This window comes from Onychomys torridus, chromosome 6, assembly GCF_903995425.1.
Source record: "Onychomys torridus chromosome 6, mOncTor1.1, whole genome shotgun sequence".
Taxonomy (NCBI): Eukaryota; Metazoa; Chordata; class Mammalia; order Rodentia; family Cricetidae; genus Onychomys; species Onychomys torridus.
The window spans coordinates 40,489,660-40,633,838 of record NC_050448.1 but is presented as its reverse complement, the minus strand read 5'-3'; positions in this window follow the sequence as shown (position 1 = coordinate 40,633,838).

The window sequence follows — 144,179 nt, the reverse complement described above, 5'->3', positions numbered from 1 at the left end:
ATGTAGCATAATTATATTTAATCTCTTAGTGGGTAGAAAATTTTCATCTCAGAGATGTAGACCTAACCTAAACACTGAGAGTATCCCAGTGAGGTAAAATAAATCAAAACATGAAACATTTTATGTAGAATTAGGTTTCAAAGGGTTATGTTAGGAAGATTGCAGACAGGGAGTGAGAACTGGGCCCATTTGTATAATGAAGAGAGATTTGATGGCATGTTTTTGGATGTGTTTCCTTCACAGGGTCCCCAGACAAAGAGAATTCACTCAGGAGTATGAATCATTCACCTTTCAGGGTAATGGCACAAATGCACCAGAACAGAGAGATCTTCTAGTCAAAGCAATGTTACTCCAGCCATAATTCCTCAGGCACCCATACATCTACATGAGTATAAATGAGGATAAAATGGAAGAAAAAAGGCAAAGTTCCTACTACTTTTGTGGGCTAAAAATCTGGGGAGATCTGTGTCCTAGTGTGGGTTTAGGCTCAGTGGGGTCACTGTGCTTGCAATGAGCCACTGTGTTTGCTAGCTGGAAGGTATGAAAGCTGCAATTGTATCCTCCCATAGAGTCAGACTGGGAGTCCTAATCAGTCCTAGCAACTACATTTCTTTCTATTTTAAAATTTTTGGTGTATGTATATGTGTTGTGTACACACACCTATGCACATTTTGTTTGTGTAAGAGTTTGTGTATATATCCCACAGCATACATACATTTGGAGGTAGAGGTCAGCCCTGGGTCTTGGACTTCCTTTCCACCTTGATTGACACAAGGTTTCTCTTTTGTTGATGTGTATGCCAGGCTAACTGCCCTATGGACATCTGAGGGTTCTCCTGTCTTTGGCTCCCAACTCACAGGAGAATCACTGAGATTAAGGTGCATCTTACTATTCCTGGCTTTACATGCATTCTGGGAATTCAAACGCAGGTCCTTACATTTGAACAGCAAGTACTTTACCTTCTGAGCCATTCCCAGGCTGCATAATCATATTTCAAGAGAGTGACTTTCAAGTTCTTGAGAATGATGCTTTTCAGCAGAAGAGAAACACACTCAAATCACAAGCCCCTTTTTAAAGAAAAGGAAGCCACAGACCCATATAGGCTGTTGCTCAGAATAAACTGAATTGTCCTGGCAACAGCAAGCTTTCGCAGGAAGGCATTTTAATAAGACTCTAGTAATCCTAACGAAACAGCTTGTGGTGCTTCTAGCTAGGTTACAGTCTAGTTATTGGTTAATATAGTGGTCAGAGTAAACAATTAACAGTTGGAAATTCTGTAGTGCTTAGTAGTGACCTGAGTGTTGGTGCCTGTGTCAGCTTTATTTTGAAGCTCTGACATTTAATCTTGATTTTCAACTTGGTTGGATTTAGAATCACCTAGGAGACAAACTTCTGGGTGCACCTGCATTTTCAGATGGTTTAACTGAGCTAGGGAAAAATCACTGTGAATTCAAGTGACAACAGTCAATGGTCCTAAACTGAATAAAAACTGAAAACATGAGCAGAACACTACCACTATTATTTTTTTGTTTGCATCCAGACCATGGACACAGGGCAACAGGCTGCCTTATGCTCCTGTTGTCATAGTGAGATCTGCTGGGCTGCTATGCTTTCTTCACCATGATAGACTGAACTCTCAAAGTAGGAGGCAAAATAAATCTTTCCTCTCTTAAGGTTCCTCTAGTTAGGTATTTAGTCATGTCACTGAGTAAAGTTAACTAATATAGGGGCAAAATGAGGAAATCCTGTGCATCCTACATTTAAGGGAGGAAGAACTTCAGAGAGGACCTAAAATTATGAATTACTGCGACTATAGTAGAGATAGTACCCAAAGGAGAAATCCTTGTTCTCTAATGCAAATAAAACATTAAGGACCCTCAAGTAATTACAACCCCCAACAACGTTAACAGATAACTGTAGATATTTATAAATTCCCTCAAATTCTTTATCATAGTCAACATCTATGCTAATTTTCACTTCTTTCATCCTTTAGGCAAGATTGCTCAGAAATCCCAGACTGTACAGACATCTGGAAACAGTTGTGTTCCAAAGACAGAGCACATCCTGTCAGGATGAAGAGTACCCTAGGTAAGATGACTAATCTATGTGCCAGCCTGCTGTAGTTGAACATATGTAGATGGTACAGAACCTTGGGTCCCATTTTTTTTATCATTTTATTTTATAATTAATTTAATTTTACATATCAGCCACGGTTTCCCCTGTCCTCCCTCCACCCAAATTAACCTCCCCATTCCCACCTCCTCCAAGGCAAGGCCTCAGGGTCCCAGTTTTTATTCCTTTCTTGCCTCTGGCTTAACCACAGTACATCGTCCTCTCGGCTTCTACTCCACCAGAACAATGGGATAGACAGACAGGATTGAGGACTGCCCTTCCTTCTCCTTCTTTTCCAGAAGTGAGTCTTCTCCACATTCTAATTCCATTTAAACTGTTTAATATCAAAATACTCAAAACTTTAGGCAGTAGGCAGAACTTTGAAAGTGAAAACAAAGTTCAATGATACAGCATACTTCTTACAAAGCTAAAAATAATTGTTTGAATTAATAAAGCAAGATTTATTTTAGCATTTATTTTTATGATATTTTCAATGTGTCTTTTTCTCTCTGGACAATAGCATATAATAAATGCAAATTCAATAGAACCAGAGTTCAAATGCATAGCCTTGAAAAATAAGTACAGAAATATTCACGGTGAATAATGATTAAGACAAGAAAATTATAACTCATTGATGAAAGTAAAACCAAAAACATATGCATTTAATTAAAACCAACAAAACATTTTATTATATTAAGAGAAAAGGGCAATTCCTTCAGAATCTATATTACTGAAAATAATAAGAATATGAAAATACTTTAACTTCATAGTATTGTTCCAGGCTACAAATGCCTAATTGAATGTTGTCTATTCAATTGAATTTTTAAATTGTACATTTATATTTTAAAAAGTTTGAAACATTTGGAATTTTTTTATATTGTAATGTTTCTATTACGCACTTAGGGAACTAACATTTGAAATAAATGCTATAACATGGTGAAGATTTCTAATGTAATAAGAAAACATGATTAATTATGCTTTCTAAACTGCAACAGCTTAATTACATGTAAGCCATCCTATTTATGTCCTAGAAATTATTAAACTCAATGGTTTTATTTGCTTTTGTTTATTCAAAAAAGTTTAAGTGATTATTAAGAATATATGAATAGGATATTCTTATTTATACATCAGTTGTTTCTCATAGTTTTGACATGACACTATCAAACTTTATACTAGGTTTTGGTAGAAAGCATGCATGATTTCTCTACTTTTATTTCTGAATCATAGTAGTTTTATTTAAAGGTAGCAATAATAGTTTAATTATTATTGTGTTTTAAGTTAAACTTTAGAGCTATATATAGGTGGCTCAGAACTGTAATCCAGCATTCATGAAACAGAGGTATCTCAAGCTTAGGACTCAAACCAAGACCCAGACTCAAAGAAAAAAAAAGAAAGTTAAAATTTAGCTCAGATTCAAAAGAGTATGAATTAAGTAGACCTATGTAATTGAAAGGAGGCATTAGGTTCTTCAGTGTAGATAGTTTTTGCTGACATTAGAACTCTTTAATACCTTAAGTTAATATATTGTGCACACCAATTCTATAATGGTATGTGATAGGTTTCCTGTCTTAATTGGGAGCCAGCACAGAATCTTTAAGACTTTCCTTTTTATATCTCCCGTCAAATCATGTCAGGTTAAACTAATTTATCACTGAGAATTTCACTTTGAAATATGATTAGTGACTCTTGGGCATGAGAATTGATGCATATGCCTCCCAGTTTTCTTTGTTTGTGTAATGTTGTCTTAATAATATAATAGGTAGTTATAGCCTTCACATACATTTAGAGTACATGGAAATATTCAAGCCAAATATTTTGGAGATTTAGTTCAGAAAAATAATGATTTTCAACTTTTGGCCTGCATCAGGTCCACATGGAAGATGACAGAGATCTTCTTCAAGGTGTTATCTTCATTAATATTTCATGTGTGAAAGAGCCAGATACACCTGTAGAAAAGATTAAAATTGTGCACATAAAATTATGTAAATTACTTGCTAATCAAAATCTAAAATTATATGTGCTAAGAAGCCAGTATTTACTTAATAAGATTTAGTAGCAGTTCATGCAAATATAATGCTTGGTTTGTTTTTCCATTGGCATGTGTGTTTTTGTTTGAGTAGCATGCACCTGTCATTGTTGATAAACTCTGATGCATCTTGAGAAAATTTTCCATTCTGTTCGGTTTTGATTGACTTGGTACAAAGCAACAAGTGAGAGTGATGGATGGTTATTGTAAATTGATAAAGTCTGATTACTCTGTCAGAGTTCTGATTAGCTTTGTTCTTTAAATACTTGCCTGTAAATGTGACCTGTCTGTTATATGTATGCAGAAGTAATCTGATAATGTTCATTCTTCTCTCTTGTTGTTTAGAGTATAAACTAACACAGAGTAAATATATTTATGAATTTTCAAAATAAAACAATAAAGATATCAATACCAACTCATATTTTGTAATTAGACTTATGTATTGTCCTCTCTATTTATTTGTTTCACATAAAACATAATAGAAAGAAATGAGCAAGACTAATAATGAGAAAACTAGCAAACCAATGAAAATGCAGCAGAAAAATTTCTTGAACTAATTATGTAAATGGAGCCTCTGTTCTCTTCATACTTTAACAGAAAGTTATGGTCCAAATATCTTTAAAAATATGTTTGTAAGACGGTGAAATTATCTATAATAATTGAAGAAGTAAAGAACACTTTCTATGATAAAATCAGGTTAACAGAATTAATTACTACCAAGTCAGCCCTACAGACAATACTAGAAGAAATATTTCTAACTAAAGAGAAATAGAAACATGTATAAGACAGTACAGAGAAAAAAAACAATGATGCTAGGATAGCTGTTGTACAAAATAGGACTAAGGAAAGATACTGCCAAATCTATAAAATGACAGAAATTATTTCATAGCTCTCGATAATAAATATGAATGTTAATGGTCTCATTCCTCAGTCAAAAGACACTGGATGATCAATGGGAATAGGAAATAAGATCCATCTTTTTCACTGTCTACAAAAAAGCAATTTACTTCCAAGGATAGACAGCACCTTTAAGTGAGAGGATGGAAAGATATTCCAAGCAAATGGAGACCAGAAAACAAGCAGGTGTCAATATTCCAATAAAAGATAAAATGGACTTCAAAACTTCATCCCAATCAAGAGACAATCCACCAAGAGAACATTACAATTCTAAACATAGAAGCACCAAACTGTGTGCACTTAATTCAGAAAATAATTGATACAAGTGGGGATGAGGTCTTTGGTTCAACTCTTAGTGCAGCCAGAGGAAAATGTATCAAAATGTTAATATCTATTTAGCTTTCTTGATGTGCATGTTACTAATCTAATATATTCTATAATCTTTTAGGCTTGAAATATTTCTTAAATAATTAAATATTTCAAGCAAATTAGAGATTTTAAAACCATTCTTTAAAATTTATTCTATGAGTGTGTGTGTGTGTGTGTGTGCATGCACACGTACACACATGTCACAACATGTTTATAAATGTCAGAGAACAATTTGTGAGAGTGAGTCCTCTTTTTTTACCATGTGGTTTCTAGAAACTGAACCTCAGGTCAACAGCCTTGGTGGCAAAAGCTGTGTTTCAGCCCCATTGGAGCCTAGAATTCAAGGACTAAGTCATCTCTCCAGCCTTCTTTCTTTTTAATTTTAGTTTATTTAACATTTTTTTCATTTATTTTACACACCAACCACAGTTTCTCCTCCCTCCTCTATTGCTGTTCTCCACCCTCACTCCCATCTACCCACATCCCCATCCACTTCTTATTGTATTTTTTTCTTAACATGAATATTTTCATTATTTCTCTTAATTTTCTGAGATTATAATATAATTATATTACTTACCCCTCTCTTTCCCTACTGCCACTTCTCCTTGCGACCTTTCTGTGTCATTGCCTCTTTTTTCACTAAATGCTGTTACATACACATATAAATATACATATATGATCCTAAATACACCTCTTATACTATTTTTAATGAATATAATCTTGGTTAAGCTTATATGCCTACACTTTACAAATTCTTCCACTGGATTGCATTTATTTGCTTAATTTTCTTATCAAATCATATACATTTTAAAGGATAAAAATCAAGATTTTCCACTCATTTTTTAAAGAGTTTGATGATTTCAAATGAGTATAACATAATTGCATCATACTGTGGTGATATATTGTGTACCCCAATAAAGCTTACCTGGGGATAAGAGGACAGAGCCAGCCACTAAATTAGACAAAGAGGTCAAGAAAAGTGGCTCATACCTTTAATCCTATCACTTGGGAGGCAGAGATCCATCTGGATCTCTGTGAGTTCAATGCCACACTGGGCTACATGAGAGAAACATAACCAAGCTGTGGTGACACATGCCTTTAATACCAGAAAGTAATGTGGCAAAAACCAGAAAGGTATATCAGGCGTGAGGAAACAGGAACTCTCTCTCTTGAAGCTGTGGATTTCGTAGAGGTAAGCTAGTGGCTGGTTGTTCTGCTTCTCTGATCTTTCAGAATATTTTTAAAATCAATGGCACAGGTGAAGACTTTCCAAACAGAACACTGATAGTACAGGTATTAGGATCAACAACAAATAAACTGGACTTCATGAAACTGAAAAGCTTATGTAAGGCAAGGACTCCATCAAGCAAAGAGGAAGCCTTACAGAATGAGAAAAGATTATTGCTCTATATCTGATAGAGGACTAATATCCAAAATATGAAAGAACTAAAGAAAATAGTAATCAACAAACCAAATAATCCAATTAAAAATGGGGTGCAGACCAAAACAGAATTCTCAAGAGAGGAATCTCAAATGGCTGAAAAACACTTTTAAAAAAAAACCTTAGCTATCAGGGAAATGTAAATCAAAACTATTTTGAGATTCCATCTTACACCTGTCAGAATGGATAAGATCAATAACAGAAGTGACAGCAAAGGGACTCCATTGTTGGTGGGAGTGCAATCTTGTATAGCCAATATGGAAATCAATATAGTGGTTCCTCCGAAAATTGGGAATTGATCTACCTCAAGACCCAGGTATACCATTCTTGGACATAAAACCCAAAAGAAACTCCATCCTATCACAGGGACCCCTTCTCAAATATGTTCATAGTGACTTTATTCATAATAGTCAGAAACTGGAAACAACCTAGGTGTCCCTCAACTGAAGAGTGGATAAAGAAAATGTGGTACAATTACAAGATGGAGTGTTACTTAGCTGTTAAAAAAATGACATTATGAAATTTGCAGGCAAATGTATGGAACTAGAAAAAAAAATCATCCTTAGTGTAGCAGCCTACACCCAGAAAGACATAGATGGTTGGTATTCACTTATAAGTGGTTATTATTTGTTAAGTAAACAATAATCATGCTACAATCTACAGACTCACAGAGGCTAAGTTACAAGGAGGGCACTAGCGGGGAAGCATGGATCTCCCGAGGAAGGAAAATTATGTAATAGATTTTGGAGGTTGACTGTGAAAGAGTGGAAATGGGAACAGGAGGGATCAGGTGAGACTGAGAAAAAGAGTAAGGGGAGAGACACCTGGATTTCAGGGGCATTTGGAGGGTGATGCAGTGGAAACTTCCTAGAGTCTGAGAATGAGTCAAGTGAGGACTTCTTTTAAAGGATACAGAGCCCGAACCATCCATCTTCTGTAACCAATTAAGGTTTCCTGTAGTGGGACTGGAACACCAAACCAGCCACAAAACCTTTAACCTACAGCCTGTCCTACCTGCAAGATGTGTTGGGGCAATGGAGGCACAGAGCCTATGGAAGGGACCAGCCAATGAGTGACCTAACTTGAGCCCCAGGCCAGGAGAGGTAGCCTATGCCAGGCCTTTCCTGTACAGTCATGAAGCAGAAACCGCATAGCACACAGATCTAGGGTAGAACCAAACACAACAAGAAAAAAAGATAATGAAATTATTCCTAAGGATATTCTGTTATACTCTTAGATCAGTGTCTAGCCCAATCATCATCAGAGAGGCTTTCTCTCAAAACTAATGTGAGCAGATGCAGAGACCTACAGCCAAAAGTTAATTGGAGTTCAGGGAAGTGGCAGGGGAGGGTGAGATTGTAGGAGCCAGAGAGCTTGAAGGCCCCAGGAGAACAAGGCACACATAATCAACTAAGCAGGGATCTAGGGGCTAACAGAGACAGAAATAGCAATCACAGAACTTGCATGGGACTACACTAGGTCCTGCATATATATTCTGGTTATTTAGCTTGGGGTTTTTGTGGAACTTCTAACAGTGGGAGTCTGGGTGTCTCTGACTATTTGCCATACTCTTGAGATCCTTTTCCTCCTACTGGGTAGGTAGCCTTGTCCAACTTTGGTATGAGGGTTTGTTACTAGACTTATTGCAGTTTGTTATGCCATGTTTGGTGGATATCCCTGGGAGGCCTGATCTTTTCTGAGGGGAAATGGAGGAGCAGTGGATCTGGGGGAGAAGAGATGTTAGGGGTGGGCAGGAGTGGTGGGAGGGAAGACTGCAGTCAGGATGTTCCACCTTTGCCCCAGCACATTTTACATCCAAGAGAGCATTGCACATCAATGGTTCTGTGCCTGGGTTGGTGATAAAGTTTCTCTTTTGGTAGTCTGATGAGCACCTTCCTATAACAAACACACCAAAACACAGGGGTGAAGGTTCTGTGTAGGCACCAGCTCACTCTTTCCAAGTTCAGTAAATTGTGTGGGTGTTGTCTTTAGTAATGAAGGCTTCTTGTCAGTTTGCAGAGAGCAACCTATTGTCTTGGTAACAGCCTAGGTTGTTTAGGGATTTCCATGGGACCCCTTTGGCCAACAACACAATTGGATATATACTAATTGCAGTACTGGAAATTTCATTTGATGACAAGAGATGGTCAGTTAGGACTCCATCTCCCTCACTATTTGGAGACTTCATTAGGTTCATCTTCCTATATTTTTGGAAATTTCTACTCTATTAACTTTTCATACCACCCCTGAAGTGCCCCTCAATTCTAGCTGTCTCTCCCCCAACACCTTCTCTCAACCCCGTCCCTTCTCACCCTCCCCACATGGTCCTCCCATTTCTAACATCCCTGCACACAGACTCCCTATAAAATCTATTTTATTTTCCCCCACTAGGGAGATCTATATGTCCCCACCCAAGTCCCTTCTTCTATACTTAACCACTCTGATTATATGGATTTCAGCTTAGTTATATTTATTTAATGCTAATATCCATAGATCAAAGAATACATACCACATTTATCTTTCTGGGTCTGAGTTACCTCACTCAGGATGTTTTTTTTTAGTAGTCCCATCAATAAACCCGATCATTTCATGATGTCATTGTTTTTAACAACTTATTAACAATCCATTTTGTAATGTACCATATTTTTAACTATTCTTTGGTTGATGGACATCTAAGTTGTTTCAATTATTAATAGAGAATCAAGGAATATATTTAAGCAAGTGTCTTTGTGGTAGGATGAAGAATCCTTTATCCAAGAGTGGTAGAGCTGGATCTTATGAACCACCATCCTGATTTCCATAGTGGCTGTACACCAGCAATGGATGAGTGTCCCCCTTTTTCCACATCCTCGCCAAATTAGTTGTCACTTATGTTATTGAACTTAGCCATTATGACAAGTGTAAAATGGAATTTCAAAGAAGTTTTGATTTACATTTCCCTGATGGCTAAAGATTTTGAACATTTCTTTAAGTTTTTCTTAGCCATTTGAATTTCCTCTCTTGAGAATATTTGTTTAGGTCTGTATTCCATTTTTAAGTTGGATTATCTGAATTTAGTTCCTTTAGTACTTTACATATTTTGAATATTAGTCCTCTATCAGATGTGAACTAAAAATGTATTCCCATCATATAGGCTGACATTTTGTCCTATTGATAGTATCATTTTCGTATGGAAGTTTTCAGTTTTATGAGGTCTCATTTATTAATTGTTGATCTGAGTGACTATGCTATTAGTGTTCTGTTCAGGAAGTTTTCTTCTGTGCCAACGATTTTTTTTTTTTTTTTGGTATAAAAGCTGAACTATCAGAATGAAGAGCTCTATTGCTTCTTGTCTGTCTGCACAGACCTCTAGACCTCTATGACTGACTAGTGGCTAGCTCCTCCTTCTGATTTTCAGGCAAGCTTTATTTAGTTTTATTTTAAATTATATTTGTGTTTTAATTTTACATATCAGCCATGGGTTCAACTTTCTCTTCTATCAGATTCAGTTTACTGGTATTACGTTGAGGTCTCTGATATCCTTTTATTTGAGTTTTGTGCAGAATGTTAACTATGGATCTATCTTCAACATGCTGACATTCAGTTAGACCATTATCCCTTGTTGGAGATGCTGTCTTATCCAGTGCATATTTCTGAATTCTTTATCAAAAATCAGGCATCCATAGGTGTCTGTATTTATTTCTGGGTCTTCAGTTTGATCCATTGATCAAGGTGTCTGTTTTTATGTCAATATAATGAGGTTTTTAGTATTATTACTTACTACAGCTGTGTAGTCCAAATTGATATGGGGAATGCTGAGACCTCCAGCAGTTCTTTTATTATGCAGGATTGTTTTATCTGTTCTTGGGTTTGTTTATTGTTTTGCATGCGCATGTGTGTGTGTGTGTGTGTGTGTGTGTGTGTGTGTGTGTGTGTATGCGTGTATGCGTGTGTGTGTTTGCATAGGAATCTGAGACTTGTCTTTTCAATACCTGTGAAGAGTTGTGTTGGAATTTTGATGGGGATTGAGTTGACTCTTTAGATTGCTTTTGGTAAGACGTCCATTTTTACTTTGTTAATTTTATTGATCCATGATCACGGGTGACTTTTTTTCACCTTCTGATATCATCTTCAATTTCCTTCTTCAAAAACTGAGGTTTTTATCTTATAAGAGCTTCTCTTGCTTGGTTGGAGTTACCCCAATATACCTTATATTTCTTGTGTTTATTGTAAAAAGTGTTGTTTCCCTGGTTTCTTTTGAGGTCCATTTGTCATTTATATATAAGAGGGCTACTGTTTGTGAGGAGTTTATTTTGTATCCAGCTACTTTGCTGAAAGTGGTTAGCAGCTGTGGGAGTCTCCTGGTGGATATTTTAGGGTCACTTGTATATAATATCATATCCTCTGGAAAAAAAGATACTTTAACTTCTTTCTTTCCAGTTTGTATCTGCTTTATCTCCTTCAATTGCTTTCCCTTCTAGGTAAGAATTCAAATACTGTTACTGGTTCCTAATGGCTCCATCAGGGGAAGAGGTGAGAAGGTTCAGCATTAATGACACAGACACCTGCAGTCAACTGGAGGCAAACAACAGACTCACTCATTCACTAACAGGGAAGGACTTATATACCCTCCTCCCAGCACCCAAGCTATGTCCCAAGCTAGTGGCATTGTGTGGCCTTTCCTCATTGGTTAAGCACAATCAGGAACTCTGACAGAGTCTGTTGCTAGTCCCTCAGGCAGACTCCAGGTTGGCTCATAATGAAATACATTGTTTGCATACCTTGGCAACTTGTTTGAGCCAATTTCTTCAACCCTATGGGCCTGTCCTACTACAAAGTACTATGTATAGAGAATTGATATGGAGAGAGTGAACAACTTTGTCTTTTTCCTGATTTTAGTAGAATTGCTTTGAGTTTCTCTTCATTTAAATTGATGGTGACTATAGCTTACTGAAAACTGCTTTTATTATGTTTAGTTATGTCCTTTGTATCCCTAATATTTCCAGGACTTTTATCATGACTTTGTCAAAGGACTTCTCTTCATCTAATGAGAAAATCATGTGATTTTATTCTTTCAGTTTGTTTGTAAGGTAGATTACATTTCTGATTTTTATATATGAAATTATCATCACATGTCTGGGATGAAGCCTACGAGATCATGGTAGATGATCTTTTTTATGTGTTCTTGGATCCAGTTTGTGGTCATTTTGTTGAATATTTTTGCACCTATGTTCATTAGGGAAATTGTTCTGTAATTCTCTTTCTTTTTTGGGTCTTTATGTGGTATGGGTAGCAGAGTATCTGTTGCCTAATAAAATGAGTTGGGCAATGTTTCTTCTGTTTCTATTTTGTGAAACACTTTAAGGAGTATTGGCATTAACTCTTCTTCTAATGTCTATTAGTATTATGCACTAAAATCATCTGGCTGTGGACTTTTTTTTGGTTTGGAGACTTTTAATGACAGCTTCTCTTACACTAGGGGTTATATGTTTGCTTAAAATGCTTATATTATCTTGATTTAGCTTTGATAAGTAGTACCTGTCAAGAAAACTATCCATTTTTTTCAGGTTTTCCAGTTTGGTAGACTACATGTTTTTAAAGTTTGTCCTTATGATTCTCTGGATTTCCCATGTGTCTGTTGTTTTGTACTTTTCATTTCTAATTTTGTCAATTTGGAGAATCTTTCTCTATCTTTTAGTTAGTTTGGATAGGGTTTGCATATCTTGTTGATTTTCTCAAAGAACTGTTTGTTTAGTTGATTCTTTGTATTGTTCTCTTTGTTTCTATTTCATTTATTGTAGCCCTGAGTTATATTATTTCTTGGATATCTATTTCTCTTGGATGTGATTTTTTTTTCTTTTTTTTTTTTTTGTTATAGAGCTTTCAGATGTGCTATTAAGTTGCTAATAAGAGATCTCCCTAGTTTTTCTAAGTAGACACTTAATACTATGAATTTGACTCTTAGATCTGCTTTTTTTGTGTCTCATAAGTTTGAGTACGTTGTGTTGTAGTTTAGTGGTGGCAGGAAGAACACCATACAACAGGAATCACATTGAAGGTTTATTAAAGTGGGGAAGACACACAGAGGCCTGCCTCTGTGGAGAGAAGCAGCAGAAAAGGGATGGGAGGCAGGCAGGGCCCACCTTTTATATGAGGACATAGCACATGTACACAGAGACTATGTAACAGATGGCATATTCTGAGGACCCTGAGCTGGCCAGTGTACCTACCTGAATATTGGAAAGTGCATGCACACAGAGGGTGCTCTTAGTGGTTGTTGTTGAGGACTCTGAGCAGGCCAGCATGATACCTGAATGCTGGAAAACACATGAGCACAGGAATGACATATCCTGCTAGGTCCCAAGAGCAGGCCAATATAATGCCTGAATGCTAACATGATGCATATCCATTTTCATTCAATTATAGAAAATATTTCATTTCTTTCTTTATTTCTGTCTTGACCCATTTTTTTTATTCACTGAGGAGTTGTTCAGTTTCCATGCCCCTGTAAGGTATCTATTGTTGATATCCAGTTTTAATAGGATGCAAGAGATTATTTCAATCTTCTTATACCTGCTGAGACTTGCTTTGTGATCAAGTATGTGGTCAATTACAGAGAAAGTTCTATGAGGTGGAGAGAAGAAGGTAATTCTTTACTTTTTCAGTGAAATGGTCTGTAAATATCTGTTAGGTCTCTTTGGTTGATGATGTTTATTAACTACCAGCATTTCTCTGCTTAGTTTTTGGCTTCATGACCAGTCTACTGGTGATAGTGGGGTATTGAAGTTTCCCATCACCAGTTTCTGAGCCTCTGTATGTGATTTAAGCTGTAGTAGTGTTTCTTTTAGGAACTTAGGTGGTATTATGTTTGGAGCATAAAAGTTAAGAACTGAAATTTCATCTTAGTATATTTTTTCCTCTTTGGTGAGTATATAGTGTCCTTCCCTCTTGTAACTAGTTTTGGTTTGAAGTCTATTTTATCACATATTAAATTGGCTACTCCAGCTTGCTTCTTAGGTCCATTTACTTGGAATATCTTTCTCCATCTATTTACCATGAGGTAATGTCTATCCTTGATGTTGATATGTGAAGCAGAAGGACAGATCTTGTTTTCACATTCATTCTGTTAGTCTATGTCTTTCAACTGGGGAATTGAGGCCATTGATATTGAGAGATATCAATAACCAAAGATTGTTAGTTCTTGTTTTTCATTATTGTTGGTGGTGCTGGTACTCGTGTGTGTGTGTGTGTGTGTGTGTGTGTGTGTGTGTGTGTGTATTTCTTCTTTTGATTTTGCTGGTCTCTATCTCTGCAATAGAACCTGCTGCAGCCTCCCCCCATCCCATTTACACCTCTTGTGGATCCCACAATCCTAACCCCCTGACACCTCATCCCTCCCCCCACTTGTTGTTTTATCCCTCCCCACAACTCCAGCAGACAACCCCTGCTAACCCCATGACCACTTCTGCTAGGGAAGCACAGCATGTAGATGGATTGTAGATCCTCCACTCTCCTTCTCTTCCTTCAGATCCAACTCCCTACTCTCATCCCTGGTGCTGAAGCAGACTTTCGGGGTGACCTCTCTTCATTGTCTCCCTCATTTCAAAGAGACTAAATAAGGAGATGCTGGTTGTACACTCTGCACTTCTCCCTCCAGTGAACCCCTTCAGACCCCAATTCCTAAGAGTCAGCTTGCAATATCCAGAAACATATTTTACCTTAAAACTTCCTGTAGCCACACCTATCGGGTCCACACAAAATTTCCTATCAGGCAATACACAGTTATCACATTGTCTTAAAATGCAGAGGAAACAGAAATTAGGGAACAAAGCACCCACACAACAAATACAAAACCAGAAATCTGCACCTAGATCTATATAATTATCCCAATCCCAAGTTCTTAAACACCAGTATAAAAATACAATCAATAGTGTCCAACACCATATGTCTCCAATAGAATACAGAAACCTACCACAGCAGGCCCTGAATAATTAAACATAGCTGGAGCACAAGAAAAATAACCTAAAACCATTTGTATGAAGATAATAAAGGTCCTTAAAGAAGAAAAAAAATAAATCCCTTAAAGAAATATAAGAAAAAAATGGTTGGAGGAAATGAATAAATCCCTTAAAAGATACAGGAAAATACAAATGGTTGAAAGAAATGAATAAAACTGTTCAAGGCAAAAAGAAAGAAAGAAAGAAAAGAAAAGAAAAGGAAAGGAAAGAAAAGAAAAGGAAAGAAAAGAAAAGAAAAAACTTGAGAAATTCGAGGCAAGCTTTGCCAGCAGAATGCAAGAGATGGAAGAGAGAATCTCAGGCATTGAAAATATGATAGAAGGAATGGATACATCAGTCAAAGAAAATGTTAAATCTAAAAAACTCCTGACACAAAATAGCCAGAAAATCTAGGACACTGTGAAAAGACCAGATCTAAGAATAATAGGAATAGAAGAAGGAGAAGACTCTCAGATCAAAGACAAAGAAAGTATTTTTAACAAAATCATAGAAGAAATTTTTCCTAACCTAAAGAAGGAGATGCCTATAAAGTACAAGAAGCATACAAAACATCAAATAGAGTGGACCAGAAAAGAAAGTCCCCTCAGTGTATAGTAATCAAAACACTAAATATACAAAACAAAGAAAGAACATTAAAGGCTGCAAGGGAAAAAGAATGAATAACATAAAGGTAGACCTATTAGAATTACACCCAACTTCTCAATGGAGACTCTAAAAGCCAGAAGGGCCTGGACAGATGTGCTGCAGACTCTAAGAAATCACAGATGCCAGCCCAGATTACTACACTCAGCAAAACTTTCAATCACAACAGATGGAAAAAATAAGATATCCATGATAAAGCCAAATTTAAACAATATCTATCTACAAATCCAGCCCTATAGAAGGTACTAGAAGGAAAACTCCTAAGGAGTTTAACTACAGCCATGAAAACACACAGGAACATCATTTTTCAAGAAAATAATTACAGTCAGAGGCACCCAGACAGAAGGACCATCTTACTGACACAATTTCAAGACCTCATTTTCGAATTATTATTATTCTGACAGTGTAGAAAAACCTATACTTGAACAATGCACTAACGGTCCTTTAGCTTCAAAATTGGTGACAGACACACTAGACTGAAGCTGATCCATGGAGCCCTCATGACTTCACAGATCTCAGGTCAATGTGTTGCCCTAAGTGTTTCCAGGGTTTTGTTAGCTAGTGCTAGGAAACAAGTAGCTGTCTGAAATAAGTATTCAGTTATAAATCATTATCACTAGATATGGACTTATTATGACACAAAATAAATGTATTAATGATCACTCCAGAAGAGATGAAGTGATAATGAATTCTTTTTTTTTTTAAACCTGTAGTTTTAAAATACCTACATTATTAGATATAAAACCCTAAAAATTTGAAATTAAGAGGAAGGAGTTGGATTTTTGAGCTACATTTGTAATTTCTAAAACTTCTTTATTCACCTTTAAGGCAATTTTGCCAAAAATAGAAACACAAAACACATTGGATTCTTTTAGGTTCCATGCCTGATTTTATTAGATTTCACAATATGTGATAATTAGTAACACTGAATTTTAATGAAACCAACATAAATGAAAATAACTGGATTTTAATCTTAATTCCACTGTGTCCTTGATAATTTCCCTAATTAATGCAACTATGTCATTTATTCCTTCACTGGAAGTAAACGGCTCTTCCTAGGTCAACTTCAGTATTTTCCTGGCATCACTCACCTTGCTGCTCCTCCAGCCACGGTGGTCCCCCTTGCCTCTTCTCCAGTGGCTTCTTGTCCACTTGAATAATCACCTTGTGCTCCTTGAAGCCCTACTCAGTTTAATATAGAAATCATGTCTCTTCAGATTCTGTTCCTTTAAATCATCTCACAGATCCTCAGGACAGTAAGTAACTAGAGTGTATCCAGAACTGTACATGTAGCATGATCCACTTAAACTCCAAAGCTTTTTTTATGGTATTAAAATGCACACATTAAGAGAGAGCTAAAGTTCAACATAGAGAGAACTACAGATCATGTGACTAGTGTGAGTAACTCATGTCCTGAATTATAGATGACATGAGGGGGCAGAAAGAAACCTGAAGATGGAATGGTTATAAAAACCTGAATAACTATTTTTTTGTTTTGAAGATTATTAGCATGCCTAGTACAACTTCTTTTCTTTCATTTTTTTCTTTTTTCTCCCCCCACCCGCCCCGAGCTGAGGACTGAACCCAGGGCCTTGTGCTTGTAGTGCTCTACCACTGAGCTAAATCCCCAACCCTACAACTTCTTTTCTTAAATATTATCACCTAGCAGCAATGAGGAAGATTACTTCAAGAACATTAACTGATAGAGATTGACAGTTATTATGAAAAAGTATGAATGGATTCTAATTTCCATCCTGCAAAAAAAATGTGTAAGAAATTATGAAGTTCTTACTTGTTCAAGGACAAAACACCAATCCATGCTGAAACTCTAATTTGAATTCAAGCATCTTAGCCCCAGAGTTCATGTTCTTCATCACTGCTCTCTGATACTCCAGTGGGAAATTAATACCACAGTTCTGCTCTGCTGCTCTTCCCTTTGTCTTTCCCCAAGTACTGTCATCTTGGCCAATCCCACATAGCCTTGTGGATTTGAATTTCATCTTACTTTGACAATACCAAGGTCTACTCTTCAACTTGAATTCCTCTCTCCTTAGACTTTAGACTCTCTTTAGCTTTAGACTCCTGAACTGAAAATTCACATTAATTTTGAATAAGCATTTCATATTGGTCTCATACAAAAACCAAACAACCTCTTGATTATTCCATTGAACCCAGTCCTGCTTTTCCTCTGTCTGTGAAATGTCAACCCCATCCACATATTTCAAGGAAAAAATATAAGATCATCCTTGGCCACGCCTTTCTCTTATTCCCACACTCAACATGCTCAGAACACATCTTTAATTGTTCCAATTCCCCACCTCCATTCTTTCTCCACTGGTCTCTGTTCCTACTGCCCTATTGTTACAGTCTCCTAATATGCATCTCTGCTCTCCACAATGCACAACTCTAGTTACAAAGCCTAAGAGGACCCTGTAAAATTAGTGTAATGTTGTCTTTTTAAAATTACCTTCAAGTACAGACTTCCTCAAATCTTTCTCTATTCCATTAAATATGTCTTCCCTGTACTTCAGACTGTTGGCTTCTATCTTAAATGTTCTATCTCCAAAGAGCTACATGTCTGGACTTCCACATCCTTCATGGCTCCACCAAATGTCAGGATTTGCCTAACACCAACACAAGTTCCTCTCCGAACTCTGGTACTACTCGTCACTCTCAGTTGGCTTGCTTTTCTCCATCATGTAAGCTACTACCTGCTGTCTGTGTATTTGCTTGTATCTCCTTAATAAAGGAAATTATTCTATGCACTTCTCTATTCCCAGTGCCTGGAACCATCTTGGTAGCTGTTTGTTGAATTAATTAATGAATTTATACTTTAATAGTAATCAGAATGTCCTTATTAAAAAATTGTCTCCAGTAACATGTACTTTTATATTCCTTCCTTTCACATGAAAAATATCTCACTGTAGAAAGAAGTTTTCAATCTGAAAGTATAGCCAGGTAAGTATTTAAAATAATTTGCTTTTATTTTATACAAAACAACAAATATTCATTCTTCCATGATTAACATAATTACTTAAAATATGATGAAATTGAAGTACACACTACTTTTTCTAAGTTTAACAGTGTTTTTATTAATCATTAGTGACTTTACCTGCTGCTGTTCACAGATCTGTGCTCTGAGTTGCCCAGACCTCTCATTATGCTAAACTTACACCAGAGCAGATGTTTCCAGTGTGGATCTGTCAGCATGATCTGATTTGTGAAGGAGTTTCTCCCCTCCTGGAGTCTTCTCTTCTACTTAGTGTAAAAGGAGTCACCCTCATAATGTTACTGAAAAATGAAGAGCCTAGCACAAATGTTGCACACATCTTGATGTTCTTTGCTAGTTTTATCCATCACCATCTCAGTTGCTGGAAAAGATCAGAAGTATTTTTTCTTGTTTCATTTGGAGGTTTTCCAGCTTCTCAGTTTTCAGCATGGACATTGTGAGTCAAAAGACAAAAGAACTTAGCACCCAAAGAGTGAGGATGCAATGGAAAAAATACTCACAGGAATTATGTGATGATAATATCTGTGGCAATGTTTGCATTCATCTTAGAAATCTTTTGCCTAATTCATTAAAAGAAATGACTTGTGTGAAGCTGTCCTCAAGAAGCCTTGCTTGAGGCAATGTAGTTAGACACGAATCTTTCTTCACAGAGCAGACAGTCTACCAGGGGAGATAAGCAAAGCACAAATGGATGACTTAAAGTAACTGGTTAGAAATGAATCACAGTAAGACATGAATGAGTGAATATTCTCTTCAACATATATTGTGAAATTCTGAACTGAAAAATTTTGATTTATACAATCTGAGGCTTACAAGTTGGTAAACAGATATTCAGATAAGATGCATGTAAAACCAAGTCTTTAAGTCATTCTCTTGGTATCTAGTAGAGTTACGATATATCAGAACAAAGATCTAGATAGGTGAAAGCCATAGACATTTTCCTAAAAACATAGCATCACGGTAAGCATTGCTTCCTCAGAGCAGCATTTTGTCATCATGAAACCTACATTTTTCTTTATCATAGTTCTTTTTGTTACACACACACACACACACACACACACACACACACACACACACTGCTATTTAATTAGTATTTGCATTGCTTATGTAGATTTTCTGCTATGTATTGGATTCTCCCCTTTCTTCCTGCTAGAACAAACAAAGGCAGTCATGTAGTTGATGGTTAAGTTTAATTATAGGTAAATTATAATAAAATTATCAAGCAACTTTATTATACAAGATTCTATTGTTTATGTTTATGGAATGAATATCAAATATTAAGTACTCAGTGCCTTCAGATTATTCTCACACTACACATGATGTACAATAAAAGTGTCTTGTATTCTATTGTTTATGTTTATGGAATGCATATCAAATATTAAGTACTCAGTGCCTTCAGATTATTCTCACACTACACATGATGTACAATAAAAGTGTCTTGTAAGTGTCTTCCAGAGTTCATCTCTCCTGTTTAGCCAGTTCTGCATGTCAGTCCATGCATTAACATCCTCTGTTAATTCTTTGTGTTTTAAATAGGACATAAGACAAACATCTACCTTTATGATATTATCAGCCACAGGTTTAAAAATATTTTTTATTTTATTTTTCATGTATGGGTGTTTTGTTTGCATGTATGTCTGTGTAACATATGCGTGCCTGATGACCACAGGGGCCACAAGAGAGTATCAGATCTCCTAGAACAGGATTTAGAAATGGTTGTGAACCATGACAGTGCTGGGAATTGAAACCAGGTCCTCTAGGAGAGAAGCTGGTGCTCCTAATTATGGAAATATCTCTCCAGCCCTGATTAGCCACTGCTTTTAAAAACACATTTCATGATTATCTAATTATAATTTTATTTAAAGTCATCTCAAGCATATACATTTGATTACTACATTCCTTTTGAATGGGGACACAAAAGTGAGAGAGAGTGTGAAATGAGTAACAACTCTGATTTCTTGCTTCTCATAGATAATATGAAACAAATATTTGAAATAACCATGCTAGGCCACAGAAGCATCCTTTGACAATGCTGTGGAGATAGACTGGCAGCACTGGAACCTTTTTTGTGTATTCAGATTAAACAAAGGTCTGGATGCCTCCAACCTTGTGTGCTTGAAAAATAGCAAACTTGGGAGGAAAATCTCTCATAGACATGACCTTGATGAAGCATCTTCAAGCTGCTTGAGCTGTTGAGAGCTAGGATCCCAAAAGAAGTGGCAAGCATGCATATCAGGGATATTGGGGCAGGGCCTCAGGAGGTGAAGCAGCAGGTGGGGAAATAAAGGTTTCTGCCATTTAACCACAAAAAAAGTAAGTTTTTTTCTTTTATGACCATCAATGGAGCTTCAAATGTTGATTCTAAATCTTGGTTGTTCTATTTTTATAAGTAATTTTTTCTTTAGAAATATGTAACTAAAGATGTGAAGACTTTTTAGCTTATATTTAAAGAAACACTCAAGGGAGATGTTTTCTTGTCAGTTTCCAGGGATAACATATGTAAAGTTACAGCTGAGAGTGAAGTAGAACCATACTAGTTCTGGATGTCACGGGGCTAATTATGTTCCCAATACTAAATCACTCTACGAACACTTTCCAAAAAAACATTGAGTTTTTAAAAGAGAACTTACAAACAAGGACAACCGTGTATTATCGGAGCCAAAAAGTACCCCAAGCTCAAATACTTTGCAATGCTATAGTAATGACAATCAAATTACTGCGTATATGTATGATACATGGTAGCGGCAACATTAAAAGGAAAAGATAACTATCACAACTTCAGGACCATGATGCTGTGTAGTTTTGTGACCCTTGTACTGTCTGATTTCTGATATTAGATGGTAGGTGCAGGCGTTTTTACTCCCTTACCATCCTTGATGCTATACACCTCTCTCCCATGTGACAAAGGCTTGCTTCACAGAGAAAGGGCTTTGAGGAAATGATGTGTTTAGAATTTGACAGTGTATGTTGTGGTGATAGAAAATTAGAAGGTAGGATTTTGTTAAATGAAGTGGGATCTTCGGAGAATGCCCTTAATTAACTCTTTATCTTGTCCTTCTCTCTCTCTCTCCATTCCTCCTCCCTTCTTCCCTCTCTCTCTCCTGACTGCCGTGATAAAAAGCAGCTCTCTTCTTTCAGAGGCCAATTAATCACATACTACTGAATGTCTTCAAACCATGAGTGGAAATCCATCTTTTCTCTTTTAAATGTATTTTTCTCTAAGATATTTTGACTCAGGGGCAGTAATCTAAGATACAAGATGTTATATTCCTGGAGACAGACGCTACAGTTCTCAGCAAGAAGCAAGACAAGGAAAAGAAGAAAACTCTTTAGCAACAGCAAATTAAATCATGAAGCAACAAGATCTTTGCACCACCTGTGATCTTCAAGCATAAGCAGCGTTTTCCTAGATTTCTGTATGAATAGTTACAATGAAGAGGGATGCTGGGCACACACTGTGTGATACTGGGGTGCCATCTGGCAGTGCCATCAGTTTTTGGTCCTCTGTTGTTGACAGTTCTCTTAGCAGGCTAACCTATGAAGGAATTGTAAGGACACAGTGCGAATTCTTGGATCTCTACAGCAGACAGAGTGTAAGCTGCCTGGTCTTTACTTCCACTCACTAAGTCACTGTGTTTAAAGAAACTTGCTTTAACTATTCTTTTTTTTTCTTTCTTTTTTTCCACAAGCAACACTGATGATCACTGGCTCCTTCAGGTCTATGGTGTAACTTAGCAGTGAAAAATACAGTTCATTTTTCCTAATCATCAGCAAGACCTTTTATCCTTTCAAATTTCCAAGTGAGTTACATTCAAAACATATTTGCTTTAGAAACTTCTTTCTTTTTTATCATTATTTTTCTTTCTTTTCCCAGCATGTTCAACAACTTGTCTTTTCACACATCAGAAAGACAGAAAAAGCCCTTGAGATGAGGGAAGGAATTCCAGCCTGCCTTTAGATACCAGATCTTGCTTAGTGATATCCACATGCTAGATTCACAATAAACATTTGTGTGCTTGAATGGAATATATTTTAAACTTGCAAAACCAGAATGCTTTATTCAGAATCTAACAGAAAAAAATCAGGAATAGCTGTTTTGGCATGGAAGTTTTCATTTTTTTCTTTTATCAATCTCAAAACCTCATTATTACAAAACTTTAAATCACTGGTATCAAATACAAAAGGTAACAACTATTAGAGAATATAAAATATATAAAATTAACAAAAAGTTTAAACAGATTTGGAGTCTCTGGAGTTAAAAATATGTAGGTTTAGTTTTATTCTTTCACTTCTTGTCTCTTATTTGTGACAAGACACCTTTTTAAAGCCATAGTTTCACCTTTCAGTAGATATGGCAACAAGCAGCAGATTATTTCAAAGTGGCTCTGAAGCAAGGTGTCCTTTATGGCATTAGACCAATGGTGCAGCAGATAAACTCTGATGTGATAAAGCACATTTCCTTTGTAATAAGCTGTCATTTTTGCCTCGTTGTGAAATAACTAGATCTTCTTGAATAAATGATACTTTTTTATCTTTCATGAAAAATTATGTTAGCTATGATGAGAGCTGGGTTATGAATATAAATGTTCTTTTTTTAATGCTTACAATATGGGGACCTACTTATAATCAAGCCATGAATGAATACTCACAGACTATGTTTTCCATTAACAGGAAGTGTGGGGCTACCTGAGTGAAACAAACCTTGTGTGTAAGGTGAGAGGCAAGCATTGACTACAAATAAGCACACAGCACTCAAGATGCCTGGTTTCTTGCGAAACTTTGGAGTTTTTCTCTTTGTTATTACCTTATCTACTTTTCTTGTTCTTAGGCATAAAATTTGATAGACTCACTCAGAGTTCTGCCTACTTCTTTAACAATGAAAATGGCCTTTCTCTAAAGCCAGAGAATGCCAATAGATATTAGTAAAGTTTTAGTAAATCAGGTACTGTGTCTACTGATTACAGATCTCTCAATTGTAAATTTCTTCTCCTGGCAAGATCCAAATGAATGCTTTATCTGGGTGTAAACGAGAGTTTTGTGAGGTCCATTGAATTTCTATTTAATCTTGGCTTAATTCTTATAGTGACACTAATTTTGTGTATCAATTCACTGTGTCATGGGATTCCCATTCTTGGCTAAAGGTGTGTGAGAGATTTTCCTGGATGAAGTTAGTATTTGAACTGGGGATTCAAAGGAGCAGATTATTCTCTCTGATGTGGGTGGACCTCATCCAGTCAATTAAAGACCTCACTAGAAAAGGAGACTGTGTCAGTGGGAACATGGATGCTCCACTGCTGGACCAGGGTCATCGGACCTCTGCTCTCAGGTGGGAATTGCATGCTGGTTCCTCTGGTTCTAAGTGTGGAAGATGTAAATGTCACTATACTGCCGCCGGCCCTCCTGGCATCCCAGCTTGTAGGAAACAGCTGCAGTAGGATTTCTCAGCCTCCGTAATTTGTAATCCAGTTCCTTGATTCTAATTTCCCTTTTTCCTACAAAACTTGATGAGTCCAACTCTTAAACCTCAAACTGAAGAGAAAACTTGCTTTCCCGCTCTTTGCCTGTTGGCTCAGTACAGTGATTTTTGAAAACACTCAACTTCTTTCAAAGGCCTACCTGCCACATCTTTCAATACTGACCCTCCTTTCTCATACAGCACATCAAACAACCATACTGTTGCTGGTAGCTCGGGAAAGGACACAGTTATATTCTGGTGGTAGAGAGAATAAAGTGGTGGCATTACTAATTTCAGGAGTACCATTTTCAAGCAGGTTGGAGCTTCTGCATCCCTTCCTCTGTCTCCATCTCTGACCACCTACCACTGTTCTTCAGATAGCCATGTCTTCTTTGTTCCTATTATTATTCAGATAGTTAGAACTTGCTCTCCTCTGAGATCACTTGTACCTAGTGCCTTGATGCATAACTAACGTATTTCTTTTTCATTTTTCATTTACAAGTATATTTTTGAGTTCTTGGGGTACTTGAGTAAAATGAAAACAACTCTGTGTGTGTGTGTGTGTGTGTGTGTGTGTGTGTGTATGTGTGTGTGTGAGAGAATTTGCTTATGTAGTCATCCAGTCTTTGAACTGAAAAATACATAAATCCCCAATAGCAAATGGGGACCCATGAGGATTTTTAGTATGGTTCTAGTTCAAGTCTGAGGTCTACCCAAAAAGCCATCAGAGAAAGTGCAAGTGGGAAAAGTAATATGCTTAGTTCCAAGAAGAGCCAATGTTCAGGTTGAGGCTACAGTTAGGAAGCAGGTATCCATGTTCACCTCTCCAAGTAAGAGTGTGAGGCTACACTGCTTCCCCTTCTATTTTTGTCTGCCGTTGGTTGGATGAGATCACCCAGAGTAAAGATGGCAACTAGCTTCACTTATCATCCAGATTCAAAAGTTGGCATCCAGAAACACGCTCAACAGCACTCACAAATGTTCTTCCAAATGCCCATATCCCTGAAACCCAAACACAAAGTTAGCCATCACAATATCTCAGGTCAAAAACCCACTCAGGGAAAATTTTCCTTTCCCTGTAATTTGACTGTGTCCATTTTCTTCTTTTCCATCACTTGGGAGCACTTTTTCAGCCTGTCCTTTTCCAGATCTCTTATCACATTTCCAAATTAATGCCTTAAATTACATTGATGTAGGAGATGCCAATGACAAAATTCTAAGTGTGAAAGCCTGATGCCAAAGGCCACACAAAATGTGATTCTGATTGTTCAATGACAACTAACTCCTGTATATACAGAAATAGAAATGGTGTGAAAGAAAACACAATAAAACCAGTATTTCATCTCTATGGTGATGTTTCTGGCAATTATGTTTTTCTTAGATTTATTTTTTATAGTGAACTATTGTTATTCACAGTTAAAGAAGGTATTTTTTAAAGACTTGGTTTGTTAGTATGACCTTTCTCACAGGCATGTTCATATGGATGGAATAAAACTTAGCAAGCTCATAATGGGCTGCATCTTTGAATAAAAGTGAAAGTACAAAGAAAACAAAATCTGACTCAAATAACTACTTTTTAAAAAACAAATAAGAGGCTTAAAGGGCATAATTATAGTGCTAAATTTAAAGTTCAGTAAGCAGTTTTGAGTATATTATGAAGAATAAAATGTGATTGCATGAATCATTAAAACATTCAGTTTATTTAATACTTCTTTCGAAGTCTTTGGTTTCAGAAATATACATCTTATTGAAGTATAGCTAGTTAAAACTTTTAAAGCAAAGAATTACATTTGTACTTTAAAAAAATAGTCAGCCCAACATTGTAACACCTGCCTTTACTCCCAGCATTCACAAGCAGAGGCAGGCGGATCTCAGAGTTGAAAGCTAGCCTGGTCTATACATCACAAGTACATTGACAACCAGGGCTACATAGTAAGACTGGGCCACAAGATAAATAAATAAAATACTAATTAAATGATATGAAAACAACTATTTTATGATAAGTAAGTGGCTTAAAATAAAATTTAAAACTGAAAAAATAAGACTTTAAGACAATAAAAATCTTTAAATAAGGTCATCAGGAAAAGAAGAATTAAGACATTTACAGTTAGAGGTATAGGTTTGCTAGAATTATCATTCCCCTCTCAACTGAAAATCCAAACATTTCACACATAAGTATTGTTTTGTACAGTTAATGCCATAAGAATATTAAATTTTTTAAATGTTTTGGCATCAATAAAAATATTTAAAACAAGATGTTTCTGCAGATACTGACCTTCCAGTTCATTTATTGGTATTTCCAGTTTAAATTTAAGTTAATTTGATTGATCTCCAGAAATTTGGGGGGTTCTTAATGAAAAAAAATGAGTGCTGCAAAGGGAGTAAGTATCGATGTATGTGTCTTTAAGCCTTCCTCTCAGCCTCTGGCCTTTCATGCCAAGGTGGCCTTGCTTCTCTGGTGGGTACTGTTAATGTGCTGTTCGGGGATCAGATAGTGGCAGAGAGAAGAAATGAAAGGTAACTAGAAAGGCACCTTGACCAACCTTGGAAGAAGCTCAAAGTTAGTGTCTCAAGACATCCAGACGTTGATAGAGTAGGGCTTAGTTTTCCAGAAGAAAGAGGAAGAAATGAGCTGTAGGACAAACTAGCAGAGTTGACATGAGAATGTGGAGTGACTGCTGAATCACACCAGAGAAAGGAGAAAATGGATGTAAAAAGGGAGCCAGAGAACTTCCCATGAAACCTATAATACTCTGTGTTTCTCTCTAAGAGAATTCAGTAGATGTTTTAATAAGAGTTTCAATGTTTTACAGCCTATTTTAGAACATTTCATTTATTTATTTATTGTAGTACTGCAATCAAAGCAAAGACACTGTAACTGTGCAATATAACACTCACCAGAGTCTGAAATTACATTTCATATTTATCTATTTCATTTATGTCTGTAACTGGCTCTAGAACGTAAACTTTACAATGGTACAGTAACACCTCATATGCAGCTCTGGACCCACTGACAGATCACTGCCTTTCATTCAGAAGCCAATGAATAAATAAGTGATTAATGCATATCTAAGAAAACTTTCTGTCCACACACATTCACAAGCCCATTATAATCTAAATTCTTGTAACATTGAACAAGGCAGAGCTTGCCTATATGGAGTTCCTCCCTAAAGAAAGTCAGAAATAAAAAATGCCACATGATCAATCACAAATAAACAATTAGGTGTGTCAGAAGTACAAGAAGTATCCAAGGAAAAAAAACCTAAATTAAACTCTTCCTTTAAATATCAAGAATGTAATGAAACAGGCCTGGGTCTTCTGACATTTGTCCTTTTATTTCTTTATTAAAGACAAATGTGTATTCAAGAATACTTGTGCACTATAATTATATAGTAGTCATTAATTGTTGAAGTACCAAATTTAATTTAATCATATTGCTAATTCTTCATGAAATCCAGGAACACAGCATTTCTGTGACAGGATGGATCTGCAGAGGGAAGGGTGAAGCTGTAAAGTTGTCATTTACTCTATGGTCCTCGCTTACCCTGGAGCTTTCTTTCCCTCCCTGTAACACCATCTAAATTTGCTTTCCTTTATCCTGTTTTGTTTTTTCCCTCTGTCCATTTCTACTCAGGAGCTGGCTATAGCTCTGAGCTGTAGGTCTTCTGCTTATGTTCAAGTTCTCTGTACTTGGTTAAAAGCACCATGTTTACTTTCCTTGTGCTCTCCAAAGGACCTCCCCTTCCTGTGAAATCTCTGTACCTGGTGGCACCTGCTCCCACCCAGCCTTCTAAGGATGCCCCAGTGTGATGGGCTCACTTTCTATGACAGCTAGTTTCTTATGTCTTTCTGACAGTGAACTTTCCCAACTAACCCTCACTGCAAACATATTAAATAAGCACTGTTATCAGTGTTTATAAATAATTTAGCTGCCTCTACTCTCTGCTTAAATGAAAAGTAGTAAGAACATACCAATGATTTGAGTAACTGATTTCAAAAACCACATGAAAATACTCATCACATCTACACTCTCTTTTGATAGATTATTTTTTAAGCTGGATTTTCTAAATTTCCAGACAGGGACCTGAAGAAATCTAAAGCATCAAACTGAAAAATACTTCTGACCAATAAAATAAATGTTTGCAAATATTCTTTGACATTTTATTCTGCTGGATAGTTGAATACGTTTTCATTAATTTAAAAGAGTACTCATTGAGATGACAGCAAATTACAGGGTCAGATTTAAGTTATCAAAGTCATAGAGTAATAAAAAAATTAAATATATATGTAATATTAGGCATTTGCACAGCCTGAGTTACTGACATACTAATTACAAATACTTTTCACTTTTGTATCCAAGAAATATAAGGTAAAGCAACTCGGTCACAAACAGGAAATCTGTCCTCAGTACTGTGTGGCTGTGACTGCAGGTGGGAGAAGGCTGAATGCTCTTAAATGTACCACTTTAATGCCTTCCAAATACTGAAAGGATTAGTTTTTAATTAACCAGAATTATTTTCACCACAGCATTGATTAACGAAGATTAAAACTATAATAGAAACAACCAAATTGAAACTGCATGCATTGCCAAACTGTTTTTACATAGTACCCATTCTTTTGTTTCTGTGCTTTTAATTGTCTTGCTCAGTCAAGTGCTAAGAAGCAATAGGACACTCAGCACTTAACATCCCACTGGAATTAGATGATGCAGGAGAAGTGATATCAGCTCAAGTGGGGTCTTGACTTTTGAATCTAAAACGCCAAGGACACAGAGAAGACACATAAGAGAAGGTGAAAGAAATGCACGAGTTACCCAAGTTTGATTTGTTTTGTTTGTTTTGTTTTGCTAATCCTAAGACCTTTGGAAACTTGCTAAGTGAAAAGAAGGGAGTCAAAAAGCTCTAGGGTAGTCAAAAAGTTTCTGCTTCTCTGGACATTTTGAAGGTCAAGGTGACAGAAACTGAAATGGGTTGGACCCCACGCCTCACATCCAGAGTAAGGTCAAGTCTCACAGCATCTCTTAAGTACAACCACCTGGGGAAATCAGAGGAGAGATGACAGAATTTTCCAATCAGTATGCCTCTGAAATCACTTCAAGCCAACGTGATAGTGATAAGGGCAGAGTGTGTGCCCATGGTGATAGCAATCAATAAGAACAAGATGTGATGGTGGAGAGTCACGTTTGTGCACACTGCCTACTAGAGCCAGGCTACTCACTGTTGAAAGCCCTAGTATGGTATATATTTTTGAAATTTATATTTTAACAGGCAGACCAGACAAAACATTTCTGTGTACTGATAAGTCTCTGACTACCAACCCCTATCTCCCACAGTGTCCCCAAACCTCTAATTCTAATGTGACTTAATTAAGGAAACTCCAAAGTTACAGAATATCTCAGGGATCCAGAGGGTTTGGGTGAAATATTCATAACTCTGTTAAAAGAAAAACAAAACAAAACAGAGAGGGCTTACATACTTTCTTGACTGTTCTAGGGAATGTTAGAAAGTAGCGCAGTGTAATGTAACATAAAATTTACATTATATTAAAAATTAGGCTTCACAATACAGTTCACAACATATGGTCATGCCTCATTCAAACGGGTTATTTAAACTAAGTGCAAAGTAGGTGGTTGGCAAATATAGTTGTGAATATGTGCATGTAAACATGAGCCAGATACTTCATATATGTGCTTAATATTTATATGTAGGATATTCTAAAGTTATTAGTTTCAATTTGCTTAATTTATGCCTTCCAAAAAGTTATTGTTTTATCCCCTTAAAGAAATTAAGAATAATGACAGATTTTGTGAACATTCTGTATATCTTAAAAATACACTTAGAGGAGCAAGCAAAATGGTTAGTCAGTAAAGGTGCTTGCTGCCAAGCTTAACAACGTGAGTTTGGTGTCTGAAATCGCCTGGTGGAAGGAGAGAACTAACTCTGACCTCCACATGCAAATACACCATGAAAATAATAAAATCGCACATAAATATTAGTTTACATTCATTCACTCAAAAGTTGCACTTAAATGTCACAGAAGGTTGATCTGCTCAACCACAAAGCAAGAATTTTGGCTATTTACAAGTCCTATGAGGCCACTCAGAATACTTTATGTCAAGTCATGCACTGGAATAGTCTTAAAGAGGAAAATTCAAAAGGCAAATAAGTTGGAAAAATCCATGTAAAAAGGACCTCATTTACATAAATAGGTATTGAATTTATACATATGTTAACAAAAACTATGGCATACTAATGTTTTTAAGTAAATTTAAAATGTTCTGCACAGTAAAGGAGTCTATAGAAGGGGAAAAAAATCTTTCTGTCCATTCATTCTAACAAGTGATAAATAATGAAAACCTACAAATAACTCAAAAATTAAACATTGCAAAATGTCATCAAATCAGTAAATGAATTAGTGACCTGTATAGACAGTTCTCCAAGAAATGCAAAAGCCATTGCATATTTGAAAAATGTTTTGTGTCATGAGCCATCAAGGAAATACAAATTAAAACATCTCTCTGCAGTCGGAATGACTAGCATCAAGCAAACAAATACAAACAAATGCAGGCAAAGATGCAGAGAAAAAGGAATCCTTATGAACCTCATATAGAAACCATTATGGAAATAAGTATAGTTTCTTCAAAAGCTAAAACTTGAATTATCATATAATCCAGATGTACTGCCTCTGGTTATTATGCCCCAAAGAAGCTATGTAAATAAGCCACAGAGATACTGGAAAATCCATGCTTTTGCTGCATGAGTCATGATAGCCAAATAACTGCAAACATAATGTTATCCATCCATAGATACATAGATAAGGAAAAGGCAGTATTTACACACAGGGGAGTTTTGTCCAACTATAGGGAAGACAACTACATGATTTGTAAGAAAATGGGAGGAAGTGAGTCAGTCTCAGAAAGGTGTATTTCAACATTTTCTCACAAATGTAGACTCTAGGTTTATGTATAAATACACACATATATGAGGCATAAAATTAACATGGAAATATGAGAGTGCAAGAAAATGTCCATCAGGAAGGAAAGGGCAAAAAGAACACAATGGGTATTGAAAAAGATAAAATAATATACATTTTCTCTCTTAGGTAGAATATAGATCTAATATCATGTGTATATGATATGAAAAACGGGGCATTGGTGAGGAAGGGCCCAGGAGAGTTGTTGGTAGGAACTCACATATTCATTGTGCAATAATATAACTGTGTGAAAATGTCATAATGAAAACATGATTTGATATGCTCCATTCTAAAGAATAATAAAATTCTAACAAAAAACTCTAAAGGATGTACTAGGTGTATGGCTTGAAGAACATCTCAGAACCTTTATCTTTGCCTAATTTTGGTCATCTATAAAATGGGAAGAATTTCTGTAATATCTGCCACAGTCCATAGCTTCGCAGATTAAATTATTATATAAACCTGTTAGAACTTGAAAACTATTGGCTAATAATATTAGATGAAACATCATGGAATTACCATTTGGATAAAAAGGTCATCTATTCAGTTTTGCATGCAATTAGACAGCTATCAGTGAATGAGTCAAATGACTTTTCCTAAATCATACTCACCCATCATAAGCTCTTCTCTTCATCCTTAGATGATTAAAACCAGTGCCCAATAATCTGGGGATTGGTAATTTGACCCCAATCCAGTGGAAGACCACATATCCCAGACTGTGTGGGACCTGATATGTGAAAAGGAAAAAGCACAAAGTTGGATGGCTAGTAAAGGGAGGGAGTACATCTGGGAGGAGTTGGGGTGTGGATAAATATGAGCAAAACATATTGTACAAAATCTCAAATAACTAGTAAAAATTATTGGAATACCATTTCAAAATTATATGCACATTTTCCGGTGAACCAATTTTTTTTCATGGTGGAAGCAAGATTGTTTTATTTATTGATTTATTTATTTGGTGTGAAATAGCAAAAATAACCCAACAATTCCCCCTAAAATATGTGTTTTACTCCAATACAATTATGGAGAAGATAATCATTTGTATTAGCACCATTGGGAGGGTTCAGCTATGTTGGTTGGAGGAGGAAAAGCCCATTGTACCAGCTAATCTCAGGCACTTTAGGTATCCAAGTAATTATGATCTCAACTGGGGTCTTCATTCACCCATTTGCCATCTGGTTCCTTGAAGCTATCGTCAAAGAAATTGCATCATGAGATGCAAAGCATGAACCCAGCACAGAGAGATTAAGCTGACTTGAAACACCCTACCTCATGGTGTTATTTACATTCTTCAAAGGCAAAAGTTAATATTTGTACTGCTGTTGTCTTATCAAGCTGAATGTTTCAGCATAATCACTACTAAAAGGGTTCTGTGTAATAAAACACTGAAATTTAAGCTTAGATTCAGAGAAATGATCAAATAATTCAAAATCTGAACTGAGCAGCTCATTCAGACCTTGCCGCTATTGTTAGATGAATAGGGTAGCTAGAACTCCAGCACATATGGTCACAGCTTCAGATGTGTTCAAGTTATTACAGAAAAGATGGCTTTGTTAGATATTAGGAGAGATGGCAATGTTTTTGCATGCAAGTTAAAAAGCAAATGTTAAGATTAATATGAAACACTTAATGGGTATTTGGCTCCTAAAAAGGAATTAATGGTAGTTCTTCCTATGAATATGAGGTTAACATTTTGGAAATTTGAAATGACATATTCTCCTGTTAACTCATCTTCTGAAGATTTGATATTTTATTTCTCTTTGTTGACTTATGTGTTTGTGTGGTATGTGTGTGTGCACACACAAGCACACCACACACACACACACACACACACACACACACACACACACACACACTTGCCATGATGGAAGAGTAGCAGTCAAAGGATGATTTTCTTGCTTCTTTCTCTGCATGATATGAGCCCAAGGGATCAAACTTGGGCAGTCAAGCTTGACAGAAAATACCTTTTCCAGTTGAACCATCTCCTAGCTCCTTATTCATTTCCTTTTCTGAACAGCTTTAGTGAATGAATGTTGGTTTTTCTATTAAAGAAAAACATCCTTTCTTTGTGGGCTTCATATTGTTTGGTATTTGCTTTGTTAGTTGTGTTCAATTTTCAAGCCCTCATTTTTAAAGCAAAGTACAGAAAGTTATAGCTACAATTTGAATGAGGCAAATTATCTTTGTTCATTGAAGAATAAAATCTTATTTCTTTGATCATTAGTAATTTCTGCCAAGATGTAAAATACATAATTTGGGAAACAGGATTGGGAGGTCTCTAACATGGAAGTGTTAGTTGTGATAATTTTACTGACATAGTAGGATTTTTTTGTGAAATACATGTATTATCCTTTTTATTAAAAGTGTTCCGATTATATTTTATAAAAATAGAGCTGTTTTAAAAGAGCATTGGTCTTTAAACTCTTATTTGAAATCAGCTTTATTGCATATTGTATGCTAGTACTGAATGTCTATTTCTCTGATATAACTAAAATTGACTAGTAAGAGGTATTCTTCCCTTCGTAAGGTAAAGTAGCTACAATAATTCTATAGAAAATACCATTTTACATGAAGGCTGGATAATCTCCACTACAGTTAAATACAAAAGATGGAGGACTGCTGTGAACATTGTTGAGCAGTGTTATCCTAGAAGATACAGTATGGTAGCCAGAGGAAACCAGGTGAGAAATACAAGCCATGGATTTATTTGAGTTTAATTTGAGATTAATTTGAGTTTTGTTTTGTTTTTTAAATGACCTAATAAGTTGTATCTTAAATACAGAAATGTTTCTCTAGCAGAGAGAAAGAGAATGAAAAATCTATAGGCAGACAAGTAAGTAGGAGCTTGTGGCCAGTTCACGTCAGGTGCATAAACCCTGTTGCAGATGGCCTTATGTCATCTCTTGGTCTCATATCCCAGCTGTTGTATTTTCACTCAGAGTAAGAGTAAGGAAGAATTAAGGGGTAAATTTTGCCTCCTCTCATCCAAGTATGCTTTCCTGAAGTACACAGGAGGTTTTGTTTCCCTATCATTAGCAAGATTGATGTCATATGGTCACACCTACTATCAACATTGTAAGGAGTGTAGGTTCTGCAGTGTGCCTAGATACAAGCTGGCATTTTAGTTAAATAAACAGAAATCACTTTGAAAAAAGAAAAACAAAGTCCTCACCTCCACATATTATTGCCAATATTTTGGTAATGTCAAAAAGGGAAGTATATTAATGCTATCATTAGAAGAAGGGATAAGTTACCACCAACTCATAGTGTATGGTATCAGATACATAGCAATAGCATGATTAAGTTTCAAAATCCTGCTTACTTGATGTGTTATTTCTTAAAAAGAGCTAAGAATATTAACATATTAAATCTAGGAAATAGGTGTTTTCTATTATTTCTTTGCTTATAGGAAATATTTAATTGAAAGTAATGTATTAGAAATGGATACACACACTCAAGTACACACACATCACACACACACACACACACACACACACACACACACACTCATGACACACACAGGGAGGGTGGTAAATTTAACATTATATAGATAGCCATAGTTTTAAATTCCTTCTACAGATATACATATGTGACCTGGGGTCAGTTCTTCTATCTCTGTCATCTATGTTTTGTGTATATACATGGAGAAAAGTCCTAAAAAAGCATGAGAATGCTCAGCATACTTCAATGGTTCTTACCAAACCTAGACACAGTACTATCTTCAACACACCTCTGCCACATATACTTAATGCCATTGTATCACTGGAAGTGCTATAGCCTTGGTTCTCCATCAAAAAGTTTCCATTAAAAAGAGCCTAGATGTCCATACACTGATTAGTAGATAATGAAAATGTGGTACATATGTATAACGGAATATTATTCAACACTAAAGAAAAATGAAACTATGAAGCTTGCAGGAAATGGATAGGTCTGGAAAAAAATTAGTCTGAGGAAAGTCATCCAAGCACAGAAGAACAAATACTGCATGTTTGATCTCACACGTGTATACTAACTTTGACTCTTTAGTTCTGTTTAACATGCTTAACCGTGGAAGCCGGGAAGCTAGGAGAAGGATGTGAAGAGGGTGAACTCACAAGAAGGCCTAGCCATAGAACAAAGGCGAAAGTAAAGAAGAGCGGGGTATACAGAGGCTTTCGGTCAGTTTTCAAAGTGCTATGAGCAGAGAGACCTGGAGAACCATCATTTGACCACGCAAACCTGGGGAAATCATGAATTAAAAGCTGCATTTTAAAATAGCAGACAACAACGTAGTACAGTTCCTCCCCAAGAAAGCATACATTTTGGAAGTTTCTTTTGAGTTGAGAAAGCAGAACAGATAAAGCTGCTAGAGTAGATGCCTTTCTGTCCAGATGTAATCATTTGGGATGAAGGGACTTCAGCATGAACTGGAGAGAAAGGAACAATTCAGTACACAGCAGAAAACAGATCGTAAGTGAGTGAGCCCAGGACTGTTTCTGCTCTTGTATTGCACCATAGCCTTTGTAGATTGTGTATTGTGGCTAAGCATTGTTCCTTCTGTCAATCCCCCCTTTAAAATAGAAGGAACTCAGAGACTTATGAATTTTCTCCAGGTTGTTCAGGTATTAAACACTGAGAATCAAATCCTTTGCTGACTTCTATAATAGGGACCCCAATAGCAGAAATTGAACAAGTGGGATTTAGTTCCACCAACAGCCATGGATCTTCTATGTCCACTGAGGCCATCAAATGCAGCGTGGATCTATAACTGGCCCCAGTACTTTATATAGTGAATAAAACTGGAGGCAAGATTAGTTGGATAAAATTTTGTAAGGGTTAACGTGTTCTTTAATTTATGAGAAATAACAGGAGTGCAAATATAGCCTTGGCTAGGTAATGCATGATTGTTCAGAGAACAGCTTTAAGTGGGAACATCATTTATAAAGAAATGCAGCTGAAAGATACAGGATGTGGATGTGGAGTTATCTGTCAGCTGGAAAGGCACAGAGCATCTAGGCTGAAGGCTGGATGGATGCTTTACCTTGAAAAGCAAGTACCAATGTCTTAGATGAAAACTGAGAAGGCAAACAAGGGGGAATGTAGTGGATGATGCTGCAGGTCAGACATGCATTCACTCTTTAATGTCTTTTCAGCACTTGCTGAGGGACTCTGAGACATTCCACAGGCTTCCCTAAAGCCAGCAAGGCAGAAGCAGACTCTCAAAGTAGTGAATCCTGCTAGAACAGGAACACTATTAATTCTTCTTTCTCTAATGCCTTCATCAACCAGCTATCTAGTAAGTGCTCAGTGAACAATTAAAAAGGCTTGTGATCCAAGACATCCACAGAACTTACAAACTGCCTGTTATCTAGTGAGTCCGAGTCCATTGGTCAACTGGTAACCTTACTGTCTATAAGATTTGGCCACTGAAAGTTATTCTTTTTTTAATTATTATTTTCTTTATTATTATTATTATATTTGTGTTTTAATTTTACAAATCAGCCATGGGTTCCCCTGTCATCCCCCCTCCCGCATCCACCCCACCTTCACCCCATCCCCTCCACTCCATTCCCATCTCCTCCAGGGCCAAGACTCCCCTTGGGGATTCATTTAAACCTGGTGGATTCAGTACAGGCAGGTCCAGTCCCCTCCTTCCAGGCTGAGCAAAGTGTCCCTGTGTAAGCCCAAGGTTGCAAACAGCCAGCTCATGCACTAAGGACAGGTCCCGGTCCCACAGCCTGGATGCCTTCCAAACAGTTCAAGCTATTCAATTGTCTCACTTATCCAGAGGGCCTGATCCAGCTGGGGGCTCCACAGCCTTTTGTTCATAATTCATGTGCTTCCATTTGTTTGGCTATTTGTCCCTGTGCTTTTTGCAATCTTGGGCTCAACAATTCACGCTCTTACAGTCCCTCCTCTTTCTCAACAATTGGACACCTGGAGCTCCACCTGGGGCCTGGCTGAGGATCTCTGCATCCACTTCCATCAGTTATTGGATGAGAGTTCCAGCATGATTTTTAGGGTGTTTGGCCATCTGATCACCAGACTAGGTCAGAGGATGACAGTGGGAGTATTGAAGGGCAAGTTCTGAGGGAAAGAAAGCTAAGGGGAGCAGGAGATCCCAGCTGGATCAAGAACAGAAAGGGAGAACAAGGAATAACAGACCATGATAAATGAAGACCACATGAGAACAGGAATAGGCAGAGTGCTGGAGAGGTCCCCAGAAATCTACAATGATACATCCTCTGTAGACTGCTGGCAATGGTCGAGAGAAAGTTATTCTGAACTCTCTGCTGTGCTTCATATCTTATAATCAGTATCTCAAATCCTTTCTTAGGGTTTTAAATGAGTTGCAGCTTCTTCCTTTGTGCTCTCATCCCCGTTGGTGGTATATGGGTTTTTAAATAAGAACCTCCAATGACATCTAATGTCTAGTGAACACTTTTCTTCTGAGCATGGCTACACTAGGTCCATGTGCATTCTTTTGGCACATGAAACTTCAACTTTACACCTGCTGATCCTGCTTCTTCAGCTACAAAATCCCATCCAGTCTTCAATGTTCAACATAGATCTTTCCATCAAGCCTCGCCTAAACCTCCAAAGATTGTAATTTCTTGTCCTCGTGATTGCTTTATCTATACTTCTATTTTAAAGGTGATCATATTGTTAATAGGAAATTATTAATTGTTAGCCAGTGTAAGAAATACTGATAAGACCAAAAGATAAGTAGTGACTATTTCCCTGTAATTATGTATGGACTGAACATGATGCTTTTTGACCACCAGATTGAGGGGGAGGGACTATATTGCTAGTTTTGACTCAACAGCTGAGAGTTGGCAATTTTCACTTTGGTAGTTTGGACTCCTAACCAATTCTATGTTTTGTTTCTATGACATTACCATGCTATGAGGGATTTGAAACTAGCATGTTGAAAGGCTAAGAAGAAAACCAATACTTGATATATAAGACATTATAGCTAAGATTACAGACCTAACCAAAAATTCTACAATCTGCTACTTGAAGAGCTAATTCATAGCATATATAAACTTATAAAACGGCTGTTGTTCCACAGTCAGCAATTCTCAACCTTCCTAATGCTGTGACCCTTTAATACAGTTCCTCATGTTGTGGTGATCCCCAAATGTAAAATTATTCCATTTCATAACTATAATTTTGCTACTGTTACGAATCATAATGCAAATATTTCATCTGCAACATGGTCTTGGACAACCGCTATGAAAGGTTCATTCAACCTCCAAGGGGTCATGTACAGGAACCGCTGCTCTAAGTGTTTACATTGCTACCTAACAATGGGTTATCATCACAATCTTCAACACCTATAGATTTTTTTATGCTTTCCCCCTACTTCATTTACTGCTACATTTCCTTCCTATTTTCTAACCATCAAGGGCTCAGACTTACAGACTTTCAACTAATGAATTTACTTCCTGGAGAAATTTCTGCCTGTATTAAAGCATTAAAGTCTTTTCGGAAGCCGAATATGTAGTTCAGTGATACAGCACTAATCTAGTATGTACAGTACCTAGAGCATTACCACATACATACATAATACATACATACATACATAAATACATACATACATACATACATACATACATACACACATACATACATACATACTAAATACACTTCTTTGACTTATGATGCCTGATTTTCACCTGTATAAGGAAGTCCAAGTTTACGATGTCCTTCTAGATCACTTCCTTTTAATTTCTGACTGGCATCCCGAGAATCAGGCTGAAACTGAACCCCTCATCTCTGCCACTAAGGCAGCAAGCAACTCTTGGCCTTGGTACCCATTTCAAACCAGAGTACACAGACTCAACAGCCCAGGTTTCTGTCTTCTTACTTCTTGCCATCAGTAAGTTGTGACTCGACAATACATTCAAAGCCGAGTGATCTTACAAAATACAAGTCTCATCATGCCACTCTGAGAAGGCATCTGTTAATGGCTTTTCATCATGCCTGGAGCCAAGTCTAAAGTCTGTATCACAGCGCTGTGTATGGTAACCTTCTCAGATCCCAGATTACCTGTCTCCATCCTAAGTCACCATGTTCTTATTGCTTGAACTTCCTACTAGGCCTAGGCGTCCTCAGGAGGTGCCTGCTGTAGAGTGGGTTTCTCATCCCTACTTTATTCCCCATGGGGCATTCATATCCTAGTGAAAACGGAAGGACTGTAAGAAGGTTCTACCTGCCAGCCACATTTACAAACAGGTTTCTCGATCCCTGCCACATCCTCATCCCAGATCACGCTCAAATTCCTCCATCCACAACTTTGAATATTTAATATTACAGATCTCATACTTGGGAATATTTGTGTGTTGTAATCAGGTCTGAAATCCATACCTAAAAACTGCTGAAGACATCTTCCTTTGATGAAAGCCTTTAATCAGGTAGCCTGTAGGGAAAAAAATCACTTTAATAATTTCTAGGTAGCAAAGGTTCTGAGATCCATGAGTGCTGTGTGATTTGAATGCTCGAGATCACTGGTGCTAGTGAGGTGCTTCTTTTTATTTATTTTTTTATTAAGAAAACTTTTTCATTCATTTTACGCACCAATCAAAAATCCCCCTCTTCCCTCCTCCCACCACTTCAGACCCTCCCCAACACCCTCTACTCTCCCCACAAGAAGGCAAGGCCTCCCATGGAGAGGCACATCCAGTAGAGGCAAGTCCAAGCCCTTCCTGGTGCCTAAAGGCTGTGCAAGGTGTCTGTCCCATCATTGGTAGTTGGCTCCAGAAAGCCTGCTCATGCACCAGGGATGGATTCTGATCCTACCACCAGGGGGTGCCCCTAGCAGATCAGGCTGCACAATTGTCTCATCATCAGAGAGCCTAGTCCAGTCCCATGCAGGCTCCACAGCCATTGATCCAACATTCATGAGTTCCCACTAGTTTGGTTTGGTCATCTCTGCAGGTTTCCCCATCATGGTCCTGATGTACTTGTTCATAGAATCCCCCCCCCCCCCCCCGCCCCCAGTGTACTCCTGGAACTCTGTCTAGTGATTGACTGTGGATCTCTGCATCTGCTTCCATCAGTCATTGGAGAGAAGCAGTGTATTCATTGATCTGATCACTGGGGCAAGCCAGTTGTTCAGTTCAGGCACCCTCTCCACTATTTTTAGTAGTCCAAGCTGGGGTCATCCTTGGGTATACCTGGCAACTTCCCTAACACCAGGTTTCTCTCTATCCCCATGATATCCCCCTCCATCATGGTATCTCTTTCATTGCTTCCCCACACCATCCCTGTTCCAGCTTGACCATCCCATTCCCTTATGTTCTCATCCCCCATCCCCTACAGTTGCTTTTTAAGTAAGACTTGCTTTGTTCTGATGAGTTCAAAAAATGTGGTATTTGCCTATCTTGATTACCGTTTTTGCCGAGTCATTTGGGAGGATGTAAAACAACACAGAAAAGTATTCTGAGCTAATTGTTTCTCTTATTTTAGAAGCAAGTCAAACTTGATAAAACAATGACCAACAATGTGTTTTCCTGATATATTTTCAGGGTTACATTTAAATGGTAACACAAGATACGTTACACATGTATTTAACTTAAAAAAAATATCAAAATTCTCAAACACTCTCCATGGCTCTTTGTGCCAGTATCCATTAGCTTTGAACGAAATGCTTTCTTCCCAGGGATTTCATAAAATTCACTAGACTCTCAACCCTGGGAAGACTATGTCAGATCTGTGACATCAGAGCACACCAGCATGTGCAGGTCATCACTGCTCCTGCTGTGACACTCTATATATCTCTTGTTCTTTAACTTTATAGCAGTTTAAACACCCCAGAAGCAGCAATGATAATTTTCACATCCCCCTTTCATGTGGTCCCCCTATTTCATCATGCATAGAATTCACTAAGTTTTGCAGTGGTTCATTAATCCTCAGTCCTGTGGTATTTTTTTTTTTTCATTCCCAATGTAAAAACGTGTAGTTCTGTATTTCTAAATAAAGCCCTTCCTGAGCTATTCTGTGTGCCCTTTCCCTGAGGTGTATAATTGGATTCTTCAGTCACATATCTCAAAATATGCATGACCAACTGAGTTGGAAAAACTGCAACATTGCTAAGTTTAAGTGTAACCACCTTACACATTCAAATGAAGTACACAGGAGATGTTTTATCTTACTTTGCCAGAAAACCACTTTCGTGCTTAGACAAATTACTCAGGGAACGTTTTCTGCTCCAGCATATCCCACAACTGGAAGAAAATAAAAGGCACAAATTTGATTGCTATCACTAGCAATTTAATTCTTTTTTTATGGGCCATTTTAGATTTTCTTAATGTAGGTGATTTAATTTCACAAAGAAAGTCCATTTTATCTCATTGTCACATACACCTTGCCCATCATGTTTCTCAGCTGTGAAATGATCAGATGCCAAGTATAGAACCTCACATGCATGAATCCCTGAATTATGGTGAATTACGATTTACACTTCTTCAAGGTATCATTGTAGGGTTATGAGCAGATACTTTGAAATTAGATTGCTCAGATTCTCATTTTAGCTCTACCACTGGGTAGGCTTGGATAATTTGTAGAACTTCCTGTGCCTCAATTTCTTCATCAGTAAAATACAAAACAAATTGTTATAGGGCCATGTTGATGATTACATGAGCAATATGGATAAAATTGTAAGATCACAGACTAGGGAAATATTAGATACTATCAGTTTCAATGACCCATTCACATAAAAAATATACTTATTGTATTAGTCGGGGTTCTTTAGAGTAACAAAACTTATAGAATGAATCTCTCTAGAAGGGATTTATTAGACTGGCTTAAGGCTGTGGCCCAGCTAGTCCAACAATGACTGCCTAAGAATGGAAGGCCCAAGTGTCCAGTAGTTGTTCAGTCCATGAAGCTGTTTGTCTCAGTTGGTCTTCAGTATATGCCAGAATCCCAAAGAAGTAGGCTCTAATGCCAGTGAAGGAATGGACTTGCTAGTGTGGCCAGAGCAAGCAGGCAAAAAGCAAAAGCTTCCTTCTTCCTTGTCCTTATCTACTCTTGTAGCAGCGGATGTGGCCCAGATTAGAGGTGGGTTTTGCCAGCTCAAGGGATCTGAATTAAAAGTGTGTCTTTCTATCTTAAAGATCTGGATTAGAAGTAGATCTTCCCACTTCAAACTAAGTAAATATCCTGGACATAGGTGCCCTTATGTTTGGGGGGGGGGGGTGTAATTAATTCCAGAGAAAATGAAGTTGACAACCAAGAATAGCCAGCACACTTATGAAACATTCACTGTGTATCTACTCTTAAGCTATGGACTCAGGAATGTGACTGCATTCAAGACAGACACCAGGAGGTTGTTTTCTAAATTAGCGATTAGAATTATCTTTGTAGGAAGGTGGAGCATCTTAACCACCACTGCCACCGACTTCCCCTTTGTTCCATCACCTCTTGTCTCCAGACCTGTCCCTTCATTTTAGTCTCAGTGCGGCAGTCAGAAGAACTCATGAGAGATGAGTCAGATCAAAACTCATCTTTGTGCACAGCCCAACAGTTCCTTCCATGAAACTCAGAGTCCAAACTGGTTTCCTAGCTGGGTAAAGATACCTGCATGGTCAGCCCTTTGTTCTCTGGGTTTGTATATGGTTCTCTATATCTTGCTTACTCTGTTTCAGCTACACTGGGTTCCCTGTGACATTTCAAACCACCAGCCTTACTACAAGCTATTTCTGTTAATTCCCGAGAACCTTGTCTTCTAGATATCATGTGGCTAATTTTACAATCACCTTCAAATTCTGAAAAAAAGAAGTGTTAATGAAGCCTATCATAACCATTCCTCATATAATATACACCTGTTCCTCTTTTCTCCTTGCCTCTAATACCACTATACAACATTATATTGTACTTACTCCCCTCCCCAGTCACCCTTCAAGAAGAAGGGCAGGGTATTTTTGTTTTATGGATATACCCTAAAAGTTCAAGACCAAACAGCCATGAATTTTAGAGGGAGCAAGATTAGGAGATCGTAGAAGGAGTTGGAGGGGGGAAAGGTAATCAAGGAAAATATGTATTTTTTTTTAATTTAAAAATAAGGGAAAAAATTTAAAATGCTATTGGTAAGATATCAGAGGTCTACAAAAACACCAAGTATGGGAGGAAGAACAAGTCAAGGCAAAGAAGGCGTCATTGCAGAACTTAGTAACCAGAGTACCAGGAGATTGCAAGCTAAATGATGTTTACTATTGTATGTGTTTATGATCTGCATCCTCGGTAAGACAATAAACACTTTTAAAAAGAGACATTCAATAAATATTTGTTGAAATCAATTACATTTCAATAAATACACTAAATTAGAGCACTTAAATACAATATTTTTTTTTCAAATCCAATAGAGGCAGAAAAGAAAAAGAGAAGGAAATTTTAAACATTTATTACAGAGTATTACCCTAGTCATGTTTTCAAGCTTATCTTTTTTGTTGTTTGTTTGTGTGATTATAGTCAATGAATAGTAACCCTTTTGGAGGTGATTTATTTCTTTTGAAATAGCCAGGAGTTAATATGGTAAATAACAAATAGTTTAAAAAGAAAAACAGTATTCCAAAGAAAGAGGAGATATGTTTAAATGAGGGTAAGTGACCTGAGTCACAAGTGGATGGCAGTGACCAAACACTGTATAGTGGAAGGAGGTCCATTCAGGGAATCGCCTTGAAATCTGATAGTCATTGTACCACACTGAGAATAGTACTGAACCAAACTCAGCAGATTAAAAAAAATCTAAATAAAGTTTAGTTTTCTGTATATAAAACTCAATAACAGGATTCCACCATGTAAAATTCTCAACTTAGAATTGTAAACTTAAATGGTTCAATATCTCTACATTCAAATTAGAGCCCATGAAGAGATACCATCATGGAGTTGTAGCAGAAAAAATTCCATGGTTAAGGCATTGTAGAGCTGATGTATAGACCTACTTTATGCATATTGTGATGTGAGATTTTAATGACAGTAGCTCAACTTCTCTAGTTCTCAACATTCATCTACTTATAAGTCTAAGAATTCTCATTTGACAGTGTTATTCAAAATGGTTATACAGCAACTATAGCAATATAAACTCTATCAAGGTCAGCTAGTGATGCTAAGTCATTATGCATAATGCAAACCAGACAGAAGACTGCTTCTGCTCTATCTTTAGTCCTTGTAACAAGCTTACGAAGCTTTTAACAAAAAGTAGGTAGCAGCATTATTTTTATCTTACAGATAACAAAATTGGAGGTTAAATAACTTTTTGAAACTGTTCCTTTTACATTTCCTTTTCCCAAAAACATACATTATGTTTTCATAGTGTCTATTGGTAGCTCTTTCAGAGCAGATTCTCAGTACATCCATTGTTTTTGCAAAGATAAACAAACAAACAAAAAACAACTAAAGAAAGTTTCTAAGTGAACTTAACCAGAATCTAATGCACAGAATGTTCTATTTTTCCTTGATTCTGTCAGTGTGTACTCATCCCATGCTTGCCACTATTTCAGCTTTCAATTTATATCTCAGCTCATATTATCTCTCTGGATAACTTGACTAATGTGAAAGCCACTCTACCCAAGACATCCAATGGACATAAAGTAATCTTTTGGGAAAAACATGATAGTATGGCTTTAATTATGGAATACAAGACAAGAGAAATATAGGATAAAGAGAAAATAGTAGAAAACCTATTTGTATAAATGCAAAGAAGTATTTGGATAGACTCCAGTCTTTTTTTTTTTAATATTGAAGAACTTCCTTCTTCCATCTGTTAAGTAAATAGAAGCAGAATAAAGTGAGGGCATATTTTCTCATTTTGAATTTCTCTGAATAATTTTCCAGTGATTAGTCCTTAAGATACCTTTGAATTGATCTGGTCTGCACTTCTTACTTTAAGTGAGAACTCTGTTCATTCAAAGATCACATGGCCAGGAAGTGAAAGAGCAGAGCTGCAGTCCCTTTCTCTTCTTCCCTGTCCTGTGTGGTTCCCTGCAACAACTCCCCAGGAAGTGAGAACTTGCCATTCTTAGGCTCTCTGCACAACTGTAGCTTGCCAGAACAGGAGAAGGTGTGAATGGTAGTGTCTCATTTCCAAAGAGACAAATATGGCCATCCTTTATTTCAGACAGAAGAAAACAAAAGACAGAGAAATTTAATATAGTCTTCCAAATATTCCCAGGAGTGCCTGCTGACTCTGACAAGCTTAGAAGGTGTTCAAGCTTAGAAGACAGAAAAGTCGGGGCTTGATATTTCACAATTTACCTAAAAGTGAATTCTCCCAGTGTTGTTCCCACAGACTAAGGAGATAGCCTCGACCAAAAGTTTAACTTCCTGCTATGTAAATATAGCCCAAATAGAATCAAATAGCATTTTTTCTTTTCCTTTTATGTGGAGAATCTTGGAGGAAAAGAACTGTAAGATTTCTTCTTGTCAAATAACCACAGAATGGTATTGGGTGAAGTTTTCTCCTCCATTTTAAACTTCTTGAAGGAATGATTCCATGAGAGAAGCAAGACCTTCTAAGCAGAAGTCATTTAACAAACCAAAATACACACTCATTGGTTTGGGCTATCCCTAAGAAGGATATCAACACAGTAAGTTCTTTGTTTTGAATTTTAAACATGTTTTCCTGAAAACTTATGATGTAGTAACATACCTTTGGAAAAGTGACTTGCTTTATTCCTAAATAATAATGAGCCAGATATCTTTTTTTAAAACCATGATCCTCTAGAATAAAATCAATAAGGAAGAGGGAGTATCAGAACCACAGTGTGTCAACCCTTCATTTTTATGCATGTGTGGGCACCTTAGTCTTTGCTATAAGGAGAACAATTTATCTCCAGCTTCAAGTATGTTTAACAACAAAGGCAATTTACCCATCAGGAGTCACAGTCAGTCATTGCACCTGATACCCACGCAGGTGTGGACTGTGTTGGAAGTCATCCCTCAAATGGCACCATCACAGCTTTGGATGGGGGCCACAGTATACCCTTAACTATTGTATTACTGAATTGTGACCTTCTCCTAAGAGAATAAGGTGCATCACATTACTAGGGTGCTTCTGAGCTGGGCTTATTTTGCCATCAATCAATGTCCTGATATGATTGAAAAATCCAGGATCTTTCCAATTTCAACCACATCTAAAGTTTTCTATAACAGCAAATACTAGCTTATCAAATTCTTAACTAAAATAACAAATTGTGGGTGGCAGTGAAAGTAATCTTTTTTATCTTCCAGATGATTTATTTAAAATAAATGAATTTAATATGGTGGTTTTGAATCAAAGTAACTTATCTCCCACATCAGGGTCGAGAAAAACTCCAGGATGCACTTTTGCTAGGCATCCTTGATTGGAGAGTTGTCATTTTCTGTACGTCTTCAGGCATGTCTAAGCTAACACAAACACCTTTGCAGAGGTGCCTATGGTAGAAAACACTACTTCACCTTGCCATTTTGTAGTATCAAGCCTTCTTCTATTGTCCCAAGCACTCTTCTTTGACAATATGCTCAAAGGTAATTAAAGTGCACTCTTAGCTGTTTGGTTTTAGAATATAAAATGTGAAATTTTAAGTGTAGTTTTTCCAGGTAAGGAAAAAATATATTTGTATTAGTGTTTCTGTCTAAACGACCTTCAGATGATGCATGTGATGGCACCATCTTGTTGTTCCAACACTAAGGAACTGGAAGCAAGAGTTCACGTTCATCCTTATCTAAAAATTCAGTGCCAGAGCAGCTGGAGCTATGTCAAACCCTCAATATATAAATGAAACAAAAAGTAGTTATCAGAGACAATTGGCCTCAGAAATATAGATGTGACAACTAAGGCCTGACAGATGATCCCCTGAGAGAACAAGAAGAAGAAAGGAAAACCCCAGGCCTGTGAGCTGGCTTTTCCCAGTGTGAAAGCCATGAAATGGGAAGCAGGATTTTTACTGTAAGAGCATAGTTAGAGATCGGCCCATATACAGCGGAGTTAAGTAAGTTTCTTTGACCCTTAGCCCAATCTATATGTTACTCACAAAAAATTCTATGGCGGTGGTCTTCCTATGAAGGTTGTTATTTTGCATACTATCTGTCTTAAGATGGACAGAAATGTAAGCTAAGCAAAGCAATCATGCTTTGCTGATTGATATTCAGTTATTGCTGATGATTACTCATATTTCTTAAGAACCCCTTTGTACACTATTCTTGGTCACTTATGATAACTTGAAGATTTTTTTAACTCTAGAGCAAATAAAGCATTGCCATAACTAATAACTTGTCTTTCATGAATATAAGACACCTCCCTGAGGAAAAATGCAAAGAAGGGAAAAATACATTTGAATTCTGAATTCTTCATGGTAAAAATAATGACATTGGAATTAATTCCATTGTTACTAAGCAACAATCATAACATAAACAAATATTTCATGAGAAATAAGATAATGTAGTTGACATCAAGCCTAAGCAATTTCTGCAATAGACCTCTTTTAAACATAGCTTTCTACACATCACATAAAGAAAACATGTTTAGTGGGATGGCAGAGAACTCACACAGGTGACTGGTATTTTCCATGTTTGTTTTGGCTACAATATCAGAGTTGAAATAAGATGAAGATGATGACTAAAGAGTACCACCATTTCAACTTGAAAGTATTATCTATTTATCTTACCATGAAAAATGACTGGTAATGGCAAAATTAGATTCATTATGATTCATAATTAAGCCTGGCAGTAGTGGCACACTCCTTTAATTCCAGCACTTTGGAGGCAAAGGCAGGCAGATCTCTTTGAGTTCAGGGTCAGACTGGTCTACAAAGTGAGTTCCAGAACAGCCAGGACTGTTACACAGAGAAACCCTGTCTCCAAAAACAAAACAAAAGAGAAAAACATAAAAAGAAGGATTCATAAGTAAATGAGGTTATTTTTAAATAAGTAAATAGAGGTTATTTTTAAAAAGACTATCTTGTTTAGGAGTTGAATGAGAAGGCCTAAAATACATGGAGACTTAGTGTGAGTGTGTGTGTGGGGGAGGAGGCTAAATAAGACCCACAGATGACAGAGCAGTTAGAAATTTGGAATTGCCTATTTATTAGATTTAGGGTAGCTCTTGACTATCAGAGGTCTTAATTCCTAAATAGCTAGAGAAGACTCATTGATTAGGAAGGTCCTTTTCCTCAGACTAATTAACTTTGTGATTGCTGATTAATATTCAATGAACCTCTTTTGTACAGGGGATATAGCTCCGAGTATTTGTTAATCATACAGATAACACTGACTCCATTGCCAGTGTTCAAAGGCTTCATCTTTCATAACAAAATAAAGATGAAAGTGAAACATGGATTTACCAGGAGCAGGGGAGACAAGATGTTTCACAGATTCAGTCCAAGGTATCATCTACAGCAAAGATAATGGGAGACTAAGAATAAATTGCTCATCATGTGACCCATAAAGTTAGTGGTTTTTAAAATCAACTAAAGCAGCTGAAATTAGAATGTTTATTTAGGTTTTTCATCATCTGTAGGAACTTTCTACAAGCATATCTTTTATCTCTAACTTGGACTTCCCCCAAAATTGTTTAATTGGCAAACCAGCAAGACCAAGTGGTTATCTCATCTACTCACTGACAGAAACTGAGACCAACAATTCATAATAGTCAGGAATGGCCCTATATGATAACTAGAGATACATAGAAGATTACAAAATGTTTTATCTAAAATTACCTGAAGAACAGTTGGGGCTATTACTTACCAGAACAATGTGCACATGGGACAGGAGAGCTTGAACACAGAATTTCACAAAAGATGTGGCTATATGGTAAGCACATAAAAGTAAATGGGAGTAAAATTCCCTTCTTTGTATACTTTATTCAGTACTGAGCTCTAATCCACAGGAAGCAGTATGCAAATGGAAATGGCCAGGGAAGTAGGGAAACTCAGGGATTTCATATTATGAGTACCTGAAGGAATAAGAATGCTAATTATGATTCAACACATGGGATGTGACTTTTTCAGTTCATTCTATTGTCAGGTAGAAGAAGGCATCATGGTAAATACCACCTCAGTATAGGGAAGACTTTTTAAATATTTGATAAGTGCAATTGAGATGATATAAGGAGGTAAAAAATGGAATAAAAATGAAGATAATTATGGCACTGGTGTATTACACTAAATAGTTTGTAGATTTGGTCCTGTAGCTTTATACTGCCTTTGTGGGACACCCAGGTTCATGGCTTACTTTGGGGGATGGAAAAGGATAAAAAATACGAATTGGATAGATGTCTGGGCTCCATCATCCGCTTGTATTTGTTTGGTATTGGATGCTTTATGAATTTTTTTTCTTCAGGCTAAAATGTCTGGGCCAATAATTAATCACTTACAAAAGATGTTTACTAAAGAGATTTCCTCTTAAGATTATTTTAGGAAAGAACATTCCTCAGTTTGTATATATACTCATTTACTTGATTCATATGTATGTAATATGCCTGCATTTTAGCACACTCTTTGCTGAATGACTAATTTAGGCCTTTTTGTTGATTTGTCTCATATGTAAAATATTTGTCATTCTGATTCTCCTAATTTAAAACATTAGCAATTTTTTTACAATATTAAAGTAAACATTATGCATATAATAAGCTAAATATATTAAATGTCCAGGTATCCCTCCAGACTCACAGGGAACTTCATCTCTACTGCCATCAGTCTAGCTCAAAGTTACTTGATTTCAAGCCCACCCCAGGAAGTACACAAGTGAGTCCAAAGCTTGGGATAGTTTCTAATATGAAGACAGTCATAGACACATACTTTTACATTTCCAAACAAAATACTCTATTTAATTAGATACTTTATAAAAGAATATATGTAATTCAATAACAATGGTTATTATACAATAAGAATTATTTAAAAAAATAGAGTCAGAGGAAGGGGCTATAAGTACCAAAGGCATATCTTCTCTACAAAGGCACCCTAAATGTGTCAGACACAGTTCTAAGCACAAGGGGCACAAGAGTTCACTTTAACCTTACTGAGCTAAAGTGAGAAAATTTGGACAGTGAGTGAATTAATATGTGTCAAGTGGTGATCAATGCTATTGAGAAATATAAAGCAGGGTCATTGGAAAGAGCATAGTGAAGCTGTTAGGAAAATGTATCACCTTGTGAATAAAAAGCAAAGTTTAGAAAAATAGGTGACCTGTTTCCATAGTGCCCAGTGTTTGAAAAGTTGGCTGAACCAGAGCCAATTGCCTGCATTTGCTTTTCTCTCTTCTTAGTATAGATCTTTTCTTCTTCAGCTTGCATGGATTCATTTTTACTTCATCAAGATGATACGTTCTCTACAGGGTTGTGTTACTTACTACTGTAACCCACTTAAAACTCTTCTGCTAAAAATAGAATTGTGAAACAGTTTCACTTCTATTTTTGTGTGTGTGCATGTGTGCCCAAAAGCATAGTTTTCTTCACACTTATTTTTCATTTTATGTACATTTTTTCCATTTAAGGGTATTCATTTCTATCTTCTCACTTGACAGTATTTATCTTTTCTCCATATAAAATTGTGATGATGATCAGATAAAGACACATCTGTGTCTAACACAGCAATGGACAGATAAAATCTGCAGGTGCCTCCTCTGCATTGCCTGAAGAGAACATTTATTTATTTTTTAAGTGATGAATTAAAGAAATTTTCTGTTTTCCTTTGACAAATGAATTAATATAAATTGTCAATCAAAGTTAACACATAGTTGCTATACTGATTAAGAAATTGTATAAAAATTATTGTGCATTTAGAGAGAATATAAACATTAAACCAAACTAAACAAGGGAATTATGTAAACTATAAAATAAAATTATGGCCAGAATCCTCCTATGTGTAAAATGGATACCAAGTTTATGCACAAATCCACGTTTTTAAATGAGACTAATTTCAGTCTCCCTTTGCTCACTCTCCTTTTCTTTGTCTCCCCACTTCTCATCCATGTATGACCCCACTCTTCCCCTGCTTTTCGTTAATTGTTTCCACCCAGCAAGCATCAGTTATGCAGATTATTAAGCATCCAGAAGAGAGACAAAGTCAAAGCTTGGAAACCTTTTCTTAGGATTTGTCAGGCTTGCCCTTCTGTTTCTAAGCGTGGTTTGGGAATGTTTCCCACTAAATTGATGATCACACTTGATTATGATGCTTTTAAAGACTAACACTAAATGCTTTTCATTCTTAGTAACCTTTTAGTAAGGTTGTTATTACTGATACATGAATATTATACACAATTTTATATGCATTCCTATCTTCCCATGAAAATTCTTTTGAGGGCTGAGCATGCCAAATTACATCTATTTGGTCCACTATAAACAATATGTGATGATATGAACAATATATATGGACAAAGTGCTTCTCAAGTAGCCCCATGATAGCTCTGGTCTTGTCTTGGGCTTTCGCTGAAGTGTGCTGGACCATATACCTCAGGGTCTCAATCTAGTTTCATAACTACAAAAGGCCATAGACACCAAGGAGTCATAAGAGTAGCTACATCCACAAAACATGATAGAGACTGTTGAGTTGGAGATACCAGATCTTTCTGGGAGATATTTCCACCTCAGAACATTAAACATGATAATTAACTGCCTATATTTTTAAGCTTTCACATTCTATGTACTTGAGCTCTCAAAATTAATATGTATTACTTTGTACAACAAAAAACCCTGTCATAACTTGAATGAGACAATATAACTCTATGAGAAAGGACTTATGCCTTTAAAGCATATATTTTAGCTTTAAAAAGTAGATAAAAAGGTGATATGTAAAGAGTTGGTTCTTTAAATGAGATGGAAACAACATACCAAGTACTTTATACAAATGGTTTGGCTCCTATGAATCTCTGTTCTGGGTCATCAAGTGTGGTATAGTTTAGATAATGGCAGGGATCACCGGAAAAGGGGACTGAGAAAAGATTTTGCTAGTGAGTTAAATCTAAAGACAAGTATAAGATCTGTACTGCAACAAAATGGTGTCACAAGGAAGAACTTCCCTTCCCTGCTGGGAGACAGAAGCCAGACATTCTGTAGTTTGTTTCTTAGTTGTTGTTAGTGGATGATTCTTGCTGGGAACATTAGTAGTATAACCAGCATTTAAACTCATCAAAATGTTTTTGACACCTTCTCATGCCAGCCTAAATTTGTTTGCAGTATATACATTTCAGTGTTGAAGCTGGAAACTCTTGCACAGATTTTCTCAGTGAACAAATGTTTTCATTTGATCACAACAAAGTAAATTTGTCACCATTGTATTTGCATTTTCAGCCCTTTAAGCATCTGTTCCCCAGACTATAATCCCTGATTATCTTTAGCAAAATCACTTTCAATAATGTCTCCAAACGCTAGAAAATGCAGAATGATTAAGCAGTATAGATCCATTTGGGTGCCCTCCTATCAACTAATACCAATATTGTGCTTTCAACTTTACAAGCTTTTTTCTGTACATTTCAAGCAGTTACTCCTAGAATTCCATAGAAAAGGCTCTGCTGTTCATCAGTATACAATAAAGGAAATGTTACACTGTTGAAAAAGTTGTTTCACTGTCTATTAAGTATGATTTTCAGCATCATTACCATAGTTAGAGCACAGAAACCATTACAGTTATTTTGTATCCTTCACTCAATAGCTCATTCAGTAATTATTTAGCATATGTAATGTGCTAAGCACTGCTGTATGTTGTAGGCAAACAGTGAGCAACAAAGCTAACAGAGCACTTTCAATCTACTGTAAAGGAGAATTGCCCATGGTTCACAGATCTAAGACCCAAATCTTCTGATTTCCAGCCTGTTGTCTTCACTCTGTTGACCAGATCTACACATGTATTAGGTTGAATATTTTATTGTTAACTCTGGAACCAGTTTGATCTAGAACAGAAGAAAATATGATCCCAGAGTAAAGCAATGAATCTGAAATATGTCTTAATATAAGTAAAATCATCAACATGCTATGACAGGAAACATTGCCCAAGACATTTCTGGTTCTCAAGAATTAATTTAACTTTCCCACATGGTTGTATGGCCAAAACCAAAGCAAATAAAACCAAATCAAACAAAACCATACACATATGTATCCTTGTCTTTGGTTTTTGTGTTCATTTCTTTAATTAAAAAAATAGTAGACTGCAAAAATAAAAAGACTTTGAAATAAGCAACATAAGATGCAGGAAGTGATAGATTGACTATAGTGTCAATGATTCTGGAAACATCTTTGTGATCATTTCACTCCAATAATACAGTAGATGGACCCTATTCAAAACTAAGTGATGTCACTGTCTTAAATAAAACTAAAGCTCACTTAGATTATTCCTATCAAATAAATTCATTGGGTTAAAAAATATTTATTGATTCAGTTATTCTAGCAAATCACACCTGGTTCAGGAACCTAAGTGCACCAGCATAGTTGTTGAGTTATTAATCGTGGGTATCAAGTCCTTTCTGCTAATCAAGTTTAATTGAGGTCTGTGTTATAGAAGCACCATTTACAATGACAAAACTTACCAATGATATCAAAACAGCTGAGTCCAGTAAAGCCCAGGATTAACATTACCCAATATATTTGAACACCAATGCCTAGTATACTCTGTTATAATATGAAATCTCTTTTCTTTTAAATTGTAAAATTACATACAATCAAATTAGTAGAATATGTATAAAATTTACATAAAAATTATTTAGGAAAGTAGTTTTGATATAGTACATATGGCCTAATTTCATATTTATTTGAAAGCAATCAAAGTATACCATTTTTAATGAAAACATGATGCACTTTAAAGATTCAAAATTAAAATCTATTGTCTGTTGGTTAGCATGATCAGAAACTAGTCATGCTTGAAACAAAATCTTTATTTTACATACGTTTGATATTATTTCCAACAATATTATAAAATATCCATTAGGAGCATATTCTTCTAAAAGAAGTGGCTTTATTAGTCTGCCTGGAGAAACATGGTGCAATTATTTCTGAAACTGATAGCCAAGAAGCGCTTCAAATGTTCAGTCAGCTATTTACTTACAAACAAATCAAGAAGAAATAAATTTTACTGCCAATGAAGAAATGGATTTTGAAATGGCCAGTGGGCTTCAGGTATTCGAGAGCTTTGTCAAATTCATTTCAGACATGCATGGAGGAGTTTGAACTGTTTTTTTCTGTTTATGTCACACTTTCTGTCAAGAAGAGAGCTCAGATACCTAGGGGGGAATGCTTCTTGATGTGCAGGCTGGTGAAAATTTTAAAAAGGCAAAGATAGACATTAAGTAGATCCACAAAGGAAAGGAAATTCCTGAAGAGTCTTGAGATAAATTAAAAGAGAGACACTGAGGATGTTAGGAAAAAAAGTTTAAGCTTTGACAAATTTTGTGAAAAAATACAGATACTAGCAAGAAAAATACTAGAACCTCTGGTGAAAATAAGTGCAGGTAAGGATTTCCATGGCATAAATAAGGCAAATAGGGCCTTGAAAGAACGTGTTTGTCTACAAAACAATCTATTCCATTTCAAAGAATTTAAAGAGGTATTTTATCCTGATGGCAAAAATGAATGACTATGGTATGAAAACATGGACTTTGGTCTCCTCAAATACCACACTCCAATAAGGAAACAATTTTATGAACGTTCTATAGCAACAAGACACTTAAGCAGAAGTTCATAAAATGGCATATTTGCGAATACATTTGTAGAAACAAGGTGTACTGGGCACCACAGAGTGGCATGTAGCTGGAGAGTTTCTCTCCAGCTCCCTCCAAGCCTCACAGTCCTGTAGCCCACATATAAAGTAAACACACAGATGCTTATATTATTTAAACTGTTTGGCCTAATGGCTCAGGTTTCTTGCTATCTACTTCTTATATCTTAAGTTAACCCATTTCTATTAATCTATACGTTGCCATGTAGCTCATGGCTTACAGGTACCTTACATTTCCCTTGTCATGGCGGTGGCTGGCAGTGTCTCTCTGTGTCACCATTCCACTTCCCAGAATTTTCCTCTCTGCTTGTCCTGACTATACTTCCTGCCTGGCTACTGGCCAATCAGTGTTTTATTTATTAACCAATCAGAGCAACACATTTAACATACAGACCATCCCACAGCAGTGAGGGAAACTGCTGTGGGCCTGAGATGCTGACAATTCTTAGCCATTTTGTTGACTGGATAATGGGGAATTCATTTGTACACTCCAAAAGTTTTACATAATATCATAAAGATGTACAGAGGATGGCAATAAATAGCTATTAAGGAAGCTAAAGGTGCACCACGATAATTTCTTTGTGGCTTCTGCAACATTCCAAGTCCTTTACAAAACTGAAATTCTGATCAAGCAGTCTTCGTGGTCATAGCTTCCTTCCAGGAATTCTTGTTCATGTGTCTTAGGAACCATTCCTTTGTAAAGTTTCTGAAGAGTGCAAATGTGCACATAAACAAATGGCTCCACTATATGAGATAATAAACAATCAGGTACTGCCATTGTAGTGGCTCATATGCATGGGCATAATGTATATAAAGAACATTTCTCTAGGTATTTTAAACAGGGATTTAAATAACAATTCTGCCAATTAACAACTGTATAACTCTGGGTGAATTACTGAAGCTCTCTCCTCAGTGGACTTCTTATGAAGAAACATTCTAGACCTGAACTTCTCATAAGTCAGTTACTACTTATATTGACCCATTAAGCATTTATCTAGAGGAACTGAATTTTTAATTTTAGCTAATGTAAATAGCAATGTGTGCATAAGGATTCCACGCTATATAATGCAGTACAGCCCCAGTTAAACTTGTCCTCTGTGATTTCAGTTGTGCAAGAAAGAAAACCAAACTCAAAATTTCAAACCAAAAAGGACTATATTGGCTCATTTTATTGAAAAATTAAGACATAAGCAGTATTAGTCGTTTTTTATATCTGGATTTTGTCCTTCTGCTGACTTCTTCAGTGGCTGCAACCTGAAGCAGTCAGTAGGGCGAGGAGAAAACTGTGGCTCCTTGTTTTGTGCCTTGCTTCTAGCTTATCCCCAAACTAACTACTTTAGTGGGATGACAATTCTGATAATTGGTGAAACTTTTAAGTTGAGCTAGAGCAAGTACTTTCTCTCAAGGGAAAAATTGGGAGTTATTGGGAAATAGAAAGACAAGGAGCAGATGCCAATAGTAGATAAAATATTAGAATGTTAGTTATTCTAATCAAGAGCTTGTTGCAATATAGCCACTGATGTTTATGCATGAAGCATCCAACTGTGTCCCATATGCTACATTCTTTCTCACTCCCAAGACTCTGCCCTCTTTGTATACAGGAGAACCAGCTTACTTCTACCAGAGTCTCACAGGGGATTATATGACAGGACTCTTAAAGCTATTTCCAGCAATAAAGACCTATTAATTAGTAACACCATGTAACCTCAGGGCACAGAAAGAGTTGAGTCAAAGATAGCTGTGCTTGAATGCAGTGGGTGCCTAAAGCTAACAAATACTACAACGGTTCTCTCTGGGGAGTGTGGAGGTGACTTTCCGTGAACATAGATGAAAAGAAATTCTGTGCTGATTTCTCAGATCAGCTGGGCTTGGTACCAGCTGCCCTGAACTGATTGATGTCACAATCAGACAGATGAGCAGATAAAAAGAAAAGATTATAATGAAGCTTTTAACTCAAAAGCATGAAGTCCCACAACTATCATTCAATCATTTTTATTTTTTTGAAACAGTTTTAGTGTAGCAAAGTTTGGAAAGTAATATTCTAATGATTTCAATGAAATAGGAAGTAAGATGAAACTATGTTACATTATTTAATGTCAAATTGCAAGTTATAATGAGGCCAAATAAGACATCCAACATGAAAACAATGAAACAAATAAAGACATCAAGTAGATTAAAAGCACAAAAATATACATTTCATCTGGAGATACAACATTTTAATAACTGCTTATGTGTCTCAAGAATACCTTAAAGTACCATGCATTCTATAAGTTGCAATGATATAATAAAGCAAAGAATATGAAACCATTGGAGGAAGTCATGAGTCAGATCTACCAATTAGAAAATAAAGTTAATAAGATGTAATTAGTGTGATGCTGGGACTCAACAAGGAACTCATATGTGTGAGGCGAACATCGGGCCCCAAAAAGTGATTCAGAACACTGGAGACAGACATGAGGGGACATACTTGTCTTTCCACACACAGATACCGAAGATAGTGGCAGAAAGGAATTGGGGATGGATTTCTTTTTCTGTTTGTATAGTATAGGATTCCAAGAAAAGAGGGACACTGTAGAACCAAATAGCTTCCAGAGGATGCTGAACTTAGCTGTAGTGGGAGAAATAGATGACATAGTCAGCCTGAACAAAGCAGTTGACTATAAGTGCTACAAAACTGTACTACTGCCTTGGAAAAATGTACACCCCTAGTCAAAAGCATTTGTTGTATACAGTAAACACAATAAGAGAAGTACACAGTAAAATTTGAAATACATACCGTATTTGCAAATTTCTAGTTTACTCTGCGCCAAGTTCGCCATGGGCCTTTTGCATGCCTTACATGTTTGATTGACTGTGATGATAATCCTAGATTGACTGCAATAATTCTAGAAGTAGACAGAGATTAACATAAACCAATCTTAATAACATTTTCAGTCACCCATTCTCTATTATATTCTGAGTAAAATTAACTAGGTTTTTTATTTGTTTTCTCTTTCCTTTCCCCTTTTTAATTGTTAACTTAATTCCCAGCCCATCACTCATATTAAGCAGCTCTTGTCCCCACATTCTTTATCCAATGTCCATTAATTAGTAGCATCCAATTTGGGAAGATAGATAACCAGTTAACTTTTATGCATATGTAAATGTTAACAGTTTAATTTTAAACAAGAAAATTCTTACAAAGTGCTTTTTCACTTAAGAGTGGAACTCAGGTCACATGTATTTTCCCCCTTAATGATGTACTTCATGAAGTCCACTCCTTGTGGCTGGGCAATGAATGTGCTTGTCATTTTTCTCTGCAGCAAACAGGTGTTACAGAAAGTGCCTTTGTGTACACATCCTTGTGGACATGCAGTTATAATCCTATGAGATCATTTTCTGCAAATTTAAATGCTCAAAATCCTGGGAAGGAGTTCATTTATGTTTTACATGGACTGTCATGCTGCCTTTCAAAATACTTCCAAGTGCCCTAATATTTATGAATATCTTGGCAACATCTGACAATATACATCACTGTCTACCTTTTGAAAGACTTAGCTTGCATTTCTCTTATGTCTAATGTAAATATGTATGCTCACATGCTCTTCTAAAGGGTTCTCACAGTTGCTTTACCCAACAGAAAACGTATTGGGAATATTTTTCTACTGAGTGTTTTCTGAATAATAGATTATAGCTTTTAATGTGTTCTGAATTGGGTCTTGTATGTGTTGGATATAAATTTAAAAATTGATTCACTATCCTTTACTATTTCCTGGGTTTTCTACCTCTTATAAGAAGGCTTTTACCACAGAAACAAAATTAAATTAAAAACATTTTTTCACCAATAAAATTTGGTGGTGTTTTAAGTAGCATACCCACATTCCTAAAATTGTTCAAAGCAACTTAACAAGTGAGTTGGTTGTTCTTTTCCTACTTGTTTAAAATTGACTTCATTACAGACTAAAAATTCATTCACACGAGTCCACATCACACTTTCTGTTCCATACCATTGGTTTATTTGGGTGATCCTTCACAGATGACAGCACATTTGAAATTTCTCAAAGTAGGAATGGTCCCCTCTACTTACTACCATTATTTCCTTACAACGTTCTCAGCTGTCCTTAAGCCTTTTTTTTTCTTTTGTATTTACTTGCGTTCTATTTCAACGTGGCCTATAAAATCCATGAAGAAACTATTTCATACTGATTTTTGAAGGAATGCATAAACTATATAATTTGGAGAGAGCTGTATTCTTACATTAGCACTCCCTCATAAAACTAGAGTATAAAATTCCTCCTTTAATTCTGTTATGGGTCCTTCAGCAGATATGGGATTTACACTCACGTTGTTTTTCACTTTTCTTGTTAGTGTTATTACCTAATTATGTATGTAGTTTTATTGTATATTTCTAATGACCTTATTGTTATTGTTAATACTTACTGTAATGACCTACTCATTTCCTCAATTCAATTTCAAACTATCTATTGCTGGTATGAGGGCAGCTCTTTTTTTTTTACTGCTTATTTAACTTATTAGTACTAATAGCCTTTTATTGTTATCCTCTCAAACATTAAAATGAATTATTATATGAAAATAACATCAATTTTATCTTCTCTGAAATATTTCAATGCATCATTGCTTTTGCCAGTAGTTAATAATCTTCACCAAACTGTTGAAAAGCACCAGTAATAACAACATCCTCATCATGTCCTCCTCACATTGCTAATTTTGATGGGAATGGTTCTGAGTTGTCAATTTATTGAAATCAAAATTCAGATTTGTATGATAATATTTGTATATTTTTGTATTTATATTTATATAAATATATATTTGTATTTTTATGTTTATACATCAAATTTGACCATATTTCTTATAAAATTTTTTTAGAAAATACCACTATCAAATGAAATTTTATATACCTATAACTTTATTAGGTAAATTAATCAATAAATAATATGGTACTTATATTTAATGAATGTGTGCTGTTTGATTGTCATATATTTTCTCTTACCTTCTAATATAATAAATTTTTACAATATTTCCTGAGGCTGAACTGCCTTAACTTAATTATAATCTTTATTTCCTAATGAATTACATTTATTCATATAGACCACTCTCTACTATGGTACACTGTTAGTTTAATGCTTACTTAGGTTGATTTAATTTTATTATCTTTTGTTAGATGTTTCTAAAATTATGTTATAAATGAAGTTGTAATAATGATTTCCACGTTATTTACTCTATTGGAGCATGTAAAGGCCTCAATTGCACAGAACAGAATTTATATTACTCTTTGGTATTTGGAAGGATATTGGTTTTCATCAATTTTAATATTTTTTTCTTTCTATCTTATACTTTTATAGCCAAACTCAATACTTTAATAATGAATTATAAACCATTTCTAATTTTAAGTACTAGATTTTTTAAGCCTTTTTTTATATTTCTCATTAGTGTATGGTGTTGTGGATATTAAGGATTTATGTGACTTTTTACACAATTTACTGTCTTTTGGAGACCTATTCAATCTAAGTCATTCCTCCTTGAATTTCATAGTTTATGTTGCTTGCATCACTTTTTACTTACTTAATTTTATAGGATTGTAAATAGATCTACATCACCTCTGTCCCTTGGTAGTAGGAACAGTGTTACAGCTATGTTTACAATTGTATTCAAAACTATACCTGTGATGCTTACTTAGAAACTGGTTGCTGGATATATTACTATATTATGAATTATCTAAAAATTAGCCATTTGGAACAGGGATTTTGATACCAATAATATTCTTTATTACTATTAAAATTTTCTTGGTTCTGGAACCTGACCATGGGTTTATGAGGCTTTCAGTTCAAGCTTTCTAAGAAATTGCAGCCTATTATCTGGGGCCACAGTCAACTTAGAGCAGTGGTTCTCAGTCTTCCTAATGCTGTGACCTTTAATACAAGTTCCTCATGTTGTGGTGACCCCCTTACCATAAATTTATTTTCATTGTTACTTCATAACTGCAATTTTGCCATCACTGTGAATCATAATGTAAATATCTGATATGCAGGATGGTCTTAAGTGACTCCAGTGAAAGGGTTATTTGAATTCCACCCAAACATGTCATGACTTATTGGTTGAGAACCGCTGCCTTAGATCCTGTTGGAGACGGTTTTCCAAGCTTGCCCACACAGCTGATGTCCAAAAGCTTTGATTCTTGCCCACATACCTATCCTCAGGTTTCCTCTCCACCACAGCTGCATTCTCACAGAGTGAGCAGTGATCCAGGAGAGGGAGCCCAGGATGACACCTAAAACAGAAGTCAGTCATTTCTGTCCTCTTACAGGTGACATATTGTCCCGTGCTACATTGTGTTAGTCATAAACCACCATGGCACAATGGAAACTGATGCACTGGATTTTAAATGTGAGTTTTTAAATAACTGGGCAGTTCTCAATATACTTGGGAAGTTGGTTATCTCACCTGGAACCTATTTATTTCCAAAGCATAATATATTAACAGTTTTACTATTATTTAGAATTACAAGCCAAACAGCCTTACTATAACCTTATGGAAAGCTTAATATAATATAATGGAAAGCTGTGTTGTGACACACACTTATAATCCCAGGACATGGGAGAAAAAAAATAGGAAGATCAAGAATTCAAAATCATCATTGACTACACAGTGAGTTTCAGTCCATCCTGAGGAATGAGACCATGTCTCAAATAATGATAATAAAATAATAAACATGCAAAAAAACAAGAAATGGAAGAAATCAAGATATCAGTATGCTTTGAAAATTCATATAAAGGAAAAGGTATTAAAAATATAAACTGAGGTCTTGGTTTCAAAAAGTTGAAAATAGAGTAGTCTAAATTAAATGAGAAGGGAAAATGATGCCAATAACTGAAAAGGTCTCTCTCTCTCTCCCTTTCTCTCTTCTCTCTCTCTCTTTCTCTCCCTCGCTCTCTTCTCTCTCTCTCTCTCTCTCTCTCTCTCTCTCTCTCTCTCTCCCCTCTCTCTCTCTCTCTCTCTCTCTCTCTCTCTCTCTCTCTCTCTCTGTGTGTGTGTGTGTGTGTGTGTGTGTGTATGTGTGTGTATGTGTGTGTGCGTGCATGCATTAGTGTGGGGGATGTGTATGGACAATTTGCAGTTTGGTTTTCGGGTAAATATTTGCTTCCTCCCAGAAATATCTACTCCAATAACTAAAGTGATCAGTCCAATGTATATATTTTTGTCCTACAAAATACATTAAAAATACTATACAATATGATCTAATTTGTCTCATTACAGAGGTGCAAGGATGATTTAACACATTCAAATGTAGTCATAACATACAAACAGAATTGAAGATAAAATGTCAGAAGATCATTTTATGTTGACAAAATTCAACATTTCTTCATGATAAAAGTGCTGAAGAAACTAAGGACAGAAAGATCACACTCAACATAATTAACTCTGTTCAAGATAAATGAGTAACAAACATCATACAAAGTTGAGGAAAACTGAAGCCATTCTCTCTAGACCCAGTGGGGGAAGAAAAAGCTACTACACCCATCACTCATTCAATATAGTGCTTGAAATGTTAGCAAATACTATGAAGGAAGAGAAAAACAATATGGCAGAAACAAGAAAGAAATGAGTGCTTACTGACATGTGGTCTTCCTGAGGACACTCTGAGGTCCCCGCACAGAAAAGGTATATCCCATTTAGAAATACAGCAATACCTGTGGAGCCTCCATAGGACTGGATCAGACCCTCTGCACAAGTGAAACAGTTGTGTAGCTTAATGTGCTTAAGGGGCCCCCTGGCAGTAGGATCAGGATCCATCCCTGGTATGTGAGCTGGCTTTTTAGAGCCCAGTACCTATGGTGGGACATCTCGCCCAGCCTTGATGCAGGGACAGGGTCTGGGACCTACCTCTATTGAATGTACCAAATTCTGCTGACTCCCCATGAGAGACCTTACCTTCTTGTAGGAGGGACTGGGGAGTGGGTTGGGGGTCTGGAGGGATGGGCAGAGGGAAGAGGGGATCTGTGATTGGTGTGTAAAATGAATAAAACATTTCTTAATGAAAAAATAAGAAGGAAAGAACAAAAGAAGGAAGGAAGGAAGGGAGGGAGGGAGGGAGGGAGGGAGGGAGGGAGGGAGGGAGGGAGGGAGGAAGGAAGGAAGGAAGGAAGGAAGGAAGGAAGGAAGGTAAGTAGGTAGAAAGAAACCCAACAACCAAACCTACAAAATCTAAGTAAAAATGTCGCAGGGTTTTCAGTACCCTAACAACAAAATACTGAGAAGGAAAGTGGGGAAGCCATCCCACTAAAGTAGCCCCCCACACAAACCAAGCAGAAATCCCCAAAACAAAACAACAACCTAGGAATAAGCCAAAAAAAAGGAGGCGGAACTAGACCTCCTTGATGATGGTTAAAACCACAAAACACTGAAGAACAAACAGAGTATGGAGAGGCCCTTGTTTGCAGTTTAGATTAATTAATAGTGAGAAAATATTCACATGACAAAAGCAATTACAAATGACTTACAATCCTTATTCAAGTACTCACGGTGTTCTTTAGATAACTATAAAATATAACCCCAAAATTCACTTTAATGCACAAAAAATGCCCCCCAAATAGCCAAAGCAAATTGTAATGAAAAGAATAGGAACAAATATGAAGAAGCACATAGCTAATAATTAAAATATTAAACATCTTTATCCACCAAGGAAATTAAAATAGAAATTCTATTGACATTCTATCTCACCTTGAGGAGATTAAAAGATAGCTGGGCCTGGTAGTGCAAACCTCTAATTACAACTTCTCTGAAGAAAGATGCAGGAGGTTATTGACACAATGCAAGGCCTTCTGTGTTACCAGGGTTAAGGCAGATAGGGCAGTTTGAAGAACATAGCGATACCTGTCTCTATGGCCTGGGCTGTAAGCAGCAGGGGTAAATCACAATTTTTAGTACAACATAAGATAAGTGCTGGTGAAAACATATAGGAAAGGAGGCCTTGTACACAGCTACATGAAGGAGAGGAGCACTTATATGTGGCTACTGGGAACATAAATTATTCAGCCCCTGTGAGTGAGTAAGGAGGCTCTGTAAAATATCTAAAAATAGAGCTATCCTGTGACCTACTATTCCTCAGTATATAGCAGAAGGAATCCAAGCCAGCATATGATTAATAAGACTTGTGAGTATTCAAATTTTTCATATGACTATTCCCAATGACCAGCTTATAGAATCATCTGAGTTCTTTGTCAACAGATCACTAGATAAGAAAGTATGACCCCCCCCACATATATATGTATATGTATACATATATGTGTGTATATATATACACACATTTTATATCTATCTATATCTATCTATATCTATCTATATATATATATATATATATATATATATATATATATATATATATATATATATGGAGAGAGAGAGAGGGAGAGAGCGTGCAAAGTATTATTGAGGCAAGAAGAATGAAATACTACCTCTTACAAGAAAATGGATGGAACTAAAAATTAGCATGTCAAACAAAATAAACTCGCACTGGCCTTGGTGGCACATACCTTAGTCTCAGCACTCAGATTCAGAGGCAGAGGGATTTCTGAGTTCCAGGCCATCTTGGTCTACAGAGTGAGTTCCAGGCCATCCAGGGCTCTAAAACAAAACCTTGTCTGTGATATTGTGTTCCCCAATACATTGTGAACACTAATAAACTTATCTGGGATCAGAGAACAGAATAGCCACTATATAGAGAGGCCAGAAAATGGTGGCACACACACACCTTTAATCCTAGCATTCTGAATGCAGAGATCCATCTGGATCTCTGTGAGTTCAAGACCACACTGGGAACAGACAGGCATGGTGACACATGCCTTTAATCCCAGGAAGTGATGGCAGAAAGCAGAAAGGTATATAAGGCGTGAGGACTAGGAACTAGAGCCTGTCTAAGCTTTCAGTCTTTTGAGCAGCAGTTCAGCTGAGATCCATTCGGATGAGGGCACAGAGGCATCTGTGGAAAGAGGTTTGGCTGAGAAGTTGGCCAGGTGAGGTTAGCTGTGGCCTGTTCTGTCTCTCTGATCTTTCAGCATTTACCCCAATACCTGGCTCCAGGATTGTTTTTATTAATAAGACCTTCTAACAATTCATGGTACATTTGTCTCAAAACAAAACAAGATAAAATAAACTCCAAAAGACATAATAGTGGAGGAATGATATTTGCGCACTTAAAGGAGACAAAGGGAGAGAAACTGGGGGGAAGGTGAATGCCATTTATTATACTCGCATGTGAGACTCATAATGAAACTCATGTCTATGCACTGACTTCTGGGTACTAATGAAAAAATTCCCCACAGAAAAGATATCATCAAAAACAGAGACAAAGAAACTGGTTTCAGATTTCCTGCCAACAACACTAAAATAACTAGAATATATATATTTGGTGTTTTGATTAACATTTACCTAGAACCCAGAATTTTAATTGTTGCTTAAATAGAGAGATATAAAGATATTTCCAAGCATAGAAAATCTGGAAACAAGTTCATAATTCATAAATCTTCTCTTTAAAAGAAAACTCATAAGTAACTAGTTCATATCTCCCTATTTGAGTCTGTCATAAAAAGAAAGGATGGGAAGGAGGAAAGGTGGGAGGGAGGGAAGAAGGGAAGGAAGGGAAAAAGAGAGGAAGGAAGTATGTAGGTAGGTAGATAGGTAAGTAGGTTGCTGTATCTTCAGGGCATATCTGCATAGCAGCATCTTCTATTGTACTTGAAAATTTTGCTCCAAGTAACTACCTGGCTGAGCTCTCTCTGGCAAAGGATTTTTTTTTTCTCTTGAGATTTTTTCCCCTTCTACTAGACATTTCAGAACTTGGTCTCTGCTAAAGTGCCCTGCTCAGATATTTTATTGGTGAGTTGGCACAGTAGAAGAGGCCTTGCTCTACACTGACAAGGACTCTAGGATGTTACAGACAACAGAATGTTACTGAATGTTACTGAAGTACTTGATTTAAGTATATTGGGTTCGATGGAGGCAAGGGGACTTCTTTCTTGTAGCATTTCTCCATCTTTGCTACATTGGCATGCAATAGGAATCCACTCCAGACCTTACTGCAAAGGAGTGCTGGAGTCTTAACCAAATCCCTTTAGCCATACCTCACTCCAAGGATGGGGAGTATTTGAAAGGATCAGTGCTTTGAAGCCTGAGAAATTTTTCTAGAAGGTTTTTCTAAACATTTGACTTTTGATTTTTTATGTTAATGATCAAAATGTAAAAAAAAATAAATAAAAATTTTTAAAAAGCATGCCCACTTTGTCCCTGATACATACTAAATAATATTTGCCCACACAGATTTCTCAATGAAAGAATGGAGAGCCAAGGGTTCACTAGAAGGTGGTGATGAAATCTGTGGAAAAATTCTGCTCCTTTTTACTCTGCAGTGTGACTTTACATGATAACTGACAGTCAAAAGAAAACAAAGACATTAATCCACTCTTATTGGATTACATGCTGGTTATGAAAAAAAAAAAACTCACTAACAAGGCATAGTCCTGTGAAGTCAGTGAAATCCCCAGATTGCAGACACAGAGTCCAAGAGTGGGCATCTTCCACCTGCTCAGGCCCAGTGGGAGTCCACATCCTTGGGCTCAACTACAAAGCATCTGAATTGAGCTGGGTTGAGGCTGTGCCTCCTTTGTAGCAGCCTCTCATGTGCTTGCCTTGATCAATTTGAGTGTGTTCAACACTTAGTCTTTATTCACTTAAGGAGTGTGCCACTTCCCCTTCTTCTCTCTCAGTCTGTCCCATCATTGAGTTTGATATGATTTATTAACATGATCAGATTCATATTAAGAAATGCAAATAAATGCTGTGACTGTCTACTAAACAGAAGCAGACAGGCAAGCTATAATTAGATACATAGGGTGGTATGGGATCCTGAGAGGGACTGGACACATTCTTACAACAACAATCACCTGAGAAAATAAAATTCTGTAGTCAAAGAATTTTTCATCAATAATAATAATAATAATAATAATAATAATAATGAAATTATCCAACCTTCCACAACTTAGTAACTTGCTTCTCCCAAAGACTATTTTTTTCTAAACTCCTGGAAATTTCTGCTTCTTTTATCAGCAGGAAACAGATAAGCCTTGAGATCCTACAGAATAAATAAAATTGTGAGTACTGTTTCTCGAAACTTAAAAAGATTTCTCATCTCTCTTTATTTGTAAATGAAGTAAAATAAAAAGTTTTGTCAACCCCTTCTGGCTGATTTAAGGATTATACAAGATAAACTGCAGAAAGTGCAAAATCCACATCAGGATCCCTCTGCAATTATTCCTTCTTGTCCCACACTTCCATCTTAATAATGTCAGCTCTAAAACAACTTCTTGTCGGAACACCTGCCATTCATTTTGAAAGGCAGCTTCCTTTGCTGCAAAAACACCCTTGCATGCATTGGACTTTCTCCATCCTTTTTGTTATTAAACTATGGTTGGTCAGGAGACTCCTTACATAACATGCATACTCCAGCATAGGTTACTTCAACCTTTCACTGCACTTTATCTGCAGTTCTGACAAACTTGGTGTTTACAAAGGACCTGGCACCTTAATAGGGAGTTTAAATATAAAATTAGATATTTGCTTATTTTCAAGTATTCCTACTTCAGCCTAGGCCTTTTAGCAATATTTTTAATTGTTACGAAAACAATTGAATACTCATTGAATTTCATCACACTAAGTTCACATCTGTAATTAGAAAATGCAGTCAAAGAAAGCTTTGTAAGCCTGGCGGTGGTGGCGTAGGCTTTTAATCCCAGCACTCAGAAGGCAGAGGCAGGCAGATCTCTGTGAGTTGGAAGGCAGCCTGGTCTATAGAGTGAGATCCAGGACAGGCACCAAAACTACACAGAGAAACCTTGTCTCGAAAAACACCAAAAAAGACAGCATTGTGGCCAGGTAAGGTGGTATATCAGCACTTGAGAGTCTAGGATTGAAGGATCCTAAGAGCCTAACCTGGGCTACATCAAAAGATCCTGTCGGGTGTCCAATTGTCGAGAAAGAGGAGGGACTGTAAGAGCGTGAATTGTTGAGCCCAAGATTGCAAAAAGCACAGGGACAAATAGCCAAACGAATGGAAGCACATGAATTATGAACTAAAGGCTGTGGAGCCCCCAGCTGGATCAGGCCCTCTGGATAAGTGAGACCATTGAATAGCTTGATCTGTTTGGGAGGCTCCCAGGCTGTGGGACCAGGACCTGTCCTTAGTGCATGAGCTGGCTGTTTGGAACCTTGGGCTTACACAGGGACACTTTGCTCAGCCTGAAAGGAGGGGACTGGACCTGCCTGTACTGAATCCACCAGGTTTAAATGAATCCCCAGGGGAGTCTTGGCCCTGGAGGACATGGGAATGGAGGGGAAGGGATGGGGGAAAGGTGGGGATGGGGGTGGGAGGGGGGAGGACAGGGGAACCCATGGCTGATGTGCAAAATTAAAACACAAATATAATAATAAAAAAATGCCCCCCCCCCCAATAAAGATCCTGTCTCATAGAAAGACATTTCATAGTTTCCATTTTGGTGAAAGACGATGGCATTTTAACACTGTGGAGTGCTGGGGATGTCTTTCTGCGGGCCCTGGCGGGACTGGAGAAACCTGCAGCTACAGTTGACCGTTTTCAGTGCAATTCCTCTTGAGAGAAACATACCATGTGGTAAAGACTCACGGCTCCATGTGTGGGCGTCAGCTCTTCCCCTGCCTCTGTCTATGAAAACCCTTGGCACACTTGCTCTTCTGAATTGCTTGATGTGCAAGTGAGGGGAAATTGGTGACTAGGAGGACTGAGTAGAGTGAAGCACAGCAGATAGGGGAGAAAGGACATATGCATTACCTGCTGTAAGACTGGAATGTAGGGTCTGGATAGGACAGCTAAATGAAGACATTTTCCTTTAGAAAAATCGTAATTCATACTTTTTTCCAAAGCACGAATTAATGAGGTTCTTTGCAACAATATTTTTTTTCTACGACTGTTCACGTTTGAAGATGGAAATCTACTGAATGTCAGTTTCTTTTAACTTCAGGGGAAATGACTGCATGAAACCCCCTTTACAGCATTCTTCAGGTGTAAGCATTTTAAATAATTCCTCAAATGGAAGCCGTGGATTCTGAGTGAATAGCATGGCATGATGAACTACATCTAACATAAGAGTTTGCTTCTCCAGGTCTGCCAATGCTCCTTAGTGCCACTGCAATGAAGTGAAAGTCACGTAAGCTTGTAAGAAATATTCTCCTTACCCTGATACTCTATATTAACTGTGGAATTGTACTATTTTCCTCACCATGGCAACAAGAGCCACTGAATAGAGTTAGCAACGACCTTCCCTGCACAAGGTGACAGAGAAAAAGCACCAACAAATAAAAGTGAAACAAATGAGGGCTTCAGACATAGGAGGTTAAGAAACCACGGGCCCCGGCCAGGGAAAGCTCAATGCCCTGTATCAAGACCTATCATCCCAAGCACAATGTATCAGAAGACATAGCAGGACACAGGAGAAATACTTTTAATGTATCCATGACTGAATCTCAGAATAGGTGGCTTTTAATGTTACACCAGGCAACTGTTAAGTCCATGCAAATGATTGTACTTTACAGCAAAGTTAATGGCAGTAAAAAAGTAAAAGCCTAGATTGACCAATAATCTTAAAATGACTGAATTGCTCACCTACACCATCATAAAAGCCAAACAATACTATTCTCCCCAGCACAGATGGTTCTTCTACCAATTTTCCAAGAATTGATTCTATTTTGGACCACAAAACACTTTAGTCTTATTTCTTTTCCCAGAAATTAGTTTAAGATGTCAGACATTCTACATCCCTTCAATTTACATTGTTTAAGGCCATTTATCTTGCTTCGACATTCTCTGGTTAGTGATAGGTTGTCTCTCAGTAGAACACACTAGCCAAGTAAATATACTAGTAGATTAGTGTAGTTGGAGTTTTTCTGTCTGGCCCAGTCAGGATAAATCTCTCTTACCCGCCAGTCCCACAGTCGTTCAGACCCAACCAAGTAAGCACACAGAAACTTACATTGTTTACAAACTGTATGGCCGTGGCAGGCTGCTTGTTATCTACTTCTTCTCTCTTAAATTAACCCATTTCTGTTAGTCTATACTTTGCCACATGGCTTGTGGCTTACCAGTGCTTTTACATGTTGCTTTTCATGGCGGCTGCTGGTGGTGTCTCTCCCCAGCCTTCTACTTCCCAGAATTCTCTTCTCTCTTGTCCCGCCTATACTTCCTGCCTAGCCACTGGCCAAACAGCATTTTATTTGTACAGAGCGATATCCACAGCACTTCCCCTTTTCTTTTTTTTTTTTTAAGGAAGGTTTTAACTTTTACATAGTAAAATTACATATAACAAAACAATTATCTAGCAAGAATTACAGTTACAATATTAAAGAAGATATCCTATCTATCTTATATTTGTGAGTCTAAGGTTTTATATCTAACTTATCTTGTATCATAACTGAGGAAATTATAACTATCTAGTCTTCAACCACATCAAAGACCTCAGAAGGATATAATATTGCCTGAGAACCGGGAGAAGGATGTAAGCATTATTCAGGAGTCTTCCAAGAGTAGACAGAGACAGCTGGCAGCCTGGACAGTCACCTAATGTTCCTTTGTAAAGTTGGGGCATTTGTCTTCAGCCCACAGGGCTAGAGTCTCTCGATCACTTCTCTCCGTGTCCTGTAGAATGTCTGGCAGTTTCCTCTGTGAAGCAGGAACCTGAAGGACCATTTTGTCAAGCAAAGTTTAGTGGTCACCTTTCTATGGGTCCTGCATGTCCAGTCAATCAAGCAGTCCAGGCAAGAACAGTTTCTTGCCCAAATGGCTATTTTTGCCAAGGTGAAGAAAACTCCATATGAAGTGTCTTTAATGCCCATCCTCCTCTCTGAAGTAAAACGGTGTTGCCAGGAGCAGACATGTCTCACAGCCCATCCTCCTCTCTGAAGTAAAATGGTGTTGCCAGGAGCAGACATGAGTCACTGTCCAGAAAGTCTAAATTTTAAAAATATTTTAAATGCCATATTCTGAAGGTCTTTGAAGTATTTGAAGATTACCTATCTATCTGAAATATCTCTATGTATACCTAGAAGACTTAACTAACATGGCTATGAGTATGATTATCACAAATGATTAATTATTAATCTATTTTTAATTATCCATTACAATTTTAAATGAGCTATACAAACACAATACCTTAAACACGAGTAGAAATATATACATAGTATAACAAAATTAACTTTAAGTTTGTATCCATAGACTAAAATCTATACCAATGTAAAACATTTTAAACAAGTTGTTGCTCTTTAGAAGTAAGTTCCTTCCTTAATCTACCCTTTCATCCTATTATATCTATATCATATCCCCTTTTCTTCTTTAGAAAGAGATCGCATTTATAATCAACCTGCTTTAAAGAAAAATATTGGTTTTTCTCTGTCCCACACCAGAGGGCTCTTCTGATTTGGGACACAAGAATCTCTTAACCTTTTTTTTTTTAGCAATATGTCTGGGTTTAGAGAAGGAGTGAGCCAATTCCATCTCCAAAGCCAGCTTGATAATTTTTGGGAACATGGGCGTAGTTTTTCTTACTACTTCCTGCTGGAGGGGGGCGCTGCATCTTATGGGGATACAAAGAAAATTTTAGGATTATAGAGTAGTCCATTAGGGTGAACCTCTGAGCCAGTTGCCTTGAAACCATTCTGGATGGCAGATCATCTGGGCCATGGTGTCATCAGAGACCTTTCAGGTGGTCTTGGCTGATCAAACCTGATGTATCTTAATCTGGAACAAACCCATAGCCTCTGGTTTTCTGTGGAAACAAAAGCAGCGACTCCTTTCCAAAGCAACATATCCTTATATCCAAATTTTGAAGTCAAGGTACCTTTAAAATTTACATATGTGTTTAACTCAACAGCTTTTATGATCAAATCTTTTTCTGCAGTTAAAAATCCAAAAGATAACATAAACCAGATTCTCTGGGTAATATCCATCTTTGTAAGACTGAAACGCTGCTGTGGCTGCTGACTCCGCCCACCTCTGCTTCCCAACATGGCGGCGGTACAGTTTACCGCCAGCTCTGGGTCTGGAGCCATGTGTACCATCAACCATCAGAAGCAGTTCTATCAAAGCAGCGCATAGCCCAGAAATCTTTTTTTTTTTTTTTTTTTAACTAGCAAAGGCTAAATCCACCACGCAGCAGAGTAAAGTGTAGCTTATAGATTCCTCATTCCCGCCACACTGCAGGTCAGACAATCACGCCAGGAACCTGCCATAGTAGCTCAAACCGGCAGGCTGCCACTAACTTGAGGGAGACAACTAGGAAGCTGTTTTTAGCTCCGTTTAGAATCTTTTTTCTCAGATTTTAGGTGGAAACTCTTGCCAACACGTTGGACGCCATTTGTAGTTAGAGTTTTTCTGTCTGGCCCAGTCAGGATAAATCTCTCTTACCCGCCAGTCCCACAGTCGTTCAGACCCAACCAAGTAAGCACACAGAAACTTACATTGTTTACAAACTGTATGGCCGTGGCAGGCTGCTTGTTATCTACTTCTTCTCTCTTAAATTAACCCATTTCTGTTAGTCTATACTTTGCCACATGGCTTGTGGCTTACCAGTGCCTTTACATGTTGCTTTTCATGGCGGCTGCTGGTGGTGTCTCTCCCCAGCCTTCTACTTCCCAGAATTCTCTTCTCTCTTGTCCCGCCTATACGTCCTGCCTGACCACTGGCCAATCAGCATTTTATTTGTACAGAGGATATCCACAGCAGATTAGTCTTTTTCAGGAAAAAAAAAAAAGAACAAAACCACAGCAGAGTTTTATTCTGTAACCTCAGAAACAACATAAAAATATTTAAAAATTTAATACCATCTAAAAAGAACTCTGGTCATTTCATTATAATCAGAAAGTTTTCAAATGTTCAAATCATTGGACTCAAGAGAGGAAAACAAGGCATCATGAGCTATATTTCTGTCTCTTCCATTAGCATGCATTTGCTGAAAGGAGAGCCCAGGACTCCAGCCAAGCCTAGGTGGCAGAGAGGTGCAGAATAATAGACCAGGTTTCACTTTCTAAGCCACAGGCAAAGTGACCTGTACAGAGAAAACGCGAACTCAGCAAGTGAGTAAAGACTATTGTGAGGGCTAGAGATATGGCTCAGTGGTTAAGAGCGCTGGCTGCACTGACTGCTCTTCCAGAGGTCCTGAGTTCAATTCCCAGGACCCACATGGTTGCTTACAACTGCCTATGGGATCTGATGTGCAGATGTACATGCAGACAAATACATACATAGATGTTTATATTTTTTTTTAAAAAGACGCTAAGAGACATTAAAGGGATGTGGTCACTGCCAAAGCTAGCCTGCTTAGGACCTTCTCAACTACTGTGTGCCCTGGAGATCAGGGTACATTCCCTAATATCCTGGCAGCAGCTTGGTACCTGAGTTTGAGGCAGATGGGCTTGGTATGAGGTATTATTTTGGTTGTTGTGTTCATTCAGATTCCAGTCTTGAAAGCACTAAGAATTTCCTGCAGTGGTTTTTTATGAAACAGAAAATTATTTCTTAGAAATGCACAGGGGCTTCTGCCCAGAGTCATAGCGTCAATAAGACATTACTTGATTTTGTTTGCTGTGATAAAACACTAACTACAATTGTGTAAGAAGAAAGGATTTATTTGGCTTATACTTTCACATCACATAGTCCATTGTTGTGGGAAGCCAGGGAAGGAAATCAGGTTGGAACCTGTCCTGGAGCAGAAGCAGAAATCACAAACACACTGCTTACTGGCACACTCCCTCTGACCCAACCCTTGCTCAGCTATTTTTCTCATACAACCCAGGCCCACTGGAACAGATACGGCATTGCCTGTAGTGGGCTGGGTCCTTGCACATCAATCAACAATCAAGAAACATGCAGGCCAGTGGCTCCATCTGATGGAGGCAATTCCTCAGTTGAGGTTCCCTCTTTCCTGGCATGTCAAATTGACAGTGAAGATTAGCAATCATACCCAGGCCCTGCCCCAATCCGGGCACCACTACCCCCAGTAACAGTGTGCGTAAATACATTTAAGCATTGAAGTCCCATTCTACTCAAAGTCTAGAATGTCTTTAGCACTGCCAAGGTATTTGTTAGGTTAGAAGAATGGTTAGGCCAGAGACAGAGAAATGATGGCATAGAGTTACAATTATATGCAAGGACTGAGATCTTTGTTCTAAGAGAGAGCTTCAAATTTGATGAGGGTCAGCTGTACCCGGAGATCCACTGTAGCTAGGTGTTAAATCACATCAATGCCATAAACATACATTACAAATGTTTCTATGTGTAATATTACAATGTTTAAAAATCAAATTGAGTTAAAAATAAATTATTCAGCAGTATCTCCCAACAAACATAATATTTTGACTTGTTTCTCTTTAGTGTTCCTGTTTTCTGATTTCTCTAACTAAATAGTGAACGTTCTCCTGCAGGGATGTTATATCCTCTGTCTTGATTTACTGAGCTTGGTATAAATGAGGAGTTAATGAATATAGACTTCTTCATGCAGTGACTTGAGATAAGTATTCAGTAGATGTAGTGTTTCCTATGGAACAACAAATTATTGATTTTTGAAAAGTTTGATATATCTTAACATGGTCAGTTTTCTCCTAAAATAAAATTCTCCCTGATAAATAAATATAAGAACTGATATTAAACTTTAGGGTTCAGATGTGATGTTTTTTTAGCACATTTAGGTTCCAAGTGCACTAATTAAATGATCCTACCACAGACCCAAGGCATATAAAGCAAATTAATCATAATTAATTAACATGCAGAGTTATTGCTATATCAACTAATTATATTAAAAATATTTTCTAGATTAGAGTCCAATATGCTCTTTTGAGGACTTATAAGCATTATCCTTGTAGTGCCATTTGCCTTTTTGCAGGGGCTTCCTTCTGTGCATCCAAATTCTATCCCAGCTGCAGGACCATCTCCTCATACACTGTGCATAAATAAGAAGGATGTGAGTATCCTGTGCATTCTGTAGCTGAAGAGTTAGGCTGATGGAACAGAAAGCATCAGTATCCATTAAATTTCAGAGCACTATGCTTATTGCAATGCCATAGCTTTTCATTTATTGTCAGTCTTTTTCATGAGTAGATAAACAAGGACAGATGAATTCATGAATTGGTAAATTAAATCTAAAGTCACTGGCTAATCTAAAATTTGAGCATGAGAATACTGAAAGATTGACTATAATTGGAATCTCCTACAGAACAGGGAGCCAAAAATGAGGAAGTTTTATGTGGTACTGTCCAATTCAGAAACACAATGTAGTAGATAGAGAAGAGAATATGGGATAAGCCCCAGCTTGATCCTGTGATGGCATTAGAGTTATTGCCCAGAAGAAGAAAGTAGATGCTGAAGTTCTCTTGGTGACTGGGCAGCATATGCTTCTGAGATATGACATAGCTAATGATCTCTCTCTCTCTCTCTCTCTCTCTCTCTCTCTCTCTCTCTCTCTCTCTCTCTCATTTCACCTCTAAGGTTCTTATATATTGTAAGAATTCTGGCAAAAGGTAATTTTCACCGATAGGTCAGCAGCCTCATTATCTGGCACATGGCCTGTGTGGTCGATTGATTAATGGCCCTTGGACTTTTTCCACATTGTAACCCCTAGAAACTGAAAATATTATCTTAAATAGCAAAGGTTCTCTGCAAGTGTGGCTTAGTTCAGCTTTTTGAGTTGGGGAGATATGCTAGCTTTTCCAAAAGGATCTTCAAATGATAAAAGTAAAAATGTTAGGATCAGGAAAACCTTTGACAATGGGATAATGGAAGTGGAGTTTGGAGTGATCTACACTGAAGATGGAGGAAGGGTCTCAGAGCCAAGGTGTGCATGGAACCTCAACTGTCAAAAACAAAGCAACAACTTTCCCTCGGAACTCCAGAGGAACTGTCTCTAACAACATCCTGAGCTTAGGTTTAGTCACCCTCTCACACTTCCGCAAAATTATAAAGAAAAGAAATGTTTGTAATCTATACCATCGGGTTGGTGGTAATGTGTTAAGAGCATCATGAAACTGATTTCTCTTGCAACAGGCAGGTTACATAGGTGGAGGGTAGCTGGCACACAGAATCCAGTGCAGTTTGGTGGTTAGTAAGCAGTGATTTGTTCCCTGCAAGACAACACATATAGATCCTGTTCAGGGACTCCTGGGAATCCTTACGTGAAGAGTACTTTGCAGAGGCTAGAGATCCTGTGTGGAACTTGACAGGAGGTAGTCACCACCACCTGGAATTTTTTAGTAATAAAAACTGGTCTGCTTGCAATAACAAGGTCTCATTTGCATTAACCTGGGGAAAATTCACTTCTAAAATGATCCTAGAGTGTTGACTCCAAATAAACTAAGTCATCCAGCCATGATTTAAAGGGCTCACCTGTCTTCTGCGGGGACCATGTCATTGATACATCTGCTTTCGGTCCTCTCACCTATACCATCCCCTGTCTAGACTTCCTTTTAAGTCTTCTATGAGGCAACTGAGATCAGAAAAGCTCAAAGTTCAGGTTCTGACAAAGCCAGTGTCTTACCCTACAAAATATATGTTGGTTTTCTGACACCATTGTTTTAGAAAGGTGTTACATAACTGAAGAGGGGCTGGAGAGTCTGACCCATGGGGTGCTCTAATGTGAGAACTAGATGATCATATCTGGCCACAGGACTCAGCTACTAAGAGGGGGAGTATCACCTAGACTTTACTGATAATTCCAACTCTGGATTCCAATGGTAACAGCAACTCAAAAATGGTAAGTTACAACATCTTCCCATGATAACTACCTATGACACGGAGATGGCCACGATACCTTATTATAATACACAGACATGCCATCATTTTCAAAGGATAATGTTATAAGAGCAAGAGGACTTTTAAATTACAAAACTTTGCAGATGTTCCATTATTCTTTAAAACTTACTGATAGTTGAATAAACATCATTAATGTGCTACTGTAAAAAAATGTGAATTGCTAGTTGTTCTTTATTATGAGAATCCCAGGCCAAAGTAAGTCCATACATATAAACCCCCAGAATCTTAGGAATTATAAAAAATGTAAGATATTAGTCATGTGGGCTATTTTTATATAATTGCCATAAAGGTCTCTTATGTATGCCATGTTGCAGCTTGTCTCAATAGCATACCACAACAATCAATGACTGTTTTATGAACTACAAAGTCTTCCCATTTGTCCAAACAATCCCTAAAACAACATTTCAGAAAGTGAATTTCATTTCTACAGGTCTCTTAAATAATAGTCTAAATAATAACTCAAACGTTTCCTTTTAAAATATTCATGTTATTATAATTATGTCTTAATTGGCTTAATGTGGAATTTCCATATACACGTAAGCAAGGACCAGTCAACTATAGCTTTTGTACTCGCCTCCCACCGTCCATCTCAACCCTGCTAGCTACTATCTAATTTTCAAGTCAAGTTATTTTAGCTTCAACAAATAAGAGAGAACCTTTATTCTGAATCTGGCTTATTTTTCTAAGCATAATGCCCTTCAGTTCAACCCATGTTGCTACAAATATTTTCTTTAAGAATGACTAATACTGCACTGTATACATAAACCAGTATTTCATTATTCTTCTGCCAGCTAACTGATGGGTGCCTAGGTTGATTCTCTGTCTTAGTTATTATGGTAGTTGTGATAGGCTAATATATTTAAATGCTTGGTCCCCAGTTGGTGGAGCTGTTTAGGAAGGAGAAAGATGTGTGGTATTGTTGGAGGAGATGTGCCATTAGGGGTAAACTTTGATGTTTCAAAAACCAGTGACTGGTGGAGTCTCTCTCTCTCTCATTTGCAACTTGTGAATCAGACATGAGCTCTTAGCTCCTTCTCCAGTCTGCCCACAAAGATGATAAAAGGCTAACAAACTCCCAGTTAAATACCTTCCTTTTAAGTTGGCCTTGGTTGTGGTGTGTTCTCTCAGCAGAAGACAGTGACTAAGAAAATTATTGAGACTAGGGTGCAGTGAACATAGGCACACACATATCTCTTATCCTTTTGATGTGTACTTAGGAGTGTAAAACCTGGATCAAATGGCACCTTTGTTTTTCACATTTTGAGGAAGAGCCACACAGTTCCCTTTGGCAGCTAATGGGTGTTCTAACTTATACTCCCATCAATAGCAGGTATTTATTCTTTTATCTTCACATCCTCTTCCAGAGCTTGTTACTACCATTTATCACAGCTAATTCTGAGATGAGATCATATCTGTTACAGATTTGACTTGCATTTTCTTCATGGATAATGATATAAAGCATTTTTATATTCTTGTTGGCTATTAGTATTTCTTCATCGGACAGATGTCTCTCTGCCTATTTTTTGTTTTATTCTTTTTTCCTTTTATTGTAAATACATTTTCTTCATATAATCTATCCTCATTATACCTCCCTCTACACCTCCCATGTCCTCCTCCCCAACCTTTCCATTTGGAGCCACCCCACTTTTTGTCTCATTAAAAAACAAACAGGCTTCTAAGAGATAATACTAAAATAAAGTAATAAAATTTATATATATATAACAAAAACTAACACATTGGAATAGGACAAAGCAGGCAAACAAAGGAAAAGAACCTAAGAAAAGGCACAAGAAAGAAATGTAGAACTCATTTTACACTCAAGAATCCCATAAAATATTAAACTGGAAATCATAATATATACATGAAGGATATAGGGTAAAAAGAGAAAAAAATGACAGCCAAATAAAATGAAAATTAAAAAATGAAAGTTTTTTTTAAAGACCTGCCTGACACAACAATAATAAGACAAGAAACCTCTAAAGATGCCACTGAGTGTGGGGGTCTGTGGGAGTCCAGCTCCCACTTTTGGAAGGGTTCTTAGGTGGAGGAGAGAGGAATTAAGAAACAATCTATAGAAAGATAGACCTAGCCAATGAGAAGAAATACAGAAACACAGGACAACTTCAGGAGAGCCTGGATCAATACCCAACAGCCTCTTCTGTTTATTCAAAAAAGCTTCTTATAACAATGCCAAGGGCAAGGCAAAAGACCTCCCCTTTGCATGATCGAAGCATAATGTACAGCCAAGTGTAGACACTTCCAAACACCTGGTAAACACACCCATGTTCAAATCATCTCCTTATGCATCCCTGCTGGGTAAAGCAAGCTCAAATTCCCTGACCCTGAGTAATTTCTCACTAGATAGCCTCTGTGGGCTCCCACAACTGAGTTCATTTTCTGGTAGCCATCTATTGTTGGACATGAGACCTACTCTTAAGGACAGTTTATCCTAGCAGTGAAACACCCTTGGATAAAACTTAATTTTCATTTGCAAGTGGCTCTCCACTGGAGAGAGCTTCTGGGTTAGAGATGGGGCCATGTACCTGATTCTCCTTTCAGCTCCAGAACCCTATTTGGTGCAGGCCCATGCAGGCGCTGTAAATGCTGCCTCAGTCTCTTTGAGCTTATATGTACATCAATCCTGTTGGTTTAGAGGGCTGTATTTCCTTGGTGTCCTTCATCCCTCTGGCTCTTACGCTCGTCCTGCCTCCTCTTCTACAGGGTTCTCTGATCCCTAAGGGGGTGCATTTGATGGAGACATTCCATTTAGAAATAAGTGTTACAAGGTCTCTCACTCTTAGCAGATGGCATGGTAATGGGTGTCTATATTTGTTCCCATCTGCTCGAAGAAGCTTCTCTGATGGTGGTTGAGAAAGCACTGAACTGTGAGTATAGTAGAGCGTCATTTTGAATCATTTTACTGATAAGTTCTTTTAGTAGAACAGTAGTATTTGGTTTTACCCTAGCTCTTTGGTCTATCTAGAGTCAGGTTCTTGATCACTCAAGCAGCATCAGGTATGGGTTCCATCTCGGGGAGCGGGCTTTAAGTCAAATCTGATATTGGTTCATTACTCCCACAAGCTTTGTCTACCATTGGCCTGGCATATCCTGCAGATAGGAAACCTGCAAGAATTGTGGAATTGCCTGGTCTAGCTGCCTTGAGAAGCATTGCCATAGGTTTTTCAGGTTTGAGTCCATGGCTTCTGGCATACTATGTGCCTTTCAGTTTCTGAGAAACCAAGGCACTACCTCAGGCAGTAAAGCTTTCAGGCTGCCTGTATTTCTCTGCATTCTCTAGAAGTCATTAAAACATACAGAAGTTTGGCAGGACAATTAGTCTTGGACATTAATCTTGTATACCCTGTATAGCTTGCTAATGTCATTGTATCCTGGCAATTAAAATTGTATTGTTCCTAGCAACCTCCATTGTATTCTGTTTCTGATAAATGTATAAAAATCTCATTGCTTGCAATAAATTTGTCACTGTCTCAATCTTGCTGTGACCCCTCCAACTCATGCCTGCTTAAGATAAATTTCTCACTGGCCATATCAGGTAACCTTAGCCTGGAAAGTGCTTACAAACTCTATTGCAGATCAAGAATTTGTGACTGGGTTGTTACTTATGTTTCTCTTTTAGTAGTGTGCAGAGTATATTCCTGTACCAAAGACACAAGCACATGATGGAGAAGGATTTATGTTGGTACCAGTCTGACTCCTCATACTCAATGAGTTGTGTAGGTATTGTCTCCAGGAGTGGGGTCTTGCTGTCAATTTGTGGAAATCAACCAATTGTCTTGGAAACAGCCTGGGTTGCATGGGAATTTCCATGGGATCCCTTTGGTTAATAGCTCAATTAGGTTTAAACTAGTCCCAATACTGGAAGCTTCATTTAGTGACAAGAGAATTCCACTTGAGGCTATATCTCCCACTATTTGACTATTTCATTTAGATTGCTTTCATATATGAACATATTTTAGGAAGCTTCTCCTGTATTAGGCTACTACTACTACCATACTACTCAAATGGTGCTTAATTCTAGCTGTCTTTCTCTGTATTTCCTTTCTCATCCCCATCATTTTCCATTCCCCACACACTTGACTACTGTGGGATGTTCTGTATGCCAAATGCGTGCCTCTGATTGGTTAGTAAATAAAACACTGATTGGCCAGTAGCCAGGCAGGAAGTATAGGTGAGACAAGAAAGAGGAGAATTGGGGGAAGTGGAAGGTGGAGGCAGAGAGACCTATCAGCCGCCACCATGACAAGCGAGATGTAAGGTACTGGTAAGCCACGAACCATGTGGCAAAGTACAGATTAATAGAAATGGGTTAATTTAAGATAGAAGAAGTAGATAACAAGAAGCCTACCACGGCCATACAGTTTGTAAGTAATATAAGCATGTGAGTGATTATTTTATACGTGGGTTGTGGGACTGTGGGGGCTTGGTGGCACCTGGAGAGAGGCTCTCCAGCTACACTTGACCCCCCTTTTCTAGTACCCACTCCATATATCTATAACTATGTTTTTTATTTCCCCTTCCTAAGGAGATCTACCAGTGTACCCTAGTTCCTTAATGTGCACCTGACTTCTGTGGTTCTATGGATTGTAACTTCATTATCATTGACTTAACACTTAATATCCACATAAAAGCAGACACATGACATATTTGTCTTTCTAGGTTTGAGTTATTTCACTCAAGATGATTTCTTTTTGTAGTTCTACCTATTTACTTGAGAATTCATGATTTTTTTAATGGCTGAGGAATATTCCAATGAATAAATAAACCACATTGTCTTTACTCATTCATCTTTTGAGGAACATATAAGTTGTTTCCAATTTCCATCTATTATGAATAGAGCATTAATAAACATGGTTGAACAAGAGTCTCTATGGCAGGATGAAGTGTCCTTTGGGTATATGCCCAAGAGCGGTATAGGTGTATCTTGGGGTAAATTGTTTTTCACTTTCCTAAGGAACCCGTACATTGATTTCCAAAGTAGATGTACAAGTTCACACTCCCACCAGCAATGTATGGGTGTTCACCATATCCCATATCCTCAACAGTATAAGCTGTCACTCATTTAATTCATCTTCTCCATTCTGGAGAATATAAGATGAAATATCAAAGTGGTTTTGAATTGCATATCCCTGATGCCTAAGAGCATTGAATTTTTTTTAAGTGTTTTCCTGCCATTTGTGTTTCCTCTATTGAGAATTCTTTGTTTAGATCTGTGCCCATGTTTTAATTGGGACATTTATTTTCTTGATATCTAGTTTTGTTCTTTCTATATTTTGAATATTAGCTTCTATCAGATGTGTAGTGGTAAAACCCTTTTCCCATTCTGTAGGCAGATGATTTTTCTGAAGGACTGTGTCCTTTGCCTTACTGAAGATTCGTAGTTTCATGAGGTCCCATGTATTAATTGTTGATCTTAATGCCTATGCTAATGGTGTTCTGTTCAGAAAATCTTTTCCTGTGCCACTGAGTTCAAGGCTTTCCCTACTTTCTCTTCTTTCAGGTTCAGTGTATCTGGTTTTATACTGAGGTCTTTGTTTCATTTGGAGTTGAGTTTTGTGCAGGGTGATAAGTGTAGATCTATTTAGACTCTTCTAGATGAGCCATCCAGTTTGACTACCACCATTTGTTGAAGATACTATCTTTTTTCCTGTGTACATTTTTCTTTATTAAAACTTAGGTGTATGCATTTTTGTCTGGGTCTTCAATTATATTGCTTTGATGAGGGTATCTATTTTGTCCCAGTATCATGTTGTTTTCATTACTATCTCTCCATAGTAAAATTGGAGGTAAGGGATGGTAAGACCTCTAGTAGTCTTTATTTTTCAGGAATATTTTATCTGACCTGGATTTATATTTTTCCATATGACTCTGAAAATTGAAATGTCAAGATCTGAGAATTATTTTGGAACTTAGATGCATTGAATCTATAGATTGCTTTCAGTAGGATGGCCATTTTTATTATATTAATTCTACTAATCCATAAGCATTGGAGATCTTTCCATTTTCTGACATCTTCTTTGATTTCTTTCTTTAATGTCTTAAAGATTTTATCATAAAGTGTTTCACTTGCTTGGTTAGAGTTATTCCAATTTTTTTTTTTTGAGGCTACTTTGAAAGGTGGTATTTCCCTGACTTCTTTATCAGTCAATTTATCATTTGTATTTAGGTGGGATAGTGATTTTTGTGTGTTAATTTTTTATCCAATTACTTTGCTGAAAGTGATTATCATCTGTAGGAATTCCCCAATGGAATTTTTAGAGTTATATATGCATACAATCACTCAATCAACAAATAAAAAGTCTTTGACTTCTTACTTACCAATCTGTATCCCTTGGATCTGCTTCAGTTGTCTTGTTCCTCTAAGACTTCAAGTACTACACTGAAGGTATGGAGATAGTAGACAACCCTGTTTTGCTCCAGTTTTGTGGAATTATTTTGCGATTTTCTCCATTTCAATTGATGCTGGCAACAGGCTTGCTGTAAACTGCCTTTATTATGTTTAGGTATGCCCTTTGTATCCCTAATCATTCCAGGACCTTCAATCACGAAGAGTTGTTAGATTTTGTCAAACGTTTATCCTGAATTTAATGAGATGATCCTGTGTTTTATTGTATGTGTGTTGGGTTGTGTGTTGTGGTGTGTGTGTGTGTGTGTGTGTGTGTGTGTGTGTGTGTGTGTGTGTGTGTGTGTGTGTGTGTGTGTGTTTCAGTGTGTGTATGTGCTGTATTACCTTTATTAATTTACATTTGTTGAACCATCCCTGTCTCTCTGGCTTGAAGCCTACTTGATCATGTTTGATGATCTTTTTGATCTGTTCTTGGATTACTTTCACAAATATTTTATTGAGAATTTTCACATCTATGTTTGTAAGGAAAAGTTATCTGTAATTCTTTGCTGTTGGAATTTTAAAATATATTATTCTGTCATACATTATATACTGGCTGAATTTTCCCTGCCCTCCATTCCTCCTCATCCTCCCCTGCCCCAGATCAACTCCTCCTCTTTTTCCCTTCATAAAAGAGCAGCCCTCACGCTGGAGAAATGGCTCAGTGGTTAAGAGCATTGTCTGTTCTTCCAGAGGTCCTAAGTTCAATTCCCAGAAACCACATGGTGGCTCATAACCATCTGTTATGGGATCTAATTCCCTCTTCCAGTGTGCATGAAGACAGGTCACTCATAATGCAAATAGATATTTAAAAAAAGAACAGCCCTCAAAGGAATATCAACAGAATACAGCATAACAAGTTACAGTAAGACTAGGCACAATCCCTCATATCTAGATGAGGCAATGACACCTCTACACCCACAGTTGGGCATCCCACAAGAACACTAAGCTACAAAACCACTACATATATGCAGAGGACCTAGCACAGTCCCATGCAGGTTCCTGATTGCTGCTTCAGTATATGTGAGTCCCTAAGAGTGCTGCTTAGTTGATTCTGTGAGTCATATTCTCATGGTATCCTGAATACCTCTGGCTCCTACAATCCCCTTCCTCTACTTCTGTAGCATTCCCTGAGATCTGCCTATAATGTTTGGCTGTTAGTCTCTGCATATGCTCCCATCATTTGCTGAATGAAGCCTTTCTTATGACTATTGGGCAACACCAATCTATGAATATAGCAGAATATCATTAGAAATAATTTCATTGACTTTTTTGTTTCTTTGGTTTGTCTTTTTGTTTTGTTTTTGTCAGTTGTATCTGGTTCTATCCAGTCTCTGGTTCCTGGCCATTCATGCAGTGTTGGGTATGGGCTCCCCTGACTTGGGCCTCAAGTTGGACTAGTTATTGGTTGGCCATTCCCACAAGTTCTGTGCCATCATTACCCAGCACATCTTTCAGCCAAAAAAAAGTATGTAGAAGGTTTTGTGGCTGGGTTTCTTTCTTAGCCTAACCGCTTTGCCTGTTACAGAAGATGACCTGTTCAGTTTTGTGGATTGTGTATGAAGATAACTGTGCCTCATAAAAGGAATTGGACAATATTCCTTCTGTTTTGTTTTGTGGAATAATTTGAGGAGTATTGACATTAAGTCTTCTTTGAAAGTCTAGTAAAATTCTGCACTAAAACCACCTGACTTAGGACTTTTTTTTGGTTGGTAGATTTTAAGTACTGCTTCTATTAACATTAGAGGTTATAGGTCTGTCTACACTACTTATATGATCTTGATTGAACTTTGGTAAGTGGTATTTATCTAGAAAACTTCCCAATTCTTTTTGATTTCCCAATTGGTGGAGCATAGATTTTTTTTAAAAGTATAACCTTGTGATTCTCTTGATTTCCTCTATGTCTGTTGTTATGACTCCCTTTTCACCTCTGATTTTGTTAATTTGCATGAGGGATTGTCAATTTTATTCAGTTTCTCAAGAACCAACTATTTTATTGATTCTTTGTTTGATTTTATTTTATTGCATTTAGTCCTGAGTTGATTATTTTTTGTGGTCTTTCCCTTTGGGGTGTGATTTATTTTTGTTCTAAGGCTGTCAGGTGTGCTGTTAAGTTGCTGGTATGAGATATCTCCAACTCATACATGTAGGCATGTAGTGCTATGAACTTGCCTCTTAGAACAGCCTTCATTGTGCCCCATAAGTTTGGGTATGTTGTGTATTTATTTTCTCTCAGTTCTAGAAAGACTTTAATATTTCCTAATTACTGTCTTGACCCATTTTGCACATAATAGTGAGTTGTTGAGTTTCTATGAGTTTGTAAGCTTTCTGTTGTTTGTGCTGTTGATATCTAGCTTTAATCCGTGGTAATCAGATTGGGGAAAAAAGTTTTGTAAATATCTTCTAGGTCCCTTTGGTTTATAATATCAATTAGCATTAGGATTTCTCTGTTTAGTTTTTGTCTGGATTAGCTGTCTATTCACAAGAGTAGAGTACAGAAATCTCTACTTTCAGTTTATGAGGGTTAACACATGATGTAAGTGATAGTAGTGTTTCTTTAACAAAGGTGGGTGTGTTTGATGCATAGATGTTTGTAATTACAATGTCCTTGTGCTGGCTAATTTTATGTCATGTTGACACAAGCTGGAGTCATCAAAGAGGAAGAAACCTCAGTTGAAAAAAATCCTCCTTAAAATAGAGCTATATGAAAACCTGTGAGGCATTTTCTTAATTAGTGATTGATGGGGGAGGGCCCATCCCATTTTAGGTGAGGTTACCTTCAGGCTGTTGTACTGGGTTATATTAGAAAGGAAGCTGAGCCTGAGGCAAAATCCATGCCATCCCACCCTACCCATCACTGCCCCAGTTTCAGGTAAGCAGAGAAGACTCCTGAGGGCAGGCCTCCCCACCAATACCCCACAATGGACCCTACCCCAAACCCACCCATCCTACTATAATATCAGGGATTTCCTGAGACACAGAATCCACCAGCTCTGATTAGACCAAGAGGTAAACAGCTCTTCTTTCACCCAGAGAGACATGCCTCTGGGACCTAGGCGCTGAGGCACAATCTGTACTCCACCACCCCTACTCATTGCTACCCAAATTGCAGGCCAGTATGGAGGCCTCCCCACCAATACCCACATAGGACCCTGCAATCTACAATACCCACTCCCTACCCCAAAGCCACCCATCCCATTGTGACCTCAGTGGCTCCCTGAGACCAGAAACCACCAGCTCCAATTAAACCAAGAGTTCCTACTGGACCAAGAGTGGTCCCCTGAGATACACACACAGCAAGCAAAGAATGGACCAAGAGCAGCTCCCTCAGACACATACAACTCTTACACATATTGGAGGGAAAAATGGGTAGACACCAGTGCAATAATAAATACAACATAAAGAACAATATGGCATCACCAGAACCTAGTGGTTCTAACAACAACAAGACATGAACGTCATAATGTAAAAGAAGCAGAAGAAAGTGACCTTAAGAATAATTTTATGAAGTCATAGAAGCCTTTAAAGAGGAAATAAAAAAAATTCTCATAAAAAAATTGAGGAAAAGAAAACAAAAAATGGAAGAAATCAATGAATCTCTTAAAGAAAGCCAAGAAAATGCAATTAAAAAGGTGAAGAAAATAGTTCAAGACCTGAAAATTGAAATAGAAACAATGAAGAAGACACAAACTGAGGAAATGCTAGAAATAGAAAATCTGAATAAATGAACAGGAACTATAGATGGAAGTATAACCAACAGAATGAAAGAGATGGAAGAGAGATTCTCTGGCATGGAGGATATAATAAAGGAAATACATTCACCAGTCAAAGGAAACACTAAAGCCAAAAATGTCATAACACAACATGTCTAGGAAATCTGGGATGCTAAGAAAAGGCCTAACTTAAGAATAAAAGGGATAGAAGAAGAATACCATCTCAAAGGCACAGAAAATATATTCAACAAAATCATAGAAGAACTTTCCCAATTTAAAAGAAATACCTGTGGAGATGCAAGAAGTGTTCTGTAAGCATTCTGTAAACCAAATAGACTAGACCCCCCAAAAAAGTCCCCTCACCACATAATAATCACACCACTAAACATACAGAATAAAGAAAGAATATTAAGAACATAAAAGAAAAAAGGCTGAGTGACTTATAAAGGCAAATTCATCAGAATAACACCTGACTTCTCAATGGAGACTCTGAAAGCAAGAAGATCCTGAACAGATGTAATGTAGACCCTAAGAGACCATGGATGCCAGCCTAGACTAATATACCCAGCAAAACTATAGATCACCAGAGACAGAATGAATAAGATATTCCAAGACAAAACCAGATTTAAACAATACCTATCCACAAATCTAGCCCTACAGAAAGCACTAAAAGGAAAATTCCAACCTAAGGAAGTTAGATGCACCCATGAAAACAAAGACAATAGATAACCACACAGCAGCAAATCTCAAAGAAGGGAATACAGCAAATCTCAAAGAAGAGAAATACACACACACTACCACCAAAAGATAACAGGAATTAACAATCACTGGTCATTAATATTCCTTAATATCAATGGACTCAGTTCACCTATAAATGGACACAGACTAACAGAATTGATTAAAAAAAAAAAAAAAAAAAAAAAAAAAAAAAAAAAAAAAAAAAAAAAAAAAAAAAAAAAAACCAGGATCCATCCTTCTGCTGTATAAGAGAAATACACCTCAACTTTAAAGACAGACACAACCTCAGAGCAAAAGGCTGGGAAAAGACTTTCTAATCAAATGAACTTAAGAAGCAAGGTGGTGTAGCTATCTTAATAGCTAACAAAAAAGACTTCAAACTAAAATCAATCAAAAGAGATCAGGAAGGACATTACATATTTATCACAGGAAAAATCCACAAAGATGAAGTCTCAATTCTCAACATTTATACCCCCAAATACAAGGACACACACATATATAAAAGAAACAATATTAAAACTTAAATTGCACTTCAAACCTCAACACTGATAGTGGGAGATTTCAACACCACACTCTCATAGGTCTACCAGACAGAAATAAGGGATATAAGAGATGTTATGACTCAAATGGACTTAATAGATATCTATACAACATTCCACCCTAACACCAAAGAATATACCTTCTTCTCAGCACCCCATGAAACCTTCTCTAAAATTGACCACATACTTTGTCACATAGCAAATCTCAACAGATAGGAAAAAAAATGAAATAATCTCTTGTACTTTACCAGACCACCATAGCTTAAAGTTAGATTTCAACAACAAAAATTGCAGAAAGCCAATGAAAATGAATGTACAACATACACAAACTTATGGAACACTATGAAAGCAGTGCTAAGAGGAAAATTCATAGCACTAAATACCTACATAGAAATGTTAGAGAAATCTCACACTAGTGACTTAACAGTATATCTGAAAGTTCTAGAACATAAAGAAGCAAACTCACCCAGGAGGAATAGATGCCAGAAAATAATTAAATTGAGAGCCAAAATCAATAAAATAGAAACAAAAAGAACAATACAAAAAAAATCAATGAAGCAAAGAGTTGGTTCTTTGAGAAAACCAACAATATAGACAAACCCTTACCCAAACCAACCAAAAAGCAGAGAGAGAGAACATTTAAACTAACAAATTCAGAAATGTAACAAAAGACAACAAGGAAAGCCACAGAATCATCAGGTCATACTTCAAAAACTTGTACTCCATAAAATTGGAAAATATAAAAGAAATGGACAATTTTCTGGATCTGTTCCACATACCAAAATTAAATCAAGAACAAGTAAAAAATTTAAATAAACCTATAATCCTTAAAGAAATAGAAACAGTCATTAAAAGTTTCCCAACCAAAAGAAGCCCGGGACCAGATGGTTTCAGTGCAGAATTCTACCAGAATTTAAAAAAAGGGTTAATACCAATACTTTTCAAATTGTTCCACACAATAGAAACAGAAGGAACATTGCCAAGCTCTTTTTACAAGGCTACAGTTACCCTGATACCAAAAACACACAAAGATGCAACAAAGAAAGGGAATTATAGTCCAGCCTCCCTAATGAACATTGATGCAAAAATACTCAATAAAATACTAGAAAACTGAATCCAAGAACACATCAAAAAATTATCCATTATGATCAAGTAGGCCTCATCCCAGAGATGCAAGGATAGTTCCACATATGAAAATCTGTTAACATAATATACCATATAAACAAACTAAAAGGAAAACCCACATAATTATTTCATTAGATGCTGAAGAAGTCTGACAAAATCCAACACCCCTTCATGATAAAGGTCTTGGAAAGATCAGAAATACAAGGAACATACCTAAGCATAATAAAGGCAATTCACAGCAAGCCAACAGCGAAAATCAAATTAAATGGAGAGAAACTCAAAGCAATTTCACTAAAATCAGGAACAAGACAAGGACGTCCACTCTCCACGTATCTATTCAATATAGCATTTGAAGGCTATGGAGCAATAAGACAACAAAAGAAGATCAAGGAGAGATATAGTGTGGAAAGGAAGAAGTCAAACTTTCACTATTTGCAGACAATATGATAGTATACGTTAATGACCCCAAAAATTCTACCAGGAAACTCCTACAGCTGATAAACATCTTCAGTAAGGTGACAGGATACATGATTAACTAAAAAAATCAGTAGCCCTCCTATATACAAATGATAAATGGACTGAGAAAGAAATAAAAGAAACATTACCCTTTACAATAGCCACAAATAATATAAAATACCTTGAGGTAACTCTAACTAAACAAGTGAAAGACCTGTATGATAAGTCCTTAAAGAAAGAAATTGAAGAAGATATCAGAAAATGGAAAGATCTCCCATGCTCATGGATAACTAAAACCAACATATTTTTTCTTTAAAAAAAAAAAGTCAATCTTACCAAGAGCAATCTACAGATTCAATGCAATCCCCATCAAAATCCCAACACAATTCTTCACAGACCTAGAATAAACAACATTCAACTTCATATAGAAAAACAGAAAAACCAGGATAGTTAAAACAATCCTGTATAATAAATCAACTTCTGGAGGCATCATTTGCCTAACCTCAAGCTCTACTATAGAGCTATAATAAGAAAAACCGCTTGGTATTGGCATAAATACTGACATGTGAACCAATGGATTTAAACTGAAGACCCTGACATTAATTCACACACCCATGAACACCTGATTTTTGACAAAGAAGCCAAAACATGGTGCTGGCATAGCTGGATGTCAACATGTAGAAGATTGCAATTATACCCATATCTATCGCCATGCACAAAACTCAAGTCCAAGTGGATCAAAGACCTCAAGAAAAATCCAGTTATATTGAACTTGATAGAAGAGAAAGTAGGAAGTATCCTTAATGTATTGGCACAGGAGACCACTTCCTAAATATAACACCAACAGCACAGACACTGAAAGCAACAATTAAATAAATGGGACCTAATGAAACTGAGAAGCTTCTGTTAGGCAAAGGACATGGTAAATAAGACAAAATAACAGCCTACCGAATAGGAAAAGATCTTCACCAATCCCACATCTGACAGAGGGCTGATCTCCAGGATATATAAAGAACTCAAGAAATTAGACATCAAAATACTAAACAATCCAATTGAAAAATGGCCTATGGAGCTAAACAGAGAATTCTCAACAAAACAATCTCAAATGGCCAAAAGACATTTAAATAATTGCTCAACATCCTTAGTCATCAGAGCAATGCAAATAAAAATGACTCTGAGATACCCTCTTACACCTGTCAGAATGGCTAAGATCAAAAACACTGATGAAAGCTTACATTGGAGAAGACATGGAGCAAAGGAAACACTCCTCCACTGTTGGTGAGAGTGCAAACTTGTACAGCCACTGTTTCTCAGAAAATTGAGAATCAATCTACCTCAATGTCCCATGATACCACTCTTGGGCCTATAGCCAAGGGATGATCAATCATATCACAAGGACACTTGCTCAACTATGATCATAGCAGCATTATTCATAATAGCCAGAACATGGAAACAACCTAGAATGCCCCTCAACTGAAGAATGGATTAAGAAAATGTGGTACATATACACAATGAAATACTACTCAGCAGTAAAAAAACAATGACATGAAATGTGCAGGAAATGGATGGAACTAGAAAATATCATCCTGAGTGAGGTAACCCAGACTCAGAAAGGTAAACATGGTATATACTCACTCATAAATGGATACTAGATCTAAAGCAAAGGATAACCAGATTATAACCCACATTCCAGAGAAGCTAGCTAACAAGGAAAACCCTAAGAGGGATGTATGGATCTCCCTGGGAAAGGGAAATAGATGAGATCTCCATGAGTAAGCTAGGCATGAGGGGGAGCAATATAGCATAGGGGATGGGGGATGAGAACATAAGGGAATTGGATGGTCCTACTGGGGAAGGGATGCAGTGGGAGAGCAATGAAAAAGATATCTTGATAGAGAGAGACATCATGGGGATAGGGAGAAATTGGGTGCTAGGGAAGTACCCAGGAATCTACAAGGATGACCCCAGCTTAGACTACTAGCAATAGTGAATAGGGCGCCTGAACTGGTGTACCCCAGTATTCAGATTGGTGAATACCTTAACTGTCATCATAGAGCCTTCATCCAGTAACTGATGGAAGCAGATGCAGAGATCCACAGCCAAGCACCAGGCTGAGCTCTAGGACTCCAGCTGAAGAGAGAAAAGAGGGATTCTGTGAGTAAGGGGTATCAAGATCATGACAGGGAAACCTACAGAGACAACCAAACCAAGCTATTGGGAACTCATGAACTTTAGGCCAACAGCTGTGAAGCCTCCAGGGGACAGGACTAGGCCCTTTGCATAAGCAATACAGTTGTATAGCTTGATCTGCTTAAGGGAACCCCTGGCAATAGGATCAGGATCCATCCCTGGTGTATGAGCTGGCTTTTTGAAGCCTATTATAAGTGGTGGGACACCTTGCACAGCCTTAATGCAAGACCTCCTTCAACTGAATGTACCAGGCTCTGCTGACTCCCCTTTGGAAGCCTTACCTTTGTGGAGGAGGAGATGTGGAGCAGGTAGTAGGGGAAGGGGTGGGGGGAGTGAAGAGAGGGAGAACTGTGGTTGGTATGTAAAATAAATAAAAAATTTCTTAATAAAGAAAAAAGAAAGAAAGCTGAGCAAACCATAAGAAGCAAGCTAGCAAACAATACTCCTCCATGGCCCCTGCATCAGCTCTGGTGTCTATGTTCCTGCCCTGTTTGAGTTAGTGTTCTTACTGCTTTTGATGATAAACTATTATATGGCAATTATATGGCACTGTGAGTTAAATAAATATTTCCTCCACAAGTTGCTTTTGGTCGTGATGTTTCACCATCTAAGACATTACTTTTGGTGTTTTGGGTTTTGGTTTTGTTTTTGTTTTTGTTTGATGAGTATGAGATATCCTTGCCTATCTCTTCTGATTAATTTTGGTTTGAAGTCTATTCTGACAGATATAAAATTGCCTATACTAGCTGGTTTCGTAGGTCCATTTTCCTGGAATATCCGAGGCCATTTCTATTCTCGAAGTCAAGGTGTGTTTCTAGGATGCAGCAGGACAGATTCTGTTTATGCATTCATTTTGTTACTCAGTGATTTTTTTTCTTCAAGGAATTGAGAACATTGATGTTGAGATACATCAATGAGCAAAGTTTATTGATTCCTGTAATTTTGCTAATGTGGTGTGTATATGTCTGTGTCTGTCTGTGTGTATGTGAGTGAGTGTGTGTGTGTGTGTGTGTGTGTGTGTGTGTGTGTGTGTGTGTATGTGTTTCTTGTCTCTTGATTTGCTTGTCTATGATTATTTATTCCTGCTCTTTCTTGGGTATGATTAACCTCTTTAGATTGGAATTTTTCTTCTAGAGTCTTCTTTAGAGCCGGATTGTGCCTAGATATCACTTAAATTTGGTTTTATCACGAGTATCTTATTTTCTCCACCTATTGTGATTATAGGTTTTTCTGGCATCTGTGGTCTCTTAGAGCTTGTAGAACACCTGTCCAGGCCCTTTTGGCTTTTAGAATCTCCACTGAGATATTTGTCTAATGAATCTTCCTTTATATGTTACTTGGGTTTTTCCCCCCTGCAGCTTTTAATATTCTTTCTTTGTTTTGTGCATTTATTGATGATTATTACATGTGGAAATTTTATTTCTGGTCCAGTCTATTTGGTATTATGTATGCTTCATGTACCTTGATGAACATCTCCTTTATGTTGGGGAAATTTTCTTCTATGATTTTGTTGAAAATGTTTTCTGTGCCTTTAAACTTGGTTCCTCTTCCTTCCTCTGTTCCTATTATTCTTATATTTTTTCTTTTCATAGTGTCCCACATTTCCAGATTTCCTCAATTTTTGTGCCAGGATTTTTTTTTATATATTTAATAGTTTCTTTGACCCAGGCATTCATTTCTTCTATTGTTTTTTTGATGTCTGAAATTTTTTGCCATGTCTTGCATTGTTGTTGAAGTTGGCCTCTTTAGTTCCTCTTCAGATTCCTAAATTTTTCATTCCCTGATTTCCCTTATTTTGGATTTTCTTTGTTGATTCTATTTCTGCTTTCCAGTCTTGAAATTATTTTATTCATTACTTTTTAGTGTTTCTTTGTGCCTTTGTATATTTCTTTATGGGATTTTTTCATTTTCTCTTTTAGAACCTCTACCATATTAATAAAGTTATTTTTAAGGTCTTTTTCTCAGGATTCAGTTATGTTGCAATTCTAAGAGCCTTTTGTGGTAAGGTTGATGGGCTCTAATGGAGACATATTGTCCTGGCTGTTATTGTGTTTTTACACTGGCATCTAGGCATCTGGGTTTGGGAAGATTGTAATTCTCTGTGATGATATCTGGTCTTGTCTTTGTTAGATGGGTGCTTTGTTTCTTGTCTGTTGTTCTCTTTGGTTCTTAGGAGGGTATGGTGGCTGTGTGTTGCCTGATAGGGAATTCTTCTTCGATTCTGCTATGTGTCACCACTGGGGGTTCTGTGTAAAATGTGTCTCTAAGTATTGGGAGCTGATGCTTAGGAATGGGAATGTGCCAGGAAGGAAGGGAGTCCAAACGAGGGTGGAGAGCAAGGTGTTCCACCAAGATCTGCTTAGTTCCCTAGGAAAGAAGGCAGACACTAAAGAGAGGCCAGAACATGTACTCTGCCACTGGTGGGTGTTGTGGGATTAATTTTTTGTACACTGTGAAGATGTGTCATTGAGATTGACTTAATACAAAGCTAAACAGCCAATAGCTAGGCATGAGGGGTTAGGCGGGACCACAAGAGGACCTCAGGGGCTAGAATCTGGCATGGGAGGGACACCAAAGACACTGAGAAAGTCAGACATACAGAATCGGAGAGAGGTAAAAAGCCATGTAGCAGAACGTAGATGAATAGAAACAGGTTAATTTAAGTTATAAGAGCAAGTGGGACAAGCCTAAGCTTAGGACAAGTTTTCATAATTAATAATGTCTCTGTGTCATTATTTGGGGGCTGGTGATCCAAAGAAAGTCCAACCAGAAAAACCAGCTACAGGTGAGGATGAGACTGGGATTGGATTTGGAAGGATGGAGGGACAACGAAGTTACAAAGTTCATCTACCTTCTCTGCTGGCCTACTTGCTTCTCTCGTAGACTTGGCAGGAAAGTTCCTAGAGAATGCCTGCTAGAATTCAGAGATGGGATAAAAGAATGAGTTCCAAGGGAGGAAGATTGGAAGAGATCTTCATGATTCCCTGGAGATAGGGTCGGAGAGGAAGGGGAAACCACAGAAGGTGGTCTGTTACACAGCTGAGAGTTGGGGAGGGGCTGGATTTAAAAGAAAAAAAAAGGTGATGTGAAATTTCACAGTTAGGCTACTCACTTCCCTGGACAGTGTGGTCTTTGGGTTCCTAGTGGATACATGTTAGAGTTGGGGATTGGATAAAGTGGTGAGTTGGGGCAAGGAATGTTGGAGGGGAATATCTGTGTGATCCCAAGAGGATGGAGCCAGGCAGGGATGGGAGACCACAGCAGATCTGCTACAGATCTCTGAATGAGATTTGGAAGAGAGGAGGAAGAGGTAAGAGCTGAAGTTTGCCTACTTGCTTCAGAGGTAGTGGCTCGGCTCGGAAGTTTCCAGGAAATGCCAGTTGATGTTGGGGGCTGAGATAATGCGATGAGTAGGGGCAAGCAAGGTTGGAGGAGATCTTGTTAATCCACTAGAGCGGGGGCAAGGTAGAGAAAAGGGAGACTACAGCAGGTGTTCTGCTACAGGGCTAAGAATGAGACTGGGAAATTGGATATGGAGGAGAAGAGGGAGATGCAAAAATCTGCAGTTAGCCTACCTCTATTTACCTATTTTTAATTCAATTATTATTTTCTGATCTTTCACATATTTTGAGTTGTTTATATATTCTGGACATAGTCTGCAATCAGGAACACTGTTGGTAAATGTTTTCTGCCTTGGTATGGTTTCTCTCTCCACTGAAGATTGCTTTACTATGAGTATACATTTTAGTTTATATAATTCCATTTTACAATTGCTGCTTTCATTTTCTATGCTTTTTGGATCCTGTCCAGATTCTGATGTCAGCAGCATTGTCTTGAAGCATGCTGTCTTTCATTCTAACTTTTATATTAAAAGTCAGATTTCTTATAAAGTTATGTGGACTAACCTTACCATGAAAGCCAATGATGTTACATAAGGTCAGTTAAGATTGAGTAGATGTTTCTGGTTGAATCTTAATTCAGTTCCTATTTTCTTTTCATATACCAAAACAGCCAAAAAGAAACAGAGGACATGCAACACTGTCACTTAAGAAGCTCTTTATATCCATATAGCCACTCTCAGAGTCGTAGAGAAGGCTACAGCACAAACAGTGACCGAAATCGTGTAACAATGCTATCCCTACACACATCTCTAAGACTGTGGCAAAATTTCTTTCCCTCTTCTCCTGAGTGATAGCACATCCAAGGTCTGGTCTTCTTTCATTTTCCTCTCATGCTTTGTATGATGGGTCTCTGCCAGTGTGCTGCAGACTCAATGGTGGTCCCGTAGTAAAATTAAAATGGTACTAAAAACTTTCTATTGCCTGGTGACCTTTCAGCTATCCTAACATCTAACTCGCTGTGTTACTCTTGTGTGTGACCATGCTGATATAAACAAGCTTACTGTGATTCTGGCCTATAAATATGTAGCATGTGTTACTTGTGTAAGCATATAATACTTGATACTAAATGGGCATATGCCATCTTTAAGCAGTTACTATACTGCATCTTTTTGTTATTTATTATATTTGTGTTTTAATTTTACACATATACTGTGTTTTTATTGACATTTTAGAGTTTACTCCCACTCATACAAGAAAAATTTATTATAAAATAGAATGCAGTAACATACCTACAGCAACTACACAGATTTTATTTATCCTACTGTTAAATTGCATCATTTGATTTAATATCATGTTGTTTTACTCTTTATTGCCTTAGAAGCAATAGACTATAGCATATGTTCAACATGCATATGTGTAAACACATATACATATATACATCATGCCACATAACCTGTGTATAGTAGACTGTACCATTCATTTTTGTGTAAGTATAATGCTCACATAATGAAAAAAAATCATCTAAGGATACATTTCTCAGACTGAATCCCTGTTGCTAAGCAACAGGTAGTTTCATGACCCGTCTGAGGCTCCACTTGAGTTTTCTCATAAGCCTACTCTGTGTAGCTTCTACTATTAAAATAAAAACTATGCCAGTCAATAATGCTTCAATTAACACATACTTGTCTTACTATGCTTGTGTTGAATTAATGAATAAATATGTGGATACATGAATAAATAACAAATAGATTTATTTATTCTGATACTTTGGATTCTTTTAGCTTCTGTTTTTCCCTTCATTCATTTAAATTCAATGTTATTTTACTGCCTACCAACCAATAAGCATATCATCGCTGAAAATGCATGATATGGGTGTGCATTTGTGTGCTGTATGTAAAAGTGTTGCATAAAAATATAAATTTCATAAATGAGGATGATTCTTGTTACTTTCATAGCTAAGAGGACAATGAAATAGTAACACTGTAGAACAATAGAACATGAACTTTGGGTCAAAGTTGGGGTTTGGATGCCAACAGTGGCCCAATCTGTAACATATGCAGGTTACTTTACATCTCAGTGCCTCAACTTGCTTATCTATATTTGGCAAAATTAATAACATACTCTACAGCCCTTACTACAAATAAACCCTAAACATGGCAATGAATCTTGTCATAAAACCAGATGAACATGTCCTTTCCCAGGATCATGGGGAGAGGGGCCCAAGCTTCAAAAGTGTTTGTCAGAACATACTGAAGGAAGGCCCATGCCAATATGAGCAACTAAGTTGTTAACCACCTGAGAACAGGAACGGGGAATCTTGTCCTAGCAGCAAGTAAATGACTCATGGAGAAATAATAGCTTGAGAGATTCTGAATAATACAAATGATTCTGAATTATGAAAGAAAAAATTAACCACAGGTGGTAACTTTTTAACATCAATTTCTATGGAGGAGATATAAACAATTTTAAGGCAGCAGTTACTGACTGCTTGGAGGGTTGCTACTGTATAGGAAGTCTTGAGAATTCCTCTGGGTTTACTTTACCATGTTTTGTTTCCTACCCACAGCTACAAAAAGAAGATTCTTACTCTAAGGCTCTCACTTGATTATAGTTTTAGTATCTGGTTGTGCCAGTCATTCCTAAAGCACAGTGATGTGCTATGCCTTACACAGGTTTACTTTTTTCTTGTCAAGATTATTTTTACCCTATGAGGGGCCAGAAGAGGAGCTGTTGTTATATCACTAAAGCCCATATTTACTAAGGCACTGGACACCTCCTTCTGAGTGTGTCCTCCAGACTCTGGTGCTAGCACCAAGTTGAAGGGAAAAGCAATAGACCTTCAGTTTTCCACAGTTTAATTCCCTAGGCAGAGAAGCAAATTGCTGTAGTGATTAGCAATGAGAAGTGCTTTTGCTGCTACCTCTTAAGAACTATTGGCAGTACTTGAAAATACTTTCCGTCTATACTTCACGGGTATTCATTGCTGCAGATATCTAAAGGCTAAATTGCTACTAAACATCTTGCATTATGTAGAGCTGTTTCCCACATCATAGAATCATCTGTTCCAAGATGCCACAGTACCCAACTGAGAAAACATCCACTACAGTGATATGTGATGCATTTAATCTATTCTAGTAATCTATGAGTAACAGCTACATTGTCATATAGAGTCAGAGCTAGAAGGATAGCTCAGTGGTAGAGATCTTGCCTAGTATGTGTGAGGTACTGATTTCTATGCACTTAGAAAAGGTGGTGCTTAGGAATGCTATTTCCTGATTCTTAACAAGGATGTCACACATAATGTATAGCAAGTCTCAAAGCCTGTTTACTGCTGAGGAGTTGTCAAGTCTGGAAATTTGATTGTTATAAATTGACTTGTGGTACAGTAGGCTTTAAATGATCTTTTAATTTGAAATTATTACATTGTTTTCCTGCTATAGTTTTCTGAAAGCTGGGCCTCAAAATGTAACATGCAGTTAGTTCTACTTGGCTACATGATCTTCTATAACCATGGAAATATCCCTTAGCATCCATGAGCTTCAGTACCATGAGTTTCTGATTACATATTATAAATGGATTCACTTCTATACTCAGCTCATGTGTGATTTGTTTCAAAACATAGGTTTCATTATAATATTATTGTTATTGAAAATAAATAAAGTATTTTCATACAATATATTCCGATCAGAGTTTCTCCTCTCATCACCTCCTAGATCCTCTCTTCCTCCTCACCCATCCAACTCTGGTCTTCTTTCTCTCCTAAGAAAACAAATTGGCAAATAAAAGAAAGAATAAAAAGAACCAAAAAAACTATCAGGAAAAACACACAAAAGCAACAAAGAAAGAATATATGAGCTGCATACACACACACACACATACACACACAAAAAAATTCAGAAACTATAATATACAAGCAAAGTAAGGTTAAAAAAATTCCCAAACAAAAAATTATGAGACAAAACAAAACAAAAACAAAAACAAAACTCCAAAAATATCATTGAGTTGGTTTTGTTTTGGCTAGCTACAACTAGGCATGGAGCCTGCCATTAGATTTGGTTTGGATACCCAGTGAGATTCCTAGAAAACAACTAATTTTTCTTTTGTGAGTGGATGTCAGTTGGAAATAGATCCTTGGTATGGGGTGGGAGTTCCATAGCTCAGTGCTGAAGACCACCTCCCCCACACACATACACATCTAGTTTGGACCTGTGCAGGCTCTATGCATGCTGTTCCAGTCTCTGTGAGTTCATATGTGCACCAGTCTGGTTGTGCCTAGAAGACACTGTTTCATTGGCATCACTCATGCCCTCTAAGCTCCTGCAATCATCTTGTCTCCTCTTCTGCACAGCTCCCTTAGCCTTTAGAGGAGAGGTTTGATGAAGGTATCCCATTTAGGACTAAGTGTTCCAAGGTCTCTCACTCTCCACACATTGTCCAGTTATAGATCTTTCAATTAATTTTCACCTACTATAGGAGAAAGCTTCTGCGATGATGGCTGAGTAAGACACTGACATATGAGTATAGTGGAATGTCAATAGGACTCATTTTATGGCTATGTTTCTTTAGCAGAACAATAGTATTTGCTTTTCTACTATATCCATGACCTATTTTGTCTCTGGTTCTTGGTCACCTGGGCAGTTTCAGGCATCAGTTTCATCTCATGGAGTGGGTCTTAAATCCAAACAGATATTTGTTGGTTGCTTCCACAAAGTTTGTGCTATCATTATACCAATGTATCATGCATGCTGGTCACCACTGTAGATAGAAGAACCCTCTGAAGCTGGATTGGTGTTTGCCTTTCTCCTCTGATTTTGTACAGAGGAATTTCAAGTATCAGAGTAATTTTAAGCACTTTCAGAAGTATAAAAGAACGCTACATAGTAATGTAATTCCCATGATTATAGTAATTTTTTAAACTTTAAAGATAACCAAGCATTTGATTATATAGTCTTTTAGTGCCTTATGAGCATTTATCTTAGTCTTGTCCAGATTAATTTTCACCCTAATACCCACAAAAGGAAGCTGTTTGCTAACCTCATGTTTACTAAGGTTCTGGAAACCTCATTCTGACCTTATTCTTAACAGCATCAGTATGGGAGTGGTGGAGGAAATGGTAATGGAACTTCATTTTCCACAACTTCATTTGTTTGGCTGCAGGATCAGTTCAAAGCACAGTGTCCTTATGATCCCACTCCACACCACCAAATTCACAGTTAAAGATCAGCGAAAAGACAAATTTTGATCTAAATCTAAACCATTTTAAGAATATTGTAATTTAAATAACCATATAGAACCTTAACTTTTATGTGCCATGTTGTATTCATTTAACTTTTTAAAAATATATCCACAAATCATACAAAGCTTAGTTTTTAAAGCTTTCTTCCTTAAAGATATTGTCTTAAGGGTCAGTTTATGCCCATAGAATCACAAATGCCAGTCAAAGGATTAATTTTTTAATCATGACATTGAGTTAAAAACATAATACCATGTAAATAAAAAGGGAGTTCTTTTACAAAATAAGAAGCTACATATCTGTGATTAGACCCAGAGAACAAAGCCAGTCACATACCAACTCAGTGTGAAGCCTAAAACTACCCTCTTTGAAGTTCAGTTGAGAATGTACTCATAGACTTTAAGCATCCACCAATTCTTGAAATAGATCCCAGGAGCCGCCAAATAGCAGAGATTGAACTTCCAGTGTGTGTGGTGGAAGGAAGGGTTGGTGTGGAAATTCATATTCTGTGTTTATTTATAAGTGCTGTCAAACTCAGGTGCTATTCAAGTACTGTTCACTTTAGCTTTCAAGACAAAGTCTCTCATCAACCTGCAGTTTGCTGATGGTGCTGGAGCGGCAGGCTACTGAGCCCCAGTGCTCTGTCCATCTTAGTCTTATTAATTCTGGGATCGCAGTCCTGTGCAATGGGTAAGGGTTTTCAACATGGGTTCTGGTTATCAGTCTCAGATCTTCATGTTTGCAAAGCAAGGACTTTACCAAGTGACCTATCTCCCCAGTCCTCAAGGTTGAATCTTCTGGAGAGCCCTTGCTATGTTTGCTTTAGATTTCAGAAACTTCATTTGCTGTAAATCATCTCCAGATGAGCTTGAATCAGAGAAATCTATAACTTAAACTAACTTAATGTTCTGCTTTCCAGAGAAGTCTTGTCTAGTTCTTATGTATTCGGTTTAGACAGTTTTAACAAAGCAATAAGTCATGTGCACAGCAGGAGCTGCAGAGACACGATGAGATTTTTAATACTAGGTGGCAGCCAGACGTGCAAAGCAAGGATACTATTCCTCAATATCTGGAGCTGTTTGTTATTAGTGGATGCTGCAAAGACAAGTGGAGGTTTGATGAATATGAGACAAGGGAATGTGTCTTAGTGGTACATTGCTTGCCTAGCATGCACAAGGCAATAACATTAGTCCCCAGTGTTGAGGGGTGAGGAGAGGATGCTTGAAAACAAGTAACAAAAAATAAAAGATAAACAACAAAAATTAGATGTTAGAAAAGAAATAGATAGATGACAGATAAGCAGATAGATAGACACACACACATACATCATACATACATACATAGAGGCATAGACACATACATACATAGGTACATAAATAGCACTGGAAATCTAGTGGCAGAAGGCTATAGTAATTAATGGAAAGTCACTCATGGTTGCATGATGAGTCCTAATTTAATCCACACTCACCAGCAAATACAAGAGGTCCTCTTTTCTGAGACTGCCTGTCTTCCAAAACAATGATTCACAGAAACTCTAATATGAGTGAAGGCAAAGAAGCCCTTCTGGGTATCCAAAACACTCTCTTAGAAACAGAAAAGGAAGATGGATGGCCCTGATGATTCTTTAAAAAAACAAAAACAAAAGCCAAGTGCGTGGCAGTATTGCTAGTCAGTGAAACCAAAAAGATTTTCTACTTACCATGTGGGGAGATGACCACCCTAGACCAGAAAAGGTAGATATTACTGATGAGAACCAAGGTTAAGTGCCCTCAGGTCCCAGGAAGCATTGCTAAAGGGACCTCTTGTCAATATGTCCCTAGGGAGATGCAGCCAGGGTTTCTTTCCAGCACAAACCCTTCTCCCCTGAGCTTGTCTTTATCCATCAGAGCAATAAGAGAAACTTCACATATTAGGAATAATAGCAAAGATATCCTGTGGCACACCAATTCCATGCAAATGTAAAGAATGCTCCCAAATATTTTTACTATTTCTCACTTCTCAGCCAAGTCACAGGATTTAGAGACCATTTGCCTATGCTGAGCATCATGAAGTTCTCTGGCAGGCATAAGACCTCCAAAGGCATCAGATAAAACACATGAGACTTTTCATATGCAACAAGTATGGAAGTCCTTCCCCCACAGCACAAATCCCTGAGTTCATGAGAGGACGAGGATGCACCAAAGAGAAAAGACTTGAACATTCTCTCTTTGTCTGAGAACTTGTGTGTAGCTGCCTATCATATACCATTGACACCTGAGGGTCAAAGTGTACATTCATCACAGAGAGCTTGTTCAGCTACCCTCATTGTAATGTATGTAAATAAAATAGGTATGTGAATGTAGTGCTAGTTGAGAATATAACATATAATTTCCTGATTGTGCTAGGTATAATCTCACTCTACTACAATGTAAGGCAAAAGGAGGCCATGAAATTTGTCACTTTTGTTCACTAATGTATTCCAAATGTCCCAAAACTTAGACTGAATAAATATCTGGTGACTAACAAACCTTTTAAAGGCCTGCTCCCATGTCTGTGGGCTATGGGGAAGATGTTTTTTAAGTGAAGAAGATATAAAACTACAGAGCCCAGCAGTGTACATGCTGCTTTCCATAAGCAAATCTGACATATACTGCTGTGTGGGTAGATGCCTGAACAGCTGAGTGTTCTGAGAACAAGCAAGAATTTGTGACATTTATGTGAAATTTTCATATTTCAAAGCATCTATGTAAACAATTTGCCTACCAACTCTCTGCTACCTCTATCTGACCCTATTAAAGGTAGAGGTGTAGCTGGAGTTTACTCCATTCCCGCTCAGGCCTGAGGTCAGGACAAATCTCTCTCACCCGCCAGTCCTGCAGCTGCTTGGACACACAGAGAATCATATTACTTATAAACTGTATGGCTGTGGCAGGCTTTTTGTTAGCTAGATCTTATATCATAAATTAAGCCATTTCTATTCATCTATAAGTTGCCACGTGCCACATCTTGCTTCCTCAATGTCTGGCTGGCAAGTCCTCTCTCAGCCTTCCACTTCCCAGAATTCTCCTCTCTCCTTAACCCGTCTACACTATACTTCCTGCCTGGCTACTGGCCAATCAGCGTTTTATTTATCAACTAAACAAAGGAACACATTCAGAGCATACAGAAAGACATCCCCAGCACTTCCCCTTTTCTTTTACTTTTTCAAAAAGGAAGGTTTTAAGTTTAACATAGTAAAGTTACAGGTAACAAAACAATTATCAAGCAAGAATTATAGTTATAATATCTGGTCTATTTGTATTTGGCAAAATTAAAGAAGGTATCCTATCTGTCCTATATTTTTGAGTCTAAGGTTTCATATCTAACTTATCTTTTATCATAATTAAGGAAATTATAACTATCTAGTCTTCAACTACATCAAAGACCTCAGAAGGATATAGTATTATCTGAGAAATGGGAGAAGGGTTCAAGAAACTTTTGGGAGTCTTGTGAGAGTAGACAAAGACAGCTGGCAGCCTGGACAGTCATCCAAAGTTTCTCTGTAAAGTTGGGGCATCTGTCTTCAGCCCACAGATCTAGAGTCTCTCAGTCACTTTTCTCAGTGTCCTCTACAATGTCTGGTAGTTTCTTCTACAAATCAGAAACCTGAAGGACCATTTTGCCAAGCAAAGTTCAATGGTCACCTTTCTATGGGTTCTGCATGTCCAGTCAATCAAGCAGTCCAGGCAAGGACAGTTTCTTGCCCAAGTGGCTATTTTTGCCAAGAAGAAGATAAACTCCATATAGAGTGTCTTCGATGCCCATCCTCCTCTCTAAAGTAAATTGGTGCTACCAGGAGCAGACATTTCTCACTGTCCATAAAGTCTAAATTTTTTAAAACATTTTAAATGTCATATTCTGTAGGCCTTTCAAGTGTTTGAAGATTATCTACCTAATTGAGTTATATCTATGTGTATGTAGAAAACTCAACATGACTATAAGTTTGACTTCATAGAAGACTAATTATTAATTATCCCTTATAATTTAAATGAGTTACATAAACATAATGCCTCCAATGAGAGTATATATATACAATATAACAAAATTAAGTTTAAATTTGTATCAATAAACTAAAATCCATAGCAATGTAAAACATTTCTAAACAAGTTGTTGCTCTTTAAAAGTAAGTTCATTAATATACCCTTTCATCCTATCATTATCTATACTATCCCCTTTTCTTCTTTAGAAAGAGATTGCATTTATAATCAGCCTGCTTTATTTAAAAACATTGGTTTTTCTCTGTCCCACAGAGGAATCTTTGATACCAAGACATCAAATTTTAAAAAAGAAATGAAAATGATGTCCGACCAGTGATTACTTCCCTTTTCTTTGGACAAATCCTATTTGTGGGCCATAGACTACAGAAAGCATAAAAGAGGCTAATACTGTAATTGTGATCCGGAATGTTCCTCAACATCTAGATGCCTTCACCCCCTTTTTTCTTACTTGCCATTCCACTGACCCTTAGCAGAGAAGCTAGACAAAGACAGTTGAGGTGATGGATCTCCCTTGGTAGTTAGAGCAGCTCCAGCACATGGTTTATTACTAAACAATTAAATCTCAATGAGGGATCTGACACTCACTGCTGAGGCATAAAATGAAACATGGCAAAATTAGCCTTTAGTCAAATACATTTGGACTTCCAAGAATATTCTCTTGAGTTATATGCCCATATGTCTAAGTTTTGTAACTTATATGTTTTTTTTAGTAAGAATACTTTTCTGTTTAATGTTTCACATTCCATTTTCAGCACCTCTAATTTAAATTATATAATATTTGCTCTACCTGACTCTCAAACAGTTAGAATGGTAGACATTATCTTGATTTTAATAATGTGGACATTCTCAGTCTTTAGTCACAGCTATTAAGTTCTTTTTAATTTGCCTATATGGACAGTAATTTTCCTTTAGCATAACACCTAAGCAACCTTTTGAATAGAGCATCAGAATCATTACTTTCTTCAATCCTCAGATGTAAGAATTTCCCACAACAATCTTTTGATTTAGGATGACCTTAAATTACACATGGTCCTCCTACTTCGGGCTTCTAAATATGGGGGATGATAAGCCAGCATCAAAAGACCTATATTCTTCATGAAATATGATCAATGGTATCCATATTCCTTTCAAAATCTACTTGAGGTCACAGTATTCAAAACCCACAACAACAACAAAAAAAAAGATTAAGAAAAACAAAAAGTCACTGATCCTCTATATTAACTATTTCATCTTAGAGTTGGTGAAATTGAGAGTCGGTGAAATTAAATAATTAGTCAAACCATTATTAATTAATAGAAAATTCTAAACTAACAACATTATATCATCTGACTCCCAAAGGTCAGCTTTTCTGGAAACTTAGAAATTGTAATCCCTTGAATTCTGGTGTTTCCCTATCCCCTTTGTATAGTAAAGGGCAGAGAACAGCAAGCATTAGCACCCACTTTATACCAACCCCTAGTATCTAGAAGAACACTGGATACCTAGTAAGATTTCAGAGTAAAGGACCAGCATAAACCACATGCCACTCACTGCCTTTTAATCCACAGCAAGATATGTAGGTGGAAGTGCACTGTTTACAGATACATCAATGTTCCCCATCTTTCTCTTTCACGGGAGACCACCTGTTATATATTCATGTATCATAGAGGGTATTTAAGTTTAAAGGCATTCAGTAAATATTAAATGAGCTAGAAAATTAAATAGTTTTTTTCTATCTCCTATCAGGTGTCAAGGATACCAACTATCCTGGTTTTAGTACTGCAGCTTCTGCATTCTGAGAGACTCATCAGTCCTGGACAAATTAAAATAGCTGACTGTATGTGAGTGGCCATTTTCACCCTATGTAGAAAATATTACAAGAGAATAACAGCAAGACATTAATAATTTATATTTTTATATTTCTGATATAACAAATACCACTTAAATAATGTCAATATCTTGGTAAAATCAGTATACTTCTCTTAAGAAACTTAGCAAATAATAAATAATGACGTTAGTATACCCCAGGTGCCATATCTTTGTTGTTGTTTTGTTGTTTATTTGAGAGGTGGTTTTCTGTAGATGGAACTTGCTTTGAGCTCACTGTGCAGCTGTAAATGATCTGGAATTTATATGTATAATAGGGATATATATATATATTTGGAGTGTGGTATGTGTTCATGTATTACAGGTGCTGGAGAAGGCCAGTATAGCTGGAGTCACAGGTAGTTGTGAACCACTAGACATAAGTGATGAAAGCCAAACTTTAGTCCTCTGGAACAATACTGCACACCCTCAATCACTGAACTATTTCTCTAGCCCCAACCTTGAACCTCTGATACTTCTGCCTCCTTTTCACAAGAGTTGGAATTACAGGTGTGTACCACAAAGCCTGGATGTTTTGTAATTTTGATGAATAATCATGACTGCTTCTGGAAAAGTGTTGGTTGTGTGTCTTTGGCTCTAGTAATATTTCAGATTGAAGTGGAGGGCACATCTCAGTCATAAAAGAGGATAACTCGAAAAAGAGAGTATCTGGAGTTCCATTATAAATGCCATGTAACAGCTCTCTATGAATAAACTGAAATCTTCTTTATCCCTTCTGGTAAACATGCCCCACCCACCCCCACAGTCTCATGTTACCAGAATCCGGTGGAACTTTTCCAAGTGGACGCTCTTCCTATAGAATGTCCCTTAGGCCTAAAGCTTAACCTTTTGGACAAAGAACAGGTTAATGTCTTATTTGTCCGATATTTTCCCCCAGGCTAGGGGCAGTGATTCTAGCACAGCACCTTCTCTCTCAAGATTCCATAATTTGGGTTTGGGATTTAGCTCAGTGGTAGAGCGCTTGCCTAGCAAGTGCAAGGCTCTGGGTTCGATCCTCAGCTCAAAAAAAAAAAAAAAAAAAAGATCTCATAATTTAAGACACTCAAGGATTATTTATGAATGTGTGCCATAGATACCTCTGTGCAGTTTTCCTGCCTCTTCCACTCCCCTTCCCAGGCTCCTGCAAGTCCTTGTGAAACCTTCACACAGAAGTGTGTCTGTCTCATGCCCCTCTTCCCCCACCTCCTCCTGTCCCTCTTCCTCCCAGCTTTCTCTCTCTTTCAAATATATTATACACTTAAATTAAAAGGACAATTTGCTTTTTGCCATTTAAACTGCAAGAAAACATCCACCACAGAGATAGCTTTGAAAGAATCAGCTAATACAGACAGGGATTACACAAGCAGGAGGAATTTGAGAGGAGGAAGAGAGAGGGCAGGGGAGGTGGACACAGAAAAAAGATTGGATGAGAAAAGACCAAAGCTCTCTTGTCTTTCCCATTCATATAAGTCTCTGAAACCTGGGTCCACGTCTCTTACCTTTAGAATCACGTTTAGAATGTGACCACATCAATATAGCATGTCTGATACAAGGCAAATTCACACTTTTAAGTATGATGTCTATTTTTGTATTTGACTATTAGGAAGAGAAACAACAGCAAAACAATTGTTAGTTAATTAAACCTTTAAAAATATTTTGCAGTTAGGATTTGCAAATTCTGATGTAAATTTATGTAAGATAGGTAAAATATAAGCTGCTTTAGTTTTGGTATAATAAAAATCTCTCTTCTTACAATAAGCTCCCACACTTTCTCCACCAGCCCCATTAAATGATGAAAAGCCAAACATTGTCTCTTTCCAGGGCTTCCCCTTGGAATTCCTGTCACTCTTACTTAGCATACCTTATTTCTTCAAAGAAATAGCACTGTTTAGTTTATTAAAAATTCATGGAACACAATTTTCTCTTGAGTACATAAGGCCTAAGGCTTTCTGCCATGTCTATATTATTGCCTAAAAACCTACCTATATTTAAAAGATTCATGAATTTAGCATTACTATTGGCAGAGTGTCTGCAATAACTTTTTTCAAGTTATAGAAACACGGTATTAGAAGCAACCAGAAAAGGTCATTTATCTTCTCTACTTCTGGCAAGATGTGCCTTACTTAAATAAAAACTATTAAATAATTTATCTTATTCTTAAAAGTAAAATATCACCACCCACTGTTGTGCATAGAGATTTCAGTAAAGAGATTTAATACGTGTGGAAAGGTGCCTTTTGTTTCCATGGTACTCTTTCTTTCCTTACTAGATAAATAGATCTTTAAGTTGCCTCCATGCCCAAATTCTGACTGTGCAACTACTCACAACTATAGGTTTCCTAACTCCTCTGCAAAATTTCTGCCTCTCACCTAGATCCAAAACCTGCATGGTATTTGATCCTATAACTTTGTTGTGTTTCCTAAAGTTTGGTCTACTTTCTATTGCTTATTGTATATCCTTTGCATGAACTACAGGGTTGAAAGTTCAAAATTATCAAAAGTCAAGGACTTCAACAAGTTGAAGATGCACAAAATCTGATAAATATTTGAGACTTAGAAGCTTATAATGTCGGGGGGAAGAGCCAAACTTCTCTGTCAAGAGTTACATTTGATACAGCTCTCATCTGCTGTTGCTACAGTCCAAGACCCAAGTGCATTCTGCTCAATGGTTCTTAATATCATTATTGATAATGATCTACTTATCATTACTTCTATCATGACAGAGCTTGTCAGAATCCTTCATCTAGAGTATTTTATCCTCAGAGCAAATTATATTAAGACAGTGGAGAGTTTATCCAGTTCTGAAATTACAAAAGGTATTCTAAGTAACTCTTATGCATTATCACTTTGACATATCTAAAAATAATAATAGCAGTATTTTGTCAAACAAAGCCTGTGCTCCAAGGATTGTACTAGAAATCACCTTGCAAATGTCATCTTATTTCTTCCTGACATCATCAGGGAATGTAAACACTTCCATTCACACCTGAGGATGTCTTAGGAAGGTCAAATGGCTTATTCGCAGTTTCAGGGACAGAGAGTGAAGGGAACAAGCTTGAGTTCAGGCTGCCCAATTTCCAAACTTTGCTTGTCCTACTCTGTCAATATTGTCTACATTAATGACCTGAAATCACTTATTAATAGCAATGAAAACTAAAGCTTTATGAAAGCTAGAAACTCCCTTTCAAAAAAAAAAAAATAAGTTCATAAAGCCAGTAGATACAATAAAATGGATCATTTGATTGATAGAAATACTATAGCCTAATGACCACCTTCAGGATACAGAAGACCCATATAAATAAAACCAAATAGTTTTGATTTTTTTGTGATCAGCATATTTCACTTAGCATAAAGTCCTCAAAGTTTATTTATAGTTTAGCATGTACCAAAATTTATTTCCTTTCTTTCTCTTTCTCTTCTTCTTCCTCCTGCATCTCCCCTTCCCCTTTACTTCCTTCTTTTCCTCCTCATCCTTATCCTTTCCGTTGTATGACACTTAAACTCAAAGAACACAGGTGCACAGATAAACGCTTCAAAGAATTGTTACCAATTAATTTATCGTTATACTCAGAAGAGGAATTGCTGGATAATGAGTTGATTGCATTTTTAAAAATTTGTTGGGTAATGAGTTAATTAACTCTTTTAATTTTTGAGAAATCATCCTAACACTTTTCAGTATGGCAATACAATTTTACATCCCCAACATAATGTGCTTAGTTTTCTTTTCTTTTGTAATTGTGCCAATACTTGTTATTTTCCATTTTGTTGTCACTTTTAAACAGTAGTATCCCAATGAGTGTGAGGTCATAACTTAGCTTTATACTTGATTTAGATTTTCTCAATGGTTTGTGATGTTGGGCATCTTTTCACTTGGTTGTTGCTGTACGTATGCCCTCTGTACATAAATGTCTATTCATAGTTTTTGCTTATTTTCTGCCAAGTTATTTATTTCTTTTTAGGTTCACTAAAAGGGTTACAGAGCCCCACTTCATCCTAGCTACAGCTTCTATTCCAGTCTCTAACCATCTCTCAGCAGACAGGAGTCACAGTACAATCTTACACAAAATACCAAAGCACATACCAGAATGGCAGGTCAATTTGTTTACCCTTCCCATATGAAATCTGAACACAAACAAGTTCTAAATTTACAAATATTATATAAAAATGTTTTAAGATAACTGAATAGTTTTACTGTATTCAACTCTGACTTGGAAAATATTCTTAAGGTCGCATGAGTTAATGTTAGTAAGACTGATATTCAAGCTAGAGTAGAGTTTAGATTCCCTCCTTTTGTAGATAAAAGAACATCAAAGGAGAGAAAGTATCTGTTACTCAGATAAGAGTGGACCAGCATGGCCTGGAAATCATGTGCCTGGGGCCTCCAGCCAGCATTTGTTTTTCACCTTCTGCATAGTTTTCCCCAGGTCAAGTAAAGCTGAGGATTTATTTCAAAATTTACTAAAACTGAGACACCAAAGTTTTCATCCCACTCTGCCACTCATAGATGTAAGATTTTCATTAGTCGCTTAGGCTCTGGGGTTTTCACTGTTCTGCATCAATAAACAGATATAAAGGTGAATGTGAGGTTTAGAGGAGGTAAAGCATATTAAAGCAATTTGAAAGTGTATAGATTCCTGCAAGCATAAAGTGGTATTGCTAGCAGCACATACTATACCGAAGATACTCATAAGAATGACAGAAAAGCCTGATAATAAGTATGGCTTTGGTTCTAAGTGTCTAAGCTTACAAAGCAGCTCATGTCACGTCTTCACAATTCTTCCCTTGTTTGTTTCGGGTTTCACCTATCTCTGTAGTAAGAAGAGCATTGTTAGAAGGAGACTCAGACCAGTCCTGTCTAGATTCTTGTGATGTCAGGATATATGTAACCTGTCCTGGTAGGACAGGTCACTTTCTAACTAAAAGAATCTCTCCCAAGCTAGCATGTGCTACTCTGTACCATAGTGCCAAGACCTCCACCACTGCTGGGCTTCAGACCTGAGAAAACAAATGAACAAAACCCTCTGTTTTAGGGAACTAGAGAGCTCACTCAGTAGTGAAGAGCCCTTGCTGTTCATACAGAGGACCTGGGTTTGTCTCTTAGTACCCATATGGCAGCTAACAACAGTCTGGAACTCCAGTTCCTGGAACTCCATGCCCGTCTTCTGACTTTTTGTAGGCACTCTACTCACATGGTACATAGACAAACATGCAGGAAAAATACCCGTGCACAAAAGATAAAAATAAATAAAACTCTGAAGGAAAAAAATAATCTTTTTTATATATCCCTGAATACTTTAATCTCTGGCTATCAATGTCATTTTTCCTCAAAGACCAAATCTTAAATGTAATAGGAGTTGGTCATCTTCTCCCACAACAGTGAAGTACCTTTTAAAGGGACAACCACTGTGGAGATCATTTGCTTGTTGCCAAGTAGGGGGGAGGGTATATTAATCCTTGAAGATCTCAGTTCTATAGACTAATAAATCAAGAGTATAAGTTCCTATTTTATATAACCATAGACAGGACTGTGTGCAATAATCTACATAAAACGCCCAAACATATTTAGTCCTAAACAAATACTGATTACTAATAATTTAACAGTTACTACTTAATACAATTTATAAATATTATAAAAAATATATAAGTATCATTCTCTCCACCTCGAATCATGGTCAGTAACTTTTGATTCACCTGTTTCCATATGCCAAGTACAGGGATGATGTGGATATGACTGGTCTTACAGAAAATTTTCAGTGTTTACATTCATGAGCACATTTTCTCTGTCTTTCTCTTCACCAATGTGTACGTGTTCAGTTCAGAATGCATTTTATTTAAAAAAAATGAAACATTCTAAAGTCTATTTGGATTGAACCTTGTTCAAGATACTTGAATTTGTGACTAATTCATATGACCTGGACAGGGCAAAACAGGGTTGCTGGGTACTTCCATGCTCTGCTCTAGTGGGGGCTTCTAAATCCACTGTTCTGTCTCAGGACAGTGGCAATTTTCACTCTAAATGAGGATTTTTCAGCCTCAGCTCTGGAAGATCTGGGGTTGTATAATTCTCTGTTTGGGAATATCCTATTTCCTTTTGGATGCTTAGTAGAATCCATGATCTGGAACAGTGAGATGTGAAGAGAACCTTCCCCACTACTTGTGATAATAAAACTGTCCACAAACATTGTCACATCTGCACTGGAAACACAATCATTCCAGACTGATATTTCTGATCCAGCAGAAATAAAAAATGTGCTCATACCAGGCCATAAAATCTACTTACTTAGGTGTCTATTGTCCTACACATAGGTATTAAAATGCTATACAGACAAATAAAAACTGCAAGATATGTAAAAAATAGGAAAAAAAGACTTGGGAAAGAAAAAAGTGAGTATCAGAGCAGTATTTCAACATGATGATATTGGGAGGGTGAAACAGTTTCTTCATCCATTCATACTGTGGTTTGGTTAAAAAATGTTATCTTATATGGGTACTTTCATAAACAGTGGTGATGTATTGATCATATTTGTAGAGATTGGGAAGTTCAAGACCAAGAAAGGGTGGCAGGTTCTGTTGTGAAAATAGCACTAGACTACTGTGTCCTCCCACGCTGACATGCTCTGTGCTTTTGTGTGGAGGGAGAGAGGGGGAAAGCAGCAAATGCTGTCCAACACCACAGTTGTAAAGACAATCCTCTACTCATGGGAGTGGAGTCTTCCTAAGCAGGGCATGTGCTAAGGACACCTGTCTGTAAAGAATTTTCTACAAAGGTTTACATTGTAACATGGTCTTTGAAAGGGATACCTTGGAAGTAATCAGGAATTTAAAATAATGTTAACAAGAATGTTAACAGTTCTGGTGGGAAAAGGCAGATGTCATAGGTTGTTTCAGCAGAAAGATGAAAGCATAGGAAGAACTATATGAAAATATAGTTAGAAAATAAAGACAGAAGTGGGGGATGTCATCAATGAGCAAGCATACTAGTGATGTCTAGACAACCAAGGGAAGTTTCAGTGAGCCTGGCAGTACTTCAGTGGGACTGCCTAAGAGAGACACTTACTTCAGGTTTTCGATGTACAAGCAAGCTTCCATGTTCAGTAGCCGTGAACATCTTTCACCATGATTTTATTTTCTGTGGCATTTCTGGTTACATGTAACTATTTACTCGATGGCTGCATTTCTTTCTATAGCATTTAAAAATATATGTTGCATGTTGAAATATTTTATTTCATATGTTAACATTCTTTTTAGTTTGTCTTTGTTCACTCTCTTTAAATTTGTCAGTGGTGCTCATGGTAGAACTTCAGTCATCCCCAGTCTCTGGTATAGCAATCTGATTTCCTCTCCTAGATAATTTCAAGTGTTTTTTGTCCTCTGTTCAGAATGTATTACAAATTAATGAGACATACGTGGTTCTGCTAGCAATCTCAAAACTCACCTTACTTTTAATACAAGTAATAGTTTCTTGCACACAAAAGATTTCTATAATTTCACAAATATTTTTGTTTATTATTTTTTATCTGTTCTTTCTGCATTGCCTTCGAATGGACTATCTCTAAAATGCTACATTAATCTTGGGCATCTTCCTAGAATCACTTCATATTTCCAGTTACTCTTTATTTATAGTATGTCTTCTCAATTTCATTTCCAAAATCTCAAAGTTTGTCTAAGTTGTATTTAGTTTACTGTTTGGTTGGTTACTGAAATTCAGTAATTCAGCAATCATCTATAAAAATTTAAGTGTTTTTACTAGTCTACAGAGATTCACGGCCAGGCACCAGGCTGAGCTTCGAGAATCCAATTGATCAGAGAGAGGAGAGATACTCCAGGCAAGGGACATGGAGATCATGATGGGAGGAGGTGCCCAGATGACCACACTAGTGGAAGCCCATGAACTGTGGACTGGTGGCTGTGGAGCCCCCATGGGACTGGACTAGGCCCTCTGGATACTAGTCTAATATGTGGATATGTACTTCTGTGTTTTTCTTTATTCATTGTTGTATTTCATCTCATTATAGATGAAAGGTCTACTGAATCCTTTAAAGTTCATTAATCAGAAAGGTGTGAGGATCCTATTGGCATTTTTTTTGAAAATAGATTTTGTTTTCATATAATATATTTTGAATAAGGTTCCCCCCACTTGCCAAACTCCAGCCAGATCATCACCACTTTCCCACAAACCCAAATCCATACCCTTTCTTTCTCTCTCTTATTAGACTACAAACAGGCATCTGAAAATAATAAAGTAAAATAAAACAATCAAACCAGAATAGGACAAAAAAAAGACAAAAGAAAATAAGCCACAGTAAAAGCATAAGAAAAATGCTGAAACGGAGACAAATGTTCACGCAAAAACCCATTTTAAAAATTGGATGCCATAATACATAAGCAAAAGATCCAAAAGGTTAAAAGAGAATGAGGAGGACGAAAAAGTGGAAGAATGCCCAAAGAACTGTGAGACAAAAAAAACTCCCCAAACACCATTGAATTTAGGAGGTAATATCTACTAAATATTGATCTTAGTGACTGTGATAATGATATTCTCTTCAGTAAGTCTTTCTATGCCGATGATTTCAAGGCTATATCTCACTTTCTCTTCTATTACATTCAGTCTATCTTGCCTTACATTGAGTTCTTTGATCCATTTGGACTTGAGTTTTATGCATGGTGAGAAATATGGATCTATTTGGATGTTTCTACATGCAGCCACCCAGTTTGACCAGCACCCTTTGTTAAAGATGCTGCCTTTTTTTCAGGTGCATTTCTGTCTTTTTTATAAAGTTACAGCTGCTCATAGGTATATGAATTTATGTTTGGATCTCCAATCCAATTCTCTCTCTCTCTCTCTCTCTCTCTCTCTCTCTCTCTCTCTCTCTCTGATTAATTTATTCTCTATGAGGTTAGTTAGTCTGTACACTGTATTTTTAATTTTCATCAGTTCTGTGCTTTAGTTTTTTTTTATTTGTGTTTTAATTTTACACATCAGCCATGGGTTCTCTGTTCTCCCCCCTCCCGCCCCCCGTCCTCACCATTCCCCCCAGCCCCTCCCCTCCATTCCCATCTCCTCCAGGGCCAAGACTCCCTTGAGAATTCAATTCAACCTGGTAGATTCAGTACAGGCAGGTCCAGTCCCCTCCTTCCAGGCTGAGCAAAGTGCCCCTGTGTAAGCCCAAGGTTCCAAACAGCCAGCTCATGCACTAAGGACAGGTCCCGGTCCCACAGCCTGGGTGCCTCCCAAACAGTTCAAGCTATTCAATTGTCTCATTTATCCAGAGGGCCTGATCTAGCTGGAGGCTCCACAGCTTTTGGTTCATAATTCATGTGTTTCCATTAGTTTGTCTGTTTGTCCCTGTGCTTTTCCAATCTTGGTCTCAACAATTCACACTCTTACAGTCCCTCCTCTTTATTGACATTTGGACTCCTGGAGCTCCACCTGGGGCCTGGCCGAGGATCTCTGCATCCACTTCCATCAGTTATTGGATGAGAGTTCCAGCACGACAGTTAGGGTGTTTGGCCAATTCTGTGCTTTGGTTTTTATTGTGACTTTTTTCAGTTCTCAGCTTCCTAAATTAAAGTGTTATTAGAACCTTGAATAACTTTAAAGCAGAAGTGAAGAACTGACCACCTCCAGAAGAGCAGATTATGAATGGGGTAAAAGTGTCCTGATACATTACTTATGATCGTTTGGCAATGAAGTTGAGAATAGTAGCTTGTTCATTCATGCATAATGACTGAAAGTGAAACTGGTAGATTGCTTTTCCCTGTGGCTTATCATGCCATGGTCCTTAGTGGGGTCACCTCAGGGAAAATTACAGTTGGCCTGGTGCCCTAGACTGATTGTTCAGGTGTAGCTCAATCTTTATCTCCTCCTTCCTCACTGCTTCTCCCTGTGTATTTAATATAGTTCTGGTATAGCTCACACCCTTCTCTTTTCTTTAAGGGTTTGCTCAAGTCACTATTTAATTAATGGAATCTAGGAATGAATTGCCAATCTCATGTATTAAGAATGTGACTTTTCACATTTCTATTGATTTAAGTTGAGCTTGTAGCTCTCTGATATCTTACACTGTAATTTTCCCTGGGATGATTCCATTGTCAATTAATTACATCTCCTTTTATTTTAAGTGCCATAGAATATATGGAGCTGTGGTATTAATTCTTTTTCAGAAGTGGAATACTTTATCACCATCATTGTCATCAGCTACTTTTTTATATTTCCAAAAAGACTTAGGAGAGAAGACAGATAGATGTTCTTAGTCACCATCTGGTTTTGCTACTACATGAAATTTCTATACTTTGCTTATTGTCCCAAGCATTATTCACAGTCTTGACAGTACCTTAGAGTGCTCTTATGAAATACTATTGCCTGAGCCTCAGTCAAAAGGATGATGATTTATTTAGTCTATAATGGAATCCAGACCTCAGTACTCTTTAAAGCTCCCTGGGTGGTTATAATGTGGTATCAGTTTGAAACGATTCTTCTATGGAAATATATTACTGCTTAAACAGAGGAGTCAACTCTCAGATTTCAGTGTCTCTAAAAGTACTAAAAGAAGATACCGAGCCTTCACAAATGCTGAGTAAGAAGACTCAGAAAGTAAAGAATCTTGCTGCAAGCTTGGCAGCCTGACTTCTGTCCCCAGGACTCACATGGTTGAAGGAGAGAGCCAACTCCAGTAAATTGTCCTCTGACCTCCACATGGATGCTGTAGCACATGTACACCTACACCCACATCTCACGGAGAGAGGGGGTAATTATTTTAATCTTTAAAAAATAGAATATGCTGTTTCTACCTGGAATATTTTCATGGGGTTGGGAAACCCTTGCTATGGCTTAAGTGTTTCTCGAGTGTTCGTATTATCACAAATATTAATTTGAGTTCCTTTAGGAAATCCAGATGGAGACTACAAGTAGATGACTGAATGACGTGAGATTCAGGGTGTCACAAGCTGAAATTCCAAACCCAGTGGCTTATAAGTCTAGTCCCTCATGATTACTTGATTAGGACTCCAAGCTTTCAAAGCCAGTAGCTTATTCTAGTTACTGAGGGCAGAGACTGGTGGCTCATGACTCAAGGTCTCAACACCTGTCTTGAGCCTAGGCTCTTTAACTCTGACAACTCTTTCAGAGTCTTCTAGTGACTGGGATGTGAAGACAGGTAGTTTCTGCCCTTACTTCTTGTCTCTTCTCAGCTGCTTTTCTTCCATAATCTATGTTTCTCTGCCATTTCTTACCTTCTCAAAATGTCTATTTTAGAGTCCCTATTGGCAGTTTATATTCCAGGACTTCTATGTCTCTGGACTCCTTTGGCCATTTCTTAGGTGCTATTGCAAGTGCTGAAGTCCCTGAGTTTTGTCTGTTTTTAACACAACCAGTTCAGCCTGCTCTACTCATGAATAAGACTGCAAATTGAGTATGAGGCCTCATTGAGTTGAAACACTAGGGGCCAGTAGGATAAACAAACCTCCTAGATGAACTCAAAATTAGATGAAAGCAACCTGCTTCTATAGCGAGAAGAAGGAAAGACATAATTGTGCATGGATCATAATTCTACCAGTCATGGTCAAACATGTTCATGGCTCCTTCTTTCACCAATCCCAAGGCTTACATATGTGCACTTCTCAAATTTTTATTTGGACCTTTTACATGAGCCAAACATAAGCTTCCGTGGTCTAAATCACAGGCTTCTGTTCAGCCAATGGGCACGTGATTCTCCTCTTACACTGACTAATGGTGGGATCATCTGGAGTTCTCCCTTAGCTTTGTGCACAGCACAAACTCTCTGGGATGACTGTGACTGGAGCTCAAGCTCTTGAGAAGTGGTTTCAGTAGAAGTCATGGCTAAGGTACTCTTTGCAGCTGTACTACAGTATCTCCAAGGAAACTGTGAATTAGTGAAAGCAGGCAGAATCTCATAATTGAAGTTAACATTTCTGGAGAATGAAAATGTATGTGCAAATCTCACAGACTTCCTCAGATGATTTCCTAGGACACACTGAGGAATCGTTTCTTGTCTTGGTGATGATTACTTGCCATAGAAGTTAAGTGCTTCTGAAGAGACTGTCAAATAAAAAAGCCAAATATTGCAAATGTTATATTAATGCAGAGAAAATTTAAGTTTAATGCCCACTGTCTAAGAAGTATTTCCATGAACTAACTCTGTCTACGGCAATTTTAATCACATGAGGATAAAACTAGAGGAAATAAATATCTTTATTTAGTTTAAATAAAAATTACTCTTCACTGTTTGTATGGAATATATCTTCTCCATTATAACACATGTATCTAGGCTTCAAAAATAAATGTGTAGGCCTTTTGAAGTTATAATCTAGTTAACATAACAGTGCATCTAATTTATTACCTCTTAATTACATATTATTGAAGCAAGAGAGACTTTGCTTTGTTGGTGTTTTGGTTTTTTTGTTTGTTTGTTTGTTTTCTAAAGAGAAATTATAGAGAGAAATTAACTACAGACTATTTGGAAAGTGTATAATTAACATTGAAACCTAAATTTCACTTAAAATATGAGCAAAACATGATTATATTGTTTTCTGTTAGTATATAAACTCTTGTCTAGAAATCATTTCATTACATTAAAAGTAGAAAATTAAGGTGACTCTCATTTTGCAACATAATAAATAGATGAAAACAATGTTTTAGAAGAACGTAATGGTGATTTTTAAAAAAAAGAAGGCACCAAAAAGCATGAGGGAAAGCATATTATGATTTCCAAGAACAGCTCATGCTAATGATGTAAATAGTCTTTGGAAGATAAATTGAACACAAAGCAGTCATTCTTTGACTGAAAAATGCCTTCCAAATGACTGCCAGATGCCAGGTATTGACTAGATGTGGGAGGTGCAACTGAGTACTAATAGCTAAGCTCTTCCCTCATGTAGGTCTTATTTACAAAAATATTCACATGCAGATTCAACAATTACATGGAATGTTATTAATATAAGTTGTGGAAAGTTCTATGAAGAATTAGATACTGTGAAAACATAGAACCAGATGGTTTGTAAAGCAAGGACTTTGTAAAACATATTAATAGTTTTGGTGAAAGAATGAATTCAGTAAAAAGTTTGCATTCTTTAAGATCCATGAATACACTCAGCAATAACAAAACTTCCTAGTTTTAAGTAAATTAAATTTGAGTTAATTAAATTAAATGAAATTTGGAATTGGGGGAAATGTTAGTAAAAATTGTCTAGAACTTTACCATGACAAACTGATTAGCATCTATTGATAGGGAAATGGTAAATGATCCTGCAGTTGACTTCTTATGACTTCTAACAGAAATTTCTGTATCCAAAGGTATACATATTTCAATTCAAGAAGGAAACAAGAGCTTGACAACTCTGTAACAATGGGAAGCTTGACATATCTTAAATAGGAACTATGAAATTCAAGAACAACCATAAACCAGCTGATCATGGTGTTAGCCGGACTGATGTATTTCTGATAAACAATATAAAGCTTGATTAAACTGTGTGACTCTTTGATCCAGAGTAGAAAAACAAAAGCAAAGTACAAGAAATTCACCATTAATTTTTTAATAATAAACAAGTTAAACTACTAGTGGAATTTGTCAGTGTGAACTATTGTGTTCTCTTCTATTACTGAGACTTCATGAAACTTACTAAAAATAAGCTTTTGGTTGTGCTAGTAGATAAGATGTAAATTCAGTAATGAAATTAGGTATTCTTTGAAATACACTACTTTCTCAACTTATTTCTAAAATTCAAAAGAAATCAATGAATAGGTCCCATAATGAGATATACTAATTATCTAAACTTTTAAAAATGCACAATTAATGTAGAAATATGTATTTTGTATTTTACTTAACCAAATCTTTAAAACACCCAGAGTTTTAATCTTTAGTTCTCAAGACAATGAATGAATGGCATTTTTACTCTAAAATATAAACTTTCTCTGCATAAATTATTAAAAAGTCTATAATGGAGACTCAGAAAGCTACAAGAGAAATAAAACAAAACCAACCTTAATATTTAGCATCTGTTAGCACCTGTAGCTAATAAAGACAGAAAACCTCACATTCCTCATTCTGCTTCAGGTTTTATAACTATTTATAGGCTTTATTCCCATTTCTTGTTTACTATATTCAAAGTTACGGGGTTTTGATGTGCAAACACACAATCAATTACAGAGCTTTTCCTTTTTAGAAGAAATAAGTCTGATCTATGGATATGCACGAGTTATGACATCTATACAATTTGCTTTAATCCCAGCTTAATAAGCAGTAAGAGAGAATGAATTTCAATGCTGGGATTATTCTACATTCAAATGTATGAGAATACAAAGTTTGTAAGAACATTTAAATGAATGCAAAAGCACAGAGTGAACAAATTCAACAGGTTTGATAATACCCTATCACAGAGAATGGGAAGCAAATTCAATGTTCTCCAGTTCATTGAAATAAATTATAATTGTGATTTATAATGGAGAAATAGCTACTATGTCCTGATTTTAATTAAATATTTGTTTTATTACTACCTACATAAGTTCAAAAATTAAAATAGACTGAATTACTCATTAATTTATATTATCATTTAGGTATACTTTTGTACAAATATTTTCAAAATTATTTAGAGATCAGCAATAAATTCTCAGCGAATCCTAGTAAATACTCAGACATAATTATTATGTTGTATATGGAGTAAAGTAACTTTCATAAGCTAAACATTTATTAATCATACCTGTTTATCTTAATAAAGAATGGAAATCAAAACATACCTCTTTCTTTCAGAAAAGCTGATAAAACTAACCTGAAATTCAGACTGAAAGAATACAGCTTGACTCTTCCTCTATATTTATGTTTAATAGAAAATTTCTGCAAACCTCAAAATGTAACCCATCAAGCAATAATAATTGTGGTTTGAAAAAAGGAAAACACCAATTGTTGAGTTGCAATGAAAAGTGAAATTGAACAATTTACTTAATATACACAGAGTGAATTAAAAGGGGCTATGCCTGGGTATATTCTGATATTGAAATCTTATAATATAAAACAATGGCCACGAAAAACTTATTTCAAAAAGAAATATTCTTGTCAAAAATTATGTAGCACTATATACATAATGATGTATATCAGAACATTCAGATGGAAATTTGTAGATTTCAATGTCTTACAAAGAAAAATAGAGCCTGGGGAGATGGAGCCATGATTAAGAATCTTTCCTGCACTTGAAAAGCCTGGAGTTTGGTTCCCAACACACACATAGACCTGTACCTCAAGCTCCAGTATCTGACATCTTCCAGCCTCTATGGGTACCCACATACATGCACACATACACAGGGACACCCAATACATATAATTAAAAATAAACACTTATAAAATTAAAATAGTTAAATGACTGAATTACAAAGCTTCTGACTAAAAAAAAAAATGTAAGTTGAAATTAAAACATAAAAAAGGTTTAAAAATAAAATATAAAAGACATGAAAACAAAGAAAGAAGAAAATTCATAATGAATTGCCTAATACCCATTGCTTTAGGCTTTAGAAGCCAGAGACATGGCACTAGGTTCTTGATAGCCTATTTGTCAATCTGGACTTAAATCACCCGTGTACCAGCAGCTAGCAGGCATAAGGATAAGTCTCAGTTTTCAGTTTCCAGCAAGAGTAAGAAGTGGTAGCAGGCAGCTGAATAATCATAACTTTCTAGAATTGGTTCTTACACAGGCCTTGGGTGCCAAGAACCTTAGTCTATAGTGACAAGGGTTAAGGTTCTTGGGCCTAGAGTATAAAGATCCAAACTTCAGTAGAACTGGAGTTGTTGTTGTCAGACCCTGGGCCTGAAAACTTTCTGTAATTCCTGTAGCAAACCCATGGCTAACAATATTCTGAATGGGGGGAAACAATGAATATTTCTCTAAAATGCAGATGTGCATGCCCATTCTCTCTGCTATTATTATTAAATGTAGTACTAGGAATTTTAGGCAGAACAATTAGTCAAGAAAAAAATATAAAAGACATACAGTCAAGGTAGGAAGAAATTGGATTATTCAGAAAAGCAATCAATTCTATTTACAATAGCCACAGAGATACTCCAAATATGTAGATATGAATCCATCTCTCATGGTGCATACTTGAGGTGCAAAACTCAGGTCAAAGTAGATTGGTGACTTTGATTTAAAACCTGAAGCTGCTGGAGAAAAACGTAGGTAATGTACTTCAAAATGTAAGTATAGGCAAGAACTATGTGGATAAAATTTCAATAGCACATGAAGTAGCCCAAGAATTCATGAATGAGACCACTTAACTAAAATGTTCCTGCACAGCAAGGAAATTATCAACAGAACAAACGACCTAGAGAATGAGAAAACTTTTTTGTTAGCTATACCAAATTGCATGGATATAATATAATCTATTTATCCATTTTCTTGTTAGATGAAATTATAATGGCTTCAAAGTAAAGCTGATTAGTATTCATATGCAAGCATTTTATAAGACAGGTGTAGATGTAACCGGCTTGTTAAGTAAGAACACAGAACCAATTGCAGAGTTAAAAATCACGAGGTCAGAGCAAGAGCGGAAAAACCTTACCCTTCACTGCTTCTGCTGTCCTTCCTCTCCACAAGAGACCTACTTCTGTGTGTCCTGTCTATTTATAGACTTTCTGTTCTGTTTTCTCATTGGTTATAAACCCAGCCACATGACCTCCTCGTCACTGCCTGTTTGTACAGACCTCCAGGTCTTCTATGGTTGATATTGAGATTAAAGGTGTGTGTCTGCCATGCTGGCTGTGTCCTTGAACACACAGAGATCTACCTAGCTCTGCCTCCCAAGTGCTGGGATTAAAAGCATGCACCACTACCGCCCAGCTTCTGCTCTGGCTTGCTCTGACCTCAAGGCAACTTTATTAACATACAAATAAAATCACATTTCAATACAAATAAAATATCACTATAGACAGGTATTGGTCTGCAAATATCTAAGGTCCTAGACCTACATGGTTAACTTTCTGAGACATTGATAAGCTTTTCAACAGTAAATACTAAGCACTGTATCAATATCTTCAGAGAGTTCAGTCCCTCTCACTCCTTTCTATAACTTGTCATGGTCAGGCTGTTACTACTGGTTTTATTTTATTTCCTTATCTTTAGTTTAACTTAGTTTTTTTTCTACTTTCTTCAAACACTGGGAATCAAAGTCTAGGACTTTGGCAGATTAACAAGCTCATAAGGTTTATACACAAAAGCACTTTCAGTATTGGGATACTGAGTCTCTACTAGACCACAGCTTTTGTCCTGATATTCTGCGACTCTTCTCAATAAGCAGGAATGCCAAGTTTAGCAAGCAAGTTGCAAATATGTTAGTTATTGATGCTTTAGCTCCTTCCTTTGGATGATGGCCAGTGTGTGCCGAATCTACGATTACATTAAAAGTAAACTGAATTTCTAGCAGTCCTGTGAGCCACAAGTCAATGTAAGCCAGAGTGATACACTACTAATTAAGTAAGCAAACCTCTTCTCACCTCCAAGTTCACTGCAGGAGCTCTGAGAACCAGAGCTGAGTTGCTCTTTATTGGTGATTACTCATCTACTTCATGACTCATTGCATATGTAGGCTGTTTGAGGACTTCGCAAAGAAGTGTGTAAATGCCTTGCTTAGTCCCCTGTACAAATCCAGCTCTCCCTTGTTTAATTTCACACTTCTCCTTGTTATGTCCTTTTTTTGTTCTTAGTTTAAAGCTTGTCCACCTTGATTTTGAAGCAGAAGGTTAAAAATTTGTCTGTTTCCTTTTAATTTTTTCAACATCTCTTATTTCTCTTTCTCGTATGTAATCTTGGTCTAAAGCAAACATGCTTTTTCTGTACAGGCCAACACTGTTGTCGCAATAAACTCCTTCCAGTGAGAAATCTGGGAATCTGGTACTATCTTCACATTTTTTTAATATTTAAAGAGAATATCATTTAATTTTTCATTGATTACTAATATTCTTTTTGTTTCTTTTAAAAATTACATTCACCTCCCACTTATAATTTAGTTTAACAAAAATAATGCTTTAGAGAATTTCTCTACAAATCATGAGTTTGCCTTTTTCTTTTTCTTCTTTTTTTTTGATAAAACTTGAGCTGTTAATGGCATGGATAGTCAGAGTACACTAGAACATTTTAAACACTTGTCCATATTAACCACAATACCTCCAATTCATTATATAGATAATATTTGAAGTTTGATGTTTTGCCAAACAATATACTGCCACCAGTAACATTTGAATGAAAGTCTTATGGGAGATTAGAGTTTTGCATACACCTCATGATGTTACATTTCTATGATAGGAATATCTTTTTTGACTTTTTTTTAATCTAAGAAACTATATTACAAAACAAGTCCCCATATTTCATATTTTATCCATACTTCGGGCAAAATGTAATCTCTATTTATAGGAACATGCTATTTAGCAGAACAGGAAGAATTCCTGTGTAAATGAGATAACCTTTCTCCTAGTGGCCATTGTAATTATCTTCAAGCAAAAGGAAAATGGAGAAGTAAATTGGCCTCAGGGAGTTGGTATTTCTGTATATTATCTTTGTGTTCCATTTACTCACATGAAGAAGATAAAAATTTTAAGTAAGTATTTAATTATAAGGACAGTTTGAGTTCAATAGCATCTTTCAATAAGGCTAGAATTTTTATTAAAAATATGACTTTCTCATTATTATCAAAAATCTGTAGTGTATGGTATCTCTTATATCAGTGTCATGTTACTGCCTCTGACAGCTCAGAAACAAAATCTATGAATCAACAAAGAATAACACATAAAAACTCTTATTTTCAGGATGAAGCCAATAAAAATAGAAGATCAGACTGCAGGCAGCAAGACTGGATACTAAAGGAGAAAGGGAATTTTGTTTCACACACCGAAGTGTAGAAACCCTCCAGAGGTGACCCTCACCAGGTATTGAAACCAAATGGCAAGAAAGATATGCTTCCAACCTTATGTCAGCAATGAAAACTGAGCCCCGCAGAACAAGCTGCAAATGGAAAACCAGTGGATGACGAAGGAAAGGAGCTACAAAAAATCCTGAGCAAGGAAGGAGTCTGCTTGTCAGAGAAATGGCACCGAGATATTACAGCGCTCCCATTAGAAGATGACATCAATGATGAAGACGCAGAAGTGTGCATCTGAGATAAGAAGCCTCTGTAGACTGGACACTAACTGAACTCTGTATTTTTTTAATGACTACACATGTCTATTTGACCTGGACTGGACAGTGAAGAATTTGAGAAAAAAAACAAAACAAAACAAAAAACAACAACAACAACTTAAGAACATTGCACCAAACTACCCACAGAATAACAATCTAAAAAATGAAAAACTTCACCAAGGAAAATGATGAATCCAAACAGAATGTATATAATCCTTGATACTAGATATTTGATAAGTATTACTAAATGGCTTAATGTTTTATAATATCAAAGTCCTAAAATACATAGTAGTACTTGTGCATTTCCTTGGATGTTTTAGAAAAAAATTTCAAAATTAAAAAAATTCACCTAATAATATTTTGAATACAGGATAGTGAGACACTGTCTAAAAATGTTCTAGACAACACTAAACTGCTTTTTCTTAGCAAGTAATGAACCTGGTTAAATTCAAGTTTCAAAGCTGGACCTGCCATTTGTGGATTGTAATTTCAAATCCAGTTTAGTGTTCAAAGTCTTCCCAGGGCTACTCCTTTTGGTATCTTACAAATATCATCCAGTAGCCAATTTTAAACTAGGTAGAGATCTGTAATTCAGTTCTCAAAACATTTGCTCTGTACATTCCAATCAGCTGTTCACATAGGCAATTTTTCAGTGACCTAAACTCCCTTTTGTCCATGGATTCTATCACTTTTTTCAGGCCTCCGAACCCTCTTTCCCAATACTCTGATTTTTAAGGACTGCCTTTTCTCTGTTGAGAATAAAAAGGGACAAGACATAGGCAGAAATGGCTAAGTGATTTACAAGACTCACTTCAAAACGAGTATCTAGGGAACAGTCTTCAAAATCTGTTTAGAATTTCAAGAAAGAGTCAACTGAGCATTTAAACCACTGTAGAGCCATTTTGAACACGAGTCTTGGGAAATTTTATTGATTGCACTCCATGAAGCTGGAACCTCTTACAACTCTGCTGAGACTCACAGACTAACCAGCAGAATGGCATAAAGCAGCATGATGTTATGGATGCTTAAACAATTGGTATAAGCATCTTTGGTTGGTCACAATAATCACAGATATTCATAAGTGAAAGGGAGCCTTATTTAGCATATTATTGATGTTTTTACAAAACAATAAATCAGTTCTCATTCTTTGTGAAGTTTGTTTACATGAACTCACCTACTCAGTGAAATTTATTCACAGACCAAAAACCATGCACCTGACACCCTATAGTCATTTGTAGTGAAGTGTAGAGTGGTATATTGTATATATGCATGAATGATACAGTTTTAAAATTTTTAAAAGATAAAACATATTTGAGGAAGTATTCTTTTCTATAAGGGGTAAATGAATGACAACATCCATTGCATATTCTGCCTTAGATATTTATACCAGTCTTTATTACCTTTATCAGACTATTGTCTTTATAAAGCTATCAAGATGAAAGAATTGTTTTTCCTACTTTACCACTAAAGAAAAATCTCGAATCTCATTAATACCATGTAACCAGTCACTGATGGATCAAGCATTTAAATGCTTATATCTATGAGACATGTATCTACAATGCATATAGGATAAATGGCTATTCATTGCATTTTCTGTTATGTCATTGTATCCCCTGCCCATAAATAATGTGGTGCAAAGTTCATTATAGTAGGCTTAACAGATGGCTGGGAAAAAACAAAGACTATTTGGGACGAGAACATCCACACTGGAGAAAACACCCCATTCCCATGTACATGGGGAGTTGTTATGTCATATTAACCACTCATGTGAAAATCCCTCGCACATTCTACTGGCTCTTTTAGCTATGAGATCAAAGGTAGGCTGACTATACAAATTCATATGGATATGGTGTGATCAAATAGATGAAGGTTTGAAACAGACTTCCTGTCACTTCAGTAAAATACAAAACAAAGGAGAAGAGAATCTCTAGTTAAAATCATTGAAGTTTAGAACATATGACCAAGAAAACCTAATAAAAATTATTCATAAGGTGAGGTATAAAATGGGGACAAATGACCGTGACTATATAAACAAGCAATACTTTTGTGCTTTCTGGGTGCCAGGCCAATTCCAAGCACGTCCTACTAGTTAGAATAAACATTCATACATCCACACATGTATATATGCACACATACAGGCTTCATTAAGATTTATAATGCATGTCGAAGGTAATGCATGACAGGCTTGTGCATTTAAAGTCTTTGTCCTGAGATTAAAAGGGCATAAGTTAAAATAGTTTTGTACAATGGACTGTTATAATAGCCAAGATTCATATTTTATGAAGTAAGAACACTACTTTAGCTAATATGAAGTAAATTAAGGTAGACAACAAAACACTGTGAATTGTTAATGCAGTGTTATACATCATTACTAACAGAGCCCTTTAATTTGTAACAGCAAAGTTGATGTTAGTAGTTATAAAAGTGATCAGGATTTCATCAAAAGTGAAAATTGAAAGGCTGCTTTGAAAACAAAGACCAGAACATTCCTCTCTGCTTCCCTGTGGAGGGTGGGACTGTGTCAGCACAGACCAATGCTTCTTTATCTCTTTTGGAGTTTGCTGAGTCAGAGAGGAGCCAGAGCTCCAGCCAGGATAGTATTGTGACCTTTGGTTTGAGACCCCTCTTTTGCACATCATTTCCTATCATACTAGTCACTTGTAGCTTTGTGATTCTTCATATACAAAAGTAAAATCAATGAATCTTCATGACACTCTATTATTTGTTTAAAAAATATATGCAAGAAACATTACAGTATGCAAATTCTCAGCTGCCAAAAGAGCACAGATGGGCTTGGGAACAGAGAGTGATCCAGACTGCAGGACCAGTGCCATTCTCTTTGGGATAGGTCCTATGCACCCAATAGGAAAGGATGACTGGAAGTTCATCCCACATTGGATGAACTTCTTCCCTTAACCACATGCCATTGATCTACAAAGCATATGATATAATCTAGTTCTGAAAGAAGAGCCCTGCTACCTAAACACTGACTCAAGATGTAAGAATCCCATGGCCACATGGTTGACTATTTCTTAACACAGTGAAGCATATTGGGCATGCTGTGTTAAATCTATAGATTCATATGGGAGCTCATCCTTTCTAAAGAAAGTAAAAAAAAAAAAAAAAAAAAAGGAAACTTTAAATATTAACTTCCTTTTTGGTCTACCTCACCTTCATTATCATTTCCAACCTGTAATCCATACATTTCCTTGACATTCTCTTCTCTCTGTTGCAGTTTTTTCTGATAACATTCGTTTTCCAGGGTTCTATTTGAGCTTTTCTTTTGAATCTGCTGTAGGGCTCAACTTGTGCAGCCAATGGGTAAAATCACTCTCTACCCTTTGATTCTGAGAGACCACATATGCAAATGGTGAGCATAAGAGCACGTATAAAAATAGATCTTCCATACACAATCATCAATACAGTCCAGGAAGCCAGGCTACAGCCTCTGCAGCAATAAAACCCTTGTGGTCAGTACCTGAGTAATCATAGCTTCTTTGGTTTCTGCTTCCACCCCTATTCTTTTTCCAAACAGTGTGCAACTGAGAAAAGCCAAGTCTGCTCCATTAACCACCCTCATAGGAAACCGCACTTGTAGTTAGCCAGCCTCAGGGTTTGCCCCCTACAGCCTCAGCCCATGTGCACCTAACGCCTCGGCACCTTCCCATTCAAGCTTCCCCAGTCTTCTGCCTGCCTTTGAGTCAAGACCAAAAGCAACTAATGCAGACTAAAAAAATACCCTTGGTTCCTTTTCACTTGAATGGCCCTTTATTATGTATCAGTTTTCTTATTCCATAAATTTGCCATAAACAGAAAAAATTAATACATTCAGGGATGTTTTCGTTACTTTTCATTTTGATGTGACTTAGTTACAAGCAATATAAAAGAAGAACAGTGAGTCTTCTGTCCTGAGTTAAACCTTTCCAGAAATTGCATTACCAAAGTGATTCTAAATCCAGTCAATTTGACTATAAGGAAACCATTATATATCTACCTGTTATCAACTGGACAACCAAAATATTGCTTTAAATCATGACTATCCACTTCAAGCCCCAAAAGATTCATTTTCATATCAAAATGCAGAATGCATTCAGTCCATCTCTCTCTCTCTCTCTCTCTCTCTCTCTCTCTCTCTCTCTCTCTCTCACACACACACACACACACACACACACACACACACAGACACACAATAATAAAACAAATAACATACTTCCAATATATTAAGGCATACAGTAAGCATTCTTATTCTGAAAACGAACAAAAAAGTGGAGAAGGTATTGATCCATTGTATCAATGTCCTCTAAATTGAAACATCCCTTCTAGGAAGGAGTTGGGAGGCTCTTTAGACATAGAGTAAACAAACTTCACATATCTGAAAGAGCAAAAAATTATAAGGTTCACAAGGGCTTCTCCACAAAGATAGAGAAACAGTAAACAACATTTGGGAAAGAGCACTGGCCAAGCTGTGGAGAGGAATTCTTGGACCTGTTGAACTGCTTGCAGGTTGTGCAGAGAGTTCCAGGGATGTAGCTTTCATGAGTCATTGCTGATGCTGGGGTGAACTTTTTGGTTATGCAGCTGCATTTGAGTCATCCCTGTTCCTATATGGAATCCTTACCTAACAGGATTCTAACCCTGCTACACACTGACTGTCCTTAGAGGGACTCTAGAACTTTGGTACAACCTTCTGTTACCCTCTCTACCTTGCATCTTTCATGACTTCATAGCCAATATCAGGGCATGGATGGTGCTGCCAAGTTCTGCTTTCATCTTATGATGTAGCCTGTTCTCTTTGGATTACAGGCACAATTGCTTCTATGTGTCTATTTTTTGAATAGAGAATTCCTTCAGCAGCATCTTCATTTTGACTCTATTAATACATGGATATGTATTTCCAGAAGTTAGAGTATACATACATATATATGTATACATATATATGTATAAATACACACACACACACACATATATGTATGTATACACTTGTAGAGTAAAGGTATATGGGAGCCTTCTATGGATGTGTTCTTGGCTTCTCCCTGGGGAAGTCAACTTATTTTCCCAGTTCAGAACATCATGTTTCTATTTAATGGGTTTGATACCTTTAACAATTATAGCACCATGTCACAACTTTAAACTGGTTCATTTTTTCAATAAATACCATATTTTAAAGTATTTCTGCTTCTTGCTGTCTATATCACTGAAAACCAGAAGAGCAGTCAACAATAACCCCAGCACAGCCTAAATTTTATCCTGTCATTGACTTCCATCTACCAAACAAAATTAAACCCAACTTTTAAATTTTAATTTCACCAAGGTTCTTAGTACACAACATACTCTTTACAAGAATATGCTATGAATAGCTTCTAAATGTATTCCCAGCAAAGTACATGATCCCCTCTGAAACTTCATCAGCTGACTTTCCAGACTCCTACCAGAATGGTTTATTTTATACTCTGTTTATAGTGCTTTAGGGCTTTTTAAAGTCCACGACTTCAAATGCTTCCATGTTCTTCCTGACAACCCATTCCAAATGGCTGTGAGCCACCAAGCCAGGTTTACCACAGCAACAGCTACACCCGTGGGTACCAATTTTCTGTGTTAGTCACTCTTCTTCTTGTGATCAAACCTTAGACAAGGAGCAGTTTACTGGCTTGTTTTAGTTGAAAGCTCAAGGAGCTACAGTCTCTCTTTTTGGAGAAGACATGACAACAGTCCAAGCAAATATCATGACAGCCTGCCCTAATAACTCAGTTAAGAACTGAGCCTTGGTCCCTGATTTTGGGAACTGAGCAAGCAGTTTCTGAAGAAGAGCCACAAACAAGGGGCAATGAATGTCCAACAACCCCAACAGCAAAGATGAAGAAGCCTGGTACATGGAGTCCAGGCCTGAGCCAAAAACATCTCAAGATGATAACCAAATAAGGACAAAGCCTGGGACATGCCCAGGTCTGCCCAAATAAGAAAAACTGTAGCCCTGACCAGCCCTTGACTAGACCTGGCCAATAAGAAGTTACTAACATGATTGCCATTCACATAAGCCAATCATATCTAAGATGAGCTAATTTCCTTGGACACTCCCCTTAGTTAGGCTTGAAAGGAGCCCTCACTTCCCTCTTGGGGTCTTTGTCATCTTGTCATTGAGTGGGATGGCAGGCCCATGCTGCAATAATAAATGTTCTTCTTGATTACAGGCATGTATGGGGTGGTCTTTTGTTGGACTTCTCTAGGACCGGGAGAGAGAGAGGGAGGGAGGGAGGAAGGGAGAGAGGGAGGGAGGGAGGGAGGGAGGGAGAGAGAGAGGAGAGAGAGAGAGAGAGGGAGAGAGAGAGGAGAGAGACAGAGAGAGAGAGAGACAGAGAGAGAGAGAGAGAGAGAGAGAGAGAGAGAGAGAGAGAGAGAGAGAGAGAGAGAGAGAGAGAGAGAGAGAGAGAAGGGGACGGAGGGAGAGAAATCAATGCTAGCACTCATTTTGCTTTCTACTATGCATGCAGCATAGGAATTCAACTTATAGGATGGTGGAGCCCACATTCTTGATGGGTCTACCCTTCTCCGGTAAACTTTTCTGGAAATGTAGAGATGTATTTCCATGATGACTTAATTTCTAATTAAGTTCACAGCGAATATTAACTGTCACAGAGCCCTCGACTTTGCTGGAGTTTTTAATTCTTCTATCTTTTGCCTTTGGTTTCACAGTTTATCCAGGGTAATTCATTTTTAGGAAGTTTTAAGAGGAATTTTGTTTCTTTTATTATAGATATTTTGTTGGACTGAAAAAATATAAAATGTTAATTATCTTATCTTACATGTACACCCACTATAACATCTAAACAAATCAATAAAATTATTCACATAAGTACAATAGAACATTTAAAAATTCTTGTTATAACTATTAATAGCATATTCTATGCAATCATTTGGTCTTGCACCAAATAGAAACTATGAAAATATAATGGCTTTGTGTTGAAAATTCTTATGTAAGGCCTCAAATGCCTCAGATGTTTCCAGCAGTTCAATACTTTCAGTCTCTTCATGGTTTTTGTTGGAATAAAATGTAAAAGAAAATAACCTTGTATATGCATATTAGAACTTCAAACAGGTAAGGGTTTCCATGGATACTTTTATGCTGTGAGAGTTTGTGTGTGGAGCGCAGTATTCATTTCTAGTTCTGAAAGATTCTGTTCTGGTTTAAAAAAAAAAAAAAGGAAAAGAGAAAAAAAACTGCCAATCATTTCTTGACTCTCTGAGATAATAAAAATAATACATTTTCCTGTGTGTTTATGTTGTGAATGATGATATAGTTTTTTCTAAACAATCTTTTCAGACTCTCAGTTACGCTTCTAATGTTGATATTTCATTAAAATATGTGAAGAATTTATAAGCATATTTTAATTAGCTTAAAATACTAAGTACATTCTTTTTTAGATATCATTTAGGATATTAAAATTAGTCATTTACAGATAATAATTTAAGGTTTATTTATTACTTAAATAGCTTTTGGAGTAATTTTAGCTTCAGTTGTACCTAGACTTGATACAAAGCATCTTTGATTGAATACTATTTCCTACCAACCACTAAAATCAAATTCTACATGTTTTCTTTTTATCTTTTTCAGGAATGCAGAAAAATGTGCAAGATTTCAGGTCATAGTCAAATTTTAAGCAATGTGTTTATGAGGAAGCTAAAGTGATCCTGTGGCATTTTGGTGACTAAACTCATTTAAATGTTATATTTCTAATGTAGTTTTGCTTTACACTGACATGTGACTAACCAGTTGTAAACATGAATGTAACTTAAATCATTTGAGAAATGAGTTGATTTCATTATGATTTAGCATAACCTTCAAATACATTCTTCTTTTTCTTGTTTACATGAGGATTAAAATGAAAAGAATGGTAATGGTGATATTTAGGGACTGGGAATATGGTTCACTTGGCAAAGTGCAGCACAAAGACCCAAGTTCAAATCCTCAGAACTCACATAGAAAGTCAGACATGTCCATCACATCTCTGCAAAATTTCCACCCCCATACTTGTGAGAGAGGCAGAGATAAGCTGGTCCCTGAAGCTCATTGACTAGCTAGCCTATTCAAATCAATGAAGGCTCAGTCAGAGACACCTTCTCAAAAAATATTTTTAAGTGTAGAAAAATCAAGGGAACTTTTTGAGATGGGTCTATAGAACCCCTTGTTCAATAAATTGACAAGATGTAATCCAGTCTGAGCATAGGAAGCTTTATTTGGAGGCATAAAATATCTAGTTGGGGCATTGTTTCCCCTTGTATGCACATGATGCTGCCTCCACATGTATACACAATATACATGCACAACACATATGGCTTTTTTAAAACAGTCAAAATACCATACCTTCAAATTGGTCAATCAATAATTTTATGGCCAACAGTCTATTATTTATATATGTCATTCATAGACTGTTTTTCCCCCCATGGAGCAAAATATCATTTTGTTACTTTAAATGATTACAGAATAAATGACTATCAAAATTAAATAATATGAGAAGAAACAGGAGTGCTAGGTATACATGGCCATGATGTTGGTTTGGCCCTGACAGTGTTTCAATAATTACGAGGATTATAGCTTTGTGGAGATTATTGTTTGAATGAAATCAATTATGACATTGTGTCAGAAAGATGCTTTTCTGACAGAAACTACTTTAAATAATTAGCATTTCATTATATGTAGTGGAAGATGCAATTAACATTACACAGGGATTAGTGCAATATCATTCTCACACTCTACATTTATGTGAACTCCTGGCCTAGGATATCATAAAACTACACTTGATAAGGATTTTATTGGGTAGCATAAAAAATTCCTTATCTGTACTTTCTTCCTCTACCATATAAGTGATTGCTGATATTTTAAAAGTAAATAATGGATCAATCACTTTCTTGCTTTTATACTCCCCTTTAACAATTTATTTGTTTATGGAGCTAGAAACAATCATTTTCTTTGGGGTAACACAGACAGGAAATGACAAACATTTCATATTTTCTCTTACCTGTGGATGTTAGCTTTTAAGATTTTTCCATGTGTACTTCAATCAGAATAACCACAGAAGTTTAACACCTAATAAAAGACCAGAGGGGAAGAGTGGGTCTTCCAAGGAAGGGGGAGCAGAGTATAGTACTAGAGAAGTAAAGGGAAACTAACATAGGAGGATTTAATGGGGAGAGGAATGGAAAGACAAAGTAAAGGAAGAAACGTGGGGAGAGACAACTAACACTATAGGCCATTTGAGAAGCTATATGGAAACCTACTATTGTCGAAGCTTCCTAAAATATATACACCTAAGAAAGGAATTAAAACGGGGTCACTATATAATGGGGGAATCAATGCCTCAACTAGACATTTTATGCCATCAAATAAAGCTTCCTATGCTGTGATTAGATTACATCTTGTCAACTTATTAACAACGGGTCCTATAGACCCTTCTCAACACCACAGGCTATTTCTGAGGATAGTGGCTTCTCTCAAAAACCTAGCAGTAAGACATTGTTGCTGAAGACAACATCTGTGTTACTGAGCTTGGAGAAGTCAAGCTTTTATCCCTATTGATTATCTTGCATGGTGCTCGAAGTTATTCTGAAGGCTGATGGAGGCAAAAAGTAATCCTCAATACCATCCAGCTAGAAATTCTGTGACGTACAACAGGGACTGCCCGCAAGATATACTGGTGCAATAGTGTCACATGTATAATGAGAGTAACAAATGAGATGGAAGCCATATTTGACATTACTAAAGTGCCCAGGAACTAGAGACTGGATAGGTCTTGGTTCTTAGGAGAAAATCTACCACTGTTATTCTGTTTTATTGTATTTTATTGTCGGGGTTCAGTGTTAGAGTTCAGCCCCGACCTATTGGAGGTTTTCTTCAAGAGGGCATTGAGGAACTGAGAAATGCTAGAGAGAAATATAGATGAAGAAAAAGACAGAGATACAGTATAGCTTTGGGAGGGCACTAAGTCAATTACCCAGAAGCCACAAGTTTATTTCCAATGGACTTTTTATCCACTAGCAAGGGGAGAGGCAAAAGACTTCCCCCTTTCAAGATCAAAGCACAACATACAACCAAGTGTAGACCCTTCAAAACACCTGGTAACCACACCTTTGGCCAAATCATCCTATTATGCAGCCCTGCTGGATAAAGCAAGCTCAGGCTTTCTGACTTTCAATAAGGCCTTAATAGGGGGCCTCTGTGGGTCCCCACAGAATATAGCTTCAAAATGACTCCCAATGACATATTGTTGTACTCATAGAGCAGAGCATTACTCAACCATCACCAGAGAAACTTCTTCCAGTACATTGTTACTAATGCAGAGGCCCACAGTGGATAATGTATAAAGAGTGAGAGACTTTGGCGCACTCAGTGCTAATAGGGTGTCTTTATCAAACACTTTCTGAAGAGGAGGTAGAAAGATTTTAAGAGCTGGAGGCAGTGGACGACTTCAAGGAAACAGCGTCTTCCATACACACAGGACTGGTACACATATAAAATCACAAAAACTGAGAAAGCACACACAAAACTTGCACAGGTTCAAACCAGACACAAATCCTAGGACTAAGAAGAAGAAGTGGATACAAAGTTCCTATTCAAGAAACTGTTTTAAATTGATAACTGCTGGGAATGAGAAAATTTGCTTTCTCCAGTGGAATGTCACTGGGTATAACAACCACATTCTAGGTCAGGCCCCATGCCCTGTCTGTACTAGTTGACTCCATTTGTGTGCCTGTGTGTGTGATGGTGGTGGTGGGGGGGTGTTTCATTTTTTCATTTGATTATTTTTGTATTGTTTTTTACATTTATTTTGATTTTCATTTTTATGTGTTTGTTCTGAGAAAGAACAGGAAGTTGGGCGGTAGAAAGATGGGTAAGATCTGAGAATTTGGAAGAGGGGAAAGAATTAATCAAAATATATTGTGGAAAAAGTAAGAAAAGAAAAAAATGTTATCCATGACTTTAACTACATTTTAACTTAAAAAAAAAAATTTCTGCTAGTGTTGAAGACCTCTATTTCCTACCTAGACATATCTCCCAAATATCTTATAAGAATGTTGAACTCTATGTTTGAGCATTCTGTCTGGGGATAAATCTTGAACCAAATACATTAGCAGCTAGGCTCCAAGATGTAGACCATTCCATAACACAGCCTATGGGCTCTGTCTTGCTTGTGACAGGAATGTAAAGCATGAAAGCCATGCCAAATTTCCCTGCCCCACCAGCCTCATCACTGATTTCTTTCTTTCCTATTACGTTGATAGCTCCTAATATGTTTCCTAGAGATAAAGATTGCCTTCCTGAATTCATTCCCTATGGCAAGAAACATCTTTCTTTTACACAAACTAACCAAATTAACTATTCTTAAAATATTTCACTTTTCTCTAAAGGACAAAGATCAAACTCCTGAAAAGTTTCTATGGTGCATAGTCGTGGTTGTATTGTCTTTTGTACTTTAATCCCCCACAGGTTTTTCCATATATAAGATCTTCTCCACTATAGCTTGCTCTTCTATGTTTCTATTCATCCTTCCTTCCTTTGCCTAGTATCTCCTCTGAAGAAAGTCATCCTCATTTCACTCCAAAATATCTACTGATTAGACTTCTCTATGAGAGCTTTCATGTCAGCTCTTTACTTCTGAGCCAGCAACAGAGCAAGAAAGCCCAAGTTTCTCCGTTCAAATATGCTCACAGTCTTCTAGTAAAAGGATGCCATGTTAGAGCATGGTGTTTCCTACCTTGTTGTCTTCACTCAAAATTCAAATCATGTTATAGGTCCTGAGATTGAGTTTGAGCACAAGCGCTGCCATCCCTTCAACTTCAAAGCTGCCCATTTCACCTTGCGAAGGAATGAACCTTATCAGCTGAGCATGAAATTCTCTTTCCTAAACTGTTGTGACTTAACGGAATGTGAATTCATCAGCGATGAGAAGGTAGTGGTCATTACATTCAGAACATCTCCACACTGAAAAATAATACCTCAGAAGTGCTTGGCATGGGGGACAGTGGTCATCTCATCTTCCCTCTGCTCTGCTCCACTTCACATCGAGACCTCCTTCCTGACTGCCCACTCCAAATGCTCAGCTCACCTCTCGATGCATGAAGAGGCAGTGAGACAGTCACAGCATGCAGTAAGAACCAACTGTGTCCTGCAGATATTTGAACAAAGTCTAAAATTTGTTTCTTGTATTATACAAATTAGTTTTCTAGTAGCCACATTAAAATGGTCAAAAGGTGACATTAACTTATTTTTGAGCATTTCATAGATAAGCTCTTTAGATAATTCCTCCCGCCAACTCCTCTCATGTCATATATTTATAGACATATATATAAATCTCCTGAGTCCATTAGTGTTATACATGTTTAAGGGTGACCTCTTGGGAATGGCTAATTTCAGGGGGCTGATGCCTGAAGAAGACTGGTACTCCCTTTCTCAGCAGCCATTATTTGCTCTTAGTACTTCTTCTAGAACTGAAGGCTTGTAGGAACCACCCTCAATCCATATTGACATGTCAGTTGCTATCATTTTTTAGGTCTTGTTGAGGCATCCATATTGTTGAGATTTCCTGGGTACAGCTTCTCGGTCATATAGAAAAAAAAAAACTTTTTCAAACGAATTCATGTCCTAGTCCTCTGCCTTTTACAGTCTTTATGGCCCCTCCTCCGTGACATTCCCTGAGCCTTAGGTATAGGGTTTTTGTTGTTGTAGATGTATCAGTTAGAGCTGAGAATTCCACATTCAGTTGTTCTCTGCATTTTGATCAGTTGTGGCCTTCTGTATTGGTTTCTATGTGCTGATAAAGTAAACGTCTTTGATGAGGGGTAGAGCTACATTTATCTGTATATATAAGCATTGTAAAATACAGTCAGACAGGTATCCTGTTTTAGCAAAGTTGCAGCACTAGGTTCTCTTTTGGAGTTCCATGGCCTCCCTCACCAAGAATGTGGCCAAGAATGATGGGCTACATTGGCAGTACCACGAATTAATTTCTTCCTATGGAATGGATCTTAAGTCCAATTACATGAATGTTGGTTACCTCCTTAATAGAAGTGCTAGTCTTGTGCCTTTGGAGATATCTTACCATTTGGGTCATTGCTATTGTTCATAGACATTGCACCTGGGTAGTACTGGAGGGAACTATGCAAGTCTTTCTCCCTCATCAGCTTGCATAGCTCCTTCTAGTAAATCACCAGTCTCCTTCAATGTGACCCAGTCCTCACTGAGGAGGGTTCCAGATCAGTTCCAGCTTCATTCCTCCAAGTCCTCTGTCTAAAGTATATGGTGTCTTCAGCAATAAAGTTTTGCCTTCAACTCCTGAGAGGAAACCAATGGCAACAGTAATATCCGATACTGTTTTCAGAGTCTCTTGGACCCCTGACCAACAATTCAAGAGGAGGTTTCACATGTCCCAGGAGTTTTGTTAGTCTGACTCTTGAGGGAAATTTAATAACACTTTTTATGTGACATAACATCTAAACTTTTACCATTTCAGCACATAAACACCATTACATTTAAAGTTTTAATGAAGTATCATAGAGACATATGAAACTGAAACACAATAAATGAGATGAAAGGGTTAGGAAATTAGGTGGAAAATATAACAAAGAACTAAGTCATTAAAGTTCAGGACAAACTGTAGTCACCATGGAGAACGTAGGAGGTATTTAGAGCAGGTAATTGCTGTGGCCTGGCTAATGTAATACATCTCTGACTGATCTGAAGGGATTTGGGATTGATGGCTAGGAAGAAAGTGTGGAATGCAGAGATCTCTGGAAGGTTACTATCATGTGACCCAGGTAGGGGGCACTGGGATGTGGGCTAGTATGAAACTGACAAGTCATGGAAAATATGAGATATAGCTCAAGACAGAACTAAAGAATCTGCCCAAGTTTAGGAACATGGTTTGAGGAGAAGAAAGACAACTCAGGATGAGGTCCATCATTTTGGGTTAAACACCAGGAAAAATAGTGTCATTTACTATGAGAAAGGAGACCAGGGAAGGACAGGTTTCTTTTGCTTCATAAACATCTGACATAAAATTTTATTTTTAATATTTTTTCTTTCATTATTCATCATATTAGTAAAGGTGTATTTATATAAACCATAGACATAAATCTTGGCCTAGCAAAAGCTTATAACAGAATCCATGGTTCCATTCAGCCTAATAAACAGGAACAGACATTACACTAAAGTTAATCTTTGTCCACTGTTTAGGCTCAAAAACACATTTACACATCTGATCTTCAAGGACAAAGTTCATCCATCCCATCCACCCTTGTATTTCATTCATAAGTTTACTTTCATCTCCCTAATTAGTAGCCCCATCTCTTCTCTGTCTACCTTGCCTAGATTACCAATTCAATGAATTCTTGCCTGGATGCTTCAATATCTTAACTTCTCTCCTTCCAGCTAATCTGGGTCTCAATCCCTAACCTATGATTAATCCAACCATCTGCTTACTCAACAGAAATCACTCAGCTGCCAAACACGACTACAGGAAAATTACATAACTGTACTGCTTTGACTTATTCACAGAACATCTCCAACCTTGATTCAGTCCTTAATCCTGTTGGCAGTCCTTTTATCTGTGCTCGGATGTGTTTCCCTTTGCCAAGGTAACCAATTTCTGTTTTAACACTCCCACTCGACTTTCACTTTTATATCCAAACAAAATTAATGCTGTAGGTGATTAATTTATTCAAATTTCCTCCTGCATACTTTATAGTTATGCACATTAATACTGGTCTGCACCCACTAGATTCAACCACTCTTGTTTTAGTTCCAAACGTCTCTTCCAGATCTTGCTCCATTATTAATGTCTCCCTCACTGATTTATTTCTCTTCTTCAGCTGGAATGCAGAGGTCTCCTCTTATTCTGATGATGAACTTATTCCTTTCTCTGGTACCTTTTAAGCTAGTATTCATATCACTGCTGTTTCACATGTATTTCTTTAAAAGACTTCATGACCTGCAGTAGTCACACTACTCTGCTCAGTTTACTATTTCAGACATGATCAGTAAGCTACCAAATCTCAAATTCAATAATTTATGTCACATTTTTATCTGATTGATATCTCTGTAGCATCTAATATGTTTGACTATAGTTTTCTTCTTTAATCTCCTCACTCTTAAATCCTGGCCCAAATTCTCCTGATCTCTCATAGTTTTTCTTAACTGATTTGCCTTCTGTCTTAGACACATATAACTTTAGTTACTGTAGGAGCCATGAAAATTTGCAACTCAAATATCTATCCTTAAGAAACCACCACAGCTCTCATGTGGTCATCATTTATCATGGTATATTATTCCTTATTCTCCCTTTCTGTTCTTGATCCAGCTGGGATCTCCTGCTCCCCTAAGCTTTCCTTCCCTCAAACCTTGCCCTACATTACTCCCACTGTCATCCAGGTTGTTCATATAGATCTCATCCATTTCTCTGTCATTGAGCAATCCCTGTGTCTTTCCTTGGGTCCCCTTTTCTAGGTAGCCTCCCTGGAGTTGTGTAGGAGTCTAGTCATCTTTGTTTTACATCTAGTATCCTACTATGAGTGAGTACATACCATGTTTGTCCTTCTGAGTCTGGGTTACCTCACTCAGGATGATTTTTTCTAGATCCATCCATTTGCCTGCAAACCTCATGATGTCATTGTTTTTCTCTGCTGAGTAGTACCCCATTGTGTATATGTACCATATTTTCTTTATCCATTCTTCACTTGAAGGGCATCTAGGTTGTTTCCAGTTTCTGGCTATTAAAAACAATGCTGATATGAACATAGCTGAGCAAATGCCCTTGTGGTATGATTGACCATTCCTTGGGTATAAGCCCAAGAGTGCTATAGCTGGGTCTTGGGGGAGATGGATTCCCAGGTTTCTAAGGAAGTGCCATATTGATTTCCAAAGTGGCTGTACAAGCTTGTATTCCCACCAGCATTGGAGGAGAGTTCCCCTTGCTCCACATCCTCTCCAGCATAAGCTATCTTCTGTGTTTTTGATCTTAGCCATTCTGACAGGTATAAGGTGGTATCTCAGAGTCATTTTGATTTGCATTTCCTGGATAATTAGAGATGTTGAGCAATTCCTTAAATGTCTTTCAGCCATTTGAACTTCCTCTGTGGAGAATTCTCTGTTTAGTTCTATAGCCCATTTCTTAATTGGACTGTTGATCATTTTGATGTCTAATTTCTTGAGTTCTTTATATATTCTGGATGTCAGCCTTCTGTCAGATGTGGGGTTGGTGAAGACCTTTTCCCATTCTGTAGGCTGTCGCTTTGTCTTGTTGACAGTGTCCTTTGCTCTACAAAAGCTTCTCAGTTTCAACAGGTCCCATTGATTGATTGTTTCTCTCAGTGTCTGTGCTACTGCTGTTATATGAATCCCCAGGGGAGTCTTGGCCCTGCAGGAGATGGGAATGGAGGGGAGGGGAGGGGGGAATGTGGGGGCGGAGGCGGGAGGGGGAGGACAGGGGAACCCATGGCTGATGTGTAAAATTAAAACACAAATATAATATAATAAAAAAAATTTTTGAAAAAAAAAAAAAAAGAAAGAAAGACACCACCACAGCTCCAGCAAAGCCTTCACTATCCCGTTATTATGTAAGTTGGTGGCTGAGGGTAGTGGAAATCCCACTGCAAACCAGTTCTTTAAAGTATAAGACTCCTGTGATGAGTGGTTTTCATCTTTAAAGGGTCATTCGTTGGACTGTGTGCAGAGAGACATTCCTCACATGCTCCGTCTTTCTCCTCTAATATTATAAGAACCAGACTTATCTCTTGCCCGGAGGGACTTCTCACTCTGCTCTGTTATCATTTTTCTCCTGGGAGATAATGCCCATAGTAAGATAGAAGGGTCTTAAGGACTTGATCCAATCTTGAGAGATGCTTATTTGATCATAATTTTTAACATAACTGCATGCTAACAACTAACCAAATATATCTCCAATGATCTTGAACTGTGTGTCCAGTTCAACATTCCCGGCATAAACTACTTATTGGTCATCTGTAGTCATTTCCAGAAATTCTTGTATAATAGCTTTATTATTCATCTGGCTCTTTTCTCCTGGTTATCATTCTGTTTTCCATGCCCTTGGTTTAGGAGTTCATTCAACACATTGGAATTTGTATGAATCAGTTATGATGAGCTGTCTTAGTGTTCCTTCCTAAAAAATCCTGTATTTAGGAAAGGCTCTGCCGGACCAGCTCCATCAGAGCTTCTGCTTCATCACTGTCAGTACTTCATTTACATTGCAATTACAAACTCCTTTTTACTCATTAAATAAACTGCATTTTCTTGTTGCTGAGTATTTGTGGATGCTGTGTCATGATCAGGTTGTAAGTTACTTTATCACTACACGTTTTTCCAAGTATAGTTCAGGTGATATTAACCAGAAAAATCCTCATTGCCAAACCAGAAGCCAAAGGCAAAAAGGACAAGAAACTGCTCTTACAGCCATAGTAAAACAGTTCAGGGGTTCTTAAATGCTTGGGAATCTTTAAAGGGTTTTGCTGAATTCAAAACAGATATGAAGGTGTCCTATTTTGAGGCAGCAGCTCAAACTTGTTTGAAACAAAAGCAAGACCGACACATTGTTTTCTTAAGGAAGGAAGAGTAATGGTGGTTATCCACACCTGTTACCACTCAGCAGATTTGTTAAAGAGGAGATAGAGAGAGACAAAGACACAGTGATGCCATTCTTAAAATACATGTTGTGTTACAAACCCAAAAGCATAATAGCATTAATGTCACAAATAGCATTCTCTCAGGCCCTGAAGTGTGTTTATTCAGTGTGGCTTAGAGAAAGTCTGCCAAAGGTCAGGTGACTTTCACAGCATGACATTATCACTGCATGGTTGACTCATCCTGACTGGATGCATATCATAGGTGTCATTTCTTGGTATACACAGTCTCCTCTGCAAAATTTCCTTTTAACTTTGAAGAATAAACATTAATGCACAGAAATCTCTGAACTGGGGACTATTCACCAGACTGCCTCTGCATTTCAGAGCTTTGAAGTAATGTCCCATTACTGTTGAGAGTTCTGACACAGAGATTCATGTTTGTTAAAGCAGCTTCCTTTGAAATTCATTCCAACTGAAGTACAGGAGCAGAAAAGGTAAGCAAGCATGCATACATTTAGCTGGTGTATCACTCTTCATTTATTATTCATCTCTAACCAAAAGAGGCAGATATTCTTATGTTCATCTATGTGAAAATATTTGAATTCAACAGCATAAAGTAAAATTTTCAATGTCAATGAATCTAGTAAGTGATAAAATCAGAGTTAAAAAACATGTCATATCCAAAGAATACTTTTTCTTTTACCTGCTGTTTGTTCTGAGGAAAAATGAAGACTCTAGTTTGAAGAAATCCATCTGAAAACAGACTTCAATGGAAATGAAGGGCAGGCTCTTCCAGAACTCCTGTCAGAGAAAATATTTGCACTCAAATTTATTAAACTCTTGACCTCCTTCTGCATCAAGTAAGGGTTTTTATGACTAGCTATAAAGCAAATTTTAGAAATTTAAATGTTTCTCATAGTCTTACCCATTCTCATGTAGACATTTGTTGTATTGAAAAAAGCTTAATAGAAAATGAGTGGAATAAGGGTCTAATAGGCATCTGTAAACAATTTTTGTGACATATTTACAAAAGGAGTGAATGACTCAATAATTATTTGCATTTTAGTATGAATTTTATTTAAAATTCTATATAATTTTATTCTGTTTTTAATTTTAATTTTTAAGAATTTCATACATGACTACTATATAAAATTTTCACTCCATGTTTTACTCCCCTACTCCTCCTATGTTCCCCCAACTCCCTGTCCATTTCATAACTTTTTTATTATTGTTATATGTATATGTATGCATGTAAATATATGTACATATACCTATAAGAAGACAATCTTCTGGTCCACTTAGTGTTGTTTATATATATTTGTATT